The sequence below is a fragment of the Oncorhynchus kisutch genome, linkage group LG17 (assembly GCF_002021735.2).
Source record: "Oncorhynchus kisutch isolate 150728-3 linkage group LG17, Okis_V2, whole genome shotgun sequence".
Classification (NCBI taxonomy): domain Eukaryota; kingdom Metazoa; phylum Chordata; class Actinopteri; order Salmoniformes; family Salmonidae; genus Oncorhynchus; species Oncorhynchus kisutch.
In genome coordinates this window covers 1,313,712-1,457,890 of record NC_034190.2, presented here as the reverse complement: position 1 = coordinate 1,457,890, position 144,179 = coordinate 1,313,712, and the positions used below count along the sequence as shown (strand labels likewise).

At 44.6% G+C, this 144,179-nt stretch overlaps 1 protein-coding gene and 1 long non-coding RNA gene across 3 annotated transcripts; one reads left to right on the top strand and one right to left on the bottom strand.

Annotated features, from left to right (window-relative positions):
* Positions 1-72,668: 72,668 nt before the first annotated feature.
* On the bottom strand, positions 72,669-104,912 carry cibar1 (CBY1 interacting BAR domain containing 1). 2 transcript variants are annotated; one of them, XM_031794996.1, is made up of 9 exons: positions 104,674-104,912; positions 104,164-104,398; positions 103,858-103,926; positions 84,736-84,837; positions 83,577-83,582; positions 83,292-83,396; positions 82,249-82,362; positions 74,862-74,981; positions 72,669-73,460 (listed from the first exon to the last, which is right to left on the bottom strand). In XM_031794996.1, exons 1-9 carry the CDS (start codon positions 104,700-104,702, stop codon positions 73,350-73,352), a joined length of 891 nt encoding a protein of 296 aa, XP_031650856.1. In that variant the 5' UTR covers positions 104,703-104,912; the 3' UTR covers positions 72,669-73,349. The 2 variants fall into 2 exon arrangements, with proteins under 2 accessions (XP_031650856.1, XP_031650857.1); XM_031794997.1 differs by lacking the exon at positions 74,862-74,981.
* LOC116354502 (uncharacterized) lies at positions 103,519-142,941 on the top strand. Its single transcript, XR_004203807.1, has 3 exons — positions 103,519-103,624; positions 105,199-105,269; positions 142,711-142,941. It is a non-coding gene; the product is annotated as an uncharacterized LOC116354502 (long non-coding RNA).
* The last annotated feature ends 1,238 nt before the right edge of the window (positions 142,942-144,179 follow it).

Sequence of the window (144,179 nt, the reverse complement as noted above, 5' to 3'; positions counted from 1 at the left end):
AATATTCCTACTATTGTCGATAGGTAGCCTAGAGGTTAAGAGCATTGGGCCAGTAACCGATAGGTCGCTGGTTTGAATCTGTGAGCTGACTAGGTTAAAATATTCAGCTGATGTGCCCTTGAGCAAGGGGCTTAACCCTAATTGCACCTATAAATTGCTCTAGTTAAGAGTGTCTGCTAAATCAGGGGTTCCCAACCTGTTGGATGTATTGTGTGTTGTCGACGTCGTCGTCGTCGCCCCCCCCATCTGGCTTTCAATTTACTCTTGAAAGTTGTAATGGTAGAAGCTCAAGGTGCAATTTCGAAATTGGATCGTGAATCATCAGTTTTCTCTTGTCATGTCAGTCATTGTAGACCTTAGAGATGTATTTATAACTTGTCAGAAATATCCAGATCAACTAGCCCATGTCAGCTAACGTTTTTTAGTTATGTTCTTTAGTCCATAGATTGAAAAATGTGTTTTTTAGTCCATAGATAAATTGTAGAATTTCAGGAATTAAGCTTTAAACCTGCAGATTTCTCACCACCAACAAGAAGGGTGTGAACAGTTTGTGTCATGAACAGTGCTTGTGCCCATTGAAATATATATGTATATATATTTTTTTTTTAACCTTTATTTAACTAGGCAAGTCAGTTATGAACAAATTCTTATTTACAATGACGACCTATCCTGGACAACGCAGGGCCAATTATGCGCAGCTCTATGGGACTCCCAATTGTGGCCGGGTTGTGATACAGCCTGGAATCGAACCAGGGTCTGTAGTGACTCCTCTAGCACTGAGATGCAGTACCTTAGACAGGTGTGCCACTCGGGAGACCAAATAGACGTTGTGCGGGATATTCCCCAATGCTGGAAGGAGAGCCCTGGGTGAAAATGGTTGTGAACCGCAGTGCTAAATGACTAAAATCTAAATGTACTATCTACTATGAACAGACTCAATACTCTAGCAGGGATTTTCCATAGTTGGAACCTTAGCATTATCTAAAGGACTGTTATTTAGCAGTAGAACATGTTTTCCCTGCCGTGCATGTTAGTTGTGTCTGTGACTCACCTCCATAAAGGTTGAGTGGTGGTAGTGCAGGCCTATAGTCTGACTCAAGCATTCACATAAACTGCAGGCCTTCTTGTAAACAAGACTATAGCTGGATCACAGAGAGGGAGAGGTATTGCAAATCAGCCGGGGGTTAGTGTATGCCAACCAAAACCACAAAGAACAAATGCTAAAACAATAGCTACAACACCATCAAATATTTTCACACAAGTAGTCAGATAGCAAAGGGAATAGTCAGCACCTTTTTTTAAATTGTTGACTGTAAAGTTAAAGTGAGAGTCAGAGGCTGTATCACAAATGGCACCCAATCTATCCTATGCAGTGCACTACTTTTGTTAAAAAGTTATATAGGGAACAGGGTGCTAATTCTCCGCCTGGGTAAGTGATGGTGACTATTTGTCTGTCTCCTGTCTGATGACCTGTGTAGAGGGCCCACTGATGTCATTGTGAATGGAGGAAGACAAAAGAGATGGGGCAATCCTCACACCATAGCAAAAAGAGGTGCTGAACATAACATAGCATAACATAACATAACATATCATATAGCATAACATAACACAACATAATATGACATATTACAACATAACATAACATATCATAATTTAACATAACACATCACATAGCATAACATAACACAACATAATATGACATATTACAACATAACATAGCATAATGTAACATAACATAACATAGCACAACATAGCATAACATAATATGACATATTACAACATAACATAGCATAATGTAACATAACATTGCATAATGTAACATAACATAACATAGCACAACATAGCATAACATAATATTACAACATAACATAGCATAATGTAACATATCATATCACATAGCATAACATAACATAACATAGCACAACATAATATGACATATTACAACATATCATAGCATAACATATCATAATGTAACATAACATATCACAACATAGCATATCATAATGTAACATAACATATCACATAGCATAACAACTTGACATATTACAACATAAAATAGCATAATGTAAAATAGCATAACATATCATATCGCCTAACATAATATGACATATTACAACTTAACATAGCATAACATAGCATAATGTAACAATGTAACATAACATATCACATAGCATAACATAATATGACATATTACAACATAACATAGCATAATGTAACATAACATATCACACAGCATAACATAACATATCACACAGCATAACATAACATAGCATAACATAATATGACATATTACAACATAACATAACATATCACATAGCATAACTTGACATATTACAACATAAAATAGCATAATGTAACATAGCATAACATATCACATAGCATAACATAATATGACATATTACAACATAAAATAGCATAATGTAACATAACATATCATAACATAATATGACATATTACAACATAACATAGCATAATGTAACATAACATAAAATATCACATAGCATAGCATAGTGTAACATAACATATCATATTGTAATGTAACATAGCATAGCATTGCATAACATATCACATCGCCTAACATAATATGACATATTACAACTTAACATAGCATAACATAGCATAATGTAACAATGTAACATAACATATCACATAGCATAACATAATATGACATATTACAACATAACATAGCATAATGTAACATAACATATCACAAAGCATAACATAGCATAATGTAACATAACATATCATATTGTAATGTAACATAGCATAGCATTGCATAACATATCATAATGTAACATAGCATAACATAGCATTGCATAACATATCATAATGTAACATAGCGTAACATGGTATAGAATCAGCTTGATCCCCTTTGTCGAAGACGCTTGGACCTTCTTATTTTATATTTTCAGTGGTATTGTTAACAAACACGCCCCCATAAAGAAAATGAGAATTAAAAACAGGTTCAGCCTGGCAGAGTTACTCCACCTCAAGAATTTCATTTGGCGAAAGGCTCGGCACAGACATACTGACTGGCTGTCGTTCAGGCAAATGAGAAATAAGTGCACTCAGGCTATCTGGAGGGCCAAAGTTAGTTACTTTAAGGAGCAGTTCTCTCTCTATGGGTCGAACCCCAAGAAGTTCTGGAAAACGGTTAAAGACCTGGAGAATAAACCCTCCTTCTCACAATTGCCCATATCCCTTCATGTTGATGATGTGGTTGTTATAGACAAGAAGCACATGGCTGAGTTCTTTAATCACCACATCATTAAGTCAGGATTCCTATTTGACTCAGCCATGCCTCCTTGCACGTCCAACATTTCCGCATCCCCCACCCCTTCTAATGCGACTAGGCCTGATGCTTCTCCCTCTTTTTCCCCTGCCCAGCTACAAAGTTTCTCCCTGCAGGCAGTCACTGAGTCCGAGGTTCTAAAGCAGCTCCTGAAACTTGATCCCAAAAAAACATCTGGGTCAGATGGTTTAGACCCTTTCTTCTTTAAGGTTGCTGCCCCTATCATCACCAAGTCTATCTCTGACCTTTTTAATCTGTTTCTCCTTCCTGGGGAGGTTCCCATTGCTTGGAAGGCAGCCACGGTTCATTCTTTATTTAAAGGGGGAGATCAAGCGGATCCTAACTGTTACAGACCTATTTCTATGTTGCTGTGTTTGTCAAAAGTTTTGGAAAACCTTGTCAAAAATCAACTGACTGGGTTTCTTGATGTCTATCGTATTCTCTCGGGTATGCAATCTGGTTTCCGCTCAGGTTATGGCTGTGTCACTGCAACCTTAAAAGTCCTCAATGATGTCACCATTTGCCCTTGATTCTTAGCAATATTGTGCTGCTGTTTTTATTGATGTGGCCAAAGCTTTTGATACGGTAGACCATTCCATTCTTGTGGGCCGGCTAAAGAGTATTGGTGTCTCTGAGCGGTCTTTGGGCTGGTTTGCTAACGACCTCTCTCAAAGAGTGCAGTGTATAAAGTCAAAATATCTGCTGTCTCAGCCACTGCCTGTCACCAAGGGAGTACCCCAGGGCTCAATCCTAGGCCCCACGCTCTTCTCAATTTACGTCAACAACACAGCTCAGGCAGTAGGAAGCTCTCTCATCCATTTATATGCAGATGATACAGTTTTATACTCAACTGGCCCCTCCCCCTGGATTTTGTGTTAAATGCTCTACAACAAAGCTTTCTTAGTGTCCAACAAGCTTTCTCTACCCTTAACCTTGTTCTGAACACCTCCAAAACAAAGGTCATGTGGTTTGGTAACAAGAATGCCCCTCTCCCCACAGGTGTTATTACTACCTCTGAGGGTTTAGAGTTTGAGGTAGTCACCTCATACAAGTACTTGGGAGTATGGCTAGACGGTACACTGTCCTTCTCTCAGCACATATCAAAGCTGCAGGCTAAAGTTAAATCTAGGTTTGGATTCCTCTATCGTAATCGTTCCTCTTTCACCCCAGCTGCCAAACTAACCCGAATTAGATAGATTACGGAGACATTGTTTATAGATCGTCAGGTAAGGATGCTCTCGAGGGGCTAGATGTTCTTTTCCATTCGGCCATCAGATGTACCACCAATGCTCCTTATTGGACACATCACATCACTGCACTCTATACTCTAGCCCTCATCCTCCACATACATAGTATTTATTTTTAATATTTAATCCCAGGCCCCAATCCCTGCAGGAGGTCTTTTGCCGTTTGGTAGGCCATCATTGTAAATACGAATTTGTTCTTAAACTGAGTTGCCTAGTTAAATAAAGGTTAAATAAAAATAACATAGCATAACATAATACATCATGTCAAAGAAGTCAGTGATTGGAGGATATATTGGCAGGCAACTTTCACTTTTAATTTAAGGGTAGCCATTTGATTCGCTCTTCAGTAGTCTTATTTTGCTTTATCTTGGCCAGGTCGCAGTTGTAAATGAGAACTTGTTCTCAACTGGCCTACCTGGTTAAATAAAGGTGAAATAATAATAATTTTAAAAAGCCATTTGATTAACTGTTCAGTAGTCTCCCGGCTTGGGGGTAGAACCTGTTAGGGAGGCTTTTGTAACCAACACATTGTTATTTTATGAATTTATTCATACCATTTAATCCTTTCATGAGATATAGTCCTGACAGAAATCAAGGATTGCTATCCAAGCCGGCTGGTCGTTTGTTCTATCGGTTCGGTTGCCTGGTACGCGACCCAGTCTTTTTGTTCCAAACCTTTGGAGGCGAGCCAGTCGTTCGTTCTAAATGTTCCATTCCATGATGGTTGACAATGTTCTTATCCGTTGCCTGCTAGCTAGCCAACTATGGCTAACACAGTCACGTCAAACAGTGCAGCCAGAATAACAGCAAAGAAGCTGCATTTGTGTTTGTTTAAGCTGTTTTCTAGGGATTTTTTGGGGGGATACATCCATAACAATGAGCGATGATGCGTGATTTCGCCTGACATAGAACATGTTCTCTCTCGCCAGGACACTATTCAGAGGAGCTAGCCAACTAAACAGATAACACAATCACTTTTTATGCTGATTCATGATTTCGACTGGTTATGGAAAGCTGCCAGCCTGTCTGTCTCGTACCAACATGTTCTTTACTATGGAACAGCTGGAGATCGAATCTGAATATTGAAACAATGTTCCAAATGTCGGAGAGACAGACAGCAAGGTCAATACAAATCTCCGCTGTTGAAAACCAGTCAGACTGAACAGGGTAAATAGGCATGTCAACGTTATAGCATTAGTCGGAGGAAACTTGTGAAACGGACACCGTTTTGGTTTTAACCAATCAGCATCCAGGATAAGACCCACCCGTTGTATAACAAAGCATAACATAGCATAAACACAACACACCGTACCATACCATAACAAGCATGGTCATTAAGAGTAATTTGACTTCCCTGAACACATCAACAGTTGGTGGACCAGTCGTATGTTACAGCCTGACTGTATTCTTCGCAAATGACACCCTATTGGGGCGGTAGCCTAGTGGTTAGAGCGTTGGACTAGTAACCGGAAGGTTGCAAGTTCAAATCCCCGAGCTGACAAGGTACCAATCTGTCGTTAACCCACTGTTTCGTAGGCCGTCATTGAAAATAAGAATTTGTTCTTAACTGACTTGCCTAGTTAAATCAAGGTAAAATAAATAAATAAATATTCTCTATGTGCTGCACTACTTTAGACAAGGGCCAATGGGGCTCCGGTCAAAAGTAGTGCACTATAAATAGAATAGGGCGCCATTTGTGATGTAAACGCTGTACTCTGCTCTTGTCCAAACAAGGATGAAGTGTAAAATCCATAGGGATTATATGTTAATATGAGCAGCTAAGCATACCCTGTGCGTCATTTTCTCTGTCCAGTGGTCTCCCCAGAAGGTCAGTCATTCTCTATCCAGTGGTCTCCCCAGAAAGTGAGTCATTCTCTATCCAGTGGTCTCCCCAGAAGGTCAGTCATTCTCTGTCCAGTGGTCTCCCCAGAAGGTGAGTCATTCTCTGTCCAGTGGTCTCCCCAGAAGGCGAGTCATTCTCTGTCCAGTGGTCTCCCCAGAAGGTCAGTCATTCTCTGTCCAGTGGTCTCCCCAGAAGGTCAGTCATTCTCTGTCCAGTGGTCTCCGCAGAAGGTCAGTCATTCTCTGTCCAGTGGTCTCCCCAGAAGGTGAGTCATTCTCTATCCAGTGGTCTCCCCAGAAGGTGAGTCATTCTCTATCCAGTGGTCTCCCCAGAAGGTCAGTCATTCTCTGTCCAGTTGTCTCCCCAGAAGGTGAGTCATTCTCAGTCCAGTGGTCTCCCCAGAAGGTTGAGTCACCAAGCAGCTGACTGAGGTGTGTTTGTCATTTAGTGTAACTGATTGACGTGTCTGTTTGTCATGCAGTTTAACAGGACTAACTGACATTTAGGATTGTCATGAGGTTTAACAGGACTGACTGCCGTGTCTGTTTGTCATGAAGTTAAACAGGACTGACTGACGTGTGTGCACTACTTTTGACCAGAGCCATACTAGATATTTGTAGACAACAGACAGTTGTAGTCAGTAGTAGTCAGTAGTAGTCAGTAGTAGACAGTAGTAGTCAGTAGTAGACAGTAGTAGACAGTAGTAGACAATAGTAGACAGTAGTAGTCAGTAGTAGTCAGTAGTAGACAGTAGTAGTCAGTAGTAGACAGTAGTAGACAGTAGTAGACAGTAGTAGACAGTAGTAGACAGTAGTAGACAGTAGTAGTCAGTAGTAGACAGTAGTAGTCAGTAGTAGACAGTAGTAGACAGTAGTAGTCAGTAGTAGTCAGTAGTAGTCAGTAGTAGACAGTAGTAGACAGTAGTAGTCAGTAGTAGTCAGTAGTACACAGTAGTAGACAGTAGTAGACAGTAGTAGACAGTAGTAGACAGTAGTAGACAACAGTAGACAGGAGTAGACAGTCGAAGACAGTGATAGACAGTAGACAGTGATAGACAGTAGACAGTAGTAGACAGTAGACAGTAGTAGACAGTGGTACACAGTAGACAGTAGGCATTAGTAGTGTGGGTGGTCGTGTGAAGGTGTTGTATCGCCGTGTGGGTCGTTGTGTGAAGGTGTTGTATTGCCGTGTGGGTGGTTGTGTGAAGGTGTTGTATCGTCGTGTGGGAAATTGTGTGAAGGTGTTGGGTTGTTGTGTGAAGGCATTGTATTATCGTGTGGGTGGTTGTGTGAAGGCATTGTATCATCGCTCCTTTGCACCCCATTATTTTTATTTCTACTTTGAACATTCTTTCATTGCAAATCTACCATTCCAGTATTTTACTTGCTATATTATATTTACTTTGCCACCATGACCTTTTTTGCCTTTACCTCCCTTCTCACCTCATTTGCTCACATTGTATATAGACTTGTTTATACTGCATTATTGACTGTATGTCTGTTTTACTCCATGTGTAACTCTGTGTCGTTGTATCTGTCGAACTGCTTTGCTTTATCTTGGCCAGGTCGCAATTGTAAATGAGAACTTGTTCTCAACTTGCCTACCTGGTTAAATAAAGGTGAAATAAATAAATAAAATCAATCGTGTGGGTGGTTGTGTGAAGGCATTGTATCATCATGTGGGTGGTTGTGTGAAGGCATTGTATCATCATGTGGGTGGTCGTGTGAAGGTGTTGTATCGTCATGTGGTTCGTTGTGTGAAGGTGTATCATCGTGTGAAGGTGTGGTATCGTCATGTGGGTCATTGTGTGAAGGTGTTGTATCATCATGTGGGTTGTGTGAATGTGTTGTATCGTCATGTGGGTCGTTGTGTGAAGGTGTTGTATCATGATGTGGGTCATTGTAAGAAGGTGTTGTATCGTCATGTGGGTCGTTGTGTGAAGGTGTTGTATCGTCATGTGGGTCGTTGTGTGAAGGTGTTGTATCGTCATGTGGGTCGTTGTGTGAAGGTGTTGTATCGTCATGTGGGTCATTGTGTGAAGGTGTTGTATCGTCATGTGGGTCATTGTGTGAAGGTGTGGTATCATCATGTGGGTCATTGTGTGAAGGTGTGGTATCATCATGTGGGTCATTGTGTGAAGGTGTGGTATCATCATGTGGGTCATTGTGTGAAGGTGTGGTATCGTCATGTGGGTCATTGTGTGAAGGTGTGGTATCATCATGTGGGTCATTGTGTGAAGGTGTGGTATCATCATGTGGGTCATTGTGTGAAGGTGTGGTATCATCATGTGGGTCATTGTGTGAAGGTGTGGTATCGTAATGTGGGTCATTGTGTGAAGGTGTGGTATCATCATGTGGGTCATTGTGTGAAGGTGTGGTATCATCATGTGGGTCATTGTGTGAAGGTGTGGTATCATCATGTGGGTCATTGTGTGAAGGTGTGGTATCATCATGTGGGTCATTGTGTGAAGGTGTGGTATCGTAATGTGGGTCGTTGTATTTAAAGCACCAGGAAACCTGCATTATTATTCATAACAGTCTGTTATAATAAAGGACGCAGTGATGTCATGCTCTGATATCAACTGTCTCTGCGGAGTGTGCTTGTATTTCTGTTTGAGCTTGACAGATATCCAGACACACATATACGCATGGAGACAGGCACGAACACAGACACACATATACGCATGGAGACAGGCACGAACACAGACACACATATACGCATGGAGACAGGCACGAACACAGACACACATATACGCATGGAGACAGGCACGAACACAGACACACATATACGCATGGAGACAGGCACGAACACAGACACACATATACGCATGGAGACAGGCACGAACACAGACACACATATACGCATGGAGCCAGGCACGAACACAGACACACATATACGCATGGAGCCAGGCACGAACACAGACACACATATACGCATGGAGACAGGCACGAACACAGACACACATATACGCATGGAGACAGGCACGAACACAGACACACATATACGCATGGGAGACAGGCACGAACACAGACACACATATACGCATGGAGACAGGCACGAACACAGACACACATATACGCCATGGAGACAGGCACGAACACAGACACCACATATACGCATGGAGACAGGCACGAACACAGACACACACTATACGCATGGAGACAGGCACGAACCACAGACACACATATACGCATGGAGACAGGCACGAACACAGACACACATATACGCATGGGAGCCAGGCACGAACACCAGACACACATATACGCATGGAGCCAGGCACGAAACACAGACACACATATAGCATGGAGACAGGCACGAACACAGACACACATATACGCATGGAGACAGGACGAACACAGACACACATATACGCATGGAGACAGGCACGAACACAGACACACATATACGCATGGAGAACAGGCACGAACACAGACACACATATACGCATGGAGACAGGCACGAACACAGACACACATATACGCATGGAGACAGGCACGAACACAGACACACATATACGCATGGGAGACAGGCACGAACACAGACACACATATACGCATGGAGACAGGCACGAACACAGACACACATATACGCATGGAGCCAGGCACGAACACAGACACACATATACGCATGGAGCCAGGCACGAACACAGACACACATATACGCATTGGAGACAGGCACGAACACAGACACACATATACGCATGGAGACAGGCACGAACACAGACACACATATACGCATGGAGACAGGCACGAACACAGACACACATATACGCATGGAGACAGGCTACCGAACACAGACACACATATACGCATGGAGACAGGCACGAACCACAGACACACATATACGCATGGAGACAGGCACGAACACAGACACACATATACGCATGGAGACAGGCACGAACACAGACACACATATACGCATGGAGCCAGGCACGGAACCACAGAGGGGTGGAACACAATATACGCATGGAGACAGGCACGAACACAGACACACATATACGCTGGAGACAGGCCACGAACACAGACACACATATACGCATGGAGACAGGCACGAACACAGACACACATATACGCATGGAGACAGGCACGAACACAGGACACACATATACGCATGGAGACATGGCGACGAACACAGACACACATATACGCATGGAGACAGGCACGAACACAGACACACATATACGCATGGAGACAGGCTACGAACACTAGACCACATCATGATACGCATGGAGCCAGGCACGAACACAGACACACATATACGCATGGGAGATAGGCACGACACAGCAACGCTGGAAGCACGACAAGACACACCATGGAGCCATGGCACAACCAGGAACCATATACGCATGGAGCAGGCACGAACACAGACACACATATACGCCATTGGAGACAGGGCACGAACACAGACACAACATAGACGTCATGAGAGACAGGGCACGAAACACAGACACACATATAGCCATGAAGGACAGGCACGAACACAGACACACTATTAATACGCATTGGAGGACAGGCACGAACACAGACACACATAACGCCTGGGAGGACAGGCACGAACACACAGACACACATATAGCCATGGAGACAGGTACGAACACCAGACACACATATACGCAGTGGAGAACAGGTACGAACACGACACACATATCGATGGAGACAGCGTACGAAACAGACACCACATGGAGACAGGCACGAACACAGACACACATATACGCATGGAGACAGGCACGAACACAGACACACATATACGCATGGAGACAGGCACGAACACAGACACACATATACGCATGGAGACAGGCACGAACACAGACACACATATACGCATGGAGACAGGCACGAACACAGACACACATATACGCATGGAGACAGGCACGAACACAGACACACATATACGCATGGAGACAGGCACGAACACAGACACACATATACGCATGGAGACAGGCACGAACACAGACACACATATACGCATGGAGACAGGCACGAACACAGACACACATATACACATGGAGACAGGCACGAACACAGACACACATATACGCATGGAGACAGGCACGAACACAGACACACATATACGCATGGAGACAGGCACGAACACAGACACACATATACGCATGGAGCCAGGCACGAACACAGACACACATATACGCATGGAGCCAGGCACGAACACAGACACACATATACGCATGGAGACAGGCACGAACACAGACACACATATACGCATGGAGCCAGGCACGAACACAGACACACATATACGCATGGAGACAGGCACGAACACAGACACACATATACGCATGGAGACAGGCACGAACACAGACACACATATACGCATGGAGACAGGCACGAACACAGACACACATATACGCATGGAGACAGGCACGAACACAGACACACATATACGCATGGAGACAGGCACGAACACAGACACACATATACGCATGGAGACAGGCACGAACACAGACACACATATACGCATGGAGACAGGCACGAACACAGACACACATATACGCATGGAGCCAGGCACGAACACAGACACACATATACGCATGGAGCCAGGCACGAACACAGACACACATATACGCATGGAGACAGGCACGAACACAGACACACATATACGCATGGAGACAGGCACGAACACAGACACACATATACGCATGGAGACAGGCACGAACACAGACACACATATACGCATGGAGACAGGCACGAACACAGACACACATTATACGCATGGAGACAGGCACGAACACAGACACACATATACGCATGGAGACAGGCACGAACACAGACACACATATACGCATGGAGACAGGCACGAACACAGACACACATATACGCATGGAGACAGGCACGAACACAGACACACATATACGCATGGAGACAGGCACGAACACAGACACACATATACGCATGGAGACAGGCACGAACACAGACACACATATACGCATGGAGACAGGCACGAACACAGACACACATATACGCATGGAGACAGGCACGAACACAGACACACATATACGCATGGAGACAGGCACGAACACAGACACACATATACGCATGGAGACAGGCACGAACACAGACACACATATACGCATGGAGACAGGCACGAACACAGACACACATATACGCATGGAGACAGGCACGAACACAGACACACATATACGCATGGAGACAGGCACGAACACAGACACACATATACGCATGGAGACAGGCACGAACACAGACACACATATACGCATGGAGACAGGCACGAACACAGACACACATATACGCATGGAGACAGGCACGAACACAGACACACATATACGCATGGAGACAGGCACGAACACAGACACACATATACGCATGGAGACAGGCACGAACACAGACACACATATACGCATGGAGACAGGCACGAACACAGACACACATATACGCATGGAGACAGGCACGAACACAGACACACATATACGCATGGAGACAGGCACGAACACAGACACACATATACGCATGGAGACAGGCACGAACACAGACACACATATACGCATGGAGACAGGCACGAACACAGACACACATATACGCATGGAGACAGGCACGAACACAGACACACATATACGCATGGAGACAGGCACGAACACAGACACACATATACGCATGGAGACAGGCACGAACACAGACACACATATACGCATGGAGACAGGCACGAACACAGACACACATATACGCATGGAGACAGGCACGAACACAGACACACATATACGCATGGAGACAGGCACGAACACAGACACACATATACGCATGGAGACAGGCACGAACACAGACACACATATACGCATGGAGACAGGCACGAACACAGACACACATATACGCATGGAGGCATTAGACGAACACAGACACACATATACGCATGGAGGCATTAGACGAACACAGACACACATATACGCATGGAGACAGGCACGAACACAGACACACATATACGCATGGAGACAGGCACGAACACAGACACACATATACGCATGGAGACAGGCACGAACACAGACACACATATACGCATGGAGACAGGCACGAACACAGACACACATATACGCATGGAGACAGGCACGAACACAGACACACATATACGCATGGAGACAGGCACGAACACAGACACACATATACGCATGGAGACAGGCACGAACACAGACACACATATACGCATGGAGGCATTAGACGAACACAGACACACATATACGCATGGAGACAGGCACGAACACAGACACACATATACGCATGGAGGCATTAGACGAACACAGACACACATATACGCATGGAGACAGGCACGAACACAGACACACATATACGCATGGAGGCATTAGACGAACACAGACACACATATACGCATGGCAGACATTAGACGAACACAGACACCACATATACGCATGGAGACATTAGACGAACACAGACACACATATACGCATGGAGGCATTAGACGAACACAGACACACATATACGCATGGAGGCATTAGACGAACACAGACACACATATACGCATGGAGGCATTAGACGACACAGACACAACATATACGCATGGAGACAGGCACGAAACACAGACACACATATACGCATGGAGACAGGCACGAACACAGACACACATATTACGCATGGAGACAGGCACGAACACAGACACACATATACGCATGGAGACAGGCACGAACACAGACACACATATACGCATGGAGGCATTAGACGAACACAGAACACATCTACGCATGGAGGCATTTAGACGAACACAGACACACATATACGCATGGAGACAGGCACGAACACAGACACACATATACGCATGGAGGCATTAGACGGAACACAGACACAATATACGCATGGAGACAGGCACGAACACAGACACACATATACGCATGGAGACAGGCACGAACACAGACACACATATACGCATTGAGGCATTAGACGAACACAGACACACATATACGCATGGAGGCATTAGACGAACACAGACAGCACATATACGCATGGAGGCATTAGACGAACACAGACACACATATACGCATGGAGACAGGCAACGAACACAGACACACATATACGCATGGAGGCATTAGACGAACACAGACACACATATACGCATGGAGACAGGCACGAACACAGCACACACATATACGCATGGAGGCATTAGGCGAACACAGACACACATATACGCATGGAGAACAGGCACGAACACAGACACACATATACGCATGGAGGCATTAGACGAACAAAGACACACATATACGCATGGAGGCATTAGGACGAACACAGACACACATATACGCATGGAGGCATTAGACGAACACAGACACACATATACGCATGGAGACAGGCACGAACACAGACAGCATATACGCATGGAGACAGGCACGAACACAGACACACATATACGCATGGAGACAGGCACGAACACAGACACACATATTACGCATGGAGACAGGCACGAACACAGACACACATATACGCATGGAGACAGGCACGAACACAGGACACACATATACGCATGGAGACAGGCACGAACACGAGACACACATTTTATACGCATGGAGACAGGCAACGAACACAGACACACATATACGCATGGAGACAGGCACGAACACAGACACACATATACGCATGGAGACAGGCACGAACACAGACACACATATACGCATGGAGACAGGCACGAACACAGACACACATATACGCATGGAGACAGGCACGAACACAGACACACATATACGCATGGAGACAGGCACGAACACAGACACACATATACGCATGGAGACAGGCACGAACACAGACACACATATACGCATGGAGACAGGCACGAACACAGACACACATATACGCATGGAGACAGGCACGAACACAGACACACATATACGCATGGAGACAGGCACGAACACAGACACACATATACGCATGGAGACAGGCACGACACAGACACACATATACGCATGGAGGCATTAGACGAACACAGACACACATATACGCATGGAGGCATTAGACGAACACAGACACACATATACGCATGGAGAACAGGCACGAAACACAGACACACATATACGCATGGAGACAGGCACGAACCACAGACACACATATACGCATGGAGGCAGGCACGAACACAGACACACATATACGCATGGAGGACAGGCACGAACACAGACACACATATACGCATGGAGACAGGCACGAACACAGACCACATATACGCATGGAGACAGGCACGAACACAGACACACATATACGCATGGAGACAGGCACGAACACAGACACACATATACGCATGGAGGCATTAGACGAACACAGACAACATATACGCATGGAGACAGGCACGAACACAGACACACATATACGATGGAGGCATTAGACGAACACAGACACACATATACGCTGGAGGCATTAGACGAACACAGACACACTTATACACATGGAGACAGGCACGAACACAGACACACATATACGCATGGAGACAGGCACGAACACAGACACACATATACGCATGGAGGCATTAGACGAACACAGACACACATATACGCATGGAGACAGGCCACGAACACAGACACACATATACGCATGGAGGCATTAGACGAACACAGACACACATATACGCATGGAGGCATTAGACGAACACAGACACACATATACGCATGGAGACAGGCACGAACACAGACACACATATACGCATGGAGGCATTATGACGAACACAGACACACATATACGCATGGAGGCATTAGACGAACACAGACACACATATACGCAGGAGGCATTAGACGAACACAGACAGCACATATACGCATGGAGGCATTAGACGAACACAGACACACATATACGCATGGAGGCATTAGACGAACACAGCACACATATACGCATGGAAGGCATTAGACGAACACAGACACACATATACGCATGGAGGCATTAGACGAACACAGACACACATATACGCATGGAGGCATTAGACGAACACAGACACACATATACGCATGGAGGCATTAGACGAACACAGACACACATATACGCATGGAGACAGGCACGAACACAGACACACATATACGCATGGAGACAGGCACGAACACAGACACACATATCACGCATGGAGACAGGCACAACACAGACACAATATACGCATTGGAGACAGGCACGAACACAGACACACATTATTACGCATGGAGACAGGCACGAACACAGACACACATATACGCATGGAGACAGGCACGAAACACAGACACACATATACGCATGGAGACAGGCACGAACACAGACACACATATACGCATGGAGACAGGCACGAACACAGACACACATATACGCATGGAGACAGGCACGAACACAGACACACATATACGCATGGAGACAGGTACGAACACAGACACACATATACGCATGGAGACAGGTACGAACACAGACCACATATACGCATGGAGACAGGCACGAACACAGACACACATATACGCATGGAGACAGGCACGAACACAGACACACATATACGCATGGAGACAGGCACGAACACAGACACACATATACGCATGGAGACAGGCACGAACACAGACACACATATACGCATGGAGACAGGCACGAACACAGACACACATATACGCATGGAGACAGGCACGAACACAGACACACATATACGCATGGAGACAGCACGAACACAGACACACATATACGCATGGAGACAGGCACGAACACAGAACACACATATACGCATGGAGACAGGCGCACGAACACAGACACACATATACGCATGGAGACAGGCACGAAACAGACACACATATCCGCATGGAGACAGGCACGAACACAGACACACATATACGCATGGAGACAGGCACGAACACAGACACACATATACGCATGGAGACAGGCCACGAACACAGACACACATATACGCATGGAGCCAGGCAACGAACACAGACACACATATACGCATGGAGACAGGCAACTAACACAGACACACATATACGCATGGAGCCAGGCACGAACACAGACACACAATATACGCATGGAGCCAGGCACGAACACAGACACACATATACGCATGGAGACAGGCACGAACACAGACACACATATACGCATGGAGACAGGCACGAACACAGACACACATATACGCATGGAGACAGGCACGAACACAGACACACATATACGCATGGAGACAGGCACGAACACAGACACACATATACGCATGGAGACAGGCACGAACACAGACACACATATACGCATGGAGACAGGCACGAACACAGACACACATATACGCATGGAGACAGGCACGAACACAGACACACCATATACGCATGGAGACCAGGCACGAACACAGACACACATATACGCATGGAGACAGGCACGAAACACAGACACACATATACGCATTGGAGACAGGCACGAACACAGACACACATATACGCATGGAGACAGGCACGAACACAGACACACATATACGCATGGAGACAGGCACGAACACAGACACACATATACGCATGGAGACCGAGCACGAACACAGACACACATATACGCATGGAGACAGGCACGAACACAGAACACACATATACGCATGGAGACAGGTACGAACACAGACACACATATACGCATGGAGACAGGTACGAACACAGACACACATATACGCATGGAGACAGGCACGAACACAGACACACATATACGCATGGAGACAGGCACGAACACAGACACACATATACGCATGGAGACAGGCACGAACACAGACACACATATACGCATGGAGACAGGCACGAACACAGACACACATATACGCATGGAGACAGGCACGAACACAGACACACATATACGCATGGAGACAGGCACGAACACAGACACAACATATACGCATGGAGACAGGCACGAACACAGACACACATATACGCATGGAGACAGGCACGAACACAGACACACATACGCATGGAGACAGGCACGAACACAGGACACACATCTACGCATGGAGAACAGGCACGACACAGACACACATATACGCATGGAGACAGGCCACGAACACAGACACACATATACGCAGGAGACAGGCACGAACACAGACACACATATACGCATGGAGACAGGCACGAACACAGACACACATATACGCATGGAGACAGGCACGAACACAGACACACATATACGCATGGAGACAGCACGAACCACAGACACACATATACGCATGGAGACAGGCACGAACACAGACACACATATACGCATGGAGACAGGGCACGAACACAGACACACATATACGGCATGGAGGACAGGCACGAACACAGACACACCTATACGCATGGAGACAGGCACGAACACAGACACACATATACGCATGGAGACAGGCACGAACACAGACACACATATACGCATGGAGACAGGCACGAACAAGACACACATATACGCATGGAGACAGGCACGAAACACAGACACACATATACGCATGGAGACAGGCACGAACACAGACACACATATACGCATGGAGACAGGCACGAACACAGACACACATATACGCATGGAGACAGGCACGAACACAGACACACATATACGCATGGAGACAGGCACGAACACAGACACACATATACGCATGGAGACAGGCACGAACACAGACACACATATACGCATGGAGGCATAGACGAACACAGACACACATATACGCATGGAGGCATTAGACGAACACAGACACACATATACCGCATGGAGACAGGCACGAACACAGACACCACATATACGCATGGAGACAGGCACGAACACAGACACCATATACGCATGGAGGCAGGCACGAACACAGACACACATATACGCATGGAGACAGGCACGAACACAGACACACATATACGCATGGAGACAGGCACGAACACAGACACACATATAACGCATGGAGACAGGCACGAACACAGACACACATATACGCATGGAGACAGGCACGAACACAGACACACATATACGCATGGAGGCATTAGACGAACACAGACACACATATACGCATGGAGACAGGCACGAACACAAGACACACATATACGCATGGAGGCATTAGACGAACACAGACACACATATACGCTTGGAGGCATTAGACGAACACAGACACACTTATACACATGGAGACAGGCACGAACACAGACACACATATACGCATGGAGACAGGCACGAACACAGACACACATATACGCATGGAGGCATTAGACGAACACAGACACACATATACGCATGGAGACAGGCACGAACACAGACACACATATACGCATGGAGGCATTAGACGAACACAGACACACATATACGCATGGAGGCATTAGACGAACACAGACACACATATACGCATGGAGACAGGCACGAACACAGACACACATATACGCATGGAGGCATTAGACGAACACAGACACACATATACGCTATGGAGGCATATTAGACGAACACAGACACACATATACGCATGGAGGCATTAGACGAACACAGACACACATATACGCATGGAGGCATTAGACGAACACAGACACACATATACGCATGGAGGCATTAGACGAACACAGACACACATATACGCATGGAGGCATTAGACGAACACAGACACACATATACGCATGGAGGATTAGACGAACACAGACACACATATACGCATGGAGGCATTAGACGAACACAGACACACATATACGCATGGAGACAGGCCACGAACACAGACACACATATACGCATGGAGACAGGCACGAACACAGACACACATATACGCATGGAGGCAGGCACGAACACAGACACACATATACGCATGGAGACAGGCACGAACACAGACACACATATACGCATGGAGACAGGCACGAACACAGACACACATATACGCATGGAGACAGGCACGAACACAGACACACATATACGCATGGAGGCATTAGACGAAACACAGACACACATATACGCATGGAGACAGGCACGAACACAGACACACATATACGCATGGAGGCATTAGACGAACACAGACACACATATACGCATGGAGACAGGCACGAACACAGACACACATATACGCATGGAGGCATTAGACGAACACAGACACACATATACGCATGGAGACATTAGACGAACACAGACACACATATACGCATGGAGACATTAGACGAACACAGACACACATATACGCATGGAGGCATTAGACGAACACAGACACACATATACGCATGGAGGCATTAGACGAACACAGACACACATATACGCATGGAGGCATTAGACGAACACAGACACACATATACGCATGGAGACAGGCACGAACACAGACACACATATACGCATGGAGACAGGCACGAACACAGACACACATATACGCATGGAGACAGGCACGAACACAGACACACATATACGCATGGAGACAGGCACGAACACAGACACACATATACGCATGGAGGCATTAGACGAACACAGACACACATATACGCATGGAGGCATTAGACGAACACAGACACACATATACGCATGGAGACAGGCACGAACACAGACACACATATACGCATGGAGGCATTAGACGAACACAGACACACATATACGCATGGAGACAGGCACGAACACAGACACACATATACGCATGGAGACAGGCACGAACACAGACACACATATACGCATGGAGGCATTAGACGAACACAGACACACATATACGCATGGAGGCATTAGACGAACACAGACACACATATACGCATGGAGGCATTAGACGAACACAGACACACATATACGCATGGAGACAGGCACGAACACAGACACACATATACGCATGGAGGCATTAGACGAACACAGACACACATATACGCATGGAGACAGGCACGAACACAGACACACATATACGCATGGAGGCATTAGGCGAACACAGACACACATATACGCATGGAGACAGGCACGAACACAGACACACATATACGCATGGAGGCATTAGACGAACAAAGACACACATATACGCATGGAGGCATTAGACGAACACAGACACACATATACGCATGGAGGCATTAGACGAACACAGACACACATATACGCATGGAGACAGGCACGAACACAGACACACATATACGCATGGAGACAGGCACGAACACAGACACACATATACGCATGGAGACAGGCACGAACACAGACACACATATACGCATGGAGACAGGCACGAACACAGACACACATATACGCATGGAGACAGGCACGAACACAGACACACATATACGCATGGAGACAGGCACGAACACAGACACACATATACGCATGGAGACAGGCACGAACACAGACACACATATACGCATGGAGACAGGCACGAACACAGACACACATATACGCATGGAGACAGGCACGAACACAGACACACATATACGCATGGAGACAGGCACGAACACAGACACACATATACGCATGGAGACAGGCACGAACACAGACACACATATACGCATGGAGACAGGCACGAACACAGACACACATATACGCATGGAGACAGGCACGAACACAGACACACATATACGCATGGAGACAGGCACGAACACAGACACACATATACGCATGGAGACAGGCACGAACACAGACACACATATACGCATGGAGACAGGCACGAACACAGACACACATATACGCATGGAGACAGGCACGAACACAGACACACATATACGCATGGAGACAGGCACGAACACAGACACACATATACGCATGGAGACAGGCACGAACACAGACACACATATACGCATGGAGGCATTAGACGAACACAGACACACATATACGCATGGAGGCATTAGACGAACACAGACACACATATACGCATGGAGACAGGCACGAACACAGACACACATATACGCATGGAGACAGGCACGAACACAGACACACATATACGCATGGAGGCAGGCACGAACACAGACACACATATACGCATGGAGACAGGCACGAACACAGACACACATATACGCATGGAGACAGGCACGAACACAGACACACATATACGCATGGAGACAGGCACGAACACAGACACACATATACGCATGGAGACAGGCACGAACACAGACACACATATACGCATGGAGGCATTAGACGAACACAGACACACATATACGCATGGAGACAGGCACGAACACAGACACACATATACGCATGGAGGCATTAGACGAACACAGACACACATATACGCTTGGAGGCATTAGACGAACACAGACACACTTATACACATGGAGACAGGCACGAACACAGACACACATATACGCATGGAGACAGGCACGAACACAGACACACATATACGCATGGAGGCATTAGACGAACACAGACACACATATACGCATGGAGACAGGCACGAACACAGACACACATATACGCATGGAGGCATTAGACGAACACAGACACACATATACGCATGGAGGCATTAGACGAACACAGACACACATATACGCATGGAGACAGGCACGAACACAGACACACATATACGCATGGAGGCATTAGACGAACACAGACACACATATACGCATGGAGGCATTAGACGAACACAGACACACATATACGCATGGAGGCATTAGACGAACACAGACACACATATACGCATGGAGGCATTAGACGAACACAGACACACATATACGCATGGAGGCATTAGACGAACACAGACACACATATACGCATGGAGGCATTAGACGAACACAGACACACATATACGCATGGAGGCATTAGACGAACACAGACACACATATACGCATGGAGGCATTAGACGAACACAGACACACATATACGCATGGAGGCATTAGACGAACACAGACACACATATACGCATGGAGACAGGCACGAACACAGACACACATATACGCATGGAGACAGGCACGAACACAGACACACATATACGCATGGAGGCAGGCACGAACACAGACACACATATACGCATGGAGACAGGCACGAACACAGACACACATATACGCATGGAGACAGGCACGAAACACAGACACACATATACGCATGGAGACAGGCACGAACACAGACACACATATACGCATGGAGGCATTAGACGAACACAGACACACATATACGCATGGAGACATTAGACGAACACAGACACACATATACGCATGGAGACATTAGACGAACACAGACACACATATACGCATGGAGGCATTAGACGAACACAGACACACATATACGCATGGAGGCATTAGACGAACACAGACACACATATACGCATGGAGGCATTAGACGAACACAGACACACATATACGCATGGAGACAGGCACGAACACAGACACACATATACGCATGGAGACAGGCACGAACACAGACACACATATACGCATGGAGACAGGCACGAACACAGACACACATATACGCATGGAGACAGGCACGAACACAGACACACATATACGCATGGAGGCATTAGACGAACACAGACACACATATACGCATGGAGGCATTAGACGAACACAGACACACATATACGCATGGAGACAGGCACGAACACAGACACACATATACGCATGGAGGCATTAGACGAACACAGACACACATATACGCATGGAGACAGGCACGAACACAGACACACATATACGCATGGAGACAGGCACGAACACAGACACACATATACGCATGGAGGCATTAGACGAACACAGACACACATATACGCATGGAGGCATTAGACGAACACAGACACACATATACGCATGGAGGCATTAGACGAACACAGACACACATATACGCATGGAGACAGGCACGAACACAGACACACATATACGCATGGAGGCATTAGACGAACACAGACACACATATACGCATGGAGACAGGCACGAACACAGACACACATATACGCATGGAGGCATTAGGCGAACACAGACACACATATACGCATGGAGACAGGCACGAACACAGACACACATATACGCATGGAGGCATTAGACGAACACAGACACACATATACGCATGGAGACAGGCACGAACACAGACACACATATACGCATGGAGGCATTAGACGAACACAGACACACATATACGCATGGAGGCATTAGACGAACACAGACACACATATACGCATGGAGACAGGCACGAACACAGACACACATATACGCATGGAGACAGGCACGAACACAGACACACATATACGCATGGAGACAGGCACGAACACAGACACACATATACGCATGGAGACAGGCATGAACACAGACACACATATACGCATGGAGACAGGCACGAACACAGACACACATATACGCATGGAGACAGGCACGAACACAGACACACATATACGCATGGAGACAGGCACGAACACAGACACTCAAGGAGAGGGTAGTGGAGTCATGACAACAACACAAGAGTGTTTATATTCAAGGACAGGTAGGTTTCAGCTAGATCCTTGTCTTAACCATTAGGCATGTAACCAAAAGTTTGTTGGTTCGACTCCCTGAGCCGACTAGGTGAAAAATCTGTCAATGTGCCCTTGAGCAAGGAACTTAACTCTGATTGTTCAAGTATGTCGCTCTGGATAAGTCTGCTTAATGACACGTGTGTGTGTACTGTATGTGTGTGTGTGTTCTGTATGTGTACTGTGTGTGTGTGTGTGTGTGTGTGTGTGTGCGTGTGTACAGTATGTGTGTGTGTGTGTAACTGGCAACAGTTGCCAGTTACCAGTTACCTGTTACCTGTTACCTGTTACCTGTTACCTGTTACCTGTTACCAGTTACCAGTTACCAGTTGCCTGTTGCCAGTTGCCTGTTGCCAGTTACCTGTTGCCAGTTACCTGTTGCTAGTTACCTGTTACCTGTTGCCAGTTACCTGTTGCCAGGTACCTGTTACCTGTTGCCAGTTACCTGTTGCCAGTTACCTGTTGCCAGTTACCTGTTGCCAGTTACCTGTTGCCAGTTACCTGTTACCTGTTGCCAGTTACCTGTTGCCAGTTACCTGTTGCCAGTTACCTGTTGCTAGTTACCTGTTACCTGTTGCCTGTTACCTGTTGCCAGTTACCTGTTACCTGTTGCCAGTTACCTGTTGCCAGTTACCTGTTGCCAGTTACCTGTTGCTAGTTACCTGTTACCTGTTACCTGTTGCCTGTTACCTGTTGCCAGTTACCTGTTGCCTGGTACCTGTTGCCAGTTACCTGTTACCTGTTGCCAGTTACCTGTTGCCAGTTACCTGTTGCCAGTTACCTGTTACCTGTTGCCAGTTACCTGTTGCCAGTTACCTGTTACCTGTTGCCTGTTACCTGTTGCCAGTTACTTGTTACCTGGTACCTGTTGCCAGTTACCTGTTACCTGTTGCCAGTTACCTGTTGCCAGTTACCTGTTGCCAGTTACCTGTTGCCAGTTACCTGTTGCCAGTTACCTGTTACCTGTTGCCAGTTACCTGTTGCCAGTTACCTGTTGCCTGTTACCTGTTGCCAGTTACCTGTTACCTGTTGCCTGGTACCTGTTGCCAGTTACCTGTTACCTGTTGCCAGTTACCTGTTGCCAGTTACCTGTTGCCAGTTACCTGTTGCCTGTTGCCAGTTACCTGTTGCCAGTTACCTGTTACCTGTTGCCAGTTACCTGTTACCTGTTGCCAGTTACCTGTTGCCTATTACCTGTTGCCTATTACCTGTTGCCTATTACCTGTTACCAGTTACCTGTTACCAGTTACCTGTTACCTGTTACCTGTTGCCAGTTACCTGTTGCCAGTTACCTGTTACCTGTTACATGTTGCCAGTTACCTGTTACCAGTTACCTGTTACCTGTTGCCAGTTACATGTTACCTGTTGCCAGTTACCTGTTGCCAGTTACCTGTTGCCTATTACCTGTTACCTGCTGCCTATTACCTGTTACCTATTACCTATTACATGTTGCCTGTTGCCTATTACCTGTAAGCTGTTGCCTAATACCTGTTACCTGTTACCAGTTACCTGTACATAAATAATTAGCCTACATCTCAAAGTGTAGCTGGTATGTCCACATCGATGCTGACATGAGGGAGGCAGCAGAGAATGTAGCCAAACATAAACATAGGCTAAACGCCAGTCATGAAGGACAATATATTGTAGGATAATTAACATTAACGCCTAAAAGCTTCTGTTCACATACTCGAGGCACAGTGGTAGCAACTGATAATGTAACAAAATGGCTAATGTAATAAATACCGATAATGTAATAAATACCGATAATGTAATAAATACCGATAATGTAATAAATACCGATAATGTAATAATTAGCGATAATGTAATAATTAGCGATAATGTAATAAATATGCTGAACGCATAATGTAATAATAATAATAATCATTAAATGATGTGTTGATTATGACATTATATTACATTATGAATTGAGTCAAAACAAATCATGAATAGTGTAATAACTTTAGCCAATAATGTAATATTCACTATTTATTTTTATTTTCATGCATACCAAGTGTCATGCTTCAGTAATAGCCAAATCACATTCCTGAATCGCCCCCAATACACACCACCAATTCAGTGAATCCGTCAGTCAGTTGTTGAGTCTGTCTGCGTAAATGACAGAGAGTGTGTTTGTGTGTAGCAAGACAAGATGTTGTGATGCATCTCGTGCCTCATTGCAATAGTTCGAGGGAAGGTGCATGCCTCTCACTTACAGATCAATGCTGCTGGCTAGCTCTTGCGGTAAACGGGGAAGAAGCTCTGTGTGTAAGCCTTCCCTTGCCAGTAAACAGCCTCTCCTTCACCAAGGCCTCATGTTGGAAAAGAATGGTAACTGGGCATCCCCGCGGGCCCAGGCTAACATGGGAAGGGATCTTGGAGATGTAGTGGTCCCCAGAGTTGCGGTGCGCAGACCCACGTTATGTGGACATGCCCTGGCATTGGCAAACCACTGTGCCACTTCCTTGTGGGTAAATCTGGGAAGACAAAGGCTAGTAGGGCTCACCCTGAGAGAAAAGCAACGTGCTGACGATGCTTGAAAGGCGGTCCTCCAACAGACTGGAGCTTAGGCAGCCTCCTGCAGTTGTGGGGAGGTGATGGTCATCTTGGATTGTCTCCCACCAACAGTGAAGAAGTGATGTTGGGACAAGCACATCCCCCACGTCACTTTACATAATTTCAGCCTGTAGGTATCCATTACTGCTCTTCATCTAGATTTCCTGTAGGTATCCATTATTGCTCTTCATCTAGATTTCCTGTAGGTATCCATTACTGCTCTTCATCTAGATTTCCTGTAGGTATCCATTACTGCTCTTCATCTAGATTTCCTGTAGGTATCCATTATTGCTCTTCATCTAGATTTCCTGTAGGTATCCATTATTGCTCTTCATCTGGATTTCCTGTAGGTATCCATTACTGCTCTTCATCTAGATTTCCTGTAGGTATCCATTATTGCTCTTCATCTGGATTTCCTGTAGGTATCCATTATTGCTCTTCATCTGGATTTCCTGTAGGTATCCATTACTGCTCTTCATCTAGATTTCCTGTAGGTATCCATTATTGCTCTTCATCTAGATTTCCTGTAGGGTCAGGACTGAATGTTCTGGAAGCACCTGGTCATGGTAATGGGGGCAGGACTGAATGTTATGGAAGCACCTGGTCATGGTAACGGGGGCAAGACTGAATGATCTGGAAGCTCCTGGCCAGGCCCCTGCATGCTAGCGGCACAGGCCTATTGGTTGTCAGCAGCTGGGATTTGATTGGCAGCTTGTCTCGGCTGATGTCCCTGTACATCTGAGGAGCCCTATTTAGGAACCACACTGCTCACCCCAGCTGGGGAAAGGCCTAGAAAAGGTGGCATAAACACAGGCCACTCACTCTTCCGAATAGGCTACCGCACCTATTATGACAATCTGTTTGAGCAGTCGAAAAGTAAATAAGACTAAATATGTCCCTTTTGACATCAGGACACTCTCGGCCCGAACGAAGGACTGCACTCATCACAGCACCGCTAAAGTGATATAACGTCGACATTGGAAGACCAGACTGCTGGCTGAAGCTTCACCTTCTTCTGGAAGGGACACCCCCCCCCAGAAGGGCAACATCTGCATGGAGCGGGCATTGTCGTAAAGGAAATGCCTCCTGACAAATCTCACAGAAACACCAACTGGCTTAAGCGGAAGGCATTCCCCTGATTGAAAAGCAGCCAGTCTCTTATGCACCAACTCCACCATCAGAACATGATGCAAAATATCACTTTTACAAGATGCTGGACGAGGCCCTCCACAGAGTAACCAAAAAGGACATTATCTTGTTATTGGGTGACTTCCACGATGAAGAGATTGTGAGATATGGAGTGATAGGACAGCACGGCGTTGGTCATATGCAAATGGATTGAGGTTGCTAAGCCTTTGTGCTGAACAAGAAGGCGTCATCACCAACGCCATGTTCCAAATGAAAAACCTACGATCAAAGCATTGGCACCTCATAGACTACATTATTGTCAGGCTGTCTGAAATCAGAGCCATCCGCCGTGCTCATCTTCAGGTGTTAGGACTGCAGCCTTTCCTCTCAGACTTGTTACATTCCCAGTGTTTTGTTTGGGCTTAATCAATGGTTTGCCATGTTATTCCTCACAGAACCTGGTTCTGCATCTGAGTAGTGGGTCACAGAAAAAGTAGGTCAACAACATGCCGGCGTGTTTCTGACTTCGAACCCCTTTTAAACATTGTGTGTTTGAGCTACAGACTTCTGGATGGATTCGTGTAGCCACCGGACCCATGTAGTAGATGGTAGGATTTCTCAGATCTTCAGTGTGGGATTAGCTTCAGTCCAGTTCCCTCCAGAGCTCAGCGATCTCCTCTCTCCTTATTCCCTTACTCTCGTATGAGTGAGGGAGGGGGGGGGGGGACTAGAGCCCTCTTATCTGCTAACACAAGCCAGATGCCTCTGGAACATGGTCAAAGACGGAAAGTTATCCTCTACATTTTCAGGAGTAAATATTTTCTCCAGTGTTGAAGGTAACTGGAACCAGCCGCTGCTGGCTGAGAGAAGAGACATGAACTGCGTCCCAAATGGCACTAATTCCTACATAGACCAGAGCTGGTTAAAAGTAGTGCACTATGTAGGCAATAGGGTGCCATGAGAAGAGACATTCTCCTGCTGGGATTCTGAGGGGTGTGAGGAGAGAAGAAAAAGAAGGCAATAAAACACTCATGATGAAAGAATGAAGCTAGCTGATAGGCCAGACCACCGTGCTCGCTGCTCACCGCTCCTCACAGCCTCATCCAGCAGGGTTTTTCCATCACCCACCCACTCACTGGTGAAACAGAAAGTCTACTGTATGGTTTTATCTGATCTTGTAGACACTTTAAGCTCCCTGGTTTACGATCAATGTAACGTTACCAACATGTGGAGTCATATTAAATTATACCGAACATTGTAAAGATAAATGAGGACAACAGCCATAGAGTGTTTTTCAATAGAAAGGGCTATGAACTAATGTACCTGCAGATGTTCACTTAGACAGTTACAGTAACAGTCACATTTTGGACACACCTACTCACTCAATTGTTTTTCTTTATTTTTTACTATTTTCTAAATTGTAGAACAACAGTGAAGACATAAAAACTATGAAATAACACGTATGTAGTAACCAAAAAAAGTGTAAAACAAATACAAAATATATTTTATATTTGAGATTCTTCAAAGTAGCCACCCTTTGCCTTGGTGACAGCTTTGCACACTCTTGGCATTCTCTCAACCAGCTTCATGAGGTAGTCACCTGGAATGCATTTCAATTAACAGGTGTGCCTTGTTAAAAGTTACTTTGTGGAATTCCTTTCCTCCTTAAAACTTCTTGGCGCACCCATCCCGTTAGCAGGATCATTTGTCAACATCCGCTGAATTGCAGAGTGCCAAATTCAAATTAAATTACAAAAAATATTTAATCTTCATGAAATCACAAGTGCAATATAGCAAAACACAGTTTAGCTTGTTGTTAATCCACCTGGCGTGTCAGATTTCAAAAAACCTTTTCGGTGAAAGCTATCCAGGCATTTGTTAGTACATCTCTCTCAGCAGACAAAACATTACAAACAGCTAGCAGCAAAGTAGATTGGTCACGAAAGTCAGAAAATCAAGAAAATGAATCGCTTACCTTTGAAAATCTTTCGGATAATTGCACTCACGAGACCCAGTTACACAATAAATGATCATTTTGTTCCATAAAGATTATTTAAAATCCGAAAACCTCCATTTGGTTGGCGTGTTATGTTCATAAATCCACAGGCTCGAGCGTTCACGACGGGGCAGACGAAAATTCCAAATAGTGTCCGTAAAGTTTGTAGAAACATGTCAAACGTTTTTTATAAACAATCCTCAGGTTGTTTTTACAATGAATAATCAATTATATTTAAACCGGACCGTAGCTTTTTCAATAGGAGAGAGAGAGAAAATTCTCCAAGATGCAAAACTCTACTGGCACCCAGCCATCCACTGACGCAATGTGATCTTTCTCGCTCATTTTTCAGAATAAAAGCCTGAAACTATGCCTAAAGACTGTTCAGATGTGGAAGCCATAGGAAAAATAATCTGGTTGATATCCCTTTAAATCGAGGATAGGCATGGATAGGAACAGAGAGGTTTCAAAATAGAAGGCACTTCCTCTTTGGATTTTCCTCAGGTTTTTGTCTGCAATATCAGTTATGTTATACTCACAGACAATATTGTGACAGTTTTGGAAACTTTAGAGTGTTTTCTATCCTATCCTAATTATATGCATATTCTAGTTTCTGGGCCTGAGAAATAGGCATTTTCATTTGGGTACGTTTTTCATCCAAACATCAAAATACTGCCCCCTACACTCAACAGGTTAATGTTTTTGAGCCAATCAGTTGTGTTGTGACAAGGTAGGGGTATGTTCAGAAGATAGCCCTATTTGGTAAAAGACCAAGTCCATATTATGGCAATAACAGCTCAAATAAGCAAAGAGAAATGAAAGTCCATCATTACTTTAAAACATGAATGTCAGTCAATCCTGAAAATTTCAAGAACTTTGAAAATGTCTTCAAGTGCAGTCATCAAAACCATCATACGCTATGATGAAACTGGAAACTGTCTCTCATGAGGACCGCCGCAGGAAAGGAAGACCCAGAATTACCTCTGCTGCAGAGGATAAGTTCATTAGAGTTCCCAGCCTCAGAAATTGCAGGCCAAATAAATGCTTCACAGAGTTCAAGTAACAGACACATCTCAACATGAACTGTTCAGAGGAGACTGAATCAGGCCTTCATGATCGAATCTCTGCAAAGAAACCACTACTAAAGGACACCAATAATAAAAAGAGACTTGCTTGAGCCAAGAAACACGAGCAATGGACATTAGACCAGTGGACATCTGTCCTTTAGTCTGATGAGTCCAAATTTGAGATTTTTGGTTCCAACCACCGTAACTTTGTGAGACTCAGAGTGATCTCACAAATCTCTGCATGTGTGATTCCCACCGTGAAGCAAGGAGGAGGAAGAGTGATGGTGTGGGGGTGCTTTGCTGGTGACACTGTCTGTGATTTATTTAGAATTCAAGACACACTTAACCAGCATGGCTACCACAGCATTCTGCAGCGATATGCCATCGCATATCATTTGTTTTTCAACAGGACAATGACCCAAAACACACCTCCAGGCTGTGTAAGGGCTATTTGACCAAGGAGAGTGATGGAGTGTTTCATCAGATGACCTAGCCTCCACAATTACCCGACCTCAACCCAATTGAGATGGTTTGGGATGAGTTACCCCGCAGAGTGAAGGAAAATCAGACAACAAGTGCTCAGCATATGTGGGAACTCCTTCAAGACTGTTGGAAAAGCAATCCTCATGAAGCTGGTTGAGAGAATGCTGAGAGTGTGCCAAGCTGTCATCAAGGCAAAGGGTGGCTATTTGAAGAATCTCAAATATATTTTTGGGTTACAACATGATTCCATATGCTATTTCGTAGTTTTGATCAGTTTTGATCAGTTTTGTATCATAATGAATAAGATTATTTGGAAGCAGGGGGGGGACATGATCCTAGATTAGCCGAGTCTTCTGAGATGATTTATGGGCAAAGATACCCCCCTGTCCACATAATCTTATTCATTATGTTCTAAATGGTTAAACGGATCCTACATCAGCACTCTGAAACTCTTTATGAATATGGGACGAGGAACTACTGCAATCCCCAGAGTATTTTCCTGGTGTGATCAGGTTATGTGGTTCAACAACAAAAAACCTGGCTCATAGTTCCAGTCAGTCCCTCCAGGATTTCACAATTTTTCTTTGTGATAGTTAAGTAGTTAAATAACATTGTGCATGGCAATTTACAATGATTTTGTCCAATTTCTCACAAAAATGCTCTGACGAGGGGAAAAGTTCCTTGACATTTTGCAAGCCTTCATTTTATAGTGTGGTGATCTGACTGTTTTAATGCCGTAATAGTGCCGCAAGCCCTCGCAAAATATACTGGAAATTGTAGATAAAAAAATAAAAATAATAATGCAATCGCAGAATCACCCAAAATCGATGAGGGGTTTTTAGAGAGACAAAGCTGAATCTCTCCAGATATCCTGTCAAGCCTAAAAAAAATCCTCCCTCTCACATGCAGGGTGGAAGGAAACATGGAAGACCCACTGTATGCTCTTTATCAGGAATAGTCTTGCCCCTAGAGTCAGGGCAGTGGAGTCCCTGCCCATCTTTCGAAAATGTCTGAAACCCTACCTCATTGAAGAGATTCTTAAATAATTCTCACAGCGCCTCCAACATGGTAAATGGCGAGGTGATCTTACTGTATGTATGGTGTACAGACCTTAACTCAACACCTAGCGACCTCCTCGAGGTTCAACCTCAACACCTGGCGACCTCGTCAAGAGGTTCGACCTCAACACCTAGCGACCTATTCAAGAAGTTCGACCTCAACACCTAGCGACCTCCTCGAGGTTCAACCTCAACACCTAGCGACCTCTTCAAGAAGTTCGACCTCAACACCTAGCGACCTTCTCGAGGTTCAACCTCAACACCTGGCGACCTCGTCAAGAGGTTCGACCTCAACACCTAGCGACCTCCTCGAGGTTCAACCTCAACACCTGGCGACCTCGTCAAGAGGTTTGGATCTCTTGGCGTAACGGCAAAGGTGTTGGGTTGACAGATGCTGGACTTGGGTTTGAGTCCTGGTCGGGGCAACAACCCCGGAATTCCTTACAATATTGACATAAGACGGTAATCCACACATTGGGTATCGCTACATGAATATAGAGTTAATGAAGCAGGAGTTTTCAGATCAAAGCCTCAATGAAAATTCACACAGTATAAATACACAAATACACACACCCAGTGATTAAAACACTTATCTGCCTTGGAGCTATAGAACAAACAGCAGTTGGTGTTATCTTAATGTAGTAAAGACAGAGGCGTCTGCCTTGGGGTTATAGAGGAAACTGCAGCTAGAGTTGTGTTATCTTAATGTAGAGTGTTGATTTGGCTCTGGTGGGTTTATAGACTGTTAAACATGGTGGGTTTATAGACGGTTAAACATGGTGGGTTTATAGATGGTTAAACATGGTGGGTTTATAGATGGTTAAACATGGTGGGTTTATAGACGGTTAAACATGGTGGGTTTATAGATGGTTAAACATGTTGGGTTTATAGACGGTTAAACATGGTGGGTTTATAGATGGTTAAACATGGTGGGTTTATAGATGGTTAAACATGTTGGGTTTATAGACGGTTAAACATGGTGGGTTTATAGATGGTTAAACATGGTGGGTTTATAGATGGTTAAACATGTTGGGTTTATAGACGGTTAAACATGGTGGGTTTATAGATGGTTAAACATGTTGGGTTTATAGACGGTTAAACATGGTGGGTTTATAGATGGTTAAACATGGTGGGTTTATAGATGGTTAAACATGGTGGGTTTATAGATGGTTAAACATGGTGGGTTTATAGACGGTTAAACATGGTGGGTTTATAGACGGTTAAACATGGTGGGTTTATAGATGGTAAAACCTGGTGGGTTTATAGATGGTTAAACATGGTGGGTTTATAGATGGTTAAACCTGGTGGGTTTATAGATGGTAAAACTTGGTGGGTTTATAGATGGTAAAACATGAAAAATGTGAATGACATACGGCCTGTTTCAATCCGAAATGCTCATTAAACTGAGATTCCAGCTCTGTGTTCTGTTCACCCTCCCAAAATCTGGCCTAAATGGCACCCTATTCCCTATGTAGTGCACTACTTTAGATCAAAGCCCTATTCCCTATATAGTGGTACTACTATAGACCAGAGCCCTATTCCCTATATAGTGGTACTGCTATAGACCAGAGCCCTATTCCCTATATAGTGGTACTACTATAGACCAGGGCCCTATTCCCTATATTGTGGTACTGCTATAGACCAGAACCCTATTGGGAATACGAAGCCATTTGACACACAACCTGTCTGTGTGGTCTGACTGAGGCATTAATCAAAGAGAGCTGTTACAAAAAGAATGTTTTTACATTTCAAATTTCTAGCAGAATGTCAAAGGCTGTTCTGTTGTGTTGGAGCAGCCGTGTGGCCGTTTACCGGCTGCCAGACAAAAGCTTAAATGGCAACAAGATGACTCAAATAACACATGGGTGTTAGGAATGTCTTTACTGCATGGAAACCCGTCATTACAAGAAATGTGATATTATAGAGAGAAATAGTAATGGTGTCTTTTTGTAGGCACTAAATCCGCCATGGTTTGTTGGACAAAGGCTATGGCGAAATGAATGGAGTGTTTGTAGGGTTTTAGGATAAAAGCTAAAAATAAGGTCTGTTTATGTTGTGTTCTTCATCAGCTAACATCCCTTTTTGTGAAATTAGAACATTTATGTCATTTTAAAAAAAGCACATAAAGGATTCATAATTCTCATAGAACAAAATGTATAAGATCTCCAAAAACGGTGTTAACCTCAGACCTTATGACATCAAACTTTATGTTTATCCCAAAAACACTATTCTTTCCCCATTCATTTTCCCCATAGGAATGGCTGAACAAATCAGAGGTAACTCATTTCCGGGTTTTAGGACTACAAGCTGGCGAGATCTATAGGGTGGACGTGCTACGGCCAAGCAGTTCACAGCCCTGAGTTACAGCCAAGCAGTTTACAACCCTGGGTTACGGCCAAGCAGTTTACAACCCTGGGTTACGGCCAAGCAGTTTACAACCCTGGGTTACGGCCAAGCAGTTCACAACCCTGGGTTACGGCCAAGCAGTTTACAACCCTGGGTTACGGCCAAGCAGTTTACAACCCTGGGTTACGGCCAAGCAGTTCACAACCCTGAGTTACGGCCAAGCAGTTCACAACCCTGGGTTACGGCCAAGCAGTTCACAACCCTGGGTTACGGCCAAGCAGTTCACAACCCTGAGTTACGGCCAGCCAGTTCACAACCCTGAGTTACGGCCAGCCAGTTCACAACCCTGAGTTACGGCCAACCAGTTCACAACCCTGAGTTACGGCCAACCAGTTCACAACCCTGGGTTACGGCCAAGCAGTTTACAACCCTGGGTTACGGCCAAGCAGTTCACAACCCTGGGTTACGGCCAAGCAGTTTACAACCCTGGGTTACGGCCAAGCAGTTTACAACCCTGGGTTACGGCCAAGCAGTTCACAACCCTGAGTTACGGCCAAGCAGTTCACAACCCTGGGTTACGGCCAAGCAGTTCACAACCCTGGGTTACGGCCAAGCAGTTCACAACCCTGAGTTACGGCCAGCCAGTTCACAACCCTGAGTTACGGCCAGCCAGTTCACAACCCTGAGTTACGGCCAACCAGTTCACAACCCTGAGTTACGGCCAACCAGTTCACAACCCTGGGTTACGGCCAACCAGTTCACAACCCTGGGTTACGGCCAACCAGTTCACAACCCTGAGTTGTGACCCAACAGTTCACAACCCTGAGTTGTGGCCCAACAGTTCACAACGCTGAGTTGTGGCCCAACAGTTCACAACCCTGAGTTGTGGCCCAACAGTTCACAACCCTGAGTTGTGGCCCAACAGTCCACAACCCTGAGTTGTGGCCCAACAGTCCACAACCCTGAGTTGTGGCCCAACAGTCCACAACCCTGTGTTGTGGCCCAACAGTTCACAACCCTGAGTTGTGTTGTGCAACATATTGTGTGAGTGCTTGCATAACATTGATGGTTATAAATATATTATGAGTGTGCAGCACAGTAGAGGGCAAGAGATGTGGAAAGGAACATGTTATGGAACCCGCTATGTATCCTACCCTGACATTGATAAAGAACAAGCCGATGTATCCTACCCTGACATTGACAAAGAACAAGCCAATGTATCCTACCCTGACATTGATAAAGAACAAGCCGATGTATCCTACCCTGTCATTGATAAAGAACAAGCCGATGTATCCTACCCTGTCATTGATAAAGAACAAGCCAATGTATCCTACCCTGACAATGATAAAGAACAAGCCAATGTATCCTACCCTGACATTGATTTTTATTTTTTATTTTTTATTTCACCTTTATTTAACCAGGTAGGCTAGTTGAGAACAAGTTCTCATTTGCAACTGCGACCTGGCCAAGATAAAGCATAGCAGTGTGAGCAGACAACAAAGAGTTACACATGGAGTAAACAATTAACAAGTCAATAACACAGTAGAAAACAAAGTAGGAGTCTATATACAATGTGTGCAAAAGGCATGAGGAGGTAGGCAAATAATTACAATTTTGCAGATTAACACTGGAGTGATAAAAGATCAGATGGTCATGTACAGGTAGAGATATTGGTGTGCAGAAGAGCAGAAAAGTAAATAAATAGAAACAGTACGGGGATGAGGTAGGTGAAAAGGGTGGACTATTTACCAATAGACTATGTACAGCTGCAGCGATCGGTTAGCTGCTCAGATAGCTGATGTTTGAAGTTGGTGAGGGAGATAAAAGTCTCCAACTTCAGCGATTTTTGCAATTCGTTCCAGTCACAGGCAGCAGAGTACTGGAACGAAAGGCGGCCAAATGAGGTGTTGGCTTTAGGGATGATCAGTGAGATACACCTGCTGGAGCGCGTGCTACGGATGGGTGTTGCCATCGTGACCAGTGAGCTGAGATAAGGCGGAGCTTTACCTAGCATGGACTTGTAGATGACCTGGAGCCAGTGGGTCTGGCGACGAATATGTAGCGAGGGCCAGCCGACTAGAGCATACAAGTCGCAGTGGTGGGTGGTATAAGGTGCTTTAGTGACAAAACGGATGGCACTGTGATAAACTGCATCCAGTTTGCTGAGTAGAGTGTTGGAAGCCATTTTGTAGATGACATCGCCGAAGTCGAGGATCGGTAGGATAGTCAGTTTTACTAGGGTAAGCTTGGCGGCGTGAGTGAAGGAGGCTTTGTTGCGGAATAGAAAGCCGACTCTTGATTTGATTTTCGATTGGAGATGTTTGATATGAGTCTGGAAGGAGAGTTTGCAGTCTAGCCAGACACCTAGGTACTTATAGACGTCCACATATTCTAGGTCGGAACCATCCAGGGTGGTGATGCTAGTCGGGCATGCGGGTGCAGGCAGCGACCGGTTGAAAAGCATGCATTTGGTTTTACTAGCGTTTAAGAGCAGTTGGAGGCCACGGAAGGAGTGTTGTATGGCATTGAAGCTTGTTTGGAGGTTAGATAGCACAGTGTCCAAAGACGGGCCGAAAGTATATAGAATGGTGTCGTCTGCGTAGAGGTGGATCAGGGAATCGCCCGCAGCAAGAGCAACATCATTGATATACACAGAGAAAAGAGTCGGCCCGAGAATTGAACCCTGTGGCACCCCCATAGAGACTGCCAGAGGACCAGACAGCATGCCCTCCGATTTGACGCACTGAACTCTGTCTGCAAAGTAATTGGTGAACCAGGCAAGGCAGTCATCCGAAAAACTGAGGCTCCTGAGTCTGCCGATACGAATATGGTGATTGACAGAGTCGAAAGCCTTGGCAAGGTCGATGAAGACGGCTGCACAGTACTGTCTTTTATCGATGGCGGTTATGATATCGTTGAGTACCTTGAGTGTGGCTGAGGTGCACCCATGACCGGCTCGGAAACCAGATTGCACAGCGGAGAAGGTACGGTGGGATTCGAGATGGTCAGTGACCTGTTTGTTGACTTGGCTTTCGAAGACCTTAGATAGGCAGGGCAGGATGGATATAGGTCTGTAACAGTTTGGGTCCAGGGTGTCTCCCCCTTTGAAGAGGGGGATGACTGCGGCAGCTTTCCAATCCTTGGGGATCTCAGACGATATGAAAGAGAGGTTGAACAGGCTGGTAATAGGAGTTGCGACAATGGTGGCAGATAGTTTCAGAAATAGAGGGTCCAGATTGTCAAGCCCAGCTGATTTGTACGGGTCCAGGTTTTGCAGCTCTTTCAGAACATCTGCTATCTGTATTTGGTTAAAGGAGAACCTGGAGAGGCTTGGGCGAGGAGCTGCGGGGGGGGCGGAGCTGTTGGCCGAGGTTGAAGTAGCCAGGCGGAAGGCATGGTCAGCCGTTGAGAAATGCTTATTGAAGTTTTCGATAATCATGGATTTATCAGTGGTGACCGTGTTACCTAGCCTCAGTGCAGTGGGCAGCTGGGAGGAGGTGCTCTTGTTCTCCATGGACTTCACGGTGTCCCAGAACTTTTTGGAGTTGGAGCTACAGGATGCAAACTTCTGCCTGAAGAAGCTGGCCTTAGCTTTCCTGACTGACTGCGTGTATTGGTTCCTGACTTCCCTGAACAGTTGCATATCACGGGGACTATTCGATGCTATTGCAGTCCGCCACAGGATGTTTTTGTGCTGGTCGAGGGCAGTCAGGTCTGGGGTGAACCAAGGGCTGTATCTGTTCTTAGTTCTGCATTTTTTGAACGGAGCATGCTTATCTAAAATGGTGAGGAAGTTACTTTTAAAGAATGACCAGGCATCCTCAACTGACGGGATGAGGTCAATGTCCTTCCAGGATACCCGGGCCAGGTTGATTAGAAAGGCCTGCTCACAGAAGTGTTTTAGGGAGCGTTTGACAGTGATGAGGGGTGGTCGTTTGACTGCGGCTCCGTAGCGGATACAGGCAATGAGGCAGTGATCGCTGAGATCCTGGTTGAAGACAGCGGAGGTGTATTTGGAGGGCCAGTTGGTCAGGATGACGTCTATGAGGGTGCCCTTGTTTACAGAGTTAGGGTTGTACCTGGTGGGTTCCTTGATGATTTGTGTGAGATTGAGGGCATCTAGCTTAGATTGTAGGACTGGCGGGGTGTTAAGCATATCCCAGTTTAGGTCACCTAACAGAACAAACTCTGAAGCTAGATGGGGGGCGATCAATTCACAATTCACATTGATAAAGAACAAGCCAATGTATCCTACCCTGTCATTGATAAAGAACAAGCCGATGTATCCTACCCTGACATTGATAAAGAACAAGCCAATGTATCCTACCCTGACATTGATAAAGAACAAGCCTGGTTCTTGCAACAACAGAAAAGTCCAAAAATATGTAAAGTCCTATGTACTGTATGTGAACTGGAGCTATACCAGGCTATATACTGTAGTTATACTGAGTTATACCAGGCTATATACTGTAGTTATACTGAGTTATACCAGGCTATATACATACTGTAGTTATCTAGTTATACTGAGTTATACCAGGCTATATACTGCAGTTATACTGAGTTATACCAGGCTATATACTGTAGTTATACTAAGTTATACCAGGCTATATACATACTGTAGTTATCTAGTTATACTGAGTTATACCAGGCTATATACTGTAGTTATCCAGTTATACTGAGTTATACCAGGCTATATACTGCAGTTATACTGAGTTATACCAGGCTATATACTGTAGTTATACTGAGTTATACCAGGCTATATACATACTGTAGTTATCCAGTTATACTGAGTTATACCAGGCTATATACTGTAGTTATCTAGTTATACTGAGTTATACCAGGCTATATACTGTAGTTATACTGAGTTATACCAGGCTATATACTGTAGTTATACTGAGTTATACCAGGCTATATACTGAGTTATACCAGGCTATATACTGCAGTTATACTGAGTTATACCAGGCTATATACTGTAGTTATACTGAGTTATACCAGGCTATATACTGTAGTTATACCAGGCTATATACTGTAGTTATACTGAGTTATACCAGGCTATATACTGTAGTAATACTGAGTTATACCAGGCTATATACTGCAGTTATACTGAGTTATACCGGCAGGGTAGCCTAGTGTTTAGAGCGTTGAACTCGTAACCGGAAGGTTGCAAGTTCAAATCCCGAGCTGACAAGGTACAAATCTGTCATCCTGCCCCTGAACAGGCAGTTAACCCACTGTTCCTAGGCCGTCATTGAAAATAAGAATTTGTTCTTAACTGACTTGCCTAGTTAAATAAAGGTAAAATTAAAAAAAAATACCAGGCTATATACTGCAGTTATACTGAGTTATAATGAGTGTTAACAAGTATAGAAAAGTCCTTGGCTTTGGAACATTCTGTTTCTTGATGTACAAGCACACCCCTGTACAGGAGGGTAGTCTATCTCAGGGCCTTACCCCCAGTCTATCTCAGGGCCTTACCCCCAGTCTGAGGCAGCTTGATGTACAAGTACACCCCTGTACAGGACGCCCTTGTACTGTACATCTCCTTAACACAAAGAAGCATTAGGTCCTATTTGATTTTTTTAGGCTTTGGTATGACTCTGCCGGCGATCAAACTTCCAACCTTCCAATCTCAGGGTGGACAATCTAACCACAAGGCCACTGAGTTAGTTGGTTGTGGTGACCAGGGTTGGGGTCAATTCCATTTTAATTCCAGTCAATTCAGAAAGTAAACCAATTTCCAATTGGAAAATGTTCTTATTAAAAAGCATTGAAAAGAATTGAAATTTCACTGTACCTCCTGAATTGAGTGAAATTCAGATGGAATTCACCCCAACCCTGGTGTTGACTTGACTGTATAAGTGTAGGCCACATGAGGTTATCTCTGTGTGTTAGGTAGGACAGTTGTTCCCAAACAAATGCAACGTTATTTAAGCTTTTAAACCTACAACATTTCCTCTCTGCACAATGGCAACATTTGTAGTTCAGGAAATGACAGTGCAGTGAAAGAGTATTTCCCTTTCTAATTTTCTACACTTTTGCATATTACATGATCAGATTTTCAACCAAAACCTAATATTAGATCAAGGGAACCTCAGCGAACAAATAACACAACAATGACATACTTGTTTCATTTATTCCATAAACAAAGTTATGCAAAACCCAATGCCCCTGTGAAAAGTAATTTCCCTCTTACACTCAATAACTGGTTGTGCCACCTTTAGCTGCAATGACTCCAACCAAACACTTCCTGTAGTTGTTGATCAGTCCACCTTTAGCTACAATGACTCCAACCAAACACTTCCTGTAGTTGTTGATCAGTCCACCTTTAGCTGTAATGACTCCAACCAAACACTTCCTGTAGTTGTTGATCAGTCCACCTTTAGCTACAATGACTCCAACCAAACACTTCCTGTAGTTGTTGATCAGTCCACCTTTAGCTGCCATGACTCCAACCAAACACTTCCTGTAGTTGTTGATCAGTCCACCTTTAGCTGCCATGACTCCAACCAAACACTTCCTGTAGTTGTTGATCAGTCCACCTTTAGCTGCCATGACTCCAACCAAACACTTCCTGTAGTTGTTGACCAACCAAACACTTCCTGTAGTTGTTGATCAGTCTCTCACGCCGCTGTGGAGGAATTTACTGTAGCTGCAATGACTGCTACCAAACGCTTCCTGTAGTTGTTGATCAGTCTCTCATGCCGCTGTGGAGGAATTTACTGTAGCTGCAATGACTCCAACCAAACACTTCCTGTAGTTGTTGATCAGTCCACCTTTAGCTGCAATGACTCCAACCAAACACTTCCTGTAGTTGTTGATCAGTCCACCTTTAGCTGTAATGACTCCAACCAAACACTTCCTGTAGTTGTTGATCAGTCCACCTTTAGCTGCCATGACTCCAACCAAACACTTCCTGTAGTTGTTGATCAGTCCACCTTTAGCTGCCATGACTCCAACCAAACACTTCCTGTAGTTGTTGATCAGTCCACCTTTAGCTGCCATGACTCCAACCAAACACTTCCTGTAGTTGTTGATCAGTCTCTCATGTCAAAGTTGAGGAATTTTGTCCCATTCTTCATGCAGAACTGCTGTAACTCAGAAACATTTCTGGATTTTCAAGCATGAACTGCTCAGGTCCAAGCATGAACTGCTCAGATCCAAGCATGAACTGCTCAGATCCTGCTCAGGTCCAAGCATGAACTGCTCAGGTTCAAGCATGAACTGCTCAGATCCTGCTCAGGTCCAAGCATGAACTGCTCAGTTCCAAGCATGAACTGCTCAGGTCCTGCTCAGGTCCAAGCATGAACTCCTCAGGTCCTGCTCAGGTCCAAGCATGAACTGCTCAGGTCCAAGCATGAACTCCTCAGGTCCTGCTCAGTTCCAAGCATGAACTCCTCAGGTCCAAGCATGAACTCCTCAGGTCCTGCTCAGTTCCAAGCATGAACTCCTCAGGTCCAAGCATGAACTGCTCAGGTCCTGCTCAGGTCCAAGCATGAACTGCTCAGGTCCTGCTCAGGTCCAAGCATGAACTGCTCAGGTCCAAGCATGAACTGCTCAGATCCTGCTCAGGTCCAAGCATGAACTGCTCAGGTCCAAGCATGAACTGCTCAGGTCCTGCTCAGGTCCAAGCATGAACTACTCAGGTCCTGCTCAGGTCCAAGCATGAACTGCTCAGGTCCTGCTCAGGTCCAAGTGTGAACTGCTCGTTTCAAGTCCTGCCACAACATCTCAATTGGGATTAGGTCTGGACTTTAATTAGGCCATTCCAAAACTTCAAATGTGTTGCTTTTTAGACATTTTCTAGTAGACTTGATTATGTGATTTGGATCATTGTCGTGCTGCATGACCCAGCTGCGCCTCAGCTTCAGCCCACAGACGAATGGCCTGACATTATCCTGTAGAATTCTCTGACACAGAGCACAGTTCATGGTTCCTTCTATTAAGGCAAGTTGTCCAGGTCCTGTATGAAGTTATCTCAGTGATACAATGCATTTGGAAAGTATTCAGACCCCTTGACATTTTTCACATTTTGTTACGTTACAGCCTTAGTCTAAGACTGATGAAATCATTTTTCCCCCTCATCAATCTACACACAATACCCCATAATGACAAAGTGAAGAAAAAAAATTGTACATTGTTGCAAAAAACTGAAATACTTATATAATATATAATTATATAATACCTTATGCGTAGGTATTCAGACCCTTTGCTATGAGACTCCAATTTGAGCTCAGATGAGCATCCTGTTTCCATTTATCATCCTTGAGATGTTTCTATAACTACATTGGAGTCCACCTGTGGTTTGAAATGATTTGGAAAGGCACACACCTGTCTATATAAGGTCCCACAGTTGACAGTTCATGTCAGAGAGCAGTAAATGTCCGTAGAGCTCCGAGAAAGGATTGTGTCAAAGAACAGTTCTGGGGAAGGTTACCAAACATTTCTGCAGCATTGAAGGTCTCCAAGAACACAGTGGCCTCCATCATTCTTAAATGGAAGAAGTTTGGAACCACCAAGACTCTTCCTAGAGCTGGCCGCCTGGCAAAACTAAGCAATCGGGGGAGAAGGGCCTTGGTCAGGGAGGTGACCAAGAACCCGATGGTCACTCTGACAGAGCTCCAGAGTTCCTCTGTGGAGATGGGAGAACTTTCCAGAAGATCAACCATCTCTGCAGCACTCCACCAATCAGGCATTTATTGTAGAGCGGCCAGACAGAAGCCACTCCTCAGTAAAAGGCACGCTTGGAGTTTGTCAAAAGACACCTATAGGACTCTCAGACTATGAGAAACAAGATTATCTTGTCTGATGAAACCAAGAATGAAATCTTTGGCCTGAATACCAGGTACCATCCCTACGGTGAAGCATGGTGGTGGCAGCATCATGCTGTGGGGATGTTTTTCAGAGGCAGGGACTGGGAAAGATGAACAGAGCAAAGTACAGAGAGATCCTTGATGAAAACCTTCTCCAGGGCGCTCAGGCCCTCAGACCAGGCAAAGGTTCACCTTTCAACAGGACAATGACCCTAAGCACACAGCCAAGACAATGCACATCGGGACAAGTTTCTGAATGTCCTTGAGTAGCCCAGCCAGAGCCCGGACTTGAACCCAATCGAATATTGGGTTCAAGAATGTTTGAAGAATGAAGATATGAAGAAATGTAGGTGTGCCAATCGTGTAGCATTATACCCAAGAAGACTCAAGGCTGTAATCGCTGCCAAAGTTGCTTCAACAGAGTACTGAGTAAAGGGTCTGAATACTTCTGTAAATGTACTGAGTAAAGGGTCTGAATACTTCTGTAAATGTACTGAGTAAAGGGTCTGAATACTTCTGTAAATGTACTGAGTAAAGGGTCTGAATACTTCTGTAAATGTACTGAGTAAAGGGTCTGAATACTTCTGTAAATGTACTGAGTAAAGGGTCTGAATACTTCTGTAAATGTACTGAGTAAAGGGTCTGAATACTTCTGTAAATGTACTGAGTAAAGGGTCTGAATACTTCTGTAAATGTACTGAGTAAAGGGTCTGAATACTTCTGTAAATGTACTGAGTAAAGGGTCTGAATACTTCTGTAAATGTACTGAGTAAAGGGTCTGAATACTTATGTAAATTTGATATCTGTTTTTTATTTTTAATACATTTGCAAAAATGTCTAAAAACCTGTTTTTGCTTCGTCATTATGGAGTATTGTGTGTAAATTCATGAGGGGAATATTTTTAAAAAAATCTATTTTTAGAGTAAGGCTGTAAAGTAACACAATGTTGAAAAAGTCAATTGGTTTGAATACTTTCCGAATGCACTGGACATGTTTAACTTCGATAGCTCAGCAGTTTGGTGCTTTATTCCTATAGGAGAGATCAGCAGTTTGGTTCTCTATTCATATAGGAGAGATCAGTAGTTTGGTTCTCTATTCCTATAGGAGAGATCAGCAGGTTGGTTCTCTATTCCTATAGGAGAGATCAGCAGTTTGGTTCTCTATTCATATAGGAGAGATCAGCAGGTTGGTTCTCTATTCATATAGGAGAGATCAGCAGGTTGGTTCTCTATTCCTATAGGAGAGATCAGCAGTTTGGTTCTCTATTCATATAGGAGAGATCAGCAGGTTGGTTCTCTATTCATATAGGAGAGATCAGTAGTTTGGTTCTCTATTCATATAGGAGAGATCAGTAGTTTGGTTCTCTATTCCTATAGGAGAGATCAGTAGTTTGGTTCTCTATTCCTATAGGAGAGATCAGTAGTTTGGTTCTCTATTCCTATAGGAGAGATCAGTAGTTTGGTTCTCTATTCCTATAGGAGAGATCAGCAGTTTGGTTCTCTATTCCTATAGGAGAGATCAGTAGTTTGGTTCTCTATTCATCATTTAATTTGATTACATTACGCTGTAGAGTCTTTACCTAACCCTGGCCTGGTCCTCTGGTTATGAAGGAATGTATTAGGACAGTACAGGTCCTCACAAGCCAAGCTAAATCAACACATACATACCTATAGTATATCTAGTAAGGTGTTGGTGCAGACTGCTTAACCCTGACATATTATTACAGCTGAATAGCTACTGGTGGTTAGTCATGAAAGATTGGACTTAGAGGGTATGATAATCACCAAGGTAAAGGTCATGATTCATAACTAAACACTGTGTTTACACACACACACACACACACACACACACACACACACACACACACACACACACACACACACACACACACACACTTTCCATTGGAGCTGTCACCTTTTACCAAGGTAGCAATGTGTTGCTCAATCACACATTCCACCAAATCACAAATTGTGCAAGACAAGTAGGGTAAAGCAAATTACATTGGGGGAAAGCAAAAACCACTAAAGGCACCCTCCCTCCTCCCTCCTTTCTCACTCTCTTCCGCTCCCCCTCCAATTATGGGCTAATTGCACAACAGCTCAACCATGGCGGTTTAAATGGCTCAGTCTCTCACGCAACAGCAGTAAACATTAAGTAGAAAATCAAGAAGAGACAACGTTGTGAAAGTTTTCCCTTCTTCCTCCCCCCCATTTAACAGACCCTCAGAGACACCTTTATAGATATTTTATTGTGACATACACCCGATAGGTGCAGTGAAATGTGTTGTTTTACAGGGTCAGCTCCAGTAGTAAGGACACGTTGGCCGATGTCTCACCTTTCACCTTCACTACATTATCAAAATGCTGCCTGCCTCACACTGTTTTCTGCGTCAGTGTTTACAAGTTAAAGCTATAATCTGCATTTGATGAAATAACGCCACTGTTTGCCTCAGCACCTTTTGTTATTGTTTTGTTGATGAAGTGGAGGAGAGGAGTGTTGTTCTGTTGCAATGATTACAACAACAACAACAAACACTGTGTTCATTGTTTGAAGTAACGTTGCTGTTGTAATAGTGGGCAGGTTCACCAAATATGGATTGTAGCTTTAATATGCTTGGTTTCGCAACAGGCCCGGGTTAATAACATGGCTATGGACTTGTATTAGGGATTAAATGCAGTGTGTTACGCGTATGAACATGCCTGGCTTACATCACTATTAGGTAAAGGATGATCAACGAGGGGCTATACGTTCTATGGAAAATAATAAATAACGTAGAAGGAGTGTTCCACGGCGAGCTAGTCAACTGTCACCTTTCCCAGAGAAGGCATAGTGCCCTGAGCTGATTATCCCCTTTTATACCATGGCTATAATTTAATATACAGTGGGGCGAAAAAGTATTTAGTCAGCCACCAATTGTGCAAGTTTTCCCACTTAAAAAGATGAGAGAGGCCTGTCATTTTTTATGACAGACAAAATGAGAAAAAAAAATCCAGAAAATCACATTGTAGGATTTTTTAATGAATTTATTTGCAAATTATGGTGGAAAGTAAGTATTTGGTCAAGAACAAAAGTGTATCTCAATACTTTGTTATATACCCTTTGTTGGCAATGACACAGGTCAAACTTTTCCTCTAAGTCTTCACAAGGTTTTCACACACTTTTGCTGGTATTTTGGCCCATTCCTCCATGCAGATCTCCTCTAGAGCAGTGATGTTTTGGGGCTGTTGCTGGGCAACACAGACTTTCAACTCCCTCCAAAGATTTTCTATGGGGTTGAGATCTGGAGAGACTGGCTAAGCCACTCCAGGACCTTGAAATGCTTCTTACGAAGCCACTCCTTCGTTGCCCGGGTGGTGTGTTTGGGATCATTGTCTTGCTGAAAGATCCAGCCACGTTTCATCTTCAATGCCCTTGCTGATGGAAGGAGGTTTTCACTCAAAATCCACGATATATATGGCCCCATTCATTCTTTCCTTTACACGGATCAGTCGTCCCGGTCCCTTTGCAGAAAAACAGCCCCAAAGCATGATGTTTCCACCCCCATGCTTCACAGTAGGTATGGTGTTCTTTGGATGCAACTCAGCATTCTTTGTCCTCCAAACACGACGAGTTGAGTTTTTACCAAAAAGTTATATTTTGGTTTCATCTGACCATATGACATTCTCCCAATCTTCTTCATGATCATCCAAATGCTCTCTAGAAAACTTCAGACGGGCCTGGACATGTACTGCCTTAAGCAGGGGGACACATCTGGCATTGCAGGATTTGAGTCCCTGGCGGCGTAGTGTGTTACTGATGGTAGGCTTTGTTACTTTGGTCCCAGCTCTCTGCAGGTCATTCACTAGGTCCCCCCGTGTGGTTCTGGGATTTTTGCTCACTGTTCTTGTGATCACTTTTCTACCTGGTTAAATAAAGGTGAAATAAAATTAAATAAAAATGTACAGAAGGCCACATAGCAAACAAACAGCAAGTCAAATCCCCCCACCAAGACATGGATAAACAGGTAAACCCAGAGTAAATCTGGGTAAATCTGAAGGATCTTTTTGAGCAAATGGGAAAGATGAACATGATTTTGTTGGATGTGGCATCCGATGTCTTCACGATAAAAACAACTACAGAGCTAAAGGAAACAGTTGATGCGATACAAGAGGATGGATGGGGCAGAAAGACGGATTACCACAATGGAGGAGAATCACAAGAAAAAGCTGATGGTTCTGTAAACATAATCTATTGGAATGTAAACGGTTGTGGTAACCAAGTGAAGAGGAAAAAGATTTTGACACACTACCGTTCAAAAGTTTGGGTCACTTGTCCTTATTTTTTAAAGAAAAACACCTTTTTGTCCATTAAAATAACATCAAATTGATCAGAAATACAGTGTAGACATTGTTAATGTTGCAAATGACTATTGTAGCTGGAAACGGCTGATTTGTTATGGTATATCTACATAAACGTACAGAGGCCCATTATCAGCAACAATCACTCCTGTGTTCCAATGGCACGTTGTGTTGGTTAATCCAAGTTTATCATTTTAAAAGGCTAGTTGATCATTAGAAAACCCTTTTACAATTATGTTAGCACAGCTGAAAACTGTTGTCCTGATTAAAGAAGCAATAAAACAGTCCTCTAGACTAGCTGAGTATCTGGAGCATCAGCATTCGGGTTCGATTACAGGCTCAAAATGGCCAGAAACAAAGATTTTTCTTCTGAAACTCGTCAGTCTATTCTTGTTCTTAGAAATGAAGGCTATTCCTTGCGAGGAATTGCCAAGAAACTGAAGATCTCGTGCAACGCTGTGTACTACTCCCTTCATAGCCCAGTGCAAACTGTCTCTAACCAGAATAGAAAGAGGAGTGGGAGGCCCCGGAGCACAACTGAGCAAGAGGACAAGTATATTAGAGTGTCTAGTTTGAGAAACAGACGTCTCACAAGTCCTCAACTGGCAGCTTCATTAAATAGTACCCGCAAAACACCAGTCTCAACGTCAACAGTGAAGAAGCGACTCTGGGATGCTGCAAAGAAAAAGCCATATCTCAGTCTGGCCAATAAAAGAAAAGATTAAGATGGGCAAAAGAACACAGATACTGGACAGAGGAAGATTGGAAAAAATAGTTATGGACAGACTAATCTAAGTTTGAGGTGTTCGGATCACAAAGAAGAACATTCATGAGGCGGTGAACACAATGTAAAGATGCTGGAGGAGTGAACCATCTGTCAAGCCTGGTGGAGGCAATGTGATGGTCTGGGGGTGCTTTGGTGCTGGTAAAGTGGGAGATTTATACAGGGTAAAAGGGATCTTGAAGAAGGAAGGCTATCACCCCATTTTGCAACGCCATGCCGTACCCTGTGGACGGCGCTTAATTGGAGCCAATTTCCTCCTACAACAGGACAATGACCCAAAGCACAGCTCCAGACTATGTAATAACTATTTAGGGAAGAAGCAGTCAGCTGGTATTCTGTCTATAATGGAGTGGCCAGCACGGTCACCTGATCTCAACCCTATTGAGCTGTTGTGGGAGCAGCTTGACTGTATGGTACGTAAGAAGTGCCCATCAAGCCAATCCAACTGGTGGGAGGTGCTTCAGGAAGCATGGGGTGAAAATTCCTTCAGATTACCTCAACACATTGACAACTAGAATGCCAAAGGTCTGCAAGGCTGTAATTGCTGCAAATTGAGGATTCTTTGACAAAAGCAAGGTTTGAAGGACACAATTATTATTTCAATTAAAAATAATTATTTATAACCTTGTCAACGTCTTGACTATATTTCCTATTCATTTTGCAACTCACTTCATACATGTTTTCATGGAAAATAAGGACATTTCTAAGTGACCCCAAACCTTTAAACGGTAGTGTATTTCAAATCAAAACAGGTGGATATTGTGTTCATACAGGAATAATATTTAACAGATACAGAGGCACTGACATTTAGAGGAGGCTGGGTTGCTGTAGTTTACCACAGATCATTTAGAGGAGGCTGGGTTGCAGTAGTTTACCACTGGTCATTTAGAGGAGGCTGGGTTGCAGTAGTTTACCACAGATCATTTAGAGGAGGCTGGGTTGCAGTAGTTTACCACTGGTCATTTAGAGGAGGCTGGGTTGCAGTAGTTTATCACAGATCATTTAGAGGAGGCTGGGTTGCAGTAGTTTACCACAGATCATTTAGAGGAGGCTGGGTTGCAGTAGTTTACCACAGATCATTTAGAGGAGGCTGGGTTGCAGTAGTTTACCACAGATCATTTAGAGGAGGCTGGGTTACAGTATTTATCACAGATCATTTAGAGGAGGCTGGGTTGCAGTAGTTTATCAGAGATAATTTAGAGGAGGCTGGGTCGCAGTAGTTTCACAGATCATAGTCACAGATCATTTAATTCCAAACAAAATGGGGTTAACCTTCATCTAATGGGCAGATCGTCCTTAATGGAGACTTTAACCTTCATCTAATGGGCAGATCGTCCTTAATGGAGACTTTAACCTTCATCTAATGGGCAGATTGTCCTTAATGGAGACTTTAACCCTTCATCTAATGGGCAGATCATCCTTAATGGAGACTTTAACCTTCATGGGGTGGCAGGGCAGCCTAGTGGTTAGAGCGTTGGACTAATAACCGGAAGGTTGCATGTTCAAATCCCCGAGCTGACAAGGTACAAATCTGTCGTTCTGCCCCTGAACAGGTAGTTAACCCACTGTTCCTAGGCCGTCATTGAAAATAAGAATTTGTTCTTAACTGACTTGCCTAGTTAAATAAAGGTCAAATTAAAAATTAAAAATCTAATGGGCAGATCGTCCTTAATGGAGACTTTAACCAAGTGATGGACAATAGTATTGATAGAATTATATTCAACTCCACACCAACGGATAGACTTGCAATACATATGCTAGCAGAAGATATGGGCCTTACAGACATATGGAGTCCATCCTAATTGATAGTGGGAGAAAACAGTATATTCTCTGTCATAAGACACACTCCAGAAAATATTTCTTCCTGATATCTAATTTCATGGTTAATAATGTGATTGATTGCAAGATTGGTCCTATTGTCCTCACAGATCATGCTATAGTAGAGTTACATGTTGATATAAACTCTGAAAATGTGAGGGAGCGTAGATGTAGACTCAACACCATGCTATTACAAGATGAGATATTTAGCCTGTCACTAGCAGAGGTAGGGTAGATTTAGACTCAACACCATTTAAAAAATTTTTTTTTTTACCAGGTAGGCTAGTTGGGAACAAGTTCTCATATGCAACTGCGACCTGGCCAAGATAAAGCATAGCAGTGTGAACAGACAACACAGAGTTACACATGGAGTAAACAATTAACAAGTCAATAACACAGTAGAAAAAAAAGAGAGTCTATATACATTGTGTGCTAAAGGCATGAGGAGGTAGGCGAATAATTACAATTTTGCAGATTAACACTGGAGTAAAAAATGATCAGATGGTCATGTACAGGTAGAGATATTGGTGTGCAAAAGAGCAGAAAAGTAAATAAATCTAAACAGTATGGGGATGAGGTAGGTAAAATTGGGTGGGCTATTTACCGATAGACTATGTACAGCTGCAGCGATCGGTTAGCTGCTCAGATAGCAGATGTTTGAAGTTGGTGAGGGAGATAAAAGTCTCCAACTTCAGTGATTTTTGCAATTCGTTCCAGTCACAGGCAGCAGAGATATGGAACGAAAGGCGGCCAAATGAGGTGTTGGCTTTAGGGATGATCAGTGAGCTACACCTGCTGGAGCGCGTGCTACGGGTGAGTGTTGCCATCGTGACCAGTGAACTGAGATAAGGCGGAGCTTTACCTAGCATGGACTTGTAGATGACCTGGAGCCAGTGGGTCTGGAGACGGTCGACTAGCGCATACAGGTCGCAGTGCTGGGTGGTATAAGGTGCTTTAGTAACAAAACGGATGGCACTGTGATAAACTGCATCCAGTTTGCTGAGTAGAGTGTTGGAAGCGATTTTGTAAATGACATCGCCGAAGTCGAGGATTGGTAGGATAGTCAGTTTTACTAGGGTAAGTTTGGCGGCGTGAGTGAAGGAGGCTTTGTTGCAGAATAGAAAGCCTACTCTAGATTTGATTTTAGATTGGAGATGTTTGATATGAGTCTGGAAGGAGAGTTTACAGTCTAGCCAGACACCTAGGTACTTATAGATGTCCACATATTCTAGGTCGGAACCACCCAGGGTGGTGATGCTAGTCGGGCGTGCAGGTGCAGGCAGCGAACGGTTGAAAAGCATGCATTTGGTTTTACTAGCGTTTAAGAGCAGTTGGAGGCCACGGAAGGAGTGTTTTATGGCATTGAAGCTTGTTTGGAGGTTAGATAGCACAGTGTCCAAGGACGGGCCGGAAGTATACAGAATGGTGTCGTCTGCGTAGAGGTGGATCAGGGAATTGCCCGCAGCAAGAGCAACATCATTGATATATACAGAGAAAAGAGTCGGCCCGAGAATTGAACCCTGTGGCACCCCCATAGAGACTGCCAGAGGACCGGACAGCATGCCCTCCGATTTGACACACTGAACTCTGTCTGCAAAGTAATTGGTGAACCAGGCAAGGCAGTCATCCGAAAAACCGAGGCTACTGAGTCTGCCGATAAGAATATGGTGATTGACAGAGTCGAAAGCCTTGGCAAGGTCGATGAAGACGGCTGCACAGTACTGTCTTTTATCGATAGCGGTTATGATATCGTTTAGTACCTTGAGCGTGGCTGATGTGCACCCGTGACCGGCTCGGAAACCAGATTGCACAGCGGAGAAGGTACGGTGGGATTCGAGATGGTCAGTGACCTGTTTGTTGACTTGGCTTTCAAAGACCTTAGATAGGCAGGGCAGGATGGGTATAGGTCTGTAACAGTTTGGGTCCAGGGTGTCTCCCCCTTTCAAGAGGGGGATGACTGCGGCAGCTTTCCAATCCTTGGGGATCTCAGACGATATGAAGGAGGGGTTGAACAGGCTGGTAATAGGGGTTGCGACAATGGCGGCGGATAGTTTCAGAAATAGAGGGTCCAGATTGTCAAGCCCAGCTGATTTGTACGGGTCCAGGTTTTGTAGCTCTTTCAGAACATCTGCTATCTGGATTTGGGTAAAGGAGAACCTGGAGAGGCTTGGGCAAGTAGCTGCGGGGGGGGGGGAGCTGTTGGCCGAGGTTGGAGTAGCCAGGAGGAAGGCATGGCCAGCCGTTGAGAAATGCTTGTTGAAGTTTTCGATAATCATGGTTTTATCGGTGGTGACCGTGTTACCTAGCCTCAGTGCAGTGGGCAGCTGGGAGGAGGTGCTCTTGTTCTCCATGGACTTCACAGTGTCCCAGAACTTTTTGGAGTTAGAGCTACAGGATGCAAATTTCTGCCTGAAGAAGCTGGCCTTTGCTTTCCTGACTGACTGTGTGTATTGGTTCCTGACTTCCCTGAACAGTTGCATATCGCGGGGACTATTCGATGCTATTGCAGTCCGCCACAGGATGTTTTTGTGCTGGTCGAGGGCAGTCAGGTCTGGAGTGAACCAAGGGCTATATCGGTTCTTAGTTCTGCATTTTTTGAACGGAGCATGCTTATCTAAAATGGTGAGGAAGTTTAAAGAATGACCAGGCATTCTCAACTGACGGGATGAGGTCAATGTCCTTCCAGGATAACCGGGCCAGGTCGATTAGAAAGGCCTGCTCACAGAAGTGTTTTAGGGAGCGTTTGACAGTGATGAGGGGTGGTCGTTTGACTGCGGATCCGTAGCGGATACAGGCAATGAGGCAGTGATCGCTGAGATCCTGGTTGAAGACAGTGGAGGTGTATTTGGAGGGCCAGTTGGTCAGGATGACGTCTATGTGTGCCCTTGTGCCCTTGTTTACAGATTTAGGGTTGTACCTGGTGGGTTCCTTGATGATTTGTGTGAGATTGAGGGCATCTAGCTTAGATTGTAGGACTGCCGGGGTGTTAAGCATATCCCAGTTTAGGTCACCTAACAGAAAAAACTCTGAAGCTAGATGGGGGGCAATCAATTCACAAATGGTGTCCAGGGCACAGCTGGGAGCTGAGGGGGGTCGGTAGCAGGTGGCAACAGTGAGAGACTTATTTCTGGAGAGTAATTTTTTAAATTAGTAGTTCGAACTGTTTGGGTATGGCCCTGGAAAGTATGACATTACTTTGCAGGCTATCTCTGCAACTCCTCCCCCTTTGGCAGTTCTATCTTGACGGAAAATGTTATAGTTGGGTATGGAAATCTCAGAATTTTTGGTGGCCTTCCTGAGCCAGGATTCAGAAACGGCAAGGACATCAGGGTTAGCAGAGTGTGCTAAAGCAGTGAGTAAAACAAACTTAGGGAGGAGGCTTCTGATGTTGACATGCATGAAACCAATGCTTTTTCGATCACAGAAGTCAACAAATGAGGGTGCCTGGGGACATGCAGGGCCTGGGTTTACCTCCACATCACCCACGGAACAGAGGAGGAGTAGTATGAGGGTGCGGCTAAAGGCTATCAAAACTGGTCGCCTAGAGCGTTGGGGACAAAGAATAAAAGGAGCAGATTTCTGGGCATGGTAGAATATATTCAGGGCATAATGCGACAGGGGTATGGTGGGGTGTGGGTACAGCGGAGGTAAACCCAGGCACTGGGTGATGATAAGAGAGATTGTATCTCTGAACATGCTGGTTGTAATGGGTGAGGTCACCGCATGTGTGGGAGGTGGGACAAAGGAGGTATCAGGGGTATGAAGAGTGGAACTAGGGGCTCCATTGTAAACTAAAACAATGATAACTAACCTGAACAACAGTATACAAGGCATATTGACATTTGAGAGAGACATACTGCGAGGCATACAGTAATCACAGGTGTTGATTGGGAGAGCTAGCTAAACCAGTAGGTGAGACAACAACAGCTAATCAGCTAGCACAACAACAGCAGGTAAAATGGCGTTGACTAGGCAGAGAGGGTCGGATTAACTACACACAGAGCCTGAGTGCGGCTGGGGCCGACAGATAAAACATAAACAAACAGAATGGAGTACCATGATTAATGGACAGTCCAGCAGGCATCAACTATGTAGCCAAGTGATCACAGTGTCCAGGGGGCAGCGGTGGATGGGACAGGGAAGCTAGACTGGCGAGTATTATCCAGGCAAAAATAACTGGCTGGCTGTGCAGAAGGTAAAAGCCGCTAGCAGTGGCTAACAATGACTAAATAGCTTGTAGCTAGTTAGCTGGTTGGCTTCTGGAGGTTCTTGAATGTGTTCTAAAAATTAAAAATAATAGTGATTCCATATCACATTGGGTGAGGCAGGTTACCGGAAGGTATAATCGAATTAAAAATCGAAAAGAGATTGAAAGTAAATATGGGTCCAGTGAGTGGATGGGCTGGCTGGGGACGCGGTGATTCAGACAGTTAGCAGGCCTGTGCTAACAAGCTAACAGTTAGTAGGCTGGGGCTAAACAAGCTAGCAGTTAGCAGGCCGAATTAGCAAGCAAGCAGATAGCAAGGGCTAGAAAATTAGCCTTTGGGGGATGTCGCGATGGGGGTTAAGTCTGTTTATGCCTCTTCATGCAGTGACATCGATAGACCGGTCGTGGGTCCGGATATTGTAGCCCAGGAGTATGCTTTGTGGTAGCACAGGAGCTCGGGCTAGCTTCAAGCTAAGTGGATGGAAACGCTAGCCAGGAGTAGTCATCCGGGGTTGCGGCTAGCTAGTTAGCTAGTTGTGAAGATCCAGATGAAAAAGTTCAGTTTGCGGTGGGAATCCGCGGATAAAAATAATAGGTCCGTTATGCTCGCGTTGTTCGGACTGGCGAGAGCTTTCCGAGCTAGCTTCAGTTGAGGGGTTCCGGATCCGAAGTAAATATAAATACTTTTAAAAAAAGCAGATCCGCGCTACATTGGGTGAGGCGGGTTACAGGAGAGTATTTAGATGTTGAGGTTTAGAAAAATGTTTTAAAAGATATGCGAAGAAAAATATGTTAAAAAAAACGAATATATACAAGGGACATGACACGACAAGATGTCTGACCGCTTCGCCATCTTGGGGATGCTATTACAAGATGAGATATTTAGCCAGTCACTAGCAGATGATCTTAGATCCTTTTTTGAGATCAACATACAGTGCCAGTCAAAAGTTTGGACACACCTACTCATTCCAGGGTTTGTCTTTATATTTTACTATTTTTTACATTGTAGAATAATAATGAAGATATCAAAACTATGAAATAACACATATGGAATGTGACATATGGAATGTGACACAAATAAAAAATATATTTATATTTGAGATTCTTCAAAGTAGCCATCCTTTGTCTTGATGACAGCTTTGCACACTCTTGGCATTCTCTCAACCAGCTTCATGAGGTAGTCACCTGGAATGCATTTCAATTAACAGGCGAGGCTTGTTAAATTTCTTATGGCTGGGGGCAGTATTGAGTAGCTTGGATGAATAAGGTGTCCAGAGTAAACTGCCTGCTACTCAGGCACAGTTGCTAATATATGCATATTTTATTATATTATATGCATATTATATATGCATATTATTAGTAGATTTGAATAGAAAACACTCTGAAGTTTCTAAAACTGTTTGAATGATGTCTGTGAGTATAACATAACTCATATGGCAGGCAAAAACATGAGAAAAAAATCCAAACAGGTAGTGGGTAATCTGAGGTTTGTAGTTTTTCAACTCTTTGCCTATCGAATATACAGTGTCTATTGGGTCCAATTGCAATACCTAAGGCTTCCACTAGATGTCAACAGTCTTTAGAACCTTGTTTGATGCTTCTACTGTGAAGGGGTGGGGGCTGAATGAGTCAGTGGTCTGGCAGAATGGCATGAGCTGGTCACACGAGTCCACGTGAGAGTTAGCTTGCGTTCCATTGCATTTCTGAAGACAAAGGAATCCTCCGGTTGGAACATTATTGAAGATTTATATTAAAAACATCCTACAGATTGATTCTATACTTCGTTTGACATGTTTCTATGGACAGTAACGGAACTTTTTGACTTTTCGTCTGGCTTGCGCGTCATGAATTTGGATTACTGGGCTAAATGCGCGAACAAAAAGGAGGTATTTGGACATAAATGATGGACTTCATCGAACAAATCAAACATTTATTGTGGAACTGTGATTCCTGGGAGTGAATACTTATAATGTTATTTCTGACTTCTTTTGACTCCACGACATGGTGGATATCTGTATGGCTTGATTTGTTGTCTGAGCGCTGTACTCAGATTATTGCATGGTTAGCTTTTTCGGAAAAGCTTTTTTGAAATCTGACACAGCGATTGCATTAAGGAGAAGTATATCTATAATTCCATGCATAATAGTTGTATCTTTTATCAATGTTTATTATGAGTATTTATTATGAGTATGTGGCTCTCTGCAAAATCACCAGATGTTTTGGAACTACTAAACATAACGCGCCAATGTAAACTCAGATTTTTGTATATAAATATGAACTTTATCGAACAAAACATACATGTATTGTGTAACATGAAGTCCTATGAGTGTTATCTGATGAAGATCATCAAAGGTTAGTGATACATTTTCTCTCTATTTCTGCTTTTTGTGACTCCTCTCTTTGGCTGGAAAAATGGCTGTGCTATTCTGTGAATAGGTGCAGAGCTAACATAATGATGTGTTGTGCTTTCGTCGTAAAGCCTTTTTGAAATCGGACACTGTGGTTGGACTAACAACAAGTTTATCTTTAAAATGGTGTAAAATACTTCTATGTTTGAGGAATTTTAATTATGAGATTTCTGTTGTTTTGAAATTGGCGCCCTGCACTTTCACTGGCTGTTGTCATATTGATCCCGTTAGCGGGATTCAAGCCATAAAAAGTTATTAAAAATGTTTTTGTGGAATTTATTTCCTTCTTAATGCGTTTGAGCCAATCAGTTGTGTTGTGACAAGGTAGAGGTGTTATACAGAAGATAGCCCTATTTGGTAAAAGGAAAGGCAGACCCAGAGTTACCTCTGCTGCAGAGGATAAGTTCATTAGAGTTACCAGCCTGAGGAATTGCAGCCCAAATCTATGCTTCACAGAGTTCAAGTAACAGACACATCTCAACATCAACTGTTCAGAGGAGACTGCGTGAAATCAGGCCTTCGTGGTCGAATTGCTGCAAAGAAACCACTACTAAAGGACACCAATAACAAGAAGAGACTTGCTTGAGCCAAGAAACACGAGCAATGGACATTAGACCAGTGAAAATCTTTCCTTTGGTCTGATGAGTTCAAATGTGCGATTTTTGGTTCCAACCACAGTAGCTTCGTGAGACTCAGATTAGGTGAACGGATGATCTCTGCATGTGTGGTTCCCACCGTAAAGCATGGAGGAGGAGGTGACCCAACACACCTTTTTATTTTATAAATAGCCCTGTGTCAGGGCTATTTGACCAAGGAGAGTGATGGAGTGCTGCATCAGATGACCTGGTCGCCACAATTACCTGACCTCAACCAAATTGAGATGGTATGGGATGAGTTGGACCGCAGAGTGAAGTAAAAGCATCCAACAAGTGCTCAGCATATGTGGGAACTCCTTCAAGACTATTGGAAAACCATTCCAGGTGAAGCTGGTTGAGAGAATGCTAAGAGTGTACAATGCTGTCATCAAGGCAATGGGTGGCTACTTTGAAAAATCTGAAATCTAAAATATATTTAGAACACATTCAATACATTCCATAAACACATTCCATGTTTGTTATTTCGTAGTTTTGATGGATTCACTATTATTCTACAATGTAGAAAATAGTAAAAAATAAATAAAGAAAAACCCTTGAATGAGTATGTTTGTCCAAACCTTTTACTGGTAATGTACATTAGGCCTCACTCACAGCTAAACTGGTTCAATCAGGAGAATTACAAGAACTACGGTAGAGTATTATAGGAACTACGGTAGGCCTCACAACTAAACTGGTTCAATCAGGGATATTCCAATAACTACGGTAGAGTATTATAAGAACTACGGTAGGCCTCACAACTAAACTGGTTCAATCAGGGATATTCCAATAACTATGGTAGGTCTTCTCAGATTTACAAAGTAAAGGGGTATTTCAAACATTTTGGCAAACTCGGAAAGTATTGCATATTCCCAAATCAACAAAATACAGACTAGGGAGTCTGTCTGCAGTTTCCCTCTATGACTGACTGGTAGTAATTTACACTGCTTCAGACTCTCACCCATCTGGCGAATCACTGGATAGAAGCCTAGACTGGATTTTATACTGACAACCACAGGCTGTACTGTACTGCCCTCCATAGGCCTTTACACAGACAGAGAGACGGACGGACAGACGGAGGGGCCATGGGTCTACCTTCCCTGGCTGCTGAAGACTACAGGGGAGGAGAGCACCCTCCCTCTCTCCCTTTTTTCCATTCAATCTCTCTCTCTCTCATTCCCTTCCCTCCCTCTTCCTCCCTCCCTCCCTCCCTCTCTCTCTCTCTCTCAAGGGATGTAATTGACAACAGATTACCGTCTGACTCTGCATCCAGATGAAAGAACACAATGTTTCAGCCTCCCATTGACCATACAGCAGCGATGATGTAAGGGTATGGGTACGGTCTCTCATCAAGAGCCCTCTTGTGACAGTTTCGATTTTAATAGGAGTTAAGGATACTGTATGAATACAGATCCTCAGAGTAAGATTGCTGATCTAGGATCAGTTTAGATTTCAAAATAAGTTGATAAGACAGCACAAACATACTGTATCAATATAGATCCTCAGAGTAAGACTGCTGATCGAGGATCAGTTTAGATTGTAATGAATGGACAGGGGGGACATGATCAGCACTCTGAGATACTTAATGAACACAGATATCTCCTCTTCACCATGTTAAAGTCTCACGGCGTCTACATCTATCCATGAGTCAGACAACACATGGATCATTCCAGAGCTGCCTATGTAATGATGACTCCAGCCACACACACACGCACACACACACACACACACACACACACACACACACACACGGAGAGTGAGATTAAACATGGCTGACTGAGATATGGAGGAAGTACAGAGGAGAAGATATGGAGGAGATGTGGAGGAGGAGATATGGAGGAGATATGGAGGAGATATGGAGAATATATGGAGGAGGAGATATGGAGGAGATGATATGGAGGAGACGATATGGAGGAGACGATATGGAGGAGATATGGAGGAGATATGGAGAAGATATGGAGGAGGTACGGAGGAGATATGGAGAAGATATGGAGGAGGTATGGAGGAGGAGGTATGGAGAAGATATGGTGGAGGATATATGGAGGAGGAGGTACGGAGGAGATATGGAGGAGGAGGTATGGAAGAGGAGGTACGGAGGAGATATGGAGGAGGAGGTATGGAGGAGGAGGTATCAAATCAAATCAAATTGTATTTGTCACATACACATGGTTAGCAGATGTTAATGCGAGTGTAGCGAAATGCTTGTGCTTCTAGTTCCAACAATGCAGTAATAACGAACAAGTAATCTAACTAACAATTCCAAAACTACTGTCTTATACACAGTGTAAGGGGATAAAGAATATGTACATGAATGAGTGATGGTACAGAGCAGCATAGGCAAGATACAGTAGATGGTATCGAGTACAGTATATACATATGAGATGAGTATGTAAACAAAGTGGCATAGTTAAAGTGGCTAGTGATACATGTATTACATAAGGATGCAGTCGATGATATAGAGTACAGTATATACGTATGCATATGAGATGAATAATGTAGGGTAAGTAACATTATATAAGGTAGCATTGTTTAAAGTGGCTAGTGATATATTTACATCATTTCCCATCAATTCCCATTATTAAAGTGGCTGGAGTTGAGTCAGTGTCAGTGTCAGTGTGTTGGCAGCAGCCACTCAATGTTAGTGGTGGCTGTTTAACAGTCTGATGGCCTTGAGATAGAAGCTGTTTTTCAGTCTCTCGGTCCCAGCTTTGATGCACCTGTACTGACCTCGCCTTCTGGATGATAGCGGGGTGAACAGGCAGTGGCTCGGGTGGTTGATGTCCTTGATGATCTTTATGGCCTTCCTGTAACATCGGGTGGTGTAGGTGTCCTGGAGGGCAGGTAGTTTGCCCCCGGTGATGCGTTGTGCAGACCTCACTACCCTCTGGAGAGCCTTACGGTTGTGGGCGGAGCAGTTGCCGTACCAGGCGGTGATACAGCCCGTCAGGATGCTCTCGATTGTGCATCTGTAGAAGTTTGTGAGTGCTTTTGGTGACAAGCCGAATTTCTTCAGCCTCCTGAGGTTGAAGAGGCGAAACTTGATGATTGAGTTGTAGGCGTGCGTGGCCACGCAGTCGTGGGTGAACAGGGAGTACAGGAGAGGGCTCAGAACGCACCCTTGTGGGGCCCCAGTGTTGAGGATCAGCGGGGTGGAGATGTTGTTGCCTACCCTCACCACATGGGGGCGGCCCGTTAGGAAGTCCAGTACCCAGTTGCACAGGGCGGGGTCGAGACCCAGGGTCTCGAGCTTGATGACGAGCTTGGAGGGTACTATGGTGTTGAATGCCGAGCTGTAGTCGATGAACAGCATTCTCACATAGGTATTCCTCTTGTCCAGATGGGTTAGGGCAGTGTGCAGTGTGGTTGAGATTGCATCGTCTGTGGACCTATTTGGGCGGTAAGCAAATTGGAGTGGGTCTAGGGTGTCAGGTAGGGTGGAGGTGATATGGTCCTTGACTAGTCTCTCAAAGAACTTCATGATGACGGAAGTGAGTGCTACGGGGCGGTAGTCGTTTAGCTCAGTTACCTTAGTTTTCTTGGGAACAGGAACAATGGTGGCCCTCTTGAAGCATGTGGGAACAGCAGACTGGTATAGGGATTGATTGAATATGTCCGTAAACACACCAGCCAGCTGGTCTGCGCATGCTCTGAGGGCGCCTGGGGATGCCGTCTGGGCCTGCAGCCTTGCGAGGGTTAACACGTTTAAATGTCTTACTCACCTCGGCTGCAGTGAAGGAGAGTCCGCATGTTTTCGTTGCAGGCCGTGTCAGTGGCACTGTATTGTCCTCAAAGCGGGCAAAAAAGTTATTTAGTCTGCCTGGGAGCAAGACATCCTGGTCCGTGACTGGGCTGGATTTCTTCTTGTAGTCCGTGATTGACTGTAGACCCTGTAGGAGGAGGTACGGAGGAGATATGGAGGAGAAGATATGGAGGAGGTATGGAGGAGATAAGGAGGAGGATATATGGAGGAGGAGGTACGGAGGAGATATGGAGGAGAAGATATGGAGGAGGAGGTACGGAGGAGAAGATATGGAGGAGGTACGGAGGAGGAGGTACGGAGGAGGAGGTACGGAGGAGATGTGGAGGAGGAGGTACGGAGGAGATATGGAGGAGGAGGTACGGAGGAGATATGGAGGAGGAGGTATGGAGAAGATATGGAGGAGGAGATAAGGAGGAGAAGATATGGAGGAGGAGGAACGGAGGAGATATAGAGGAGAAGATATGGAGGAGAAGATATGGAGGAGGAGATATGGAGGAGAAGATATGGAGGAGGTATGGAGGAGGAGGTACGGAGGAGATAAGGAGGAGGATATATGGAGGAGGAGGTACGGAGGAGATATGGAGGAGAAGATATGGAGGAGGAGATACGGAGGAGATATGGAGGAGGTACGGAGGAGGAGATACGGAGGAGATATGGAGGAGGTACGGAGGAGAAGATATGGAGGAGGTACGGAGGAGGAGGTACGGAGGAGATGTGGAGGAGGAGGTACGGAGGAGGAGGTACGGAGGAGATATGGAGGAGGAGGTATGGAGAAGATATGGAGGAGGATATATGGAGAAGATATGCAGGAGGAGATATGGAGGAGGAAGTACGGAGGAGGAGGTACGGAGGAGATATGGAGGAGGTACAGAGGAGGAGGTATGGAGAAGATATGGAGGAGGTATGGAGGAGATATGGAGGAGGAGGTATGGAGGAGGAGGTACGGATGAGATATGGAGGAGGAGGTACAGAGGAGAAATGGAGGAGGTGGTACAGAGGAGGAGATATGGAGGAGGAGGTATGGAGGAGATAAGGAGGAGGATATATGGAGGAGGAGGTACGGAGGAGATATGGAGGAGAAGATATGGAGGAGGAGGTACGGAGGAGATATGGAGGAGGTACGGAGGAGAAGATATGGAGGAGGTACGGAGGAGGAGGTACGGAGGAGGAGGTACGGAGGAGATGTGGAGGAGAAGATATGGAGGAGGAGGTACGGAGGAGATATGGAGGAGATGTGGAGGAGGAGGTACGGAGGAGATATGGAGGAGGAGGTACGGAGGAGATATGGAGGAGGAGGTATGGAGAAGATATGGAGGAGGAGATAAGGAGGAGAAGATATGGAGGAGGAGGAACGGAGGAGATATAGAGGAGAAGATATGGAGGAGATATGGAGGAGGAGATATGGAGGAGGAGGAACGGAGGAGATATAGAGGAGAAGATATGGAGGAGGAGATATGGAGGAGAAGATATGGAGGAGAAGATATGGAGGAGGAGATATGGAGGAGGAGGAACGGAGGAGATATAGAGGAGAAGATATGGAGGAGAAGATATGGAGGAGGAGATATGGAGGAGAAGATATGGAGGAGGTATGGAGGAGGAGGTACGGAGGAGATAAGGAGGAGGATATATGGAGGAGGAGGTACGGAGGAGATATGGAGGAGAAGATATGGAGGAGGAGGTACGGAGGAGATATGGAGGAGGTACGGAGGAGAAGATATGGAGGAGGTACGGAGGAGGAGGTACGGAGGAGATGTGGAGGAGGAGGTACGGAGGAGGAGGTACGGAGGAGATATGGAGGAGGAGGTATGGAGAAGATATGGAGGAGGATATATGGAGAAGATATGCAGGAGGAGATATGGAGGAGGAAGTACGGAGGAGGAGGTACGGAGGAGATATGGAGGAGGTACAGAGGAGGAGGTATGGAGAAGATATGGAGGAGGTATGGAGGAGATATGGAGGAGGAGGTATGGAGGAGGAGGTACGGATGAGATATGGAGGAGGAGGTACAGAGGAGAAATGGAGGAGGTGGTACAGAGGAGGAGATATGGAGGAGGAGATATGGAGGAGGAGGTATGGAGGAGATAAGGAGGAGGATATATGGAGGAGGAGGTACGGAGGAGATATGGGGAGAAGATATGGAGGAGGAGGTACGGAGGAGATATGGAGGAGGTACGGAGGAGAAGATATGGAGGAGGTACGGAGGAGGAGGTACGGTGGAGGAGGTACGGAGGAGATGTGGAGGAGGAGGTACGGAGGAGATATGGAGGAGGAGGTATGGAGAAGATATGGAGGAGGATATATGGAGAAGATATGCAGGAGGAGATATGGAGGAGGTACGGAGGAGGGGGTACGGAGGAGGAGGTACGGAGGAGATGTGGAGGAGGAGGTACGGAGGAGATATGGAGGAGGAGGTATGGAGAAGATATGGAGGAGGATATATGGAGAAGATATGCAGGAGGAGATATGGAGGAGGAAGTACGGAGGAGGAGGTACGGAGGAGATATGGAGGAGGAGGTATGGAGGAGATACAGAGGAGGAGGTATGGAGGAGGAGATAAGGAGGAGAAGATATGGAGGAGGAGATATAGAGGAGAAGATATGGAGGAGAAGATATGGAGGAGGAGATATGGAGGAGAAGATATGGAGGAGGTATGGAGGAGGAGGTACGGAGGAGATAAGGAGGAGGATATATGGAGGAGGAGGTACGGAGGAGATATGGAGGAGAAGATATGGAGGAGGAGGTACGGAGGAGATATGGAGGAGGTACGGAGGAGAAGATATGGAGGAGATGTGGAGGAGGAGGTACGGAGGAGGAGGTACGGAGGAGATATGGAGGAGGAGGTATGGAGAAGATATGGAGGAGGATATATGGAGAAGATATGCAGGAGGAGATATGGAGGAGGAAGTACGGAGGAGGAGATATGGAGGAGGTACAGAGGAGGAGGTATGGAGAAGATATGGAGGAGGAGGTATGGAGGAGATATGGAGGAGGAGGTATGGAGGAGGAGGTACGGATGAGATATGGAGGAGGAGGTACAGAGGAGAAATGGAGGAGGTGGTACAGAGGAGGAGATATGGAGGAGGAGATATGGAGGAGGAGGTATGGAGGAGGAGATATGGTGAAGATATGGAGGAGGAGATATGGAGGAGATATGGAGGACGAGATATGGAGAAGGAGGTACGGAGGAGATATGGAGGAGAAGATATGGAGAATATATGGAGGAGGGGACATGGAGGAGGAGGTACAGAGTAGAAATGGAGGAGTTGATAGGGAGAAGATATGGAGGAGGAGATAAGGAGGAGGAGGTACGGAGGAGATATGGAGGAGGAGGTACGGAGAAGATATGGAGGAGGTACTGAGAAGATATGGAGGAGGTACGGAGGAGATATGAAGGAGGAGATATGGAGGAGGAAGTACGGAGGAGGAGGTATGGAAGAGATATGGAGGAGGAGATATGGAGGAGGAGGTATGGAGGAGGAGATATGGAGAAGATATGGAGGAGGTACAGAGGAGGAGGTATGGAGAAGATATGGAGGAGGAGGTATGGAGGGGATATGGAGGAGGTACAGAGGAGAAAAGGAGGAGGTACAGAGGAGGAGGTATGGAGAAGATATGGAGGAGGAGGTATGGAGGGGATATGGAGGAAGAGGTACAGAGGAGAAATGGAGGAGATATGGAGGAGGAGGTATGGAGGGGATATGGAGGAGGAGGTACAGAGGAGAAATGGAGGAGGAGGAATGGAGGGGATATGGAGGAGGAGGTACGGAGAAGATATGGAGGAGGTACGGAGAAGATATGGAGGAGGTATGGAGGAGATATGAAGGAGGAGATATGGAGGAGGAAGTACGGAGGAGGAGGTATGGAAGAAATATGGAGGAGGAGATATGGAGGAGGAGGTATGGAGAAGATATGGAGGAGGTACAGAGGAGGAGGTATGGAGAAGATATGGAGGAGGAGGTATGGAGGGGATATAGAGGAGGAGGTACAGAGGAGAAATGGAGGAGGTACAGAGGAGGAGATATGGAGGAGGAGGTATGGAGGGGATATGGAGGAGGAGGTATGGAGGGGATATGGAGGAGGAGGTACAGAGGAGAAATGGAGGAGGAGGTACAGAGGAGATATGGAGGAAGAGATATGGAGGAGGTACAGAGGAGGAGGTACGGAGATATGGAGGAGAAGATATGGAGGAGGTACGGAGGAGATATGGAGAAGATATGGAGGAGGTACGGAGGAGGTACGGAGAAGATATGGAGGAGGTACGGAGGAGATATGAAGGAGGAAGTACAGAGGAGGAGGTATGGAAGAGATATGGAGGAGGAGATATGGAGGAGGAGGTATGGAGAAGATATGGAGGAGGTACAGAGGAGGAGGTATGGAGAAGATATGGAGGAGGAGGTATGGAGGGGATATAGAGGAGGAGGTACAGAGGAGAAATGGAGGAGGTACAGAGGAGGAGATATGGAGGAGGAGGTATGGAGGGGATATGGAGGAGGAGGTACAGAGGAGAAATGGAGGAGGAGGTACAGAGGAGATATGGAGGAAGAGATATGGAGGAGGTACGGAGGAGGAGGTACAGAGGAGATATGGAGGAGAAGATATGGAGGAGGTACGGAGGAGGTACGGAGGAGATATGGAGAAGATATGGAGGAGGAGGTATGGAGGGGATATGGAGGAGGAGGTACAGAGGAGAAATGGAGGAGGTACAGAGGAGGAGATATGGAGGAGGAGGTATGGAAGAGATATGGAGGAGGAGGTATGGAGGAGGAGATATGGAGAAGATATGGAGGAGGTGAGGAGGAGGTACAGAGGAGGAGGTATGGAGAAGATATGGAGGAGGAGGTATGGAGGGGATATGGAGGAGGAGGTACAGAGGAGAAATGGAGGAGGTACAGAGGAGGAGATATGGAGGAGGAGGTATGGAGGGGATATGGAGGAGGAGGTACGGATGAGATATGGAGGAGGAGGTACAGAGGAGAAATGGAGGAGGTGGTACAGAGGAGGAGATATGGAGGAGGAGGTATGGAGGAGGAGATATGGAGAAGATATGGAGGAGATATGGAGGAGGAGATATGGAGGAGATATGGAGGACGAGATATGGAGAAGGAGGTACGGAGGAGATATGGAGGAGGAGATATGGAGGAGATATGGAGGACGAGATAAGGAGGAGGAGGGACGGAGGAGATATGGAGGAGGAGGTACCGAGAAGATATGGAGGAGGAGGTATGGAAGAGATATGGAGGAGGAGGTATGGAGGAGGAGATATGGAGAAGATATGGAGGAGGAGGTGAGGAGGAGGTACAGAGGAGGTATGGAGAAGATATGGAGGAGGAGGTATGGAGGGGATATGGAGGAGGAGGTACAGAGGAGAAATGGAGGAGGTACAGAGGAGGAGATATGGAGGAGGAGGTATGGAGGGGATATGGAGGAGGTATGGAGGGGATATGGAGGAGGAGGTACAGAGGAGAAATGGAGGAGGTACAGAGGAGGAGATATGGAGGAGGAGGTACGGAGAAGATATGGAGGAGGTACTGAGAAGATATGGAGGAGGTACGGAGGAGATATGAAGGAGGAGATATGGAGGAGGAAGTACGGAGGAGGAGGTATGGAAGAGATATGGAGGAGGAGATATGGAGGAGGAGGTATGGAGGAGGAGATATGGAGAAGGTACAGAGGAGGAGGTATGGAGAAGATATGGAGGAGGAGGTATGGAGGGGATATGGAGGAGGTACAGAGGAGAAAAGGAGGAGGTACAGAGGAGGAGGTATGGAGAAGATATGGAGGAGGAGGTATGGAGGGGATATGGAGGAAGAGGTACAGAGGAGAAATGGAGGAGATATGGAGGAGGAGGTATGGAGGGGATATGGAGGAGGAGGTACAGAGGAGAAATGGAGGAGGAGGAATGGAGGGGATATGGAGGAGGAGGTACGGAGAAGATATGGAGGAGGTACGGAGAAGATATGGAGGAGGTACGGAGGAGATATGAAGGAGGAGATATGGAGGAGGAAGTACGGAGGAGGAGGTATGGAAGAAATATGGAGGAGGAGATATGGAGGAGGAGGTATGGAGAAGATATGGAGGAGGTACAGAGGAGGAGGTATGGAGAAGATATGGAGGAGGAGGTATGGAGGGGATATAGAGGAGGAGGTACAGAGGAGAAATGGAGGAGGTACAGAGGAGGAGATATGGAGGAGGAGGTATGGAGGGGATATGGAGGAGGAGGTATGGAGGGGATATGGAGGAGGAGGTACAGAGGAGAAATGGAGGAGGAGGTACAGAGGAGATATGGAGGAAGAGATATGGAGGAGGTACGGAGGAGGAGGTACGGAGATATGGAGGAGAAGATATGGAGGAGGTACGGAGGAGATATGGAGAAGATATGGAGGAGGTACGGAGGAGGTACGGAGAAGATATGGAGGAGGTACGGAGGAGATATGAAGGAGGAGATATGGAGGAGGAAGTACAGAGGAGGAGGTATGGAAGAGATATGGAGGAGGAGATATGGAGGAGGAGGTATGGAGAAGATATGGAGGAGGTACAGAGGAGGAGGTATGGAGAAGATATGGAGGAGGAGGTATGGAGGGGATATAGAGGAGGAGGTACAGAGGAGAAATGGAGGAGGTACAGAGGAGGAGATATGGAGGAGGAGGTATGGAGGGGATATGGAGGAGGAGGTACAGAGGAGAAATGGAGGAGGAGGTACAGAGGAGATATGGAGGAAGAGATATGGAGGAGGTACGGAGGAGGAGGTACAGAGGAGATATGGAGGAGAAGATATGGAGGAGGTACGGAGGAGATATGGAGAAGATATGGAGGAGGTACGGAGGAGATATGGAGAAGATATGGAGGAGGAGGTATGGAGGAGATATGGAGGAGGAGGTATGGAGGAGGAGGTACGGAGGAGATATGGAGGAGGAGGTATGGAGGAGGAGGTACGGAGGAGATGTGGAGGAGGAGGTACGGAGGAGATATGGAGGAGGAGGTATGGAGAAGATATGGAGGAGGATATATGGAGAAGATATGCAGGAGGAGATATGGAGGAGGAAGTACGGAAGAGGAGGTACGGAGGAGATACGGAGGAGGAGGTACAGAGGAGGAGGTATGGAGAAGATATGGAGGAGGAGGTATGGAGGAGATATGGAGGAGGAGGTATGGAGGAGATATGGAGGAGGAGGTATGGAGGAGATATGGAGGAGGAGGTATGGAGGAGGAGGTACGGATGAGATATGGAGGAGGAGGTACAGAGGAGAAATGGAGGAGGTGGTACAGAGGAGGAGATATGGAGGAGGAGGTATGGAGGAGATATGGAGAAGATATGGAGGAGGAGATATGGAGGAGGAGATATGGAGGAGATATGGAGGACGAGATATGGAGAAGGAGGTACGGAGGAGATATGGAGGAGGAGATATGGAGGAGATATGGAGGACGAGATATGGAGGAGATATGGAGGACGAGATATGGAGAAGGAGGTACGGAGGAGATATGGAGGAGAAGATATGGAGAATATATGGAAGAGGTGGTATGGAGGAGGAGGGGACATGGAGGAGGAGGTACAGAGTAGAAATGGAGGAGGAGATAGGGAGAAGATAAGGAGGAGGAGATATGGAGGAGGTCCGGAGGAGATATGGAGGAGGAGGGTACCGAGAAGATATGGAGGAGGAGGTATGGAAGATATATGGAGGAGGAGATATGGAGAAGATATGGAGGAGGAGGTGAGGAAGAGGTACAGAGGAGGAGGTATGGAGAAGATATGGAGGAGGAGGTATGGAGGGGATATGGAGGAGGAGATATGGAGGAGGAGGTGAGGAAGAGGTACAGAGGAGGAGGTATGGAGAAGATATGGAGGAGGAGGTATGGAGGGGATATGGAGGAGGAGGTACAGAGGAGAAATGGAGGAGGTGGTACAGAGGAGGAGAAATGGAGGAGGAGGTACAGAGGAGATATGGAGGAGGAGATACAGAGGAGATATGGAGGAGGTACGGAGGAGGAGGTACGGAGGAGATATGGAGGAGAAGATATGGAGGAGGTACGGAGGAGATATGGAGAAGATATGGAGGAGGTATGGAGGAGGAGGTACGGAGAAGATATGGAGGAGAAGATATGGAGGAGGAGATATGGAGGGAGAAGATATGGAGGAGAAGATATGGAGGAGGTACGAAGGAGGAGGTACGGAGGAGATATGGAGGAGGTACGGAGAAGATATGGAGGGGGAGATATGGAGGAGGAGATATGGAGGAGATGAGGAGGAGCAGGTATGGAGGAGATGAGGAGGAGATATGGAGGAGGTACGGAGGAGGAGGTACGGAGGAGGATATATGGAGGGGATATGGAGGAGGAGGTACAGAGGATAAATGGAGGAGGAGTTATGGAGGAGGTACAGAGGAGAAATGGAGGAGGAGATATGGACAAGGAGGTATGGAGGATATATGGAGGAGGTACAGAGGAGATATGGAGGAGAAATGTACTTCCTCCATACCCCCTCCATATATTCCACAGTACTACATAGAGCCATGAGTACATGGAACTCTATTCCACGGTACTACATAGAGCCATGACTACATGGAACTCTATTTCACAGAACTACATAGAGCCATGACTACATGGAACTCTATTCCACAGTACTACATAGAGCCATGACTACATGGAACTCTATTCCACAGTACTACATAGAGCCATGACTACATGGAACTCTATTCCACAGTACTACATAGAGCCATGACTACATGGAACTCTATTTCACAGAACTACATAGAGCCATGACTACATGGAACTCTATTCCACAGTACTACATAGAGCCATGACTACATGGAACTCTATTCCACAGAACTACATAGAGCCATGACTACATGGAACTCTATTCCACAGAACTACATAGAGCCATGACTACATGGAACTCTATTCCACAGTACTACATAGAGCCATGACTACATGGAACTCTATTCCACAGTACTACATAGAGCCATGACCACATGGAACTCTATTCCACAGTACTACATAGAGCCATGACTACATGGAACTCTATTCCACAGTACTACATAGAGCCATGACTACATGGAACTCTATTCCACAGTACTACATAGAGCCATGACTACATGGAACTCTATTCCACAGTACTACATAGAGCCATGACTACATGGAACTCTATTCCACAGTACTACATAGAGCCATGACTACATGGAACTCTATTCCACAGTACTACATAGAGCCATGACTACATGGAACTCTATTCCACAGTACTACATAGAGCCATGACTACATGGAACTCTATTCCACAGTACTACATAGAGCCATGACTACATGGAACTCTATTCCACAGTACTACATAGAGCCCTGACTCCATGGAACTCTATTCCACAGTACTACATAGAGCCATGACCACATGGAACTCTATTCCACAGTACTACATAGAGCCATGACTACATGTAACTCTATTCCACAGTACTACATAGAGCCATGACTACATGGAACTCTATTCCACAGTACTACATAGAGCCATGACTACATGGAACTCTATTCCACAGTACTACATAGAGCCATGACTACATGGAACTCTATTCCACAGTACTACATAGAGCCATGACTACATGGAACTCTATTCCACAGTACTACATAGAGCCATGACTACATGGAACTCTATTCCACAGTACTACATAGAGCCATGACTACATGGAACTCTATTCCACAGTACTACATAGAGACATGACTACATGGAACTCTATTCCACAGTACTACATAGAGCCATGACTACATGGAACTCTATTCCACATCAAGTAACTGATGCATCAATAGAATCAGGTTTAAAAAACAGATAAAAAGACTCCTAATGGAACAACGGGGTCTGTGAAGAGACACACACATGGTGATACTGAACATGTTGTGGTGGTGTGGTGGTGTAGAGATGTCATATGATGTACTGTTTTATCTTTAGGTCATTCAGGTAAAACATCGTTCATCTCTTGTTTCATATGTAATATGGTTGCTTTGGTGTGTTTTGACCCCAGCAAGAGTCGCTTGGCAACAGCTAATGGGGATCCCTAAAAAATACAAATAGACAGACCTCGCTTTCCAAGGGGTCAGCGAGGGCCCCTTATCCCTGCTTCTGACTCACCTCCCCACCCCTGGGTTGTCCTTCACCACCGGAGGATGTCATTGGATCATATCCACTACTCATTTTGTCATGTAGTTCACAGCAGCACACTGGTATCCATGACACCCTAGGAGTGGAGCAGGCTCCAGAAAGCACAAACAGACCTGGGACCAGGCTAGTTTAGTGCTTACTAAACAGACAGCACACACAGACCTGGGACCAGGCTAGTTTAGTGCTTACTAAACAGACAGCACACACAGACCTGGGACCAGGCTAGTTTAGTGCTTACTAAACAGACAGCACACACAGACCTGGGACCAGGCTAGTTTAGTGCTTACTAAACAGACAGCACACACAGACCTGGGACCAGGCTAGTTTAGTGCTTACTAAACAGACAGCACACACAGACCTGGGACCAGGCTAGTTTAGTGGTTACTAAACAGACAGCACACACAGACCTGGGACCAGGCTAGTTTAGTGCTTACTAAACAGACAGCACACACAGACCTGGGACCAGGCTAGTTTAGTGGTTACTAAACAGACAGTAAAACACTGAACAGTATGTAGAGGGTTATTTAATATCACTGCATTGGCATGACCATTTCTAATCCACCATCATCATCATTATGACCAGTGTGAGTCAGTTTCAATTAAACCCTCCTGTTACCACCATTGTGACTGTGTATCATTCAACACATGGTGCCAATAAGTCTACATGGCAAAAACAAGACATTGAAGATTCTGAACCATTTATAAATTCCATTGTTGAGTCCACTGGCAAGAGTTTATTCCATAAAAACAACAGTTTTTCTATTCTGGAAAGTTTATACAATAGAGGCAACATTGTCACACAAAACAAATACAGATTTGGCACTTTGTTATATACAAATACAATTAGACATTAATACTGCCACATGACAAAGACATTGATATCCCACCATCCCTTTGGTCAATGAAATAGATAAACAAATAACATAGCAATTATTTCAGCTCCACAATTGGAAATAATAACGACCATGTTCAACTGCTGGGTTAAAAACAATTCACGTGAATATTATCCTGTGTCCACAAGTGGCACTCTATTCCCTATATAGTGCACTTACTTTTGACCAGAGCCCTATGGGCCCCCTATGGCCCCTGTTTAGGACATCATTTCATGGCCATAAAGAACACACAATTTTCTAGAAAACCTCCTCCCATCGCAAATGAAAAGATACTAATCAAAACAGATATCCAATTCATTCATCATCTGTGACTTCTTCAAGATCATCATCTTCCTCTTCATCATCCACATCTTCGTCATCTCCCTCCTCCTCCTCTCTCCTCTGTCTGCTCGGGGTCAGTGATTGCTATAGAAAACGGGCAATCATTCAGTAAATAGACTGACTAAAAAGATGATCACTACAACTTGTTACCATTCTAAAACCATTTATTCTGTGACTGTGCTGTAAAGTACATTATTCAATGCAATGCAACTTTGTATGAGTCTGTTTCTGCTATCATGCCAACTCCTTGTTACTCATTGCCAAGCCATATTTGGAGTTGGCAAGCACACAACCAGTATCCGAGACCAGGGCTAGGCTAGCGTCCGAGACTAGGGCTAGGCTAGCCCCTGAGACCAGGGCTAGGCTAGCCCCCAAGACCAGGGCTAGGCTAGCCCCCGAGACTAGGGCTAGGCTAGCCCCCGAGACCAGGGCTAGCCCCGGAGACCAGGGTTAGGCGAGACCAGGGCTAGCCCCGGGGACCAGGGCTAGGCTAGCCCCCGGAGACCAAGGCTAGCCCCCGGAGACCATGGCTAGGCCCGGAGACCAGGGCTAGGCTAGCCCACGGAGACCAGGGCTAGGCGAGACCAGGGCTGCGCTAGCCCCCGAGACCAGGGCTGGGCTAGCCCCCGGAGACCAGGGCTGGGCTAGCCCCCGGAGACCAGTGCTAGGCGAGACCAGGGCTGGGCTAGCCCCCGGAGACCAGGGCTGGGCTAGCCCCCGGAGACCAGGGCTAGCCCCCGGAGACCAGGGCTGGGCTAGCCCCCGGAGTCAGGGATGGGCTAGCCCCCGGAGTCAGGGATAGGCTAGCCCCGGAGACCAGGGCTAGGCAAGACCAGGGCTAGGCTAGCCCCGGAGACCAGGGCTAGACGAGACCAGGGCTAGGCCAGCCCCCGGAGACCAGGGCTAGGCTAGCCCCCGGAGACCAGGGCTAGGCGAGACCAGGGCTAGGCCAGCCCCCGGAGACCAGGGCTAGGCCAGCCCCCGGAGACCAGGGCTAGGCGAGACCCCGGAGACCAGGGCTAGGCGAGACCAGGGCTAGGCGAGACCAGGGCTAGGCCAGCCCCCGGAGACCAGGGCTAGGCCAGCCCCCGGAGACCAGGGCTAGGCCAGCCCCCGGAGACCAGGGCTGTTCGATATCAGATTACAGGCTACCTCTAGGTGTTCCTGTGAAGAGGTTAGTTAGGTTGTGATTATAAGGATGATGTTGCTATACACAGCTCAGATACAGCCTGACTGATAAAGGTACAGTAAGTGATATTAACAAGGGCCATAGAACGCTCTGCTTTTCTACGAGGAAAACTGGGGGATTCTGCGTGGAGCAAAAACCATGTTGGAAGCATCAAGACTCCCATCAATCAAAACAAGTGGTTGAATTACACCACAGTTATCGGGCACCAACAGTAGATGTCTGGCCACAGAAGAAGACAAAGGTCAAAGGTTCAGAACCTGAAGAGAGTAAGTTGGTTTTAGGCACCAGTATCTTACCTGTAAGGTCCCCGTTTTACTCAGGGTAGACGCAGTCAGATTGAGTGATGTTTTGGAATTAGCACGCACTATTTCTAAGCGAGACTGGTAGTCAGGGGGGTGCAGCAAGCTCCTGAATACCTGCCAAAACAGGACGGAGGGCTGGCTATACTCTTCCATTGAGAAACCCCCCCCCCCCAAAAAAAAAATGGTGCTTCTGCTGGCCTCTTGAACTGACAATTGGGTGTAAAACAATGGACATTTCCAGAATGTAAACAAATGTGTTCTGCCTTTGATAGCCAATTATAAATGAGTATGAAGAATGGAACAATAATGTGCAGAATCCTAGACATTACCCTGGATAAAAGTCCTATTACACTGGACAGACATGCAGTGTTACCCTTCATCACTACTTGTTTTTGTAAGAAGTGTTGACAAATAAAATAAGATTTTATTGGTCACATATTCATTTTTAGCTAATGTTATTGGGGGTGTAGCAAAATGCTTGTGTTTCTAGCTCCAACAATGCAGTGGTGGCAGGGTAGCCTAGTGGTTAGAGCGTTGGACTAGTAACTGGAAGGTTGCAAGTTCAAACCCCTGAGCTGACAAGGTACAAATCTGTCGTTCTGCCCCAGAACAGGCAGTTAACCCACTGTTCCTAGGCCGTCATTGAAAATAAGAATTTGTTCTTAACTGACTTGCCTAGTTAAATAAAGGTAAAATTAAATGCTGGTGTTTCTAGCTCCAACAGTACAGTAGTATCTAACTAAATGCTGGTGTTTCTAGCTCCAACAGTACAGTAGTATCCAACAGTGCAGTAATATCTAACTAAATGCTGGTGCTCCAACAATGCAATAGTATCTAACTAAATGCTGGTGTTCCTAGCTCCAACAGTACAGCAGTATCCAACAATGCAGTAGTATCTAACTAAATGCTGGTGTGCCTAGCTCCAACAGTACAGTAGTATCCAACAATGCAGTAGTATCTAACTAAATGCTGGTGTTCCTAACTCCAACAGTACAGTAGTATCCAACAATGCAGTAGTATCTAACTAAATGCTGGTGTTCCTAACTCCAACAGTACAGTAGTATCCAACAATGCAGTAGTATCTAACTAAATGCTGGTGTGCCTAGCTCCAACAGTGCAGTAGTATCTAACTAAATGCTGGTGTTCCTAACTCCAACAGTGCAGTAGTATCTAACTAAATGCTGGTGTTCCTAACTCCAACAGTACAGTAGTATCCAACAATGCAGTAGTATCTAACTAAATGCTGGTGTGCCTAGCTCCAACAGTACAGTAGTATCCAACAATGCAGTAGTATCTAACTAAATGCTGGTGTTCCTAACTCCAACAGTACAGTAGTATCCAACAATGCAGTAGTATCTAACTAAATGCTGGTGTTCCTAACTCCAACAGTACAGTAGTATCCAACAATGCAGTAGTATCTAACTAAATGCTGGTGTTCCTAACTCCAACAGTACAGTAGTATCCAACAATGCAGTAGTATCTAACTAAATGCTGGTGTGCCTAGCTCCAACAGTGCAGTAGTATCTAACTAAATGCTTGTGTTCCTAGCTCCAACAATGCAGTAGTATCTAACTAAATGCTGGTGTTTCTAGCTCCAACAGTGCAGTAGTATCTAACTAAATGCTTGTGTTTCTAGCTCCAACAGTGCCGTAATATCTAACTAAATGCTTATGTTCCTAGCTCCAACAGTGCAGTAGTATCTAACTAAATGCGTATGTTCCTAGCTCCATCAGTGCAGTTGTATCTAACTAAATGCTTGTGTTCCTAGCTCCAACAGTGCAGTAGTATCTAACTAAATGCTGGTGTGCCTAGCTCCAACAATGCAGTAGTATCTAACTAAATGCTGGTGTTTCTAGCTCCACCAGTATCCAACAGTGCAGTAGTATCTAACTAAATGCTGGTGTTTCTAGCTCCACCAGTATCCAACAATGCAGTAGTATCTAACTAAATGCTGGTGTTTCTAGCTCCACCAGTATCCAACAGTGCAGTAGTATCTAACTAAATGCTGGTGTTTTTAGCTCCACCAGTATCCAACAGTGCAGTAGTATCTAACTAAATGCTGGTGCTCCAACAGTGCAGTAGAACCTAACAGCGCAGTAGTATCTAACTAAATGCTGGTGCTCCAACAGTGCAGTAGAACCTAACAGCGCAGTAGTATCTAACTAAATGCTGGTGCTCCAACAGTGCAGTAGAACCTAACAGCGCAGTAGTATCTAACTAAATGCTGGTGCTCCAACAGTGCAGTAGAACCCAACAGTGCAGTAGTATCTAACTAAATGCTGGTGCTCCAACAGTGCAGTAGAACCTAACAGCGCAGTAGTATCTAACTAAATGCTGGTGCTCCAACAGTGCAGTAGAACCTAACAGCGCAGTAGTATCTAACTAAATGCTGGTGCTCCAACAGTGCAGTAGAACATAACAGCGCAGTAGTATCTAAAAATGATTCACAATTGTACACACACATCTAAAAGTAAAAGAATGGAATTAAGAAATATTATTATAATATATATATTATAACATTATTAGATTGTGCAATGTCGGCATGGAATCGACTAAAATACAGTAGAATGGAAAACAGGTGAAGTTGGAAGTTTACCGTAGCCAAATACATTTGAAGTCAGTTTTTCATAATTCCTGACATTTAATCTGAGTAAACATTCCCTGTTTTAGGTCAGTTAGGATCACCACTTTATTTAAGAATGTGAAATGTCAGAATAATAGAAGAGAGAATGATTTCTTTCAGCTTTTATTTCTTTCATCACATTCCCAGAGAGAGAGTCAGAAGTTTACATACACTCAATTAGTATTTGGTAGCATTGCCTTTCAATTGTTCAACTTGGGTCAAACGTTTCGGGTAGCCTTCCACAAGTTTCCCGCAATAATTTTGGTGAATTTTGGCCCCTCCTGACAGAGCTGGAGTAACTGAGCCAGATTTGTAGGCCTCCTTGCTCGCACACGCTTTTTTTAGTTCTGCCCACACATTTTCTATGGGACTGAGGTCAGGGCTTTGTGATGGCCACTCCAATACCTTGACTTTGTTGTCCTTAAGCCATTTTGACACAACTTTGGAAGTATGCTTAGGTTTCAAACTAGCTTCATTTAGCCTGCATAGATTATACTTTTTTGCATTGTTTGTTGCTCTGAAATGCTAGCTAACTAGCGATGCAATTCTAAACTGGCTAGCTAGCTGCCCATCCAACTAGCAAGCAATAGGCAGTTAGCTAGATACATATTTAGAGTACAGAAGAGACATTCTTCAAGTCAAAGTTGGATATTAGTAGTGCTGTAGTAAAGGATATATTATAGAGCCAGATAAGCAGCATGTTAATTTCAAAACACATGCAAGTCAATGGGTATGGAAATTGTACGGAGGAAAACAGGTTCATAACGTTACGAAACGTTCTTTACCCTTCGTGGTCGTTGCTAAGCCAAACAATGCAAGTCAATGGGTATGGAAATTGTACGGAGGAAAACAGGTTCATAACGTTACGAAACGTTCTTTACCCTTCGTGGTCGTTGCTAAGCCAAACAATGCAAGTCAATGGGTATGGAAATTGTACGGAGGAAAACAGGTTCATAACGTTACGAAACGTTCTTTACCCTTCGTGGTCGTTGCTAAGCCAAACAATGGGCCTTATGTCATTGATGATACAAACTTTCTTCAATAGCAACACATCATCCTCTACCCTTCCTTCAGGATCTGTAGCTATTCAAACAATTAGAAGAAAATAAACACTATGGACACAAATGAGAAAATATTGTGCAAGCAAGGAGCCCAGTAATCAAACTGACAATCTAATTACACCTCAGTATAAAACCAACCAACCAGTTAAAAGTATGTCCCCAGAAACCACTAAGTGTGTTAATTAAGGACTCATCAGGGGAGAGTGTGGAGAATGCATTCCATTCCACTAAGTCCTTGGTAGCATCCCAAATGGCAACCTATTCCCTATTTAGTGCACCACTTTTGACCAGAGCCATATGTAAAGATAGTGCACTATATAGGGGATAGGGAGTCATTTAGGTCAAAACCCTTGATCAGGTCTAGCTAGAAGCTTGTTGTCATTTGTGCTTACAGAATGAATCAATCTCCCATTGCTCACAAGGTGAGTCACTCAAACAGGTTATCCAGGGTACCAGTTTCATTTGATATGAACGGATGATGTGAATGGCAGACGAGTTTAAAGAACAAACAAAAAGGAGAGTGGGAAAAATAGCTATCTGCTGCAGAATGAAAATGCTTTCATGACAACTACTGTATTAGATAGATAAAACATAGTAGTTGTTGGCTTGGGTGTCAGTCAAACAGCTCAAAGCCATCGATTAACAACAGTACTATCCACAACGCGTCTCAGAGTAGTGCTGATCTAGGATCAGGCCCCCACTGTCCATGTAATCTGATTCATTAGGATCCACAACCTGTCTCAGAGTAGTGCTGATCTAGGATCAGGCTCCCACTGTCCATGTAATATGATTCATTAGGATCCACAACGCGTCTCAGAGTAGTGCTGATCTAGGATCAGGCCCCCACTGTCCATGTAATCTGATTCATTAGGATTCACAACGCGTCTCAGAGTAGTGCTGATCTAGGATCAGGCTCCCACTGTCCATGTAATCTGATTCATTAGGATCCACAACGCGTCTCAGAGTAGTGCTGATCTAGGATCAGGCTCCCACTGTCCATGTAATCTGATTCATTAGGATCCACAACACGTCTCAGAGTAGTGCTGATCTAGGATCAGGCTCCCACTGTCCATGTAATCTGATTCATTAGGATCCACAACACGTCTCAGAGTAGTGCTGATCTAGGATCAGGCTCCCACTGTCCATGTAATCTGATTCATTAGGATCCACAACACGTCTCAGAGTAGTGCTGATCTAGGATCAGGCTCCCACTGTCCATGTAATCTGATTCATTAGGATCCACAACGCGTCTCAGAGTAGTGCTGATCTAGGATCAGGCTCCCACTGTCCATGTAATCTGATTCATTAGGATCCACAACACGTCTCAGAGTAGTGCTGATCTAGGATCAGGCTCCCACTGTCCATGTAATCTGATTCATTAGGATCCACAACGCGTCTCAGAGTAGTGCTGATCTAGGATCAGGCTCCCACTGTCCATGTAATCTGATTCATTAGGATCCACAACGCGTCTCAGAGTTGAGAATGGAAACATTTTCCTCTTATGGGTAAAAATAAAAAGATAAGCTTTGTGAAATCTTCATGCACATTTCACTTAAAACCACGAGGCTACTAAATAATCTCATTCTTATGTATTATTGTTTCATTAACCTAGGCTACATCACGTTATTTCAGACTATCGCAATATCACGTTCTTAAAAAAATATATATATATAAAATAATTGTGCGTGTGTGGGAAATAGAAGGCAGCCGTGAAAATGATAGAACCTTTCAAACATCATCGACTTGATGCCTACTGAAGTGATTTAGTTGTTAGAACCTTTTCTGATATGCTTTATGAATACAGGCCCATCTCCTATAACCTCCAGATCCTCCTCTTCCTCTCCTATAACCTCCAGATCCTCCTCTTCCTCTCCTATAACCTCCAGATCCTCCTCTTCCTCTCCTATAACCTCCAGATCCTCCTCTTCCTCTCCTATAACCTCCAGATCCTCCTCTTCCTCTCCTATAACCTCCAGATCCTCCTCTTCCTCTCCTATAACCTCCAGATCCTCCTCTTCCTCTCCCATACCTCCAGATCCTCCTCTTCCTCTCCTATAACCTCCAGATCCTCCTCTTCCTCTCCTATAACCTCCAGATCCTCCTCTTCCTCTCCTATAACCTCCAGATCCTCCTCTTCATCTCCTATAACCCATACCTCCAGATCCTCCTCTTCCTCTCCTATAACCTCCAGATCCTCCTCTTCCTCTCCTATAACCCATACCTCCAGATCCTCCTCTTCATCTCCTATAACCTCCAGATCCTCCTCTTCCTCTCCTATAACCTCCAGATCCTCCTCTTCCTCTCCTATAACCCATACCTCCAGATCCTCCTCTTCCTCTCCTATAACCTCCAGATCCTCCTCTTCCTCTCCTATAACCTCCAGATCCTCCTCTTCCTCTCCTATAACCCATACCTCCAGATCCTCCTCTTCATCTCCTATAACCTCCAGATCCTCCTCTTCCTCTCCTATAACCCATACCTCCAGATCCTCCTCTTCCTCTCCTATAACCTCCAGATCCTCCTCTTCCTCTCCTATAACCTCCAGATCCTCCTCTTCCTCTCCTATAACCTCCAGATCCTCCTCTTCCTCTCCTATAACCCTTACCTCCAGATCCTCCTCTTCCTCTCCTATAACCCTTACCTCCAGATCCTCCTCTTCATCTCCTATAACCCTTACCTCCAGATCCTCCTCTTCCTCTCCTATAACCTCCAGATCCTCCTCTTCATCTCCTATAACCCATACCTCCAGATCCTCCTCTTCATCTCCTATAACCCTTACCTCCAGATCCTCCTCTTCCTCTCCTATAACCTCCAGATCCTCCTCTTCCTCTCCTATAACCTCCAGATCCTCCTCTTCATCTCCTATAACCCATACCTCCAGATCCTCCTCTTCCTCTCCTATAACCTCCAGATCCTCCTCTTCATCTCCTATAACCCATACCTCCAGATCCTCCTCTTCCTCTCCTATAACCTCCAGATCCTCCTCTTCATCTCCTATAACCCATACCTCCAGACCCTCCTCTTCCTCTCCTATAACCCATACCTCCAGATCCTCCTCTTCATCTCCTATAACCCATACCTCCAGACACTCCTCTTCCTCTACTATAACCCATACCTCCAGATCCTCTTCATCTCCTATAACCCTTACCTCCAGATCCTCCTCTTCCTCTCCTATAACCTCCAGATCCTCCTCTTCCTCTCCTATAACCTCCAGATCCTCCTCTTCATCTCCTATAACCCATACCTCCAGATCCTCCTCTTCCTCTCCTATAACCTCCAGATCCTCCTCTTCATCTCCTATAACCCATACCTCCAGATCCTCCTCTTCCTCTCCTATAACCTCCAGATCCTCCTCTTCATCTCCTATAACCCATACCTCCAGACCCTCCTCTTCCTCTCCTATAACCCATACCTCCAGATCCTCCTCTTCATCTCCTATAACCCATACCTCCAGACACTCCTCTTCCTCTACTATAACCCATACCTCCAGATCCTCTTCATCTCCTATAACCCTTACCTCCAGATCCTCCTCTTCATCTCCTATAACCCATACCTCCAGACACTCCTCTTCCTCTACTATAACCCATACCTCCAGATCCTCCTCTTCCTCTCCTATAACCCATACCTCCAGATCCTCCTCTTCATCTCCTATAACCCATACCTCCAGATCCTCCTCTTCATCTCCTATAACCCTTACCTCCAGATCCCCCTCTTCATCTACGTTGTGTATGCTTTGGTAAGCTGTGGTGTACGCCTCCAACGCCTTAGCATGGAATGACATCTCCACCGTCAAAAACTCCCCAAAGATCTTCTATAGGGAGAGAGAGGAGAGTAAGAACAGTATCACATTGTCAATATAGCACAATAGGAAGTAATGAAACTATCAAATGAATAAAGATTTGACGTGGCCATAATCAATTATTGTAATAATGATTAAACAGATTACATTCAACAAAGAATGATTGGTATGGGTTAAATCTAATGACAAAGAAACACAGGATGCTATTTGGAGAGAGAGAGAGAGACAGAGAGAGAGAGACGAGAGAGAATCATCAGAAAACAAAAAGATAATTCCTTGACACAAAAAACAGAGCAAATTAGAATGCAATTTGGCCCTAAAAAGAGTACACAGCGGCAGAATACCTGACCACTGTGACTGACCAAAACTTAAGTAAATCTTTGACTATGTACAGACTCAGTGAGCACAGCCTTGCTATTGAGAAAGGCAGCCGTAGGCAAACATGGCTCTCAAGAGAAGACAGGCTCTGTGCACACTAACCACAAAATGTGGTGGAAACTGAGCTGCACTTCCTAACCTCCTGCCCAATGTATGACCATATTAGAGAGACATATTTCCCTCAGATTACACAGATCCACAAATAACTGGAAAACAAATCCAATTTTGAAAAACTCCCATATCTACTGGGTGAAATACCACAGTGTGCCATCACAGCATAAAGATGTGTGACCTGTTGCCACAAGAAAAGGGCAACCAGTGAAGAACAAACACCATTGTAAATCCAACCCATATTTATGTTTATTTTCCCTTTCGTACTTTAACTATTTGCACATATTACATTTATAATGTCTTTATTGTTTTGAACTTTGTGAGTGTCATGTTCACTGTTAATATGGATTGTTTATTTAACTTTGTTTCCCTAATGCACTTGCTTTGGCAATGTTAACATATGTTTCCCATGCCAATAAATCCCTTCCATTGAAATTGAGAGATAGAGAGACCTTGATATCTTGTATTTTCTGCTTTTCAAACGCGTCTATTGTCTCCTCCAGTTGTCGTGTCGTGCGCGTGGCGTCCATCGTGGCTCTCTGCAGGTCGCTTTCAGCCTGTTGTCACGACGACACAATGCGACACGTAACATACACTTCAAATCATTTTCATAAATGGCTATTTGACTAAATAAATGTCTCAGATAAAGAGATTTGTTGAAATAAATGACTATACTGGACCGCCATTATACAACACCAGAGCTCTAGAGGTCTCAGAATCAGAAGACAGACACCCACCTGGGACTGTTGGAATCATTAAGGAATTTAGGACATGAGCATCTTTCACCTGTCTTTAATATAGTTATGAATAAGAGTGACAGCAATCAACATACTAGTGTTTAGTCTCATCCCATTGACCCTACTAGTCTCATCCCATTGACCCTACTAGTCTCATCCCATTGACCTTACTAGTGTTTAGTCTCATCCCATTGACCTTACTAGTGTTTAGTCTCATCCCAATGACCTTACTAGTGTTTAGTCTCATCCCAATGACCTTACTATTGTTTAGTCTCATCCCATTGACCTTACTATTGTTTAGTCTCATCCCATTGACCTTACTAGTCTATAGTCTCATCCCATTGACCTTACTAGTGTTTAGTCTCATCCCATTGACCTTACTAGTGTTTAGTCTCATCCCATTGACCTTACTAGTGTTTAGTCTCATCCCATTGACCTTACTAGTGTTTAGTCTCATCCCATTGACCTTACTAGTGTTTAGTCTCATCCCATTGACCTTACTAGTGTTTAGTCTCATCCCAATGACCTTACTAGTGTTTAGTCTCATCCCAATGACCTTACTAGTGTTTAGTCTCATCCCAATGACCTTACTAGTGTTTAGTCTCATCCCATTGACCTTACTAGTCTCATCCCATTGACCTTACTAGTCTCATCCCATTGACCTTACTAGTGTTTAGTCTCATCCCATTGACCTTACTAGTCTCATCCCGTCGACCATATCAGTGTTTAGTCTCATCCCAATGACCTTACTAGTCTCATCCCATTGACCTTGTTAGTGTTTAGTCTCATCCCATTGACCTTACTAGTGTTTAGTCTCATCCCATTGACCTTACTAGTGTTTAGTCTCATCCCATTGACCTTACTAGTCTCATCCCATTGACCTTGTTAGTGTTTAGTCTCATCCCATTGACCTTACTAGTGTTTAGTCTCATCCCATTGACCTTACTAGTGTTTAGTCTCATCCCATTGACCTTACTAGTCTCATCCCGTCGACCTTATCAGTGTTTAGTCTCATCCCAATGACCTTACTAGTCTCATCCCATTGACCTTACTAGTCTATAGTCTCATCCCATTGACACATACATGCATACACCATAACAATGTAGCCTAAAACATGATTGGTGTAAAGGGCTGATAGGTGAGAGAGCAATAAGGATACAATGATCTGTCTGTCAGAGGGGTTTCTCTGTCTCATTCTCTCCAGCTGCTGCATCTGTTTAGACTCCCTGTTCCTGGCACTCTGACTGGTCTTCAGGTCCTCCTGTCAATCAGAGGTGCATGTTGAGGCAGCTGGGGTTAGTGTCTCAAATCACACCCTATTCCCTGTATAGTGCACTAGTTTTGACCAGGAATCTATGGGTGCTGGACAACAGTAGTGAACTATATAAGGGAATATGGTGTCATTTGGGACAAACATTTATACATATTTCAATAAATTACGATTTCAATTCAAATCAAAGCAAGATCCAACCAACTGTAGAATACAGCCAGGTCACAGTAAGATCCAACCAACTGTAGAATACAGCCAGGTCACAGTAAGATCCAACCAACTGTAGAATACAGCCAGGTCACAGTAAGATCCAACCAACTGTAGAATACAGCCAGGTCACAGTAAGATCCAACCAACTGTAGAATACAGCCAGGTCACAGTAAGATCCAACCAACTGTAGAATACAGCCAGGTCACAGTAAGATCCAACCAACTGTAGAATACAGCCAGGTCACAGTAAGATCCAACCAACTGTAGAATACAGCCAGGTCACAGTAAGATCCAACCAACTGTAGAATACAGCCAGGTCACAGTAAGATCCAACCAACTGTAGAATACAGCCAGGTCACAGTAAGATCCAACCAACTGTAGAATACAGCCAGGTCACAGTAAGATCCAACCAACTGTAGAATACAGCCAGGTCACAGTAAGATCCAACCAACTGTAGAATACAGCCAGGTCACAGTAAGATCCAACCAACTGTAGAATACAGCCAGGTCACAGTAAGATCCAACCAACTGTAGAATACAGCCAGGTCACAGTAAGATCCAACCAACTGTAGAATACCGCCAGGTCACAGTAAGATCCAACCAACTGTAGAATACCGCCAGGTCACAGTAAGATCCAACCAACTGTAGAATACCGCCAGGTCACAGTAAGATCCAACCAACTGTAGAATACAGCCAGGTCACAGTAAGATCCAACCAACTGTAGAATACAGCCAGGTCACAGTAAGATCCAACCAACTGTAGAATACAGCCAGGTCACAGTAAGATCCAACCAACTGTAGAATACAGCCAGGTCACAGTAAAACATGGATTTAAATGAATCACCAACATAATGGGTCAATCATATAAAAGTGGTAAATTGCATGAAGTTTAAAATGCATTGTCATTACTACAGTGTGGTGCCAGGACAACAACCTCTCCCTCAACAATGAGGAAGCCTATAGGGAGGTCAAAGACCTGGCCGTGTGGTGCCAGGACACCAACCTGTCCTACAACGTTGAGGAAGCCTATAGGGAGGTCAGAGACCTGGCAGTGTGGTGCCAGGACAACAACCTCTCCCTCAACGTGGGCAAAGCAAAGGAGCTGATTGTGGACTACAGGAAACGGAAGGCCTAACAGGCCCCCATTCACATGAACAGGGCTGTAGTAGAGCAGGTCGAGAGCTTCAAGTTCCTCGGTGTCCACATTGCTAAGGACCCATCATGGTCCAAACACACCAACACAGTCGTGAAGAGGGCACGACAACACCTCTTCCTACTCAGGAGGCTGAAAAGATGTGGCATGGACCCCAGATCCTGAAAGATTTATTTTTATCCAAACGGGTCACCACTGCCTCATGTATATGGCCAAGCAATCATTGACTTGGTACCCCGTGTATATAGCCATGCTATCACTGACTTGGTACCTTGTGTATATAGCCATGCTATCCCTGACTTGGTACCTCGTGTATATAGCCATGCTATCATTGACTTGGTACTGGTACCTCGTGTGTGTATATAGCCATGCTATCATTGAATTGGTACCTCGTGTATATAGCCATTCTATCATTGACTTGGTACCTCATGCAGATAGCCATGCTATCATTGACTTGGTACCTCATGCAGATAGCCATGCTATCATTGACTTGGTACCTCATGCAGATAGCCATGCTATCATTGACTTGGTACCTCATGCAGATAGCCATGCTATCATTGACTTGGTACCTCATGCAGATAGCCATGCTATCATTGACTTGGTACCTCATGCAGATAGCCATGCTATCATTGACTTGGTACCTCGTGTGTATATAGCCATGCTATCACTGACTTGGTACCTTGTGTATATAGCCATGCTATCACTGACTTGGTACCTTGTGTATATAGCCATGCTATCACTGACTTGGTACCTCATGCAGATAGCCATGCTATCAAATCAAATTTTATTTGTCACATACACATGGTTAGCAGATGTTAATGCGAGTGTAGCGAAATGCTTGTGCTTCTAGTTCCGACAATGCAGTAATAACGAACAAGTAATCTAACTAACAATTCCCAAAAACTACTGTCTTATACACAGTGTAAGGGCATAAAGAATATGTACATAAGGATATATGAATGAGTGATGGTACAGAGGAGCATATGCAAGATACAGTAGATGGTATCGAGTACAGTATATACATATGAGATGAGTATGTAAACAAAGTGGCATAGTTAAAGTGGCTAGTGATACATGTATTACATAAGGATGCAGTCGATGATATAGAGTACAGTATCTACGTATGCATATGAGATGAATAATGTAGGGTAACTAACATTATATAAGGTAGCATTGTTTAAAGTGGCTAGTGATATATTTACATCATTTCCCATCAATTCCCATTATTCACTGACTTGGTACCTCGTGTATATAGCATGCTATCATTGACTTGGTACTGGTACCTCGTGTGTGTATATAGCCATGCTATCATTGATTTGGTACCTTGTGTATATAGCCATGCTATCATTGACTTGGTACCTCATGCAGATAGCCATGCCATCATTGACTTGGTACCTCATGCAGATAGCCATGCTATCATTGACTTGGTACCTCATGCAGATAGCCATGCTATCATTGACTTGGTACCTCATGCAGATAGCCATGCTATCATTGACTTGGTACCTCGTGTATATAGCCATGCTATCATTGACTTGGTACTGGTACCTCGTGTATATAGCCATGCTATCATTGACTTGGTACTGGTACCACGTGTATATAGCCATGCTATCATTGACTTGGTACTGGTACCACGTGTATATAGCCATGCTATCATTGACTTGGTACTGGTACCACGTGTATATAGCCATGCTATCATTGACTTGGTACTGGTACCACGTGTATATAGCCATGCTATCATTGACTTGGTACTGGTACCACGTGTATATAGCCATGCTATCATTGACTTGGTACTGGTACCTCGTGTGTGTATATAGCCATGCTATCATTGACTTGGTACCTTGTGTATATAGCCATGCTATCATTGACTTGGTACTGGTACCACGTGTATATAGCCATGCTAACATTGACTTGGTACTGGTACCACGTGTATATAGCCATGCTATCATTGACTTGGTACTGGTACCACGTGTATATAGCCATGCTATCATTGACTTGGTACTGGTACCACGTGTATATAGCCATGCTATCATTGACTTGGTACTGGTACCACGTGTATATAGCCATGCTATCATTGACTTGGTACTGGTACCACGTGTATATAGCCATGCTATCATTGACTTGGTACTGGTACCACGTGTATATAGCCATGCTATCATTGACTTGGTACTGGTACCACGTGTATATAGCCATGCTATCATTGACTTGGTACTGGTACCATCTGTATATAGCCATGCTATCATTGACTTGGTACTGGTACCATGTGTATATAGCCATGCTATCATTGACTTGGTACCTCGTGTATATAGCCATGCTATCATTGACTTGGTACTGGTACCACGTGTATATAGCCATGCTATCATTGACTTGGTACTGGTACCACGTGTATATAGCCATGCTATCATTGACTTGGTACTGGTACCTCGTGTGTATATAGCCATGCTATCATTGACTTGGTACTGGTACCTCGTGTATATAGCCATGCTATCATTGACTTGGTACTGGTACCACGTGTATATAGCCATGCTATCATTGACTTGGTACTGGTACCACGTGTATATAGCCATGCTACCATTGACTTGGTACTGGTACCTCGTGTATATAGCCATGCTATCATTGACTTGGTACTGGTACCACGTGTATATAGCCATGCTATCATTGACTTGGTACTGGTACCACGTGTATATAGCCATGCTATCATTGACTTGGTACTGGTACCACGTGTATATAGCCATGCTATCATTGACTTGGTACTGGTACCACGTGTATATAGCCATGCTATCATTGACTTGGTACTGGTACCACTTGTATATAGCCATGCTATCATTGACTTGGTACTGGTACCACGTGTATATAGCCATGCTATCATTGACTTGGTACTGGTACCTCGTGTATATAGCCATGCTATCATTGACTTGGTACTGGTACCACGTGTATATAGCCATGCTATCATTGACTTGGTACTGGTACAATGTGTATATAGCCATGCTATCATTGACTTGGTACTGGTACCTCGTGTATATAGCCATGCTATCATTGACTTGGTACTGGTACCACGTGTATATAGCCATGCTATCATTGACTTGGTACTGGTACCACGTGTATATAGCCATGCTATCATTGACTTGGTACTGGTACCATCTGTATATAGCCATGCTATCATTGACTTGGTACTGGTACCATGTGTATATAGCCATGCTATCATTGACTTGGTACCTCGTGTATATAGCCATGCTATCATTGACTTGGTACCTCGTGTATATAGCCATGCTATCATTGACTTGGTACTGGTACCTCGTGTATATAGCCATGCTATCATTGACTTGGTACCACGTGTATATAGCCATGCTATCATTGACTTGGTACTGGTACCACGTGTATATAGCCATGCTATCATTGACTTGGTACTGGTACCACGTGTATATAGCCATGCTATCATTGACTTGGTACTGGTACCACGTGTATATAGCCATGCTATCATTGACTTGGTACTGGTACCACGTGTATATAGCCATGCTATCATTGACTTGGTACTGGTACCACGTGTATATAGCCATGCTATCATTGACTTGGTACTGGTACCACGTGTATATAGCCATGCTATCATTGACTTGGTACTGGTACCACGTGTATATAGCCATGCTATCATTGACTTGGTACTGGTACCACGTGTATATAGCCATGCTATCATTGACTTGGTACTGGTACCACGTGTATATAGCCATGCTATCATTGACTTGGTACTGGTACCACGTGTATATAGCCATGCTATCATTGACTTGGTACTGGTACCTCGTGTGTGTATATAGCCATGCTATCATTGACTTGGTACCTTGTGTATATAGCCATGCTATCATTGACTTGGTACTGGTACCACGTGTATATAGCCATGCTAACATTGACTTGGTACTGGTACCACGTGTATATAGCCATGCTATCATTGACTTGGTACTGGTACCACGTGTATATAGCCATGCTATCATTGACTTGGTACTGGTACCACGTGTATATAGCCATGCTATCATTGACTTGGTACTGGTACCACGTGTATATAGCCATGCTATCATTGACTTGGTACTGGTACCACGTGTATATAGCCATGCTATCATTGACTTGGTACTGGTACCACGTGTATATAGCCATGCTATCATTGACTTGGTACTGGTACCTCGTGTGTGTATATAGCCATGCTATCATTGACTTGGTACCTTGTGTATATAGCCATGCTATCATTGACTTGGTACTGGTACCACGTGTATATAGCCATGCTATCATTGACTTGGTACTGGTACCACGTGTATATAGCCATGCTAACATTGACTTGGTACTGGTACCACGTGTATATAGCCATGCTATCATTGACTTGGTACTGGTACCACGTGTATATAGCCATGCTATCATTGACTTGGTACTGGTACCACGTGTATATAGCCATGCTATCATTGACTTGGTACTGGTACCATGTGTATATAGCCATGCTATCATTGACTTGGTACTGGTACCACGTGTATATAGCCATGCTATCATTGACTTGGTACCACGTGTATATAGCCATGCTATCATTGACTTGGTACTGGTACCTCGTGTATATAGCCATGCTATCATTGACTTGGTACTGGTACCACGTGTATATAGCCATGCTATCATTGACTTGGTACTGGTACCACGTGTATATAGCCATGCTATCATTGACTTGGTACTGGTACCACGTGTATATAGCCATGCTATCATTGACTTGGTACTGGTACCACGTGTATATAGCCATGCTATCATTGACTTGGTACTGGTACCACGTGTATATAGCCATGCTATCATTGACTTGGTACCTCGTGTATATAGCCATGCTATCATTGACTTGGTACCTCGTGTATATAGCCATGCTATCATTGACTTGGTACTGGTACCACGTGTATATAGCCATGCTATCATTGACTTGGTACTGGTACCTCGTGTATATAGCCATGCTATCATTGACTTGGTACCACGTGTATATAGCCATGCTATCATTGACTTGGTACTGGTACCACGTGTATATAGCCATGCTATCATTGACTTGGTACTGGTACCACGTGTATATAGCCATGCTATCATTGACTTGGTACTGGTACCACGTGTTTTTCATTTTTTTTTTCATTTCACCTTTATTTAACCAGGTAGGCTAGTTGAGAACAAGTTCTCATTTGCAACTGCGACCTGGCCAAGATAAAGCATAGCAGTGTGAGCATACAACAAAGAGTTACACATGGAGTAAACAATTAACAAGTCAATAACACAGTAGAAAACGAAGGGGGGGTCTATATACAATGTGTGCAAAAGGCATGAGGAGGTAGGCAAATAATTACAATTTTGCAGATTAACACTGGAGTGATAAAAGATCAGATGGTCATGTACAGGTAGAGATATTGGTGTGCAGAAGAGCAGAAAAGTAAATAAATAGAAACAGTACGGGGATGAGGTAGGTGAAAAGGGTGGGCTATTTACCAATAGACTATGTACAGCTGCAGCGATCGGTTAGCTGCTCAGATAGCTGATGTTTGAAGTTGGTGAGGGAGATAAAAGTCTCCAACTTCAGCGATTTTTGCAATTCGTTCCAGTCACAGGCAGCAGAGTACTGGAACGAAAGGCGGCCAAATGAGGTGTTGGCTTTAGGGATGATCAGTGAGATACACCTGCTGGAGCGCGTGCTACGGATGGGTGTTGCCATCGTGACCAGTGAGCTGAGATAAGGCGGAGCTTTACCTAGCATAGACTTGTAGATGACCTGGAGCCAGTGGGTCTGGCGACGAATATGTAGCGAGGGCCAGCCGACTAGAGCATACAAGTCGCAGTGGTGGGTAGTATAAGGTGCTTTAGTGACAAAACGGATGGCACTGTGATAGACTGCATCCAGTTTGCTGAGTAGAGTGTTGGAAGCCATTTTGTAGATGACATCGCCGAAGTCGAGGATCGGTAGGATAGTCAGTTTTACTAGGGTAAGCTTGGCGGCTTGAGTGAAGGAGGCTTTGTTGCGGAATAGAAAGCCGACTCTTGATTTGATTTTCGATTGGAGATGTTTGATATGAGTCTGGAAGGAGAGTTTGCGGTCTAGCCAGACACCTAGGTACTTATAGACGTCCACATATTCTAGGTCGGAACCATCCAGGGTGGTGATGCTAGTCGGGCATGCAGGTGCAGGCAGCGACCGGTTGAAAAGCATGCATTTGGTCTTACTAGCGTTTAAGAGCAGTTGGAGGCCACGGAAGGAGTGTTGTATGGCATTGAAGCTTGTTTGGAGGTTAGATAGCACAGTGTCCAGAGACGGGCCGAAAGTATATAGAATGGTGTCGTCTGCGTAGAGGTGGATCAGGGAATCGCCCGCAGCAAGAGCAACATCATTGATATACACAGAGAAAAGAGTCGGCCCGAGAATTGAACCCTGTGGCACCCCCATAGAGACTGCCAGAGGACCGGACAGCATGCCCTCCGATTTGACACACTGAACTCTGTCTGCAAAGTAATTGGTGAACCAGGCAAGGCAGTCATCCGAAAAACCGAGGCTACTGAGTCTGCCAATAAGAATATGGTGATTGACAGAGTCGAAAGCCTTGGCGAGGTCGATGAAGACGGCTGCACAGTACTGTCTTTTATCGATGGCGGTTATGATGTCGTTTAGTACCTTGAGTGTGGCTGAGGTGCACCCATGACCGGCTCGGAAACCAGATTGCACAGCGGAGAAGGTACGGTGGGATTCGAGATGGTCAGTGACCTGTTTGTTGACTTGGCTTTCGAAGACCTTAGATAGGCAGGGCAGGATGGATATAGGTCTGTAACAGTTTGGGTCCAGGGTGTCTCCCCCTTTGAAGAGGGGGATGACTGCGGCAGCTTTCCAATCCTTGGGGATCTCAGAGGAGATGAAAGAGAGGTTGAACAGGCTGGTAATAGGGGTTGCGACAATGGTGGCAGATAGTTTCAGAAATAGAGGGTCCAGATTGTCAAGCCCAGCTGATTTGTACGGGTCCAGGTTTTGCAGCTCTTTCAGAACATCTGCTATCTGGATTTGGGTAAAGGAGAACCTGGAGAGGCTTGGGCGAGGAGCTGCGGGGGGGGCGGAGCTGTTGGCCGAGGTTGAAGTAGCCAGGCGGAAGGCATGGCCAGCCGTTGAGAAATGCTTATTGAAGTTTTCGATAATCATGGATTTATCAGTGGTGACCGTGTTACCTAGCCTCAGTGCAGTGGGCAGCTGGGAGGAGGTGCTCTTGTTCTCCATGGACTTCACAGTGTCCCAGAACTTTTTGGAGTTGGAGCTACAGGATGCAAACTTCTGCCTGAAGAAGCTGGCCTTAGCTTTCCTGACTGACTGCGTGTATTGGTTCCGGACTTCCCTGAACAGTTGCATATCACGGGGACTATTCGATGCTATTGCAGTCCGCCACAGGATGTTTTTGTGCTGGTCGAGGGCAGTCAGGTCTGGGGTGAACCAAGGGCTGTATCTGTTCTTAGTTCTGCATTTTTTGAACGGAGCATGCTTATCTAAAATGGTGAGGAAGTTACTTTTAAAGAATGACCAGGCATCCTCAACTGACGGGATGAGGTCAATGTCCTTCCAGGATACCCGGGCCAGGTCGATTAGAAAGGCCTGCTCACAGAAGTGTTTTAGGGAGCGCTTGACAGTGATGAGGGGTGGTCGTTTGACTGCGGCTCCGTAGCGGATACAGGCAATGAGGCAGTGATCGCTGAGATCCTGGTTGAAGACAGCGGAGGTGTATTTGGAGGGCCAGTTGGTCAGGATGACGTCTATGAGGGTGCCCTTGTTTACAGAGTTAGGGTTGTACCTGGTGGGTTCCTTGATGATTTGTGTGAGATTGAGGGCATCTAGCTTAGATTGTAGGACTGGCGGGGTGTTAAGCATATCCCAGTTTAGGTCACCTAACAGAACAAACTCTGAAGCTAGATGGGGGGCGATCAATTCACAAATGGTGTCCAGGGCACAGCTGGGAGCTGAGGGGGGTCGGTAGCAGGCGGCAACCGTGAGAGACTTATTTCTGGAGAGAGTAATTTTCAAAATTAGTAGTTCGAACTGTTTGGGTATGGACCTGGAAAGTATGACATTACTTTGCAGGCCATCTCTGCAGTAAACTGCAACTCCTCCCCCTTTGGCAGTTCTATCTTGACGGAAGATGTTATAGTTGGGTATGGAAATCTCTGAATTTTTGGTGGCCTTCCTGAGCCAGGATTCAGACACAGCAAGGACATCAGGGTTAGCAGAGTGTGCTAAAGCAGTGAGTAAGACAAACTTAGGGAGGAGGCTTCTGATGTTGACATGCATGAAACCAAGGCTTTTTCGAACACAGAAGTCAACAAATGAGGGTGCCTGGGGACATGCAGGGCCTGGGTTTACCTCCACATCACCCGCGGAACAGAGAAGGAGTAGTATGAGGGTGCGGCTAAAGGCTATCAAAACTGGTCGCCTAGAGCGTTGGGGACAGAGAATAAGAGGAGCAGGTTTCTGGGCATGGTAGAATATATTCAGGGCATAATGCGCAGACAGGGGTATGGTGGGGTGCGGGTACAGCGGAGGTAAGCCCAGGCACTGGGTGATGATGAGAGAGGTTGTATCTCTGGACATGCTGGTAGTAATGGGTGAGGTCACCGCATGTGTGGGAGGTGGGACAAAGGAGTTATCAGGGGTATGAAGAGTGGAACTAGGGGCTCCATTGTGGACTAAAACAATGATAACTAACCTGAACAACAGTATACAAGGCATATTGACATTTGAGAGAGACATACAGCGAGGCATACAGTAATCACAGGTGTTGAATTGGGAAAGCTAGCTAAAACAGTAGGTGAGACAACAGCTAATCAGCTAGCACAACAACAGCAGGTAAAATGGCGTAGACTAGGCAACGGGGCCAACAGATAAAACAAACAAGCAGAATGGAGTACCGTGATTTATGGACAGTCCAGCGTGCATCAGCTATGTAGCCAAGAGATCAGTGTCCAGGGGGCAGCGGTGGATGGGGAAGGGAAGCTGGACTGGCGAGTGTTATCCAGGTTAAAAAAACGAACAATGACTAAATAGCTTGTAGCTAGTTAGCTGGTTAGCTTCTGGAGGTTCTTGAGTGTGTTCTAAAAATAAATAAAAAATAATAGCGATTCCGTATCACATTGGGTGAGGCAGGTTTCCGGAAGGTATAAACAAATTAAAAGTCAAAAGAGATAGAAAGTAAATATGGGTCCGGAGGGCGTTTGGGACGCAGGGATTCAGGCGGTTAGCAGGCCTGTGCTAACAAGCTAACAGTTTGTAGGCCCGGGCTAGACAAGGTAGCAGTTAGCGGACCGGAGCTGGACAAGCTAGCAGTTAGCAGGCCGAATTAGCAAGCAGGGAGATAGCGAGGGCTAGAGAGTTAGCCTTTGGGGGACGTCGCGATGGGGTGAGTCTGTTTATTCCTCTTCATGCGGTGACATCGATAGACCGGTCGTGGGCCCGGGTATTGTAGCTCAGGAGTATGCTACGGTGGTAGCGCAGGCCGGGCTAGCTTCAAGCTAAGTGGGTGGAAACGCTAGCCAGGGGTAATCGTCCAGGGTTGCGGTTTAGCTGGATAGCTAGTTGTGAAGATCCAGCGTATTTGGAAGCTTAGGTTTAGCAAAATGTTTTTAAAGGGATAGCTATGTAAAAAACGAAAAATATGTAAAAAAACGAAAAATAAACAAAATATAAACAAAATATACAGGGACACGACACGACAGGACGACTTACTGCTACGCCATCTTGGATGGGAGTGTATATAGCCATGCTATCATTGACTTGGTACTGGTACCACGTGTATATAGCCATGCTATCATTGACTTGGTACTGGTACCACGTGTATATAGCCATGCTATCATTGACTTGGTACTGGTACCTCGTGTGTGTATATAGCCATGCTATCATTGACTTGGTACCTTGTGTATATAGCCATGCTATCATTGACTTGGTACTGGTACCACGTGTATATAGCCATGCTAACATTGACTTGGTACTGGTACCACGTGTATATAGCCATGCTATCATTGACTTGGTACTGGTACCACGTGTATATAGCCATGCTATCATTGACTTGGTACTGGTACCACGTGTATATAGCCATGCTATCATTGACTTGGTACTGGTACCACGTGTATATAGCCATGCTATCATTGACTTGGTACTGGTACCACGTGTATATAGCCATGCTATCATTGACTTGGTACTGGTACCACGTGTATATAGCCATGCTATCATTGACTTGGTACTGGTACCTCGTGTGTGTATATAGCCATGCTATCATTGACTTGGTACCTTGTGTATATAGCCATGCTATCATTGACTTGGTACTGGTACCACGTGTATATAGCCATGCTATCATTGACTTGGTACTGGTACCACGTGTATATAGCCATGCTAACATTGACTTGGTACTGGTACCACGTGTATATAGCCATGCTATCATTGACTTGGTACTGGTACCACGTGTATATAGCCATGCTATCATTGACTTGGTACTGGTACCACGTGTATATAGCCATGCTATCATTGACTTGGTACTGGTACCACGTGTATATAGCCATGCTATCATTGACTTGGTACTGGTACCACGTGTATATAGCCATGCTATCATTGACTTGGTACTGGTACCACGTGTATATAGCCATGCTATCATTGACTTGGTACTGGTACCACGTGTATATAGCCATGCTATCATTGACTTGGTACTGGTACCACGTGTATATAGCCATGCTATCATTGACTTGGTACTGGTACCATCTGTATATAGCCATGCTATCATTGACTTGGTACTGGTACCATGTGTATATAGCCATGCTATCATTGACTTGGTACCCTCGTGTATATAGCCATGCTATCATTGACTTGGTACTGGTACCACGTGTATATAGCCATGCTATCATTGACTTGGTACTGGTACCACGTGTATATAGCCATGCTATCATTGACTTGGTACTGGTACCCTCGTGTGTATATAGCCATGCTATCATTGACTTGGTACTGGTACCTCGTGTATATAGCCATGCTATCATTGACTTGGTACTGGTACCACGTGTATATAGCCATGCTATCATTGACTTGGTACTGGTACCACGTGTATATAGCCATGCTATCATTGACTTGGTACTGGTACCTCGTGTATATAGCCATGCTATCATTGACTTGGTACTGGTACCACGTGTATATAGCCATGCTATCATTGACTTGGTACTGGTACCACGTGTATATAGCCATGCTATCATTGACTTGGTACTGGTACCACGTGTATATAGCCATGCTATCATTGACTGGTACTGGTACCACGTGTATATAGCCATGCTGTCATTGAATTGGTACTGGTACCACGTGTATATAGCCATGCTATCATTGACTTGGTACTGGTACCTCGTGTGTATATAGCCATGCTATCATTGACTGGTACCTTGTGTATATAGCCATGCTATCATTGACTTGGTACTGGTACCACGTGTATATAGCCATGCTAACATTGACTTGGTACTGGTACCACGTGTATATAGCCATGCTATCATTGACTTGGTACTGGTACCACGTGTATATAGCCATGCTATCATTGACTTGGTACTGGTACCACGTGTATATAGCCATGCTATCATTGACTTGGTACTGGTACCACGTGTATATAGCCATGCTATCATTGACTTGGTACTGGTACCCACGTGTATATAGCCATGCTATCATTGACTTGGTACTGGTACCACGTGTATATAGCCATGCTATCATTGACTTGGTACTGGTACCATCGTGTGTGTATATAGCCATGCTATCATTGACTTGGTACCTTGTGTATATAGCCATGCTATCATTGATTGGTACTGGTACCACGTGTATATAGCCATGCTATCATTGACTTGGTACTGGTACCACGTGTATATAGCCATGCTAACATTGACTTGGTACTGGTACCGACGTGTATATAGCCATGCTATCATTGACTTGGTACTGGTACCACGTGTATATAGCCATGCTATCATTGACTTGGTACTGGTACCACGTGTATATAGCCATGCTATCATTGACTTGGTACTGGTACCACGTGTATATAGCCATGCTATCATTGACTTGGTACTGGTACCACGTGTATATAGCCATGCTATCATTGACTTGGTACTGGTACCACGTGTATATAGCCATGCTATCATTGACTTGGTACTGGTACCACGTGTATATAGCCATGCTATCATTGACTTGGTACTGGTACCACGTGTATATAGCCATGCTATCATTGACTGGTACTGGTACCACGTGTATATAGCCATGCTATCATTGACTTGGTACTGGTACCACGTGTATATAGCCATGCTATCATTGACTTGGTACTGGTACCATCTGTATATAGCCATGCTATCATTGACTTGGTACTGGTACCATGTGTATAGAGCCATGCTATCATTGACTTGGTACCTCGTGTATATAGCCATGCTATCATTGACTTGGTACTGGTACCACGTGTATATAGCCATGCTATCATTGACTTGGTACTGGTACCACGTGTATATAGCCATGCTATCATTGACTTGGTACTGGTACCTCGTGTGTATATAGCCATGCTATCATTGACTTGGTACTGGTACCTCGTGTATATAGCCATGCTATCATTGACTTGGTACTGGTACCACGTGTATATAGCCATGCTATCATTGACTTGGTACTGGTACCACGTGTATATAGCCATGCTATCATTGACTTGGTACTGGTACCTCGTGTATATAGCCATGCTATCATTGACTTGGTACTGGTACCACGTGTATATAGCCATGCTATCATTGACTTGGTACTGGTACCACGTGTATATAGCCATGCTATCATTGACTTGGTACTGGTACCACGTGTATATAGCCATGCTATCATTGACTTGGTACTGGTACCACGTGTATATAGCCATGCTATCATTGACTTGGTACTGGTACCACGTGTATATAGCCATGCTATCATTGACTTGGTACTGGTACCACGTGTATATAGCCATGCTATCATTGACTTGGTACTGGTACCTCGTGTATATAGCCATGCTATCATTGACTTGGTACTGGTACCACGTGTATATAGCCATGCTATCATTGACTTGGTACTGGTACCATGTGTATATAGCCATGCTATCATTGACTTGGTACTGGTACCTCGTGTATATAGCCATGCTATCATTGACTTGGTACTGGTACCACGTGTATATAGCCATGCTATCATTGACTTGGTACTGGTACCACGTGTATATAGCCATGCTATCATTGACTTGGTACTGGTACCATGTGTATATAGCCATGCTATCATTGACTTGGTACTGGTACCACGTGTATATAGCCATGCTATCATTGACTTGGTACCACGTGTATATAGCCATGCTATCATTGACTTGGTACTGGTACCTCGTGTATATAGCCATGCTATCATTGACTTGGTACTGGTACCACGTGTATATAGCCATGCTATCATTGACTTGGTACTGGTACCACGTGTATATAGCCATGCTATCATTGACTTGGTACTGGTACCATCTGTATATAGCCATGCTATCATTGACTTGGTACTGGTACCATGTGTATATAGCCATGCTATCATTGACTTGGTACCCTCGTGTATATAGCCATGCTATCATTGACTTGGTACCTCGTGTATATAGCCATGCTATCATTGACTTGGTACTGGTACCACGTGTATATAGCCATGCTATCATTGACTTGGTACTGGTACCTCGTGTATATAGCCATGCTATCATTGACTTGGTACCACGTGTATATAGCCATGCTATCATTGACTTGGTACTGGTACCACGTGTATATAGCCATGCTATCATTGACTTGGTACTGGTACCCACGTGTATATAGCCATGCTATCATTGACTTGGTACTGGTACCACGTGTATATAGCCATGCTATCATTGACTTGGTACTGGTACCACGTGTATATAGCCATGCTATCATTGACTTGGTACTGGTACCACGTGTATATAGCCATGCTATCATTGACTTGGTACTGGTACCACGTGTATATAGCCATGCTATCATTGACTTGGTACTGGTACACGTGTATATAGCCATGCTATCATTGACTTGGTACTGGTACCACGTGTATATAGCCATGCTATCATTGACTTGGTACTGGTACCATCTGTATATAGCCATGCTATCATTGACTTGGTACTGGTACCATGTGTATATAGCCATGCTATCATTGACTTGGTACCTCGTGTATATAGCCATGCTATCATTGACTTGGTACTGGTACCACGTGTATATAGCCATGCTATCATTGACTTGGTACTGGTACCACGTGTATATAGCCATGCTATCATTGACTTGGTACTGGTACCACGTGTATATAGCCATGCTATCATTGACTTGGTACTGGTACCTCGTGTGTATATAGCCATGCTATCATTGACTTGGTACTGGTACCTCGTGTATATAGCCATGCTATCATTGACTTGGTACTGGTACCACGTGTATATAGCCATGCTATCATTGACTTGGTACTGGTACCACGTGTATATAGCCATGCTATCATTGACTTGGTACTGGTACCTCGTGTATATAGCCATGCTATCATTGACTTGGTACTGGTACCACGTGTATATAGCCATGCTATCATTGACTTGGTACTGGTACCACGTGTATATAGCCATGCTATCATTGACTTGGTACTGGTACCACGTGTATATAGCCATGCTATCATTGACTTGGTACTGGTACCACGTGTATATAGCCATGCTATCATTGACTTGGTACTGGTACCACGTGTATATAGCCATGCTATCATTGACTTGGTACTGGTACCACGTGTATATAGCCATGCTATCATTGACTTGGTACTGGTACCTCGTGTATATAGCCATGCTATCATTGACTTGGTACTGGTACCACGTGTATATAGCCATGCTATCATTGACTTGGTACTGGTACCATGTGTATATAGCCATGCTATCATTGACTTGGTACTGGTACCTCGTGTATATAGCCATGCTATCATTGACTTGGTACTGGTACCACGTGTATATAGCCATGCTATCATTGACTTGGTACTGGTACCACGTGTATATAGCCATGCTATCATTGACTTGGTACTGGTACCATCTGTATATAGCCATGCTATCATTGACTTGGTACTGGTACCATGTGTATATAGCCATGCTATCATTGACTTGGTACCTCGTGTATATAGCCATGCTATCATTGACTTGGTACCTCGTGTATATAGCCATGCTATCATTGACTTGGTACTGGTACCACGTGTATATAGCCATGCTATCATTGACTTGGTACTGGTACCTCGTGTATATAGCCATGCTATCATTGACTTGGTACCACGTGTATATAGCCATGCTATCATTGACTTGGTACTGGTACCATGTGTATATAGCCATGCTATCATTGACTTGGTACCTCGTGTATATAGCCATGCTATCATTGACTTGGTACCTCGTGTATATAGCCATGCTATCATTGACTTGGTACTGGTACCACGTGTATATAGCCATGCTATCATTGACTTGGTACTGGTACCACGTGTATATAGCCATGCTATCATTGACTTGGTACTGGTACCACGTGTATATAGCCATGCTATTGTTGCTCATTGTGTATTTCTTCCTTGTGTTACAATTTTTTTATACAATTTATTTCATTTGGTATTTTATTGTACTCTGCATTGTTGGGAAGGGTCCACAAGTAAGCATTTCACTGATAGTCTACACCTGTTTACGAAGCATGTGACAATTAAAATGTTATTTGAGGAATCTAATTACTGGTACCTCTTGTGTGTGTATATAGCCATGCTATCATTTACTTGGTACTGGTACCTCGTGTGTGTATATAGCCATGCTATCATTGACTTGGTACCTCATGCAGATAGCCATGCCATCATTGACTTGGTACCTCATGCAGATAGCCATGCTATCATTGACTTGGTACCTCATGCAGATAGCCATGCTATCATTGACTTGGTACCTCATGCAGATAGCCATGCTATCATTGACTTGGTACCTCATGCAGATAGCCATGCTATCATTGACTTGGTACCTCATGCAGATAGCCATGCTATCATTGACTTGGTACCTTGTGTATATAGCCATGCTATCATAGACTTGGTACTGGTACTTCGTGTATATAGCCATGCTATCATTGACTTGGTACTGGTACCACGTGTATATAGCCATGCTATCATTGACTTGGTACTGGTACCACGTGTATATAGCCATGCTATCATTGACTTGGTACTGGTACCACGTGTATATAGCCATGCTATCATTGACTTGGTACTGGTACCACGTGTATGCTATCATTGACTTGGTACCACGTGTATATAGCCATGCTATCATTGACTTGGTACTGGTACCACGTGTATATAGCCATGCTATCATTGACTTGGTACTGGTACCACATGTATATAGCCATGCTATCAGTGACTTGGTACTGGTACCATCTGTATATAGCCATGCTATCATTGACTTGGTACTGGTACCATGTGTATATAGCCATGCTATCATTGACTTGGTACCTCGTGTATATAGCCATGCTATCATTGACTTGGTACTGGTACCTCGTGTATATAGCCATGCTATCATTGACTTGGTACTGGTACCTCGTGTATATAGCCATGCTATCATTGACTTGGTACCACGTGTATATAGCCATGCTATCATTGACTTGGTACTGGTACCACGTGTATATAGCCATGCTATCATTGACTTGGTACTGGTACCACGTGTATATAGCCATGCTATCATTGACTTGGTACTGGTACCACGTGTATATAGCCATGCTATCATTGACTTGGTACTGGTACCACGTGTATATAGCCATGCTATCATTGACTTGGTACTGGTACCACGTGTATATAGCCATGCTATCATTGACTTGGTACTGGTACCACGTGTATATAGCCATGCTATCATTGACTTGGTACTGGTACCATGTGTATATAGCCATGCTATCATTGACTTGGTACTGGTACCACGTGTATATAGCCATGCTATCATTGACTTGGTACTGGTACCACGTGTATATAGCCATGCTATCATTGACTTGGTACTGGTACCACGTGTATATAGCCATGCTATCATTGACTTGGTACTGGTACCACGTGTATATAGCCATGCTATTGTTGCTCATTGTGTATTTCTTCCTTGTGTTACAATTTTTTTTATACAATTTATTTCATTTGGTATTTTATTGTACTCTGCATTGTTGGGAAGGGTCCACAAGTAAGCATTTCACTGATAGTCTACACCTGTTTACGAAGCATGTGACAATTAAAATGTTATTTGAGGAATCTAATTTCATTGGTCCTCAACTCATGGCTCAGTCATTTCATTCAGGGTAAGCGGAGTTAGCCGTGTGCTAGCCTGCCCCAGAACAGGACCGTTCTGAAGGATTTGTTGCCATAGAAATGTCCCTGGCTAGAAGGTGAGCCACTTTCATATGACCGCTTATCCCGAGTTGAACTCAGAGTTGACCAAAGTTACCTTGCTAACTCCTCAAACCTGCTCCTATGATACCCCTCCGGTATGCAACAGACTTTCTGTTCTGTTGACACAACAAGATAGAGGATAACTGTCACCCAAAACAGTAGGCCTATACATCAGAACAGAAAAACGACCAGCAGTCTTATCCAAATATGGGAAAGGACTGTATCTTACCCTTTTAAGTTTAACAACACTTCCATAGCTTTTCAAAGGCTCTACCACTTTGGCTTCAAGCCTCTCCACCTGCAAATACATTGGGAATATCAAAGTTACTTAGTTAATCGATTCCTGAGAGGATTTGAAATCATAGGTAGCTAGATTAGAAGATAAAAATACCTGCAGATGAAACATTATCAATAGAAGTCTGTGCTATTTTCAATAACAACCATATTTATATAATGTATCCATTTTGATAATATTATTTATTATATTATTATATTATTATATATATTTTGATAATATTATGGTGCGTAGGCTTACCTCTGCTTGACGATAATCCTGAACTTTGGCAAGGTTGTCTGCAAACTGTTTCATACCCCTCTGCAGATTTGGCGTTTCTGTCTCCGCATAGATGCTGATCTCTCTGACCAGTAGGTCTGCCTTGTCTCGTAACCTCGCCGTTTTACGCACGTAGGCGGCAAACAGTTGGCACATCTCTCCAAAGTGCTTCTCCGTGTTGGTGATGTTCTCCTGGATCTGTCTGGTCTGGCTGTCTCTGTGATGGGAACATCCGGGTAACTTTAGCTAGCTAGCTAACCTGGTTAAAGTTAACTGAAGTTACATAGCTACACAAACTATCATATAAACACTGATATCAAGCTAAAAGTTTAACGCAATAGCTAGCCAGCTGGTTCAATAATTGAAGAAAAGGTTAGCTAACTAACAAATGACTAAAAAGTTATATAAATCAAGAATTCTGCACGATGTCTAACGTCTTTACGAAAGCTAACGTTAGTTTGCTCTGTCTTGCAAGTTGTAAACATGCCTTACCTTGCCCTTGCATCCGGAGTCCGGCTCATAACTGCAGAGTAAAAAGTGGTAATGTGATCCGGTATAAAACAATGCTACGATGCAGATAAGCTTCTGATCCAGCAGTTAGGTAACGTTAGCTAGCTAACGGGTGAGTGGGATTGATTTGCTCGTGTAATAAACTAGCAAGCTTCATGTCCGGGAGCCGTTTCCATGGAGATGATTCTTTCCGGTAGAGTATGATGGGAAATGGAGGCACCCACGAGGAGCTCTGTCACTGCCTACATTTTATGGACATCAACTGCATGTGTGCATTTATTTGTCTTGTTTTTACTAAAGAATTCTAACTTTTAAACAATTTATTTATTTTTCTAGTTGTTTCAGATGTATCGTCATTAGTTGGTTTTAGGCTACACAACTCCTTATAATAACAGATGGGGATATTGCCTTTAATTAATCATGGACCATCTAAAATTCTTGACTTATATCTAGTGGAACTAACGTTACTCTCCACCACTAGTGACAAGAACATTTTATGAATTATAGGCCTACCTGTTGCTGACGTGTTAACTGGCTCGTCCTGAAGTCCTATTATCCACACCAATCCAAAGACTGAGGTAAAGTTGGTTTCATATTCAACACTTCGTACATTCAACAGACATTCAACAGACAATCAACAGACATTCAACAGGCATTCCACAGGCATTCGCCAAAAACCATTTACAAATGTAAAAATCAATAACTAATTGACCGTTTGTCACAATCATCAAACTAGATATGATTTCTATTCAATTTTTGATTTGATAGAAATGCATAACATCTATGATGCCATTTAAAGGGGTATACATCAATAACTAATTCACTGTTTGTCACAGAACTTTCAAACTGGGTATGATTTATTCTATAAATGTCTAGTGTAATTTTACAACCCTTGTGTTGCGGAAAAATTCCAGGTTTTAATTTTGTAGAAATACATACAATCTGTAAAATGCGATTTTAAAATGTATAAATCAATAACTAATTCACAGTTTGTCACGGAAACATCAAACTAGGTATGATTTATTCTATAAATGTCCAGCATACTTTTACAACTTTTGTTCCAGGTGAAATTTCCAGTTTTTATTTGATAGAGGCATGTAGTCCTTCTAGAGGGCGTGTGGTCTGTCTAGAGGGCGTGTAGTCTGTCTAGAGGGCGTGTAGTCTGTCTAGAGGGCGTGTAGTCTGTCTAGAGGGCGTGTGGTCTGTCTAGAGGGCGTGTGGTCTGTCTAGAGGGCGTGTGGTCTGTCTAGAAGGCGTGTAGTCTGTCTAGAGGGCGTGTGGTCTGTCTAGAGGGCGTGTGGTCTGTCTAGAGGGCGTGTAGTCCGTCTAGAGGGCGTGTAGTCCGTCTAGAGGGCGTGTGGTCCGTCTAGAAGGCGTGTAGTCTGTCTAGAGGCTGTGTAGTCTGTCTAGAGGCCGTGTAGTCTGTCTAGAGGCCGTGTAGTCTGTCTGTTGTTCCAGGTGAAATTTCCAGTTTTTATTTGATAGAGGCATGTAGTCCTTCTAGAGGGCGTGTGGTCTGTCTAGAGGGCGTGTAGTCTGTCTAGAGGGCGTGTAGTCTGTCTAGAGTTCGTGTAGTCTGTCTAGAGGGCGTGTAGTCTGTCTAGAGGCATGTAGTCTGTCTAGAGGGCGTGTAGTCTGTCTAGGGGCATGTAGTCTGTCTAGAGGGCGTGTAGTCTGTCTAGAGGGTGTGTAGTCTGTCTAGAGGGTGTGTAGTCTGTCTAGAGGGTGTGTAGTCTGTCTAGAGGGTGTGTAGTCTGTCTAGAGGGCGTAAGTAGTCTGTCTAGAGGGTGTGTAGTCTGTCTAGAGGGTGTGTAGTCTGTCTAGAGGGTGTGTAGTCTGTCTAGAGGGCGTAAGTAGTCTGTCTAGAGGCCGTGTGGTCTGTCTAGAGGGCGTGTAGTCCGTCTAGAGGGCGTGTAGTCCGTCTAGAGGCCGTGTAGTCCGTCTAGAGGCCGTGTAGTCCGTCTAGAGGGCGTGTAGTCCGTCTAGAGGCCGTGTAGTCTGTCTAGAGGGCGTGTGGTCAAAGTTCTAACCAGTCTGTTACACCCTATTAGAAGGGGCCAGGCATAAAATGGTGCATCTTCAGTCATATTAAATTAGATTACAGGAAAAAACTACGCTACCGGATGAAGGTGTCAGGCCTGACTAACAAAGAAGACGAGTGAATGGATCAAGAGGACACAACCAAGAGGATCAAGACAGACATTCCAAAGTGGAGATAAGGAAAACTAAGACTGAACCATAACATACACTACCATTCAAAGTTGATTTATTATATATTATATATAATAATAATAATATCTATTATTATTTATTATAAATCAAGTTTATTTTTCATATTCGCCGAATACAACAGGCCTTACAGTGAAATACTTACGTACAAGCCCTGAACCAACAATGCAGTTCAACAACAGTTAATATTTAACAAATAAACTAAAGCAAAAAAATTAAAATAAAATCAGATCAAAGACACAAAAAATAACAATGTGGAGGCTCTATACAGGGTATTACGGTACAGAGTCAATGTGGAGGCTATATACAGGGTATTACGGTACAGAGTCAATGTGGAGGCTATATACAGGGGGTACCGGTACAGAGTCAATGTGGAGGCTATATACAGGGTGTACCGGTACAGAGTCAATGTGGAGGCTATATACAGGGTGTTACGGTACAGAGTCAATGTGGAGGCTATATACAGGGTATTACGGTACAGAGTCAATGTGGAGGCTATATACAGGGTATTACGGTACCGAGTCAATGTGGAGGCTATATACAGTGTATTACGGTACAGAGTCAATGTGGAGGCTATATACAGGGTGTTACGGTACAGAGTCAATGTGGAGGCTCTATACAGGGTATTACGGTACAGAGTCAATGTGGAGGCTCTATACAGGGTATTACGGTACAGAGTCAATGTGGAGGCTATATACAGGGTATTACGGTACCGAGTCAATGTGGAGGCTATATACAGGGGGTACTGGTACAGAGTCAATGTGGAGGCTATATACAGGGTATTACGGTACAGAGTCAATGTGGAGGCTATATACAGGGTATTACGGTACAGAGTCAATGTGGAGGCTATATGCAGGGTATTACGGTACCGAGTCAATGTGGAGGCTATATACAGGGGGTACTGGTACAGAGTCAATGTGGAGGCTATATACAGGGTATTACGGTACAGAGTCAATGTGGAGGCTATATACAGGGTATTACGGAACCGAGTCAATGTGGAGGCTCTATACAGGGGGTACTGGTACCGAGTCAATGTGGAGGCTATATACAGGGGGTACCGGTACCGAGTCAATGTGGAGGCTATATACAGGGGGTACCGGTACCGAGGCAATGTGGAGGCTATATACAGGGGGTACCGGTACCGAGTCAATGTGGAGGCTATATACAGGGGGGTACCGGTACCGAGTCAGTGTGGAGGCTATATACAGGGGGTACCGGTACCGAGGCAATGTGGAGGCTATATACAGGGGGTACCGGTACCGAGGCAATGTGGAGGCTATATACAGGGGGTACCGGTACCGAGTCAGTGTGGAGGCTATATACAGGGGGTACCGGTACCGAAGCAATGTGGAGGCTATACACAGGGGGGTACCGGTACCGAGTCAATGTGGAGGCTATATACAGGGGGTACCGGTACCGAGTCAATGTGGAGGCTATACACAGGGGGGGTACCGGTACCGAGTCAATGTGGAGGCTATATACAGGGGGGTACCGGTACCGAGTCAGTGTGGAGGCTATATACAGGGGGTACCGGTACCGAGGCAATGTGGAGGCTATATACAGGGGGTACCGGTACCGAGGCAATGTGGAGGCTATATACAGGGGGTACCGGTACCGAGGCAATGTGGAGGCTATACACAGGGGGGTACCGGTACCGAGTCAGTGTGGAGGCTATACACAGGGGGGTACCGGTACCGAGTCAATGTGGAGGCTATATACAGGGGGTACCGGTACCGAGTCAATGTGGAGGCTATACACAGGGGGGGTACCGGTACCGAGTCAATGTGGAGGCTATATACAGGGGGGTTCCGGTACCGAGTCAGTGTGGAGGCTATACACAGGGGGGTACCGGTACCGAGTCAGTGTGGAGGCTATACACAGGGGGGGTACCGGTACCAAGTCAGTGTGGAGGCTATACACAGGGGGGTACCGGTACCGAGGCAATGTGGAGGCTATACACAGGGGGGTACCGGTACCGAGTCAGTGTGGAGGCTATACACAGGGGGGTACCGGTACCGAGGCAATGTGGAGGCTATATACAGGGGGGTACCGGTACCGAGTCAGTGTGGAGGCTATACACAGGGGGGTACCGGTACCGAGTCAGTGTGGAGGCTATACACAGGGGGGGTACCGGTACCGAGTCAGTGTGGAGGCTATACACAGGGGGGTACCGGTACCGAGGCAATGTGGAGGCTATACACAGGGGGGTACCGGTACCGAGTCAGTGTGGAGGCTATATACAGGTGGTACCGGTACCGAGGCAATGTGGAGGCTCTATACAGGTGGTACCGGTACCGAGGCAATGTGGAGGGTCTATACAGGTGGTACCGAGGCAATGTGGAGGCTCTATACAGGTGGTACCAGTACCGAGGCAATGTGGAGACTATACAGGGGGTACCGGTACAGAGTCAACGTGGAGGCTCTATACAGGGGGTGCCGGTACAGAGTCAATGTGGAGGCTATATACAGGGGGTACCGGTACAGAGTCAATGTGGAGGCTATATACAGGGGACACTGGTACCGAGGCAATGTGGAGGCTATATACAGGTGGTACCGGTACAGAGTCAATGTGGAGTCTGTATACAGGGGGTACCGTTGCTGAGTCAATGTGGAAGCTGTATACAGGGGGTACATGTACCGAGTCAATGTGCAGGGGTTCAGGTAGTCAAGGTAAGTTTTAAAGCGACTGGACTGTTCATGGATAATAAACAGTGAGTAGCAGCAGTGTAAGATCACTTCAGAGTGTTTTCTATACAATGCTTCCAATTATATGCATGTCCTAGCTTCTGGGCCTGAGTAACAGGCAGTTTACAGTTTACTTCGGGCACGTCAGTCATCCAAAATTCCGAATACTGCCCCCTAGCCCAAAAAGGTTTTATCTTCCGATAGGAAGGTCATTGACACGAGGGGAAGAAAATGACCCATTGATTATAGGTGTACTGTTTCCTGTCAGTTACTGTATATGTGTGTATATATGATCAGTGTCTTACAGGGTATCCTGAGATGCCACTATAATAATAATACCAATCAAATCAGTCAGTCACACATGCGGAATGCCAAGGCCGTATTAAAACTAACAAAAACAAACCTCATATTTAGAAAAACATGTCTGACTTTTTCTAGGCCTAGTTGTTTAAAGTTGCCGAGACAAACGAAGAGAAAGAGAATAGCAATTGGTTTCTACGGCTCCCCGGGTAAAAAAACGGCTGCATCTTCCACATTGCAGCAGAAAGTTACACCAATAAATATGGCCTTTTTATTCATTTGAAATGGTGCCAAAAGCAGACTTTGTGATCATTGAAATGAATGGGGATTCATCGTAACTCGCTCCTCCTCTGCTTCTAATGCATGAATGTCACCAGCTGCTGTATCTGTGGAGAATGTCCAAAAACCTTCATTACTGTGTTTAATCATCCATGGGATTGAAGCAGGAGAGATTCCACTGTAGCAGCTTGTCTGTGTAAAACACGGTCATTGCATTTAGCTGTGTGTGTGTGTGTGTGTGTGTGTGTGTGGTTGTGTGTGTGTGTGTGTGTGTGTGTGGTTGTAGTTGTGTGTGTGTGTGTGTGTGTTTGTGTGTGTGTGGTTGTGTGTGTGTGTGTGTGTGTGTGTGTGTGGTTGTGTGTGTGTGTGTGTGTGTGGTTGTAGTTGTGTGTGTGTGTGTGTGTTTGGAATCCCATTCAGTGTTCCTATATTCCCTCTGTCAGCCATAACAAACAGATATTCATTGTGTATTAGGCATCACCTGATAACCTTGGTCTGCTCTTCAATATAGCGTTGCCCATTCAAATTTGTATGGAGACAATGCACTGTTATATGTTGGATAAGCAAAGGTGAGATCTATTAGAGATGGGATGGTTTCTAGTTAAATTCATTTGGATATCTGATCATTGCACCTCAAGCCGAAATTATACGTTGTTAAAATAACAACATGGTGATGGAAATTTGATTTGACACATTCTTCTTTATAATTTTCATAGAATATTTGACACATGATCAGCCCAATAACCAAATAGGAAATGTTTAGATAAATATTGAGAGAATCCATTGTCTAGTTTGTGAAGGATGAGGGATTCATTGTGTTATTGTCACTAATAGTATAAAGTATAATTAGACATTCAGGGAGATTGTGGTGAATATTATCAGTGTAGTTGTTTTGCTTTGTTGGTAGTAAAGGGGTCTAATATAGGAGATGTTGAAGTCTGAAAATGAAAGATCAGCGTGTATCTGTGATTACAGCAGTTATCCACTTGATGGAAGTAGGCTCTTTCTGTCCTTTATCCTGCTTCTGTTGGGAGACTAGGGGCATGTCTGTGTGGTGATGTATTCTAGTAGCCTATACTGAATAAACACGTATGAGGAAATCATTCTGATATCTGGAGAATTGCCATACCCATATATATATATATATATATATATATATATATATTAAATGAATTAATTTAACAATGAGGATTTCATTAATAAATTAGGGCTATGTCTGTAATAATATAGAAGAAAAAGTAAGACGCAAATATAAGACATCTGTCATTAGGTTCTCGATTGCTGCTTTGCTTTTACTGGTACTAACCTACCTATACCTGAGTATAAATGAACTATTCTACTGTACTAACCTACCTATACCTGAGTATAAATGAACTATTCTACTGTACTAACCTACCTATACCTGAGTATAAATGAACTATTCTACTGTACTAACCTACCTATACCTGAGTATAAATGAACTATTCTACTGTACTAACCTACCTATACCTGAGTATAAATGAACTATTCTACTGTACTAACCTACCTATACCTGAGTATAAATGAACTATTCTACTGTACTAACCTACCTATACCCGAGTATAAATTAAATATTTGACTGTACTAAACTACCTATACCTGAGTATAAATGAAATATTCTACTGTACTAACCTACCTATACCTGAGTATAAATTAAATATTTTACTGTACTAAAATACCTATACCTGAGTATAAATTAAATATTCTACTGTACTAACCTACCTATACCTGAGTATAAATTAAATATTTTACTGTACTAAACTACCTATACATGAGTATAAATTAACTATTCTACTGTGTTAAACTACCTATACCTGAGTATAAATTAAATGGTTCCCAATCAGACACAATGACGAACACCTGCCTCTGATTGAGAACCATGTCAGGCCAAACATAGAACTAGACAAACTAGACATGTAACATAGAATGCCCAACCAGATCACACCCTGACCAACCAAAACATAGAAACATACAAAGCAAACTATGGTCAGGGTGTGACAGACGGACTAATCTGGGTTTGGCAGATGCCAGGAGAACGTCACCTGCCCAATGCATATTGTGGTGCCAAATGTAAAGTTTAGTTAGGCCCTTTCCTGATTCAGCATGACAATGCCCCTGTGCACAAAGCGAGGTCCATACAGAAATGGTTTGTCAAGATCTGTGTAGAAGAACTTGACTGGCCTGCACAAAGCCCTGACCTGATCCCCATTGAACACCTTCGGGATGAATTAGAACGCCGACTGCGAGCCAGGCCCAATCTCCCAAAAAATCAGTGTCCGACCTCACTAATGCTCTTGTGGCTGAATGGAAGCAAGTATAGTCTAGTTATATGATAGTTACAGCTAGATAGAATAGATATATTATAGATATATTGATATATGATAGTTATAGATAGATATATGATAGTTATAGAAACATATGATAGTTATAGATAGATATATGATAGTTATAGAAACATATGATAGTTATAGATACATATGATAGTTATAGAAACATATGATAGTTATAGATAGATATATGATAGTTATAGATACATATGATAGTTATAGAAACATATGATAGTTATAGAAACATATGATAGTTATAGAAACATATGATAGTTATAGATAGATATATGATAGTTATAGATAGATATATGAGTTATAGATAGATATATGAGTTATAGATACATATAGTCTAGTCTAGGGGTTTATATGTCTATGGTTGCCTAGATTGGTTCTCAATCAGAGGCAGCTGTTTATCGTTGTCTCTGATTGGGAACCATATTTAGGTAGCCATATTCCTTGGTTTATCTGTGGGTTATTGTCTATGTGTAGTTGCCCGTGTCAGCACTAGTTGTTTAAGGCGTCACGTTCTTTTTGGTTAGTTTGTTTAAGTGTTCTTCGTTTTATTAAGACGTATGTATTCCAATCACGCTGCGCCTTGGTCTCCTCGTTACACCGAACGTGACATATATCTATCATATATTTATATATATCTATTATATATCCATCTTTAACTATCATATATCAATTTATCTATAACTATCATATCTATAATATATATATCATATCTATCTGTAACTATCATATATCTATCATAGATCTATCTATAACTATCATATATCTATCATATATGTATCTATATCTATCTATAACTATCATATCTATTATATGTCTATCATATATGTATCTATATCTATCTATAACTATCATATCTATTATATGTCTATCATATATGTATCTATATCTATCTATAACTATCATATCTATTATATGTCTATCATATATGTATCTATATCTATCTATAACTATCATATCTATTATATGTCTATCATATATGTATCTATATCTATCTATAACTATCATATCTATTATATGTCTATCATATATGTATCTATATCTATCTATAACTATCATATCTATTATATGTCTATCATATATGTATCTATATCTATCTATAACTATCATATCTATTATATGTCTATCATATATGTATCTATATCTATCTATAACTATCATATCTATTATATGTCTATCATATATGTATCTATATCTATCTATAACTATCATATCTATTATATGTCTATCATATATGTATCTATATCTATCTATAACTATCATATCTATTATATGTCTATCATATATGTATCTATATCTATCTATAACTATCATATCTATTATATGTCTATCATATATGTATCTATATCTATCTATAACTATCATATCTATTATATGTCTATCATATATGTATCTATATCTATCTATAACTATCATATCTATTATATGTCTATCATATATGTATCTATATCTATCTATAACTATCATATCTATTATATGTCTATCATATATTTATCTATATCTATCTATAACTATCATATCTATTATATGTCTATCATATATTTATCTATATCTATCTATAACTATCATATCTATTATATGTCTATCATATATGTATCTATATCTATCATCTATGTATCTATAACTATCATATATCTATCTATAACTATCGTATGTATCTATAACTGTCATATACCGAGTCAATGTGTGGGGGAACAGGTTATTCAAGGTGCAAAACTACCATTCCAGTATTTTACTTGCTATATTGTATTTACTTTGCCATCATGGCCTTTTTTGCCTTTACCTCCCTTCTCACCTCATTTGCTCACATTGTATATAGACTTGTTTATACTGCATTATTGACTGTATGTTTGTTTTTACTCCATGTCTAACTCTGTGTCGTTTTATCTGTCGAACTGCTTTGCTTTATCTTGGCCAGGTCGCAATTGTAAATGAGAACTTGTTCTCAACTTGCCTACCTGGTTAAATAAAGGTAAAATAAAATAAAATAAAAAAGGTAATTTGTACATGTAGATAGGGGTATAATGACTATGCATAGATAATAAACAGCAAGTAGCAGCAGTTTATATGATTGATAGATATATGATCTATATAGAGAGAGATACATTTTGGCCAATTCCTCCTGACAGAGCTGGAGTCAGGGTTGCTTGGCCTCCTTGCTCGCACATGCTTTTTCAGTTCTGCCTACAAATTTTCTATGGGATTGAGGTCAGGGCTTTGTGATGGCCACTCCAATACCTTGACTTTGTTGTCCTTAAGCCATTTTGCCACAACTTTGGAAGTATGCTTGGGGTCATTGTCAATTTGGAAGACCCATTTGCGACCAAGCTTTAACTTCCTGACTGATGTCCTGAAATGTTGCTTCAATATATCCACATGCTTTTCCGACCTCATGATGCCATCTATTTTGTGAAGTGCACCAGTCCCTTCTGTAGCAAAGCACCCCCACAACATGATGCTGCCACCCCCGTGCTTCACGGTTGGGATGGTGTTCTTCGGCTTGCAAGCCTGTCCTGTCTTTTTCCTCCAAACATAACGATGGTCATTATGGCCAAACAGTTCTATTTTTGTTTCATCAGACCAGAGGACATTTCTCCAAAAAGTGTGATCTTTGTCCCCATGTGCAGTTGCAAACTGTAGTCTGGCTTTTTTATGAAACACTTCAGCGAGCAGGCCTTTCTAATCGACCTGGCCGGGGTATCCTGGAAGGATATTGATCTCATCCCGTCAGTAGAGGATGCCTGGTTATTTTTTTAAATGCCTTCCTAACCATCTTAAATAAGCATGCCCCATTCAAGAAATGTTGAACCAGGAACAGATATAGCCCTTGGTTCTCCCCAGACCTGACTGTCCTTAACCAACACAAAAACATCCCTAGGCGTTCTGCATTAGCATCGAACAGCCCCCGTGATATGCAGCTGTTCAGGGAAGCTAGAAACCATTATACACAGGCAGTTAGAAAAGCCAAGGCTAGCTTTTTCAAGCAGAAATTTGCTTCCTGCAACACTAACTCAAAAAAGTTCTGGGACACTGTAAAGTCCATGGAGAATAAGAACACCTCCTCCCAGCTGCCCACTGCACTGAAGATAGGAAACACTGTCACCACTGATAAATCCACTGTAATTGTGAATTTCAATAAGCATTTTTCTACGGCTTTCATGCTACGGCTTTCCATGCTTTCCACCTGGCTACCCCTATCCCGGTCAACAGCACTGCACCCCCCCACAGCAACTCACCCAAGCCTTCCCCATTTCTCCTTCTCCCAAATCCAGTCAGCTGATGTTCTGAAAGAGCTACAAAATCTGGACCCCTACAAATCAGCCGGGCTAGACAATCTGGACCCTTTCTTTCTAAAATTATCTGCTGAAATTGTTGCCACCCCTGTTACTAGCCTGTTCAACCTCTCTTTCGTGTCGTCTGAGATTCCCAAAGATTGGAAAGAAGCTGCGGTCATCCCCCTCTTCAAAGGGGGGGACACTCTTGACCCAAACTGCTACAGACCTATATCCTACTCTGTCTTTCTAAGGTCTTCGAAAGCCAAGTCAACAAACAGATTACCGACCATTTTCAATCTCACCATACCCTCTCTGCTATGCAATCTGGTTTCAGAGCTGGTCATGGGTGCACCTCAGCCACGCTCAAGGTCCTAAACGATATCTTAACCGCCATCGATAAGAAACATTACTGTGCAGCCGTATTCATTGATCTGGCCAAGGCTTTAGACTCTGTCAATCACCACATCCTCATCGGCAGACTCGACAGCCTTGGTTTCTCTAATGGCTGCCTCACCTGGTTCACTAACTACTTCTCAGACAGAGTTCAGTGTGTCAAATTGGAGGGCCTGTTGTCAGGACCTATGGCAGTTTCTATGGGGGTGTTACAGGGTTCAATTCTTGGACCAACTCTATTCTCTGTATACATCAATGATGTCGCTCTTGCTGCTGGTGAGTCTCTGATCCACCTCTATGCAGACGGCACCATTCTGTATACTTCTGGCCCTTCTTTGGACACTGTGTTAACAACCCTCCAGGCAAGCTTCAATGCCATACAACTCTCCTTCCGTGGCCTCCAATTGCTCTTAAATACAAGTAAAACTAAATGCATGCTCTTCAACCGATCGCTGCCTGCACCTGCCCGCCTGTCCAACATCACTACTCTGGACGGCTCTGACTTAGAATACGTGGACAACTACAAATACCTAGGTGTCTGGTTAGACTGTAAACTCTCCTTCCAGACCCACATCAAACATCTCCAATCCAAAGTTAAATCTAGAATTGGCTTCCTATTTCGCAACAAAGCATCCTTCACTCATGCTGCCAAACATACCCTTGTAAAACTGACCATCCTACCAATCCTCGACTTCGGCAATGTCATTTACAAAATAGCCTCCAATACCCTACTCAACAAATTGGATGCAGTCTATCACAGTGCCATCCGTTTTGTCACCAAAGCCCCATATACTACCCACCATTGCGACCTGTACGCTCTCGTTGGCTGGCCCTCGCTTCATACTCATCGCCAAACCCACTGGCTCCATGTCATCTACAAGACCCTGCTAGGTAAAGTCCCCCCTTATCTCAGCTCGCTGGTCACCATAGCAGCACCCACCTGTAGCACGTGCTCCAGCAGGTATATCTCTCTGGTCACCCCCAAAACCAATTCTTTCTTTGGCCGCCTCTCCTTCCAGTTCTCTGCTGCCAATGACTGGAACGAACTACAAACATCTCTGAAACTGGAAACACTTATCCCCCTCACTAGCTTTAAGCACCAGCTGACAGAGCAGCTCACAGATTACTGCCCCTGTACATAGCCCACCTATAATTTAGCCCAAACAACTACCTCTTTCCCTACTGTATTTATTTTATTTTATTTATTTATGTTGCTCCTTTGCACCCCATTATTTGTATTTCTAATTTGCACATTCTTCCACTGCAAATCTACCATTCCAGTGTTTTACTTGCTATATTGTATTTACTTTGCCACCATGGCCTTTTTTGCCTTTACCTCCCTTCTCACCTCATTTGCTCACATCGTATATAGACATGTTTATACTGTATTATTGACTGTATGTTTGTTTTACTCCATGTGTAACTCTGTGTCGTTGTGTGTCGAACTGCTTTGCTTTATCTTGGCCAGGTCGCAATTGTAAATGAGAACTTGTTCTCAACTTGCCTATCTGGTTAAATAAAGGTGAAATAAATATGTCTATCAGTGTAACTGAATAGTTGCCTGTCAGACTTGTCAGCCTATCTATTAAGGCACTTCTTTATAGATACGATGTCACATTAAAGGTGGTTAGGGAAGTAAAATAGGGAGTTCTTCATACCAAGACGGCCTGTTGTTCTGGGATTGATTTGCACTTTTCCCACCAAATTACGCTAATCTCTAAGAGACAGAACGCGTCTCCTTCCTGAGCGGTATGACGGCTACATGGTCCTATGGTGTTTATACTTGCGTACTATTGTTTGTACAGATGAATGTGGTACCTTCAGGCATTTGGAAATTGCTCCCAATGATGAACCAGACTTGTGGAGGTCTCCATTTTTTTTCTGAGGTCTTGGCTGATTTCTTTAGATTTTCCCTTGATATCAAGCAAAGAGGCATTGAATTTGAAGGTAGGCCTTGAAATACATCCACAGGTACACCTCCAATGATGTCAATTTGCCTATCAGAAGCTTCTGAAGCCATGGCATCATTTTCTGGAATTTTCCAAGCTGTTTAAAAGCACAGTCAACTTTATGTATGTAAACTATTAAATAATCTGTATGTAAACATTTGTTGGAAAAATTACTTGTGTCATGCATCACATCCTACATTTATTTTTATTTTTTTTATTTCACCTTTATTTAACCAGGTAGGCTAGTTGAGAACACCTTTATTTAACCAGGTAGGCTAGTTGAGAACACCTTTATTTAACCAGGTAGGCTAGTTGAGAACACCTTTATTTAACCAGGTAGGCCAGTTGAGAACACCTTTATTTAACCAGGTAGGCTAGTTGAGAACACCTTTATTTAACCAGGTAGGCTAGTTGAGAACACCTTTATTTAACCAGGTAGGCTAGTTGAGAACACCTTTATTTAACCAGGTAGGCTAGTTGAGAACACCTTTATTTAACCAGGTAGGCTAGTTGAGAACACCTTTATTTAACCAGGTAGGCTAGTTGAGAACACCTTTATTTAACCAGGTAGGCTAGTTGAGAACACCTTTATTTAACCAGGTAGGCTAGTTGAGAACACCTTTATTTAACCAGGTAGGCTAGTTGAGAACACCTTTATTTAACCAGGTAGGCTAGTTGAGAACACCTTTATTTAACCAGGTAGGCCAGTTGAGAACACCTTTATTTAACCAGGTAGGCTAGTTGAGAACACCTTTATTTAACCAGGTAGGCTAGTTGAGAACACCTTTATTTAACCAGGTAGGCTAGTTGAGAACACCTTTATTTAACCAGGTAGGCTAGTTGAGAACACCTTTATTTAACCAGGTAGGCTAGTTGAGAACACCTTTATTTAACCAGGTAGGCTAGTTGAGAACACCTTTATTTAACCAGGTAGGCTAGTTGAGAACACCTTTATTTAACCAGGTAGGCTAGTTGAGAACACCTTTATTTAACCAGGTAGGCTAGTTGAGAACACCTTTATTTAACCAGGTAGGCTAGTTGAGAACACCTTTATTTCACCAGGTAGGCTAGTTGAGAACACCTTTAAAAAACCAGGTAGGCTAGTTGAGAACACCTTTATTTAACCAGGTAGGCAAGTTGAGAACACCTTTATTTAACCAGGTAGGCTAGTTGAGAACACCTTTATTTAACCAGGTAGGCAAGTTGAGAACACCTTTATTTAACCAGGTAGGCTAGTTGAGAACACCTTTATTTAACCAGGTAGGCAAGTTGAGAACACCTTTATTTAACCAGGTAGGCTAGTTGAGAACACCTTTATTTAACCAGGTAGGCAAGTTGAGAACACCTTTATTTAACCAGGTAGGCTAGTTGAGAACACCTTTATTTAACCAGGTAGGCTAGTTGAGAACACCTTTATTTAACCAGGTAGGCTAGTTGAGAACACCTTTATTTAACCAGGTAGGCTAGTTGAGAACACCTTTATTTAACCAGGTAGGCTAGTTGAGAACACCTTTATTTAACCAGGTAGGCTAGTTGAGAACACCTTTATTTAACCAGGTAGGCTAGTTGAGAACACCTTTATTTAACCAGGTAGGCTAGTTGAGAACACCTTTATTTAACCAGGTAGGCTAGTTGAGAACACCTTTATTTAACCAGGTAGGCTAGTTGAGAACACCTTTATTTAACCAGGTAGGCTAGTTGAGAACACCTTTATTTAACCAGGTAGGCTAGTTGAGAACACCTTTATTTAACCAGGTAGGCTAGTTGAGAACACCTTTATTTAACCAGGTAGGCTAGTTGAGAACACCTTTATTTAACCAGGTAGGCTAGTTGAGAACACCTTTATTTAACCAGGTAGGCTAGTTGAGAACACCTTTATTTAACCAGGTAGGCTAGTTGAGAACAAGTTCTCATTTGCAACTGCGACCTGGCCAAGATAAAGCATAGCAGTGTGAGCATACAACAAAGAGTTAGACATGGAGTAAACAATTAACAAGTCAATAACACAGTAGAAAACAAAGGGGGGGTCTATATACAATGTGTGCAAAAGGCATGAGGAGGTAGGCAAATAATTACAATTTTGCAGATTAACACTGGAGTGATAAAAGATCAGATGGTCATGTACAGGTAGAGATATTGGTGTGCAGAAGAGCAGAAAAGTAAATAAATAAAAACAGTATGGGGATGAGGTAGGTGAAAAGGGTGGGCTATTTACCAATAGACTATGTACAGCTGCAGCGATCGGTTAGCTGCTCAGATAGCTGATGTTTGAAGTTGGTGAGGGAGATAAAAGTCTCCAACTTCAGCGATTTTTGCAATTCGTTCCAGTCACAGGCAGCAGAGTACTGGAATGAAAGGCGGCCAAATGAGGTGTTGGCTTTAGGGATGATCAGTGAGATACACCTGCTGGAGCGCGTGCTACGGATGGGTGTTGCCATCGTGACCAGTGAGCTGAGATAAGGCGGAGCTTTACCTAGCATAGACTTGTAGATGACCTGGAGCCAGTGGGTCTGGCAACGAATATGTAGCGAGGGCCAGCCGACTAGAGCATACAAGTCGCAGTGGTGGGTGGTATAAGGTGCTTTAGTGACAAAACGGATGGCACTGTGATAGACTGCATCCAGTTTGCTGAGTAGAGTGTTGGAAGCCATTTTGTAGATGACATCGCCGAAGTCGAGGATCGGTAGGATAGTCAGTTTTACTAGGGTAAGCTTGGCGGCTTGAGTGAAGGAGGCTTTGTTGCGGAATAGAAAGCCGACTCTTGATTTGATTTTCGATTGGAGATGTTTGATATGAGTCTGGAAGGAGAGTTTGCAGTCTAGCCAGACACCTAGGTACTTATAGACGTCCACATATTCTAGGTCGGAACCATCCAGGGTGGTGATGCTAGTCGGGCATGCAGGTGCAGGCAGCGACCGGTTGAAAAGCATGCATTTGGTTTTACTAGCGTTTAAGAGCAGTTGGAGGCCACGGAAGGAGTGTTGTATGGCATTGAAGCTTGTTTGGAGGTTAGATAGCACAGTGTCCAAAGACGGGCCGAAAGTATATAGAATGGTGTCGTCTGCGTAGAGGTGGATCAGGGAATCGCCCGCAGCAAGAGCAACATCATTGATATACACAGAGAAAAGAGTTGGCCCGAGAATTGAACCCTGTGGCACCCCCATAGAGACTGCCAGAGGACCGGACAGCATGCCCTCCGATTTGACACACTGAACTCTGTCTGCAAAGTAATTGGTGAACCAGGCAAGGCAGTCATCCGAAAAACCGAGGCTACTGAGTCTGCCGATAAGAATATGGTGATTGACAGAGTCGAAAGCCTTGGCAAGGTCGATGAAGACGGCTGCACAGTACTGTCTTTTATCGATGGCGGTTATGATGTCGTTTAGTACCTTGAGTGTGGCTGAGGTGCACCCGTGACCGGCTCGGAAACCAGATTGCACAGCGGAGAAGGTACGGTGGGATTCGAGATGGTCAGTGACCTGTTTGTTGACTTGGCTTTCGAAGACCTTAGATAGGCAGGGCAGGATGGATATAGGTCTGTAACAGTTTGGGTCCAGGGTGTCTCCCCCTTTGAAGAGGGGGATGACTGCGGCAGCTTTCCAATCCTTGGGGATCTCAGACGAGATGAAAGAGAGGTTGAACAGGCTGGTAATAGGGGTTGCGACAATGGTGGCAGATAGTTTCAGAAATAGAGGGTCCAGATTGTCAAGCCCAGCTGATTTGTACGGGTCCAGGTTTTGCAGCTCTTTCAGAACATCTGCTATCTGGATTTGGGTAAAGGAGAACCTGGAGAGGCTTGGGCGAGGAGCTGCGGGGGGGGCGGAGCTGTTGGCCGAGGTTGAAGTAGCCAGGCGGAAGGCATGGCCAGCCGTTGAGAAATGCTTATTGAAGTTTTCGATAATCATGGATTTATCAGTGGTGACCGTGTTACCTAGCCTCAGTGCAGTGGGCAGCTGGGAGGAGGTGCTCTTGTTCTCCATGGACTTCACAGTGTCCCAGAACTTTTTGGAGTTGGAGCTACAGGATGCAAACTTCTGCCTGAAGAAGCTGGCCTTAGCTTTCCTGACTGACTGCGTGTATTGGTTCCGGACTTCCCTGAACAGTTGCATATCGCGGGGACTATTCGATGCTATTGCAGTCCGCCACAGGATGTTTTTGTGCTGGTCGAGGGCAGTCAGGTCTGGGGTGAACCAAGGGCTGTATCTGTTCTTAGTTCTGCATTTTTTGAACGGAGCATGCTTATCTAAAATGGTGAGGAAGTTACTTTTAAAGAATGACCAGGCATCCTCAACTGACGGGATGAGGTCAATGTCCTTCCAGGATACCCGGGCCAGGTCGATTAGAAAGGCCTGCTCACAGAAGTGTTTTAGGGAGCGTTTGACAGTGATGAGGGGTGGTCGTTTGACTGCGGCTCCGTAGCGGATACAGGCAATGAGGCAGTGATCGCTGAGATCCTGGTTGAAGACACCGGAGGTGTATTTGGAGGGCCAGTTGGTCAGGATGACGTCTATGAGGGTGCCCTTGTTTACAGAGTTAGGGTTGTACCTGGTGGGTTCCTTGATGATTTGTGTGAGATTGAGGGCATCTAGCTTAGATTGTAGGACTGGCGGGGTGTTAAGCATATCCCAGTTTAGGTCACCTAACAGAACAAACTCTGAAGCTAGATGGGGGGCGATCAATTCACAAATGGTGTCCAGGGCACAGCTGGGAGCTGAGGGGGGTCGGTAGCAGGCGGCAACCGTGAGAGACTTATTTCTGGAGAGAGTAATTTTCAAAATTAGTAGTTCGAACTGTTTGGGTATGGACCTGGAAAGTATGACATTACTTTGCAGGCTATCTCTGCAGTAGACTGCAACTCCTCCCCCTTTGGCAGTTCTATCTTGACGGAAGATGTTATAGTTGGGTATGGAAATCTCTGAATTTTTGGTGGCCTTCCTGAGCCAGGATTCAGACACAGCAAGGACATCAGGGTTAGCAGAGTGTGCTAAAGCAGTGAGTAAGACAAACTTAGGGAGGAGGCTTCTGATGTTGACATGCATGAAACCAAGGCTTTTTCGAACACAGAAGTCAACAAATGAGGGTGCCTGGGGACATGCAGGGCCTGGGTTTACCTCCACATCACCCGCGGAACAGAGAAGGAGTAGTATGAGGGTGCGGCTAAAGGCTATCAAAACTGGTCGCCTAGAGCGTTGGGGACAGAGAATAAGAGGAGCAGGTTTCTGGGCATGGTAGAATATATTCAGGGCATAATGCGCAGCCAGGGGTATGGTGGGGTGCGGGTACAGCGGAGGTAAGCCCAGGCACTGGGTGATGATGAGAGAGGTTGTATCTCTGGACATGCTGGTAGTAATGGGTGAGGTCACCGCATGTGTGGGAGGTGGGACAAAGGAGTTATCAGGGGTATAAAGAGTGGAACTAGGGGCTCCATTGTGAACTAAAACAATGATAACTAACCTGAACAACAGTATACAAGGCATATTGACATTTGAGAGAGACATACAGCGAGGCATACAGTAATCACAGGTGTTGAATTGGGAAAGCTAGCTAAAACAGTAGGTGAGACAACAGCTAATCAGCTAGCACAACAACAGCAGGTAAAATGGCGTAGACTAGGCAACGGGGCCAACAGATAAAACAAACAAGCAGAATGGAGTACTGTGATTTATGGACAGTCCAGCGTGCATCAGCTATGTAGCCAAGAGATCAGTGTCCAGGGGGCAGCGGTGGATGGGGAAGGGAAGCTGGACTGGCGAGTGTTATCCAGGTAAAAAAAAACGAACAATGACTAAATAGCTTGTAGCTAGTTAGCTGGTTAGCTTCTGGAGGTTCTTGAGTGTGTTCTAAAAATAAATAAAAAATAATAGCGATTCCGTATCACATTGGGTGAGGCAGGTTTCCGGAAGGTATAAACAAATTAAAAGTCAAAAGAGATAGAAAGTAAATATGGGTCCGGTGGGCGTTTGGGACGCGGCGATTAAGGCGGTTAGCAGGCCTGTGCTAACAAGCTAACAGTTTGTAGGCCCGGGCTAGACAAGGTAGCAGTTAGCGGACCGGAGCTGGACAAGCTAGCAGTTAGCAGGCCGAATTAGCAAGCAGGGAGATAGCGAGGGCTAGAGAGTTAGCCTTTGGGGGACGTCGCGATGGGGTGAGTCTGTTTATTCCTCTTCATGCGGTGACATCGATAGACCGGTCGTGGGCCCGGGTATTGTAGCTCAGGAGTATGCTACGGTGGTAGCGCAGGCCGGGCTAGCTTCAAGCAAAGTGGGTGGAAACGCTAGCCAGGGGTAATCATCCGGGGTTGCGGTTTAGCTAGATAGCTAGTTGTGAAGATCCAGCGTATTTGGAAGCTTAGGTTTAGCAAAATGTTTTTAAAGGGATAGCTATGTAAAAAACGAAAAATATGTAAAAAACGAAAAATATGTAAAAAACGAAAAATATACAAAATATAAACAAAATATACAGGGACACGACACGACAGGACGACTTACTGCTACGCCATCTTGGATCAACATCGTCTTGAATGGGAATGACCTAAACAGTTTTTTTTACTAGGATTAAATGTCAGGAATTGTGAAAAACTGAGTTTAAATGTATTTGGCTAAGACATAGCCTGGTTCCTCTCTAGGTTTCTTCCTAGGTATTGGCCTTTCTAGGGAGTTTTTCCTAGCCACCGTGCTTCTCCACCTGCATTGCTTGCTGTTTGGGGTTTTAGGCTGGGTTTCTGTACAGCACTTTGAGATATCAGCTGATGTACGAAGGGCTATATAAATAAATTTGATTTGATTTGATTTGATTTGATTTGAGTATGTAAACTTCCGACTTCAACTGTACATGGGGTACCAGTACAGAGTCAATGTGCAGGGGTACGAGGTAATGGAGGTAGACATGTACATATAACTAGGAATAAAGTGACAGATAGTGAATAGTAACAGCAGTTTATCTGAGGAGTCAAAAGAGTTGAAAAAAGGGCCAATGCAGATAGTTAAATAGACCAATAGCTATCCAGACTAACTATCTAACCGTTTTATGGCTTGGAGGTAGAAGGGTCCTGTTGCAGATAGTCTGGATAGCTATTGGTCTATTTAACTAACTATGTAACTGTGTAATGGCTTGGAGGTACAAGGGTCCTGTTGCAGATAGTCTGGGTAGCTATTGGTCTATTTAACTAACTATGTAACTGTGTAATGGCTTGGAGGTACAAGGGTCCTGTTGCAGATAGTCTGGGTAGCTATTGGTCTATTTAACTAACTATGTAACTGTGTAATGGCTTGGAGGTACAAGGGTCCTGTTGCAGATAGTCTCGGTAGCTATTGGTCTATTTAACTAACTATGTAACTGTGTAATGGCTTGGAGGTAGAAGGGTCCTGTTGGTTCCAGAATTGGAGCATTTGTCCCGCTTGCCATGCTTGATGCCTTAATTTCCATGGTATGTAGAATGTTCATTCAAATGATGTTATCTGATGTGGCTCATGTGCTGGAATGCATTTTTTTGTAATGTCAGCTGAGTTGGTTCAACAACTCACAGCCCAGAATGATGGGTCCACTTCCTGCTTTGCTCCTGTGGATACTCTTGTCAAGGCCCGACAGTCCAGCCATTACGACGACATCGTCTTGAATGGGAACACCCGTTCTATTCAATGAGGAGATACAATAAACCTGGGGCACCAGATAGACAGAAAATAAATACATGACAATGTTATATACAACAATCAAGACAATAGATAGACCTATACAATGTAAAATATAACAGGCTCAGGGGTCATTATATTGATTTATAAAACGTATTGATGATTGCTCAATACATTTACATGTAGTTAATTTTGCAGACTCTTTAATGCAGAGCGACTAACAGGAGCAGTTAGTTAAGTGCCCAAGGACACAGACAGATTTTACACCTTGTTGGCTCAGGGATTCGAACCAGCAACCTTTCGGTTACTAGACCAACACTTTTACCAAAAGCCTACCTTTCTCAATACTATGTAGACTGTATAGCCAAGTCATTGTTCAAAGGGTGTTAGTGGTCATAGTGTGAGGCTGTCGCCCTCTTGTGTGTGGGTTTACAGGCTAGGTAGGAGATTATTGGTAGAACATCTAGACTGGCTTTACAGGCTAGGTAGGAGATTATTGGTAGAACATCTAGACTGGCTTTACAGGCTAGGTAGGAGATTATTGGTAGAACATCTAGACTGGCTTTACAGGCTAGGTAGGAGATTATTGGTAGAACATCTAGACTGGCTTTACAGGCTAGGTAGGAGATTATTGGTACAACATCTAGACTGGCTTTACAGGCTAGGTAGGAGATTATTGGTACAACATCTAGACTGGCTTTACAGGCTAGGTAGGAGATTATTGGTAGAAAAGGAAGACTGGGAATTACAAACAACATGTTCTTCTCTACTACCACTATTGACTTTATACTTCTTACAACGTTGGGTAATAAAAATGATTGTTTATGTCGACCCAGATTGTGAAGTGTCCCATATATTCTATTTCTATGGCGCGCATCCACTCGTTCTAGACACTGTTTACCTAGCCAGCATGTTGTCATTGTCAGACTCATTTGAAGGGGACGACAGTGGCCAGTTACATTATGGGGTGTAGACAGGATACTGGAAAACACAGCTGAAGGGTGTCATTGGGTAGGCAATTTACTGGGTGCACCACCGGTCACCCTGCATTCTGGGAGGAGCCCGTGAGAAGCCTGGGTGCACCACCAGTCACCCTGCATTCTGGGAAGAGCCCGTGAGAAGCCTGGGTGCACCACCAGTCACCCTGCATTCTGGGAAGAGCCCGTGAGAAGCCTGGGTGCACCACCAGTCACCCTGCATTCTGGGAAGAGTCTGTGAGAAGCCTGGGTGCACCACCAGTCACCCTGCATTCTGGGAAGAGCCCGTGAGAAGCCTGGGTGCACCACCAGTCACCCTGCATTCTGGGAAGAGTCTGTGTTTCCTCCACATCAGCTAGGTCCTGTCTCTAGCTCCTTGCTTTCAGTCAGCCCACAAATGGAACAGCTCAGCGTCAGTTTAATCTGGCTCAATGGAATAACAGCTTCAGTGTAATCTGGCTCAATGGAAGAACTCAGCGTCAATATAATCTGGCTCAATGAAACATCTCAGCATCAGTATAATCTGTCTCAATGAAACAACTCGGCTTCAGTATAATCTGTCTCAATGGATCAACTCAGCATCAGTGTAATCTGGCTCAATGAAATAACAGCGTCAGTGTAATCTGGCTCATTGGAATAACAGCGTCAGTATAATCTGGCTCAATAAAACAGCTCAGCATCAGTGTAATCTGGCTCAATGAAACCACTCATCATAATTTTTATCTGGCTCAATAAAAAACAACTCAGCATTAGTATAATCTGGCTCAATGATCAACTCATCATAATTATAATCTGGCTCAATGAAACAACTCAGCATCAGTATAATCTGGCTCAATGATCAACTCATCATAATTATAATCTGGCTCAATGAAACAACTCAGCATCAGTATAATCTGGCTCAATGATCAACTCATCATAATTATAATCTGGCTCAATGAAACAACTCAGCATCAGTATAATCTGGCTCAATGATCAACTCATCATAATTATAATCTGGCTCAATGAAACAACTCAGCATCAGTATAATCTGGCTCAATGGAACAGCTCAGCATCAGTATAATCTGGCTCAATGGAACAACTCAGCATCAGTATAATCTGTTTTAATGGAACAATTCAGCATCAGTATAATCTGGCTCAATGGAACAGCTCAGCGTCAGTATAATCTGGCTCAATGGAACAGCTCAGCGTCAGTATAATCTGGCTCAATGGAAATGCTCAGCGTCAGTAAAATCTGGCTCAATGGAATAACAGCATCAATATAATCTGGCTCAATCAAACAACTCAGCGTCAGTATAATCTGGCTCAATGGAATAACAGCATCAGTACAATCTGGCTCAATGGAACAACTCAGCGTCAGTATAATCTGGCTCAATGGAACAACTCAGCATCAGTATAATCTGGCTCAACGAAACCACTCATCATAATTATAACCTGGCCCAATGAAACAACTCAGCATCAATATAATCTGGCTCAATGGAACAGCTCAGCGTCAGTATAATCTGGCTCAATGGAATAACAGCATCAGTATAATCTGGCTCAATGGAACAGCTCAGCGTCAGTATAATCTGGCTCAATGGAACAGCTCAGCGTCAGTATAATCTGGCTCAATGGAACAACTCAGCATCAGTATAATCTGGCTCAACGAAACCACTCATCATAATTATAACCTGGCCCAATGAAACAACTCAGCATCAATATAATCTGGCTCAATGGAACAGCTCAGCGTCAGTATAATCTGGCTCAATGGAACAGCTCAGCGTCAGTATAATCTGGCTCAATGGAACAACTCAGCATCAGTATAATCTGGCTCAACGAAACCACTCATCATAATTATAACCTGGCCCAATGAAACAACTCAGCATCAATATAATCTGGCTCAATGGAACAGCTCAGCGTCAGTATAATCTGGCTCAATGGAATAACAGCATCAGTATAATCTGGCTCAACGAAACCACTCATCATAATTATAACCTGGCTCAATGAAACAACTCAGCATCAATATAATCTGGCTCAATGGAACAGCTCAGCGTCAGTATAATCTGGCTCAATGGAATAACAGCATCAGTATAATCTGGCTCAATGGAACAGCTCAGCGTCAGTATAATCTGGCTCAATGGAACAGCTCAGCGTCAGTATAATCTGGCTCAATGGAACAGCTCAGCGTCAGTATAATCTGGCTCAATGGAATAACAGCGTCAGTATAAACTGCCTCAAGGAAACAACTCAGCGTCCGTGTAATCTGGCTCAATGGAATAACAGCGTCAATATAATCTGGCTCAATGAAACAACTCAGCGTCAGTTTAATCTGGCTCAATGGAACAGCTCAGCATCAGTATAATCTGGCTCAATGAAACAACTCAGCATCAGTATAATCTGGCTCAATGGAACAATTCAGCATCAGTATAATCTGGCTCAATGGAACAGCTCAGCATCAGTATAATGTTTTCCAATTTCCTTTTCGTTCTCGATCTGACAGTCTTTACTCTGATTAAATTTAACGAGGGCAGCAAAATGCTATGAAGTACTGAAAACAGAAAATGATTGATTACATCCTTCAACGACTCCCACCTCGAGTCCCGTCCTACCGTAGGTCCTGACCCGCGGCACGGTGATCTATTTCCTGGATTTCAATACCAAAATAAGAATATACATTGGTTACAACTTGCCTACTGAAATAAATTAGCTGAAAAACTGTACTGAGAATGAAAGTCATTACAAGGACTATTGTGGTCATGGGAGGCCAGAGTGTTTGTGAGGTATTCATGATGGACTTTGCATGGAGTTTCTATGGGGAAGGCGGGTGTAGAATCAGTTTACTACTAAATACTCAACCAATGGACGTAAAAACAGTAAACATTACACATACAGAAGTTTCAAAACAATAAAGACATTACAAATGTCATATTATATATATATATATACAGTGTTTTAACAATGTACAAATGTGCATCTCTACCAGAAGAAGGTTACTATTAGCATCATCGCTAACGGCTACACCAAGTGTAGACATACACACAGACGGGGATGTTCCTGTGGTTTCAGAAAGTTGCATGAAAATGAGAATCCCTGATGTGTTTTGTTCACGTCTTATTATTCACATGGGCAAATTAATGACTTCTCTAAGGAATTCAATACATTTAGTTGATTCAAATGTTTAAAAAAAAGTATATGTCTGAATACCCCTGTCTGCTTTCTGTGATTCAGTCTGTTCTACGCAATGCAGATTTTGGAGGGTCCTAGACTCACTGCTGAACTAGGCCGTGTGTGTGTGTATGTAACCTCATCCTAGGGCTGGTGGTATGTGGTGGATTGTTTGCCTTGTGTGTAAATGTTTTCAGGAGAAAGTAGCTGCTGTCTTTCTGGAAAGACTGTTAGTCTGGTGTTCTTAAAGAAGGGCAGATGGTGTTATTACTAAAACACCAATTAGCAGTGAGCGGGATGCAGCCAGCTAGTGCTCTGTGTTCGCAGGCAGCCCTCTGCTCTGTGCCTGCCGCAGTGCGTGTGTGTGTGTGTGTGTGCGCTCGCCTGCCGCAGTGACATGTTATGTTAAGGAGGTGAGCTCCCAGCTTCCCACTGAACAGATTGGGACTGACATATGTCACAGGCAGGGGACTTAGCGTGGCCCGATGGAGAGGCTACGTACTGCTGTGTGTTGTGTGCATAATCTCTGTTGCCTCTGGGTGTAACCCGATGTATTTAGAGTTGACACCCCTCCTCCTCCATCGCTCCACCCTTCCTTCTCCTGCTCTCCATTCCGCCTCTTCCACCCCTCATCTTCCTCCATCCTTCCTTCTCCTCCTCTCCATCCCATCTCCTCCACCCTCCCCGCCCTCCTCCACACTCCCCCTCCCCCACCCTCCTCCACCTCAGGGAGAGAGAGGGTTTGACCTGGTCCAGCAGCCCTCAGAGAGAGAGAGGGTTGGACCTGGTCAGCAGCCCTCAGGGAGAAAGAAAGGGTTGGACCTGGTCAGCAGCCCTCAGGGAGAGAGAGGGTTTGACCCGGTTCAGCAGCCCTCAGGGAGAAAGAAAGGGTTGGACCTGGTCAGCAGCCCCCAGGGAGAGAGGGGGTTGGACCTGGTCAGCAGCCCTCAGGGAGAGATTGGGTTGGACCCGGTCCAGAAGCCCTCAGGAAGAGATGGGGTTGGACCCGGTCCAGCAGCCCTCAGGGAGAGATAGGGTTGGACCCGGTCCAGCAGCCCTCAGGGAGAGATGGGGTTGGACCTGGTCAGCAGCCCTCAGGGAGAGATGGGGTTGGACCTGGTCCAGAAGCCCTCAGGGAGAGATGGGGTTGGACCCAGTCCAGAAGCCCTCAGGGAGAGAGCGGGTTGAACAGTATCTAATTGAAGATGACTTCAGACTAATGAAACACGGACAGGCGGGAGAGTACTTTGAACTAGGCCGTGTGTGTGTGCGTGTGTGTGTGTGCGCGTGTGTGTGTGCGTGTGCGTGTGTGTGCGTGTGTGTGTGTGCGCGTGTGTGTGCGTGTGTGTGCCTGTGCGTGTGTGTGTGTGCCTGTGCGTGTGTGTGTGTGCGTGCGTGTGTGTGTGTGCGCGTGCGCGTGTGTGCGTGCGTGCGTGTGCGTGTGTGAGAGCGAATGAGCTATGAGAGGTCATATTTTGAAGGTGCTTCATCACAGCTTTGAAAGTAGCCCCTGTCCTATGTCAACAATATGTAAATTTGACGATGGCTGAAATAGCCCACTGTGCAGTCGTGGTTCCCTGAAGTGCCTTCATTACAGACTGTTAGCATCATTGATTCCCGCCCGGAAAGAAAATAAAACAGGTCAGTCACACAGGATGCATCCCAAATTAAACTCTATTCCCATTTATAGTCAACCACGGGGCCCTAGTCAAACTCTATTCCCATTTATAGTCAACCACGGGGCCCTAGTCAAACTCTATTCCCATTTATAGTCAACCACAGGGCCCTAGTCAAACTCTATTCCCATTTATAGTCAACCACGGGGCCCTAGTCAAACTCTATTCCCATTTATAGTCAACCACAGGGCCCTAGTCAAACTCTATTCCCATTTATAGTCAACCACAGGGCCCTAGTCACACTCTATTCCCATTTATAGTCAACCACAGGGCCCTAGTCACACTCTATTCCCATTTATAGTCAACCACAGGGCCCTAGTCAAACTCTATTCCCATTTATAGTCAACCCTAGCTAACCCTAGAGCCCTAGCTAACCCTAGAGCCCTTGTCCACCCTAGAGCCCTAGTCCACCATAGAGCCCTAGCTAACCATGGAGCCCTAGTCCACCATAGAGCCCTAGCTAACCATAGAGCCCTAACTAACCATAGAGCCCTAGTCCACCATAGATCCCTAGTCCACCATAGAGACCTAGCTAACCATAGAGCCCTAGTCCAACATAAACCCTAGTCCACCATAGAGCCCTAGTCCACCATAGAGCCCTAGCCAACCATAGTCCTAGCTAACCATATAGCCCTAGCTAACCATAGAGCCCTAGCTAACCATAGAGCTCTAGTCCACTATAGAGCCCTGGTCCACCATGGAGCCCTGGTCCACCATAGAGCCCTAGCTAACCATAGAGCCCTAGTCCACCATAGAGCCCTAGCCAACCATAGTCCTAGCTAACCCTAGAGCCCTAGCTAACCCTAGAGCCCTAGTCCACCCTAGAGCCCTAGTCCACCCTAGAGCCCTAGTCCACCCTAGAGCCCTAGCTAACCATAGAGCCCTTGTCCACCATAGAGCCCTAGCTAACCATAGAGCCCTAGCTAACCATAGAGACCTAGTCCACAATAGAGCCCTAGCTAACCATAGAGCCCTTGTCCACCATAGAGCCCTAGTCCACCATAGAGCCCTAGTCCACCATAGAGACCTAGCTAACCATAGAGCCCTAGTCCAACATAAACCCTAGTCCACCATAGAGCCCTAGTCCACCATAGAGCCCTCACCAACCATAGAGCCCTCACCAACCATAGAGCCCTAGCTAACCATAGAGCCCTAGCTAACCATAGAGCTCTAGTCCACTATAGAACCCTTGTCCACCATGGAGCCCTGGTCCACCATAGAGCCCTAGCTAACCATAGAGCCCTAGCCAACCATAGTCCTAGCTAACCATAGAGCTCTAGTCCACCATAGAGCCTTAGTCCACCATGGAGCCCTAGTCCACCATAGAGCCCTAGTCCACCATAGAGCCCTAGTCCACCATAGAGCTCTAGTCCACCATAGAGCTCTGGTCCACCATGGAGCCCTAGTCCACCATAGAGCCCTAGTCCACCATGGAGCCCTAGTCCACCATGGAGCCCTGGTCCACCATGGAGCCCTGGTCCACCATAGAGCCCTAGCTAACCATAGAGCCCTAGTCCACCATAGAGCCCTAGTCCACCATAGAGCCCTAGCTAACCATAGAGCCCTAGTCCACCATAGAGACCAAGCTAACCATAGAGCCCTAGTCCAACATAAACCCTAGTCCACCATAGAGCCCTAGTCCACCATAGAGCCCTAGTCCACCATAGAGCCCTGGTCCACCATGGAGCCCTAGTCCACCATAGAGCCCTGGTCCACCATAGAGCCCTAGCCAACCATAGTCCTAGCTAACCATAGAGCCCTAGCTAACCATAGAGCCCTAGTCCACCATAGAGCCCTAGTCCACCATAGAGCCCTAGCCAACCATAGTCCTAGCTAACCATAGAGCTCTAGTCCACCATAGAGCCCTAGTCCACCATAGAGCCCTAGTCCACCATAGAGCTCTAGTCCACCATAGAGCTCTGGTCCACCATGGAGCCCTAGTCCACCATAGAGCCCTAGTCCACCATAGAGCCCTAGTCCACCATAGTTATATCTGACCATTGAGCCCTAGCTAACCATAGAGCCCTAATCCACCATAGAGCCCTAGCCAACCATAGTCCTAGCTAACCATAGAGCTCTAGTCCACCATAGTTCTATCTGATCATAGAGCCCTAGCTAACCATAGAGCCCTAGTCCACCATGGAGCCCTAGCCAACCATAGAGCCCTAGCCAATCATAGAGCCCTAGTCCACCATAGAGCCCTAGCCAACCATAGAACTCTAGCCAACCATAGAGCCCTAGCCAACCATAGAGCCCTAGCTAACTGTAGATCCCTACTCCACCATAGAGCCCTAGCTAACCATAGAGCCCTAGTCCACCATAGAGCACTACATTGGGAATAGGTTCCCATTTTGGAAGCAGCCATATTCTCCTGCCCTGTAGTGCCCTGGGGAGTCTATCATAAATCATTAAACCAATGTAGTAGCCAGTAGCCTTGAACGTAGCAGTCCCCTGAGATGCTGTAGTGTTCTACGGTGTGCAACAATAATACTGTCACGGATGTTGAAATCATCGATGACCCCCACCTACCGCTCATCTATTCAAATCAAATCAAATGTTATTTGTCACATGCGCCGAATACAACAGGCGTAGACCTTAAAGTGAACTGCTTACTTACAAGCCCTTTTAACCAACAATGCTTAAAGTTTTCAGAAAAATAAGTGTTAAGTAAAAAATTGAAAATAACAAATGATTAAACAGCAGCAGTAAAATAACAATCGCGAGGTGATATACAGGGGGTACCAGTACAGAGTCAATGTGGAGGCTATATACAGGGGGTACCAGTACAGTCAATGTGGAGACTATATACAGGGGGTACCAGTACAGTCAATGTGGAGGCTATATACAGGGGGTACCAGTACAGTCAATGTGGAGGCTATATACAGGGGGTACCAGTACAGTCAATGTGGAGGCTATATACAGGGGGGTGCCGGTACAGAGTCAATGTGGAGGCTATATACAGGGGGTACCAGTACAGAGTCAATGTGGAGGCTATATACAGGGGGTACCAGTACAGTCAATGTGGAGGCTATATACAGGGTATTACGGTACAGAGTCAATGTGGAGGCTATATACAGGGGGTACCAGTACAGTCAATGTGGAGACTATATACAGGTGGTACCAGTACAGAGTCAATGTGGAGGCTATATACAGGGGTACCAGTACAGAGTCAATGTGGAGACTATATACAGGTGGTACCAGTACAGAGTCAATGTGGAGGCTATATACAGGGGGTACCAGTACAGAGTCAATGTGGAGACTATATACAGGTGGTACCAGTACAGAGTCAATGTGGAGGCTATATACAGGTGGTACCAGTACAGAGTCAATGTGGAGACTATATACAGGGGGTACCAGTACAGAGTCAATGTGGAGGCTATATACAGGTGGTACCAGTACAGTCAATGTGGAGACTATATACAGGTGGTACCAGTACAGTCAATGTGGAGGCTATATACAGGTGGTACCAGTACAGTCAATGTGGAGGCTATATACAGGTGGTACCAGTACAGTCAATGTGGAGACTATATACAGGTGGTACCAGTACAGAGTCAATGTGGAGGCTATATACAGGGGGTACCAGTACAGTCAATGTGGAGACTATATACAGGTGGTACCAGTACAGTCAATGTGGAGACTATATACAGGTGGTACCAGTACAGTCAATGTGGAGACTATATACAGGGGGTACCAGTACAGTCAATGTGGAGACTATATACAGGTGGTACCAGTACAGTCAATGTGGAGGCTATATACAGGTGGTACCAGTACAGTCAATGTGGAGACTATATACAGGTGGTACCAGTACAGTCAATGTGGAGACTATATACAGGTGGTACCAGTACAGTCAATGTGGAGGCTATATACAGGTGGTACCAGTACAGTCAATGTGGAGACTATATACAGGTGGTACCAGTACAGTCAATGTGGAGGCTATATACAGGTGGTACCAGTACAGTCAATGTGGAGACTATATACAGGTGGTACCAGTACAGTCAATGTGGAGACTATATACAGGTGGTACCAGTACAGTCAATGTGGAGACTATATACAGGTGGTACCAGTACAGTCAATGTGGAGGCTATATACAGGTGGTACCAGTACAGAGTCAATGTGGAGACTATATACAGGTGGTACCAGTACAGTCAATGTGGAGACTATATACAGGTGGTACCAGTACAGTCAATGTGGAGACTATATACAGGTGGTACCAGTACAGTCAATGTGGAGGCTATATACAGGTGGTACCAGTACAGTCAATGTGGAGGCTATATACAGGTGGTACCAGTACAGAGTCAATGTGGAGGCTATATACAGGTGGTACCAGTACAGAGTCAATGTGGAGGCTATATACAGGTGGTACCAGTACAGTCAATGTGGAGACTATATACAGGGGGTACCAGTACAGTCAATGTGGAGACTATATACAGGTGGTACCAGTACAGTCAATGTGGAGACTATATACAGGTGGTACCAGTACAGAGTCAATGTGGAGACTATATACAGGTGGTACCAGTACAGTCAATGTGGAGACTATATACAGGTGGTACCAGTACAGTCAATGTGGAGACTATATACAGGGGGTACCAGTACAGTCAATGTGGAGACTATATACAGGTGGTACCAGTACAGTCAATGTGGAGACTATATACAGGGGGTACCAGTACAGTCAATGTGGAGACTATATACAGGTGGTACCGGTACAGTCAATGTGGAGACTATATACAGGGGGTACCAGTACAGTCAATGTGGAGACTATATACAGGTGGTACCAGTACAGTCAATGTGGAGACTATATACAGGTGGTACCAGTACAGTCAATGTGGAGACTATATACAGGTGGTACCAGTACAGTCAATGTGGAGACTATATACAGGTGGTACCAGTGCAGTCAATGTGGAGACTATATACAGGGGGTACCAGTACAGTCAATGTGGAGACTATATACAGGGGGTACCAGTACAGTCAATGTGGAGACTATATACAGGTGGTACCAGTACAGTCAATGTGGAGACTATATACAGGTGGTACCAGTACAGTCAATGTGGAGACTATATACAGGGGGTACCAGTACAGTCAATGTGGAGACTATATACAGGTGGTACCAGTACAGTCAATGTGGAGACTATATACAGGGGGTACCAGTACAGTCAATGTGGAGGCTATATACAGGGGGTACCAGTACAGTCAATGTGGAGGCTATATACAGGTGGTACCAGTACAGTCAATGTGGAGGCTATATACAGGTGGTACCAGTACAGTCAATGTGGAGACTATATACAGGGGGTACCAGTACAGTCAATGTGGAGGCTATATACAGGTGGTACCAGTACAGTCAATGTGGAGACTATATACAGGTGGTACCAGTACAGTCAATGTGGAGACTATAAACAGGTGGTACCAGTACAGTCAATGTGGAGGCTATATACAGGTGGTACCAGTACAGTCAATGTGGAGACTATATACAGGTGGTACCAGTACAGTCAATGTGGAGACTATATACAGGTGGTACCAGTACAGTCAATGTGGAGGCTATATACAGGTGGTACCAGTACAGTCAATGTGGAGACTATATACAGGGGGTACCAGTACAGTCAATGTGGAGACTATATACAGGTGGTACCAGTACAGTCAATGTGGAGACTATATACAGGTGGTACCAGTACAGTCAATGTGGAGACTATATACAGGTGGTACCAGTACAGTCAATGTGGAGACTATATACAGGTGGTACCAGTACAGTCAATGTGGAGACTATATACAGGTGGTACCAGTACAGTCAATGTGGAGACTATATACAGGTGGTACCAGTACAGTCAATGTGGAGACTATATACAGGTGGTACCAGTACAGTCAATGTGGAGACTATATACAGGTGGTACCAGTACAGTCAATGTGGAGACTATATACAGGGGGTACCAGTACAGTCAATGTGGAGACTATATACAGGTGGTACCAGTACAGTCAATGTGGAGACTATATACAGGTGGTACCAGTACAGTCAATGTGGAGACTATATACAGGGGGTACCAGTACAGTCAATGTGGAGACTATATACAGGTGGTACCAGTACAGTCAATGTGGAGACTATATACAGGTGGTACCAGTACAGTCAATGTGGAGACTATATACAGGGGGTACCAGTACAGTCAATGTGGAGACTATATACAGGTGGTACCAGTACAGTCAATGTGGAGACTATATACAGGGGGTACCAGTACAGTCAATGTGGAGACTATATACAGGGGGTACCAGTACAGTCAATGTGGAGACTATATACAGGGGGTACCAGTACAGTCAATGTGGAGGCTATATACAGGGGGTACCAGTACAGTCAATGTGGAGGCTATATACAGGTGGTACCAGTACAGTCAATGTGGAGGCTATATACAGGTGGTACCAGTACAGTCAATGTGGAGACTATATACAGGGGGTACCAGTATAGTCAATGTGGAGACTATATACAGGTGGTACCAGTACAGTCAATGTGGAGACTATATACAGGGGGTACCAGTATAGTCAATGTGGAGACTATATACAGGGGGTACCAGTATAGTCAATGTGGAGACTATATACAGGGGGTACCAGTATAGTCAATGTGGAGACTATATACAGGGGGTACCAGTATAGTCAATGTGGAGACTATAAACAGGGGGTACCAGTACAGAGTCAATGTGGAGGCTATATACAGGGGGTACCAGTACAGAGTCAATGTGGAGGCTATATACAGGGGGTACCAGTACAGAGTCAATGTGGAGACTATATACAGGGGGTACCAGTACAGAGTCAATGTGGAGACTATATACAGGGGGTACCAGTACAGTCAATGTGGAGACTATATACAGGGGGTACTAGTACCGAGTCAATGTGGAGACTATATACAGGGGGTACCGGTACCGAGTCAATGTGGAGACTATATACAGGGGGTACCAGTACAGTCAATGTGGAGACTATATACAGGGGGTACCAGTACAGAGTCAATGTGGAGACTATATACAGGGGGTACCAGTACAGTCAATGTGGAGACTATATACAGGGGGTACCAGTACAGTCAATGTGGAGACTATATACAGGGGGTACCAGTACAGTCAATGTGGAGACTATATACAGGGGGTACCAGTACAGTCAATGTGGAGACTATATACAGGGGGTACCAGTACAGTCAATGTGGAGACTATATACAGGGGGTACCAGTACAGTCAATGTGGAGACTATATACAGGGGGTACCAGTGCAGTCAATGTGGAGACTATATACAGGGGGTACCAGTATAGTCAATGTGGAGACTATATACAGGGGGTACCAGTATAGTCAATGTGGAGACTATATACAGGGGGTACCAGTACAGTCAATGTGGAGACTATAAACAGGGGGTACCAGTATAGTCAATGTGGAGACTATAAACAGGTGGTACCAGTACAGTCAATGTGGAGACTATAAACAGGGGGTACCAGTACAGTCAATGTGGAGACTATAAACAGGGGGTACCAGTACAGTCAATGTGGAGACTATATACAGGGGGTACAGAGTCAATGTGGAGGCTCTATACAGGGGGTACCGGTACAGTCAATGTGGAGACTATATACAGGGGGTACCAGTACAGTCAATGTGGAGACTATATACAGGGGGTACAGAGTCAATGTGGAGGCTCTATACAGGGGGTACCGGTACAGAGTCAATGTGGAGACTATATACAGGGGGTACCAGTACAGTCAATGTGGAGACTATATACAGGGGGTACCAGTACAGTCAATGTGGAGACTATATACAGGGGGTACCAGTACAGAGTCAATGTGGAGACTATATACAGGGGGTACCAGTACAGTCAATGTGGAGACTATATACAGGGGGTACCAGTACAGTCAATGTGGAGACTATATACAGGGGGTACCAGTACAGTCAATGTGGAGACTATATACAGGGGGTACCAGTACAGTCAATGTGGAGACTATATACAGGGGGTACCAGTACAGTCAATGTGGAGACTATATACAGGGGGTACCAGTACAGTCAATGTGGAGACTATATACAGGGGGTACCAGTACAGTCAATGTGGAGACTATATACAGGGGGTACCAGTACAGTCAATGTGGAGACTATATACAGGGGGTACCAGTGCAGTCAATGTGGAGACTATATACAGGGGGTACCAGTATAGTCAATGTGGAGACTATATACAGGGGGTACCAGTATAGTCAATGTGGAGACTATATACAGGGGGTACCAGTACAGTCAATGTGGAGACTATAAACAGGGGGTACCAGTATAGTCAATGTGGAGACTATAAACAGGTGGTACCAGTACAGTCAATGTGGAGACTATAAACAGGGGGTACCAGTACAGTCAATGTGGAGACTATAAACAGGGGGTACCAGTACAGTCAATGTGGAGACTATATACAGGGGGTACAGAGTCAATGTGGAGGCTCTATACAGGGGGTACCGGTACAGTCAATGTGGAGACTATATACAGGGGGTACCAGTACAGTCAATGTGGAGACTATATACAGGGGGTACAGAGTCAATGTGGAGGCTCTATACAGGGGGTACCGGTACAGAGTCAATGTGGAGACTATATACAGGGGGTACCAGTACAGTCAATGTGGAGACTATATACAGGGGGTACCAGTACAGTCAATGTGGAGACTATATACAGGGGGTACTGGTACAGAGTCAATGTGGAGACTATATACAGGTGGTACCAGTACAGTCAATGTGGAGACTATATACAGGGGGTACCAGTACAGAGTCAATGTGGAGACTATATACAGGGGGTACCAGTACAGTCAATGTGGAGACTATATACAGGGGGTACCAGTACAGAGTCAATGTGGAGACTATATACAGGGGGTACCGGTACAGAGTCAATGTGGAGGCTATATACAGGGGGTACCGGTACAGAGTCAATGTGGAGGCTCTATACAGGGGGTACCGGTACAGAGTCAATGTGGAGGCTATATACAGGGGGTACCGGTACAGAGTCAATGTGGAGGCTCTATACAGGGGGTACCGGTACAGAGTCAATGTGGAGGCTATATACAGGGGGTACCGGTACAGAGTCAATGTGGAGGCTATATACAGGGGGTACCGGTACAGAGTCAATGTGGAGGCTATATACAGGGTGTTACGGTACAGAGTCAGTGTGGAGGCTATATACAGGGGGTACCGGTACAGAGTCAATGTGGAGGCTCTATACAGGGGGTCGCGGTACAGAGTCAATGTGGAGGCTATATACAGGGGGTACCGGTACAGAGTCAATGTGGAGGCTCTATACAGGGGGTACCAGTACTATAGCTGATTTGGTTTGGTCTAATTGTGTTAATGCCCTGGGGCTCTGTGGGTTCTGTTTGTGTTTGTGAATAGAGTCCCCGTACCAGCTGGCTGGTTTGAGAATCACTTAATGTTAGGTGGTTGTCAAATTGAATTGCTCTTTTCTGGATTGTCCTAATTCTGCTCTGCACACATTATTTGGTGTTTTATGTTGTACACGGATGCTGTTTTTGCAGAGTCTCAATTTGGTGTTTGTCCCATTTTGTGATTTCTTGATTGGTGAAAGGACCTCAGACCATCACAACCATAAATGCCAATGAGTTCTAGAACTGATTCATGTATGTGGCTGCTTTGCGTGATCTATTGTTGTCTCCACCTTCTTGCCCTTTGTGCTGCTACCATGTTGCGCTGCTAACATGTTGTGCTGCTACCATGTTGTTGTCATGTTGTGTTGCTACCATGCTATGTTTTCATGTATTGCTGCAATGCTATGTTATTGTCTTAGGTCTCTCTTTATGTAGTGGCGTGGTGTCTCTCTTGTTGTCATGTGTGTATTGTCCTATGTTTTATTTTATTTGTAATTTTTAATACCAGCCCCCGTCCCCGCAGAAGGCCTTTTACCTTTTGGTAGGCCGCCATTGTAAATAAGAATTTGTTCTTTAACTGACTTGCCTAGTTAAATAAATAATATATATAATTTTTGCCAGATTCTGATTGGTATGTCAAATGTTATATTCCTTTTGATAGCATAGAAGGCGTTTCTTGCCTTATCTCTCAGCTCATTCACAGCTTTGTGGACGTTACCTGTGGCGCTGATGTTTAGACAGAGTTTTTTGCTCTAGGGCAACAGTGTCTATATGGAATTTGTTTTTATGGGAAATTGACCTTTTTAGAACATCATTATTTTTGTCTAACTGAGATGTACTGTCAGGGCCCAGGTCTGTCGGGGCCCAGGTCTGTCGGGGCCCAGGTCTGTCGGGCCCCAGGTCTGTCGGGCCCCAGGTCTGTCGGGCCCCAGGTCTGTCGGGGCCCAGGTCTGTCGGGGCCCAGGTCTGTCAGGGGCCCAGGTCTGACAGAATCTGTGCAGAAGATCTAGGTGCTGCTGTCAGCCCTCTTTGGTTGGGGACAGAAGCACCAGATCATCAGCAAATAGTAGACATTTGATTTAAAAATTAAAGTAGGGTGAGGCTGCTGTGCTGTAGACTGTTCTAGTGCCCTCGCCCAATTTGTTAACATATGTTGAAGATGGTGGGGTTTAAGCTGCATCCCTGTCTCACCCCAAGTCCCTGTGGAAAGAAATGTGTGTTCTTTGTCAATTTTAACCGCACACTTGTTGTTGATGTACATAGATATTATAATGTTGTATGTTTTCCCCCAGCACCACTTTCCATCAATTTGTACAGCATACCCTCATGCCAAATTGAGTCAAAAGCTTTTTTGAAATCAACAAAGCATGAGAAGGTTTTGCCTTTGTTTTGGTTTATTTCTTTGTCGATTAGGGTGTGCAGGGTGAATACGTGGTCTGTTGTACGGTAATTTGGTAAAAAGGCCAATTTGACATTGATCAGTACATTGTTTTCACTGAGGAAATGCACAAGTCTGCTGTTAATGATAATGCAGAGGATTTTCCCATGGTTGCTGTTGACGCATATCCCACGGTAGTTATTGGGTTCAAATTTGTCTCCACTTTAGTGGATTGGGGTGATCAGTCCTTGGTTCCAAATAATTGGGAAGATGCCAGAGCTAAGTATGATGTTAAAGAGTTTAAGTATAGCCAATTGGAGTTTGTGGTCTGTATATTTTATAATTTTATTTAGGATAACATCAACACCTGTCAAGTGTGCGCCCTCTCCGTCCTCTAGGTCACCATGCTGCTCGTTATGGCTCACACCTGTCACCATCATTACGTGCACCTGCGCATCATCAGACTCATCATCTCCCTGGACTCCACCATCTCCTTGGACTCCACCATCTCCCTGGACTCCACCATCTCCCTGGACTCCATCATCTCCCTGGACTCCACCATCTCCCTGGACTCCATCATCTCCCTGGACTCCATCATCTCCCTGGACTCCATCATCTCCCTGATTCCAATCCAATCCCTATATTATTATTATTGGTTCTGTTCCTGTGTTATGTCTGTTGTTCGTGTTTCTTATTTTGAATTATGTTGTGTTTATTTATTAAAACACTCCCTGAAATTGATTCCTGACTCTCAGCGTGCTGCGTTACAACATTTTGTCCTGTAGTTCATTCAATGTAATCAGAGGTTCCAGTGTGTTCTGGCATTTTTTAAGATTGGAGAAATGGTTTATCCATACATCTCTGTGTTGGATAGATAATTCTTCATGTTGTTTGTGTTTTCCAATTATTATTTTTGGTTAACAGTTTTCCTTGGGGTTTAACAGGCGAAACCCCAAGGAAAACTGTTGCCCAAAAAATAAATAATAATCAATCCGCCACTTGGCTGTATTGTCTATGGCAAGGGAAAATATATACCTCTCAGTTTACAAGTCCTACAGCTTCCACACGATGTCGCCAGTCTTGGCAATTGGCTTTAAGTTGTAGTCACAGACATGGTTTAGCCAGTTTTAGAAACTTCAGAGTGTTTTCTATCCACACATACTAATCATATGCATATACTATATTCCTGGCATGAGTAGCAGGACGTTGAAAGTTTGCACGATTTTTAACAAAATGTTGAAAAAATTGTCCCGAGCCCTAAGAGGTATATATATTAATTAACCTCTAGGAGCTTCTTTTTGTACTAATTCTTCTCCTTCTCATTTTTACATCAAGTGTGTACTGTATTGTAATGACCTCTGCAGAGAGGGAGGGGGCTTCAAAGGCCTCTGCATTTGGGTGGGGGTCGGCTGTGAAACTCTCCTGCCATTGTTGAGCTCATTTGACACCTCTCACTTCACACCTCAGTGCTAATTGAAGTTGCAGCATGATCTGTTCCGTCTTAGCAAGCTTGGTAGCCTTAACTTAGCATTCAGTCCTTATAAAGTATAATATATTATTCTAATTTATTTTTCTTCTTGGCTATAAAAGTATCTTCAGACTAAACATTACTCCCTCAGTTCCAGATTAGATGGTGTTTTCAGGTTTCTGTTGTGCTACTTTTGCTGGTCTTTGGTTTTCCAGAGCATTTGCTATATAAATCTGTTATGGCAAGGCGATCCCCGAAGGGAACTCCACCCCCTCCCCATTCAGCTGAAAAGGTGGCACAGGGAATTCAAAAATATTCTTTAGAAATATTTAACTTTCAAACATTAACAAGTCCAATACAGAAAATGAAAGATAAACATCTTGTTCATCTACCCATCAT

What these genes read in the sequence shown, in the direction of transcription:
- cibar1 (XM_031794996.1), bottom strand. Translation starts at nt 104,702, where the DNA reads ATGAGCCGGACTCCGGATGCAAGGGCAAG. An exon ending in AGGATTATCGTCAAGCAGAG is followed by an intron (nt 103,927 to 104,163) that starts GTAAGCCTACGC and finishes ATGTATTTGCAG; the next exon opens with GTGGAGAGGCTTGAAGCCAA. An exon ending in GTGTTGTTAAACTTAAAAGG is followed by an intron (nt 84,838 to 103,857) that starts GTAAGATACAGT and finishes TCTGATTGACAG; the next exon opens with GAGGACCTGAAGACCAGTCA.